At 39.1% G+C, this 144179-nt stretch overlaps 2 protein-coding genes across 3 annotated transcripts; one reads left to right on the top strand and one right to left on the bottom strand.

Moving 5' to 3' along the window:
- The first annotated feature begins 68455 nt into the window (after positions 1 to 68455).
- LOC110613868 (NADH--cytochrome b5 reductase 1) lies at positions 68456 to 95784 on the top strand. 2 transcript variants are annotated; one of them, XM_021755236.2, is made up of 9 exons: positions 68456 to 68826; positions 70196 to 70337; positions 70461 to 70551; positions 70634 to 70711; positions 77772 to 77852; positions 77950 to 78039; positions 86065 to 86130; positions 95357 to 95443; positions 95531 to 95784. In XM_021755236.2, exons 1-9 carry the CDS (start codon positions 68715 to 68717, stop codon positions 95621 to 95623), a joined length of 840 nt encoding a protein of 279 aa, XP_021610928.1. In that variant the 5' UTR covers positions 68456 to 68714; the 3' UTR covers positions 95624 to 95784. The 2 variants fall into 2 exon arrangements, with proteins under 2 accessions (XP_021610928.1, XP_043811754.1); XM_043955819.1 differs by having other exon boundaries at positions 68458 to 68826; positions 70127 to 70337.
- Positions 95785 to 109398: 13614 nt separating this feature from the next.
- Positions 109399 to 112340, bottom strand: LOC110614108 (GDSL esterase/lipase At1g71250). Its single transcript, XM_021755587.2, has 3 exons — positions 111943 to 112340; positions 110511 to 111140; positions 109399 to 109871 (listed from the first exon to the last, which is right to left on the bottom strand). The coding sequence occupies exons 1-3, from the start codon at positions 112184 to 112186 to the stop codon at positions 109630 to 109632; spliced, it is 1116 nt and encodes a 371-aa protein (XP_021611279.1). The 5' UTR covers positions 112187 to 112340; the 3' UTR covers positions 109399 to 109629.
- Positions 112341 to 144179: the final 31839 nt, after the last annotated feature.

Below are 144179 nucleotides of genomic sequence, written 5' to 3'. Positions count from 1 at the left end.
GGGCTTCATCTGACTGAGTACCTCACCCTGGGGTGCTCCAGTTTTGTTTGTGAGAAAGAAGGATGGATCCCTTAGACTTTGTATCGACTACAGGCAGTTGAACAAAGTCACTACCAAGAACAAGTACCTATTGCCAAGGATCGACGATCTATTCGACCAGCTAGCAGGAGCGGGTTGTTTCTCCAAAATAGATCTGAGATCGGGGTATCATCAGCTGAGGATCAGAGAAGAAGATGTGCCGAAGACAGCTTTCAGGACCAGATATGGGCATTTTGAGTTCCTTGTGATGCCGTTCGGGTTAACTAACGCCCCTGCAGCATTCATGGATCTCATGAACAGAGTGTTTAGCCAGTACCTAGATCACTTCGTTATTGTCTTCATAGATGATATCTTGGTGTATTCCAGGAATGCAGAGGAGCATGCCCATCATCTGAGGTTGGTTCTACAGACCTTGAGGGAATATGGCTTGTATGCCAAGTTCTCTAAATGTGAGTTCTGGCTGAGGAGCATTTCGTTCTTGGGGCATGTAGTGTCAGAGAATGGGATAGAGGTGGACCCCAAGAAGGTAGAAGCTGTGGCTAACTGGCCTAGACCCACTTCAGTGACAGAGATTAGAAGTTTCTTGGGTTTGGCAGGTTACTACAGGAGGTTCGTTCAGGACTTCTCGAAAATTGCAGCTCCTCTGACCAGGTTAACCAGGAAGAATCAGAAGTTTGTGTGGACCGACCAGTGCGAAGAGAGTTTTGAAGAGCTTAAGAAGAGGTTGACTTCAGCACCAGTGCTAGCTCTGCCAGCTAGCAATGAGGACTTCACAGTGTTCTGTGATGCATCCCGAGTGGGATTGGGTTGTGTGCTAATGCAGAATGAAAGGGTGATTGCTTATGCTTCTAGGCAGCTAAAGAAGCATGAGTTGATTACCCCACACATGACCTAGAAATGGCAGCAGTTATCTTTGCACTCAAGATGTGGAGGCACTACCTCTATGGGGTAAAATGTGAGATCTTCACAGATCATAAAAGCCTGCAGTACATCCTGAGTCAAAGAGATCTGAATTTGAGACAGAGAAGATGGGTGGAGCTGCTGAGTGACTATGATTGCAAGATTCAGTATCATCCGGGTAAGGCGAATGTCGTGGCAGACGCCCTAAGCCGGAAGTCATTAGGCAGTCTATCCCACATCACGGCAGAGAGGAGACCAGTGGTGAAGGAGTTTTTCAAGCTCATTGATGAAGGTCTACAGTTGGAGTTGTCTGGTACAGGTGCTTTGGTTGCTCAGATGAAAGTGACACCCGTGTTTCTGGAGCAGGTGGCTCAGAAACAGCATGAGGACCCAGAGTTAGTGAAGATTGCCAGGACTGTTCAGTCAGGCAAGGACAGTGAGTTCCGATTTGACAGTAAGGGGATCCTCCGCTATGGGAGTCAATTGTGTGTACCAGATGACATAGGGCTAAAAGGAGACATTATGAGAGAGGCTCATAATGCAAGATACAGCGTTCACCCCGGAGCCACCAAGATGTATCAAGATCTGAAGAAAGTTTATTGGTGGCTAGCTATGAAGAGAGAAGTGGCACAGTTTGTGTCAACCTGCGAAGTATGTCAGAGGGTGAAGCTGGAACATCAGAAGCCAGCTGGAATGCTTAACCCGCTACCTATTCCAGAGTGGAAATGGGAGAATATAGCTATGGACTTCGTAGTGGGGTTACCGGCGACGTCCAACAGATTGGACTCCATATGGGTGATTGTGGACAGACTCACCAAATCTGCTCACTTCATCCCTGTCAGGAGTGGCTATTCTGTGGACAAGTTGGCGCAAGTGTACGTTGATGAGATCGTCAGGCTGCATGGGGTTCCTGTTTCTATAGTGTCAGATAGAGGACCCCAGTTCACCTCCAGGTTTTGGCGGAGTCTACAGGATGCCATGGGTACCAGGTTGGATTTTAGCACTGCTTTCCATCCTCAGACGGACGAACAATCAGAGAGGACCATCCAGACCATAGAAGATATGCTAAGAATGTGTGTGCTGGACTTTGGTGGTTCTTGGAGGCAGCATCTACCTTTGGTGGAGTTTGCCTACAATAACAGCCATTATGCTAGCATCGGGATGGCTCCATATGAAGCTTTATATGGAAGGAAGTGCAGATCACCTGTTTGCTGGGAAGAAGTTGGAGAAAAGGCCTTGGCAGGGCCTGAACTAGTAGAGATCACCAGCAGGGTGGTACCCTTAATCAGAGAAAGAATCAAGACTGCTACAAGCAGACAGAAGAGTTATGCAGACATCCGCAGAAGACTAGTAGAGTTTCAGGAGGGGGATCTGGTATTGCTCAAGGTGTCTCCTATGAAAGGAGTGGTTCGCTTTGGAAAGAAAGGTAAGCTGGCTCCACGGTACATCGGACCCTTTGAAGTCTTGCAAAAGATTGGGAATGTATCGTACAAGCTGGATTTACCTGCTTCAATGGGAAGAATCCATCCGGTTTTCCATGTTTCTATGTTGAGAAAGTTCGTGTCAGATCCGGGCAAGGTTCTTAGTGAGCCTGATGTGGAGATCCAAGAAGATCTCACCTATGTGGAACAGCCAGTACGGATCCTTGACACCCAGATCAGAAAGCTAAGAAACAAGGAAATCCCGATGGTGAAAGTCCTTTGGAACCACCACAATCTGGAAGAGTGCACTTGGGAGACACGGGAGTCTATGCTCCGACAATATCCTCATCTCTTTTAAGGTTAGTCTCTATGTGTTTTATGTATATGTTGTGATGACTCTATGCATGTGCTAGTTAAGGAACATTCGGGGACGAATGTTCTTCAGAGGGGGAGAATGAAATACCCGGCTAGACTCTGGTATCGGAATTCCTACCGTCCGGTGGAATTTCGGGTGTCGGAGACCTCTAGAAGGGTAGAACCATGTTTTTATAAAAAGGTTTTAATGTGTTTTATGTTTTAAGCATGAAAGAAAATGAGTTTTTTTGCATGAAAATAGCCTTGGAGGAAAACTCAGGTTCGGCCGCCGAACATGCTTGCATTTCGGGTGTGCCTTAGGCCCCCGAAGGCATAAGTGAGGGAAGTCCAGGTTCGGCCGCCGAACCTCAAGTTCGGCCGCCGAACATGGCATGCATGCGGAGGCACGTTCGGCCCCCGAATGTGGCCTGGCCAGCCACTATAAAAGGGTCCCTTAGCCGAAAACGGGCGAGCTTTTTCCCCATTTTCGGCCAAGGTGAGTTCTCCACCGTTCCTCACCAATCTTTGATGTTCTTCCTCTAGATCTTTCGAGATTTTCATTTGTTTTAACTTTTTTTTGAAGATTTAAGCTTTTGAGCAAAGTTTTGGAGTTTGGAGGTTCAAGAACCCAATCTCTTCCACCTCCGAGTTTTTGTCGTCTCTCTCGCGATCTTCAAGAGGTAAGAGCCGATCTTAAGCTCATTGCATGTTTAAGTAAGTTTTAAGTAGATCCTTGGGGGTAGAATGTATGTTTAGGTTATGGTTATGTTTGTGGGTTTAATGTGTGTTCTTGAGCAATGTGGATGCTTGATGTGTTGTAGATGGGGTTTATGTTGTTTTGAGGCCCCTAGGAACATGTATGCTTGTGTTTGTGTGTTGTAGAATAGGTTTGATGCATGTTTGGAAGGTTTGGAGGCGAAATGTGCAAAGGGAGCCAAGTTTCTGCCCTTTGGCAGAAACCAGGTTCGGCAGCCGAAGGACTTTCGGCCGCCGAACATGGCTGGGGAGGCAGCCTTTCGGCTGCCGAAGCCTGCCCCCGAAAGGAGACTTTCGTCTCTGTCTGGCAGTTTCGGCCGCCGAAAGTGCCGCCGAACATGCATGAGTTTCGTCTCTGTCTGGGAGTTTCGGCCGCCGAAGGTGCCGCCGAACCTGCCTGACTTTTGGCTCTGGAGGGACTTTCGGCCGCCGAACTTGCCACCGAAAGTGCCCTGTCCAAGCCTCCTTTGCATGTTTTTCTATGGTTGTTTCATGATGTTTTAGGGGGTTTTTGGGGAGTAGTTTAGAGATATGTTCTAGTATGTTTGGTCCCTCATTTGAGTCCACCTGTGTAGGTTCGGACCCGAGGAACCGAGGACCCCAGCAGTGAGTTCAGCTGCTTCGGTGTTGTCAGAGTCAGCCAGAGGTGAGTGGAACTAAACTTAATCTTTAAAATTGAGAAGTTAAATGTTTTATCATGTTTCATGCATCATGATTATGCAATAGGATGATTGCATTAGTTTTCACGAATATGCCGCATTGCATCGATTGTTGTTGATGTGGATGAATATTGGATGACCCAATTAGTCCATGACAGGAAGACCAGGACCCCATTCTACGGCCTGGCACGGTTATGGGACTCGAAGACCAGGAGCCCAGAGGAGGCCCTGGGACAATGGTAAGTGATGTATGTTATGACAGGAAGACCAGGACCCCATGCTACGGCCTGGCACAGAGTTAGCTTGGACTAATTGGTGACAAGTTCACCCAACCCTTATGTGAATTGTCTGTGTTATGATGCATTTCATGGGAGCATAGTGTTATTGTGTTTTATATAGTTCTACTCACTGGGCTTTTAGCTCACCCCTCTCCCTTTACCCCCAGGCTTGCAGGTACATGATAGAGCAGGAGTCCGGATAGAGTAACGAAGTTTTATTATGTAATAGTTAGTGTGGACATGATAAATGATTGATGTAACGTAAAAGTATAGTTTAGATTTGTAATGAGATAATGTTTATGGATGTTAGAGGTGTGCTTGACCATAGATTGCTGTTATCCCTTTTAATACATGATCTTAGAGATTTTTATGATGTTTATGCAAACCAACTCAACACAGGTTATGTCACCCATTTGGGGGCACTGTTAAATCCCACAGAGGGATCAATGTTTATGATTTATGTTATGCACAGGTTGAGTTTGGTGTATGAATGGAAAGAAAAGTTTTAAATTTTTATGTATGTCGTTGATCATGTATGGGATTATACAGGTTTACAGGTTATAGTTCAGGCTTGCTACGGGTCCCGGTGGCCTTAAGCCGATCTGGATCCTAGCGCCGGTAGCGGTCCGATTTTCGGGTCGTTACACAAAGGCTTCTGGACTTTACTATATACCTGCCAGGGCGTAGTCAAAGGCTCCTGGACTTCTCTATGCCAGGGCGTAGTCAAAGGCTCCTGGACTTCTCTCAGAGACTATTAGATCACTCAGCATTCACCCACATCAACAAATAACTATGCAATGCAGCATATTCGTGGTTTCTAATGCAAACAACCTACTGTGCACTTATGATGCATTAATTTAGTTCCACTCACCTCTGGCTAGCTGAACTGACTCTGCAGGCTCTGACAAACTCTGGAGCAGTACTCACTGCTGCTCTCTCTGGTTCTCTCTGATAAACCTGTTGTTATCCCTCTGGTTTGTACCTATACAGATAGACGGAAATGAGGGACCAAACTAGCTTATGACCAACTCTATTAAACTCCCCAAGAATCCCCTTAAACTCACTCTAACATCCATGCAAAGCATGCAAAGGAAAGCTGGACAGGAAACTTTCGGCGGCAGGTTCGGCGGCCGAAAGTCCTCTCCAGAGACGAAACTCATGCACCTTCGGTGGCCGAATCTCTACTTTCGGGTGCCGAACCCTTTCGACGGCAAGTTTCGGAGGTTGAAAGGCACTCCAGAGACGAAAGTCCAAAAGCTCGGGGGCAAGCTTGGGCAGCCGAAGCCACCTCCTCATGGGTTCGGCGGCCGAATGTACCTTCGGCGGCCGAACCTGATGTAACGACCCGAAAATCGGACCGCTACCGGCGCTAGGATCCAGATCGGCTTAAGGCCGCCGGGACCCGTAGCAAGCCTGACATGCAACCTGTAAACCTGTTAAATCCCATACATAATCAACAATCATACATAAAAATTAAAAAAAAAACTTTTCTTTCATTCATTCCTCATACACTAATCTCAACCTGTGCATGCACTAAACATAATCTTAATCATAAACTTGACCCCTCTGTGGGATCTCATCAATGCCCCAATGGGCGATATACATGTGTTGAGTTGGCTAGCATCTTTATCATAAAACATTTAAGATCATGCATCAAAAGGGATTAAAACATCTATAGGGTCAAGCACAACTTCTATCCTCAATATCATTATACATAACATAACCATTTATCTTTACATCATTATACAATTTATCATGTCCACTATCTATCTATTACAAACATAAGACTTTACTCTTCTTGACTTCTCTGTCTAGCCCGTACCTGCAATCCTGGGGGATTAGGGAAAAGGGGTGAGCTACAAGAGCCCAGTGAGCAGAATACTAGAAAACAACATTTAAAATCTCATGCCATCATGTAATGCAACACATCACAACAAATCACATCTCGGATGGTATTGTCACCAATAGTCCTCTACATTCCAAAGTGTCGGGACGTAGAATGGGTACAACCGGTCTTTCTCTTAATATAACATATCATAACATACCAATGTGCCAGGGATGTAGAATGGGTACAACCTGGACTTTCTCTTACATAGTGCCAGGGACGTAGAATGGGTACAACCTGGACTTCCATACCATATCATGTCGTAACATCATCATATCATATGAGGACTAAAGGGTCATCCAATAACCAATCCACATCAACATCATAAATGCAATGCAACATATTCGTGAATTCTAATGCAAGCTGTAATACCCGGCTAGAATCCGGCACCAGAATTCCTATTGTCTGGTGGAATCCGGGGTGCTGGGATTCGAGAAAAGGGTAGGAGTGTTGTTTGCTAAGTGTTATGATGTGTTTTAAGGTTTATAAGTTATATAGTTTTGAGTTTTGAAGAAAAAATAGTTCATGGAGACTTCAGCCAAGTTCGGCCGCCGAAGGTAAGTTCGGCCGCCGAAAGTGCCCAATGTTCGGCTTCTGAAATTCAAGTTCGGCCCCCGAATGTTGCATGGTTTCGCATGCGATTGGGCAGCCGAAGCTGAGTTGGCTAGTGAGCTGAGTCATGTTTTGTTTTGACAAGTGTTGGCCTCAGATTCTTGCCATGGAATGACCACGTCTCTTATGACTCATCTGTACATGTTTTTGGTTGTTCTTACAGCAGTTTGAGGTGCTTGCAAAGGTGTTGAGAGTTGAGAGAAACAAAAGTTACGCTTTTGAGATTTTGAGAGTTTGAAGAGAGGTTGATCTGTTTTTCCTTTGTTCAGTGTGTGTATCTTCCTGTTTCCAGAGGTAAGGGCAGTTTTAGACCCTGTTTATATGTTGTCTGAAGAGTGAAAGGAAGGAAAAGCATGCTTAGGTTAATCATGGTAGTTGTTGATGATTTATGTATGTATACATGTTGATGTGTTATGTTTGTTTTGTTGTTTGGGGTTATTAGCTAGTTTTGGACCCCTGTGAACATATACTTGAGTATATGTGTGTTGAATACGTGAAGAATGCATGTTAGAAAGTGTTGAAGGGAAGGAGGAGATGGTTTGCCGTTGAAGCTGAGTTCTGGATGAACTCAGGTTCGGCAGCCGAAGGTTCATTCGGCCGCCGAACCTCCTGCATGGTGGCTTAGTTGCCACAGCTTGCCCCCGAGTGTTTTTGCATGTTCGGCTCTGTTTGGGGGATTCGGCCGCCGAAGGTGCCGCCGAAGGTGCTTGAGTTTCGTCTCTGGAGAGGACATTCGGCCGCCGAACCTGCCGCCGAAAGTGTCCTGTCCAGCTTTCTTTTGCATGCTTTGCATGGATAGTTGAGTGAGTTTAAGGGGATTCTTGGGGAGTTTAAGAGAGTTATTCTACGCTTGTTTGGTCCCTCATTTGAGTCCATCTGTATAGGTACAGACCAGAGGAACCAGAGAGAGCAGCAGTGAGTACTGCTCCAGAGGTTCAGAGCCTGCAGAGTCAGTCAGTCCAGATAGCCAGAGGTGAGTGGAACTAAACTTAATACTTTTAATTAAGAAATGGAATGTTTTAGCATATCTCATGCATCATGTTTATGCCATAGGTTGATTGCATTAGTATTCACGAATATGTTGCATTGCATCGTTATTTGGTGATGTGAGTGAATGCTGAATGATCCAATAGTCTCAGACAGGAAGTCCAGGAGCCTTTGACTACGCCCTGGCAGGTATAGTGAAGTCCAGGAGCCTTTGACTACGCCCTGGCAGGTATAGCAAAGTCCAGGAGCCTTTGACTACGCCCTGGCAATGGTAAGTACAGAGGTGTTATATACACATATACATATATGACAGGAAGACCAGGTGCTCGATTCTACGCCCTGGCACAGAGTTACTGGGACTATGTGGTGACAGGTTTACTCTTGATGTGGCTTGTCTGTGATATGGTGCATTCCATGAGATCATATTTTACTGAGATGTTTTACTGTTCTACTCACTGGGCTATAGAGCTCATCCCACTCCCTTAACCCCAGTTTTGCAGGTTCAGTGTACAGTGTACAGGGACAGTCCAGCAGAGTACAGGAAAAGTAAAGAGATCTGTAATAGCTTAGAGTGGACATGTATATTAAAGAGATGTAATAGTTGTTGCTTGACCTAGTGATGTATGTTTTATACATGATCTGTATATGTATATATGTTTTCCTGTATGTGCAAACCAGGCTTAACAGGTATGCGTAAACCCATCTAGAGCAAGCTCTAGTCAGGGATACAGAGTACAGAGTACATGAGTACAGAGTACAGAGATAGTGCATGCACAGGTTAAGCCTTGGTTCAGAAAAGAGTTTTATTTTCACAGAAAATGTATGATCATGTATGAGGTGTACAGGTACACAGAGAGTATAGCAGGCTTGCTACGGGTTCTGGCGGCCTTAAGCCGACCTGAATCCTAGCGCCGGTGACGGTCCATTTTGGGGTCGTTACAGATTGGTATCAGAGCCCTAGGTTCACATGATCGGACCTATAGAGACAGTGTTGGGCTCAGACAGGTTAGAAGTGGTCAAGCACAATAGGAAATCATGTCCACTAGGATAGGGTCTTGCGTCCTATCTGCTATGATATGCCATGAGTGTTGTATGTGTATGATTGATATGTGATATTTATGTGCTAAAGTGGTATGTTATATGTTGTGTTTCCAGACTAAAGATGCGAGGAACTCGTCGATCAGCTCGATTGACTGGAGTCCCATCAGAGAATGAGAGACCAGCTGCTCGTCCTCCTGCATTGCCAAGGGCAAGGTCTCAGAGATCTAGCAGGGAAGGTACGTCGATAGACCCTAGAAGGTCTGTAGACGAGAGCAGAAGAGGAACAGTTAGGGGAGGAAGATCAGAGGAAAGGAGGGAAGCTATGGAGATTGATCAGTCTAGAGATGACAGCATGGGTATAGGCAGTTTTGAGGAAGGTATGGGAGAGTCGCAGGGAGGTGCTCAGACCTCAGGGTTTGGCTATCCAGAGTATCCGATGGGAGGTATGTCGGAGTACTCGAGTTTTGTGCCCTATCCTCCTTATATGCCTTATATGCCTTATCCTTATTATCCACCATATCCTATGTATCCATCTTCCCCTATACATTCAAGTGCAGCACACCTAGAGCCAAATGAACCAGTACTACCACCAGAACCAGTAGCCCCTGTTGGTGACAGACATGAACCTAGCTCATCTGGAGGTAAAGTCCAAATGACGGAATACTTGAAATTGGATGCTCCTAAATACAACATGGGAGATGATCCATTTGATTACCTCAGAGCAGTTAGGATGATAACTGGTGAGTTGGGAGCAGATGATAGGAGAGCCATTGAGATGGCAGGTTTCACAATAAAATGCAAGAAGGCCAGAGAATGGTTTAAGAATTATGTGGAGCCTAGAATGGACAATATGTCATGGGGAGAGTTCGCCAATGAGTTTTCAGGGTGGGCTTTTCCTGACAGTTCAAGGGAGATGAAAGTAATTGAATTTGAACAGTTGCGACAGACAGATGAGATGAGTGTTGATGAATTTACAGATAAGTTCCTGGATTTGCTTCAGTACGTGGGTCAAGCCTATGATACTGATCAGAAGAAAGCAAGAAGATATACCATGAGACTTCATCCTAGGTATTCTTCTTTGATCCTTCCAGCTGAGAAGGAGAGTTTTCACTCGATAGTGGACGCAGCCAGGAAAATGGAAGCTAGTGCCAATATTCAGAAACAGGCAAAAGCACAGGCTTCGGGTTCGAAAGCCCCCACTCCAAGTAGTAAAAGATGGGATAGAGCAAAAGGAACAAAGAGTAAGTTCTGGAGTAAAGTCAAGTCAGGTCTGGGAATAGGTAGTGGCTCAAGCTCTGGCACAGCTCCAGTCTGCAGACGATGCGGAAAACCACATGGAGGAGTTTGTCGGTTGGGATCTACAGCTTGTTTTCGGTGTGGACAGGAAGGGCATATTGCTCGGGATTGTCCGCAGATGACTTTTGCACCATCCCAGCAGATGAGTTCAGGCAGTGTGGTACAGCCAGTTGTACGGCCAGTAGCTCCAGTCATGCCTCAGACTAGTGGCAGAGGTAGAGGGAGAGGGGTAGCCTCTACTTCAGCAGCAGGTTCCCGAGGTGGACATCCGGTAGCCCCAGCACGGATTTTCACAGTGACACAGGAGGAGGCTAACACGTCGAACACAGTAGTGTCAGGTAATCTCATCATTGGGTGTTCAGATGTGTATGCTTTGATGGACCCCGGTGCTTCTCATTCCTTTATTGCTTCGAGAGCCATAGAGCGATTGGGTTTGATCAGCTCTGAGTTAGAGTATCCTCTCTGGGTCAGTGGACCTAGATGTGACCCATCAGTGGCAGTGTCAGTCTGTCGTTTCAGTCCAGTATTCATAGAGGGTAGATGCCTTCCAGCTGACCTTGTGGTTCTAGACTTGACAGATTTTGATGTCATTCTAGGGATGGATTGGCTATCTGCATATGGTGCTACGTTGGACTGTCGAGAGAAGTTAGTGAGTCTCAGAGACCAGGATGGGTCAGAGTGTGTCTTCAGAGGAGACAGGAGAGGTACACCCAGAGGTATGATTTCAGCCCTTCAGGCTCGCCGTTTGCTTAGGAGGGGTTGTCAGGGGTTTCTAGCTCATGTGAGAGAGCTAGACAGTCAGGTGAGGGAACCAGCCACAGTACCAGTAGTCTGAGAGTTTCTCGATGTGTTCCCAGACGATTTACCAGGACTACCACCTGATAGGGAGATAGGGTTTGAAATTGAATTACTGCCAGGTACCAGACCTATCTCTATTCCTCCCTACAGGATGGCGCCAGCTGAGTTAACAGAGTTGAAAGAACAGTTGCAGGACTTGGTAGATAAGGGTTTCATCCGCCCTAGTACCTCACCTTGGGGTGCTCCAGTGCTCTTTGTCAGAAAGAAGGATGGATCCCTCAGACTTTGTATCGACTACAGACAGTTGAACAAGGTCACTATCAAGAATAGGTATCCCTTACCTCGGATTGATGATCTATTTGACCAGCTAGCTGGAGCAGGTTGTTTCTCGAAAATAGATCTGAGATCTGGGTATCATCAGTTGAGAGTCAAAGAGGCAAATGTGCCTAAGACAGCTTTCCGGACCAGATATGGGCATTATGAGTTCTTAGTGATGCCGTTCGGGTTGACTAACGCCCCTGCAGCATTTATGGATCTCATGAACAGGGTATTCAGTGAGTTTCTGAATCACTTTGTCATTGTGTTTATCGATGATATCTTAGTGTATTCCAGAGATGCAGAGGAGCATGCCCAGCATCTGAGGACAATTTTGCAGACATTGAGAGAACATGGTTTATATGCCAAGTTCTCGAAGTGTGAGTTTTGGTTACGGAGCATTGCCTTCTTGGGACATGTGGTATCAGCAGAGGGTATTGAGGTAGACCCCAAGAAGATAGAGGCTGTAGCTAATTGGCCCAGACCCATGACAGTGACTGAGATTAAAAGCTTTCTGGGACTGGCAGGTTACTACAGGAGGTTCGTTCAGAACTTCTCAAAGATAGCAGCTCCTATGACCAAATTGACTCAGAAGAACCAGAAATTTATCTGGTCAGACCAGTGTGAAGAGAGCTTTGAGGAGCTCAAGAGGAGACTGACTACAGCACCAGTGTTAGCTCTGCCTGTCAGTAACGAGGATTTCACAGTGTTCTGTGATGCATCTCGAGTGGGATTGGGTTGTGTATTGATGCAGAGTGAGAGAGTAATAGCTTATGCTTCTAGACAGTTGAAGAAGCACGAGTTGAATTACCCTACCCATGACCTCGAGATGGCAGCAGTTATCTTTGCACTTAAGATGTGGCGGCATTACCTCTACGGGGTTAAATGCGAGATCTTCACTGATCACAAGAGTTTACAGTACATCTTAAGTCAGAGAGAGCTGAATTTGAGGCAGAGAAGGTGGGTCGAATTGCTCAGTGATTATGATTGTAAGATCCAGTATCATCCGGGTAAGGCGAATGTTGTCGCAGACGCCCTAAGCCGGAAGTCACTAGGCAGTTTATCCCATATAGCAGCAGAGCGGAGACCAGTTGTGATGGAGCTTTATAAGCTCTTTGACGAGGGATTACAACTAGAGTTGTCTGGTACAGGTGCGTTGATAGCACAGATGAGAGTGACACCTGTGTTTCTGGAGCAGATAGCTCAGAGACAGCATGAGGACCCTGAGTTGATGAAAATTGCCAGGACTGTTCAGTCAGGCAATAGTGTAGAGTTCAGATTTGACAGCAAAGGGATCCTTCGCTATGGGAGTCAACTTTGTGTACCAAATAGGGGCAGTGTGAAGGAAGACATTATGAGGGAAGCTCATAATGCGAGGTATAGTGTTCACCCAGGAGCCACCAAGATGTATCAGGATCTAAAAAGGGTCTATTGGTGGCCAGCCATGAAGAAAGAAGTGGCGCAATTTGTGACAGCCTGTGAGGTTTGTCAGAGGGTGAAATTAGAGCATCAGAAACCAGTCGGAATACTTAACCCATTACCGATTCCAGAGTGGAAATGGGAGAACATAGCCATGGATTTTGTAGTGGGTTTACCAGTAGCGTCCAACAGGATAGACTCGATATGGGTGATTGTGGACAGACTCACGAAATCTGCTCATTTTCTTCCAGTACGGAGTAACTATTCTGTGGATAAGCTGGCACAGGTCTATCTGGATGAGATAGTGAGATTACATGGAGTTCCAGTGTCTATAGTTTCAGACAGAGGACCTCAGTTTACCTCCCGCTTTTGGCGGAGTCTGCAAAGTGCGATGGGCACGAGATTGGATTTTAGTACTGCTTTCCACCCACAGACTGATGGACAGTCAGAAAGGACCATCCAGACCATAGAGGATATGCTTCGCCTTTGTGTGTTAGACTTTGGCGGTTCTTGGAGGCAGCATCTACCTTTGGTGGAGTTTGCCTACAATAACAGTCATCATGCTAGCATTGGGATGGCTCCTTATGAAGCAATATATGGGAGGAAGTGCAGATCACCTGTTTGCTGGGAAGAGGTAGGAGAGAAGACTCTTGCAGGGCCAGAGTTAGTAGACATTACCAGTAGAATGGTGCCCATGATCAGAGAGAGAATCAGAACAGCTCAGAGTAGACAGAAAAGTTATGCAGATGTTCACAGAAAGCAGTTAGAATTTCAAGAGGGTAATTGGGTATTGCTGAAAGTGTCTCCAATGAAAGGAGTGGTTCGTTTTGGGAAGAAAGGTAAATTGGCTCCACGGTACATTGGACCCTTTGAGGTGTTGCAGAGGATCGGAAATGTGTCGTATAAGCTGGATTTACCTGCTTCTATGGAGAGAATTCACCCGGTATTTCATGTTTCTATGCTACGACAGTTTGTGTCAGATCCAAATCAGGTTCTGAGTGAGCCTGAGGTGGAGATTCATACGGATCTCACCTATATAGAGCAGCCAGTACGGATTCTGGACACACAGATCAGACAGCTAAGGAACAAGGAGATTCCGATGGTGAAAGTTCTATGGAACCACCAGAATCTAGAAGAGTGCACCTGGGAGACGCGGGAGTCTATGCTCCAGCAGTATCCATATTTGTTTTGAGGTTCGTTTTCTCCGTTTCATGTGTTAATTGTGTGTTTTAGAAACATCCGAGGACGAATGTTCTTAAGGAGGGGAGAATGTAATACCCGGCTAGAATCCGGCACCGGAATTCCTATTGTCTGGTGGAATCCGGGGTGCTGGGATTCGAGAAAAGGGTAGGAGTGTTGTTTGCTAAGTGTTATGATGTGTTTTAAGGTTTATAAGTTATATAGTTTTGAGTTTTGAAGAAAAAATAGTTCATGGAGACTTCAGCCAAGTTCGGCCGCCGAAGGTAAGTTCGGCCGCCGAAAGTGCCCAATGTTCGGCTTCTGAAATTCAAGTTCGGCCCCCGAATGTTGCATGGTTTCGCATGCGATTGGGCAGCCGAAGCTGAGTTGGCTAGTGAGCTGAGTCATGTTTTGTTTTGACAAGTGTTGGCCTCAGATTCTTGCCATGGAATGACCACGTCTCTTATGACTCATCTGTACATGTTTTTGGTTGTTCTTACAGCAGTTTGAGGTGCTTGCAAAGGTGTTGAGAGTTGAGAGAAACAAAAGTTACGCTTTTGAGATTTTGAGAGTTTGAAGAGAGGTTGATCTGTTTTTCCTTTGTTCAGTGTGTGTATCTTCCTGTTTCCAGAGGTAAGGGCAGTTTTAGACCCTGTTTATATGTTGTCTGAAGAGTGAAAGGAAGGAAAAGCATGCTTAGGTTAATCATGGTAGTTGTTGATGATTTATGTATGTATACATGTTGATGTGTTATGTTTGTTTTGTTGTTTGGGGTTATTAGCTAGTTTTGGACCCCTGTGAACATATACTTGAGTATATGTGTGTTGAATACGTGAAGAATGCATGTTAGAAAGTGTTGAAGGGAAGGAGGAGATGGTTTGTCGTTGAAGCTGAGTTCTGGATGAACTCAGGTTCGGCAGCCGAAGGTTCATTCGGCCGCCGAACCTCCTGCATGGTGGCTTAGTTGCCACAGCTTGCCCCCGAGTGTTTTTGCATGTTCGGCTCTGTTTGGGGGATTCGGCCGCCGAAGGTGCCGCCGAAGGTGCTTGAGTTTCGTCTCTGGAGAGGACATTCGGCCGCCGAACCTGCCGCCGAAAGTGTCCTGTCCAGCTTTCTTTTGCATGCTTTGCATGGATAGTTGAGTGAGTTTAAGGGGATTCTTGGGGAGTTTAAGAGAGTTATTCTACGCTTGTTTGGTCCCTCATTTGAGTCCATCTGTATAGGTACAGACCAGAGGAACCAGAGAGAGCAGCAGTGAGTACTGCTCCAGAGGTTCAGAGCCTGCAGAGTCAGTCAGTCCAGATAGCCAGAGGTGAGTGGAACTAAACTTAATACTTTTAATTAAGAAATGGAATGTTTTAGCATATCTCATGCATCATGTTTATGCCATAGGTTGATTGCATTAGTATTCACGAATATGTTGCATTGCATCGTTATTTGGTGATGTGAGTGAATGCTGAATGATCCAATAGTCTCAGACAGGAAGTCCAGGAGCCTTTGACTACGCCCTGGCAGGTATAGTGAAGTCCAGGAGCCTTTGACTACGCCCTGGCAGGTATAGCAAAGTCCAGGAGCCTTTGACTACGCCCTGGCAATGGTAAGTACAGAGGTGTTATATACACATATACATATATGACAGGAAGACCAGGTGCTCGATTCTACGCCCTGGCACAGAGTTACTGGGACTATGTGGTGACAGGTTTACTCTTGATGTGGCTTGTCTGTGATATGGTGCATTCCATGAGATCATATTTTACTGAGATGTTTTACTGTTCTACTCACTGGGCTATAGAGCTCATCCCACTCCCTTAACCCCAGTTTTGCAGGTTCAGTGTACAGTGTACAGGGACAGTCCAGCAGAGTACAGGAAAAGTAAAGAGATCTGTAATAGCTTAGAGTGGACATGTATATTAAAGAGATGTAATAGTTGTTGCTTGACCTAGTGATGTATGTTTTATACATGATCTGTATATGTATATATGTTTTCCTGTATGTGCAAACCAGGCTTAACAGGTATGCGTAAACCCATCTAGAGCAAGCTCTAGTCAGGGATACAGAGTACAGAGTACATGAGTACAGAGTACAGAGATAGTGCATGCACAGGTTAAGCCTTGGTTCAGAAAAGAGTTTTATTTTCACAGAAAATGTATGATCATGTATGAGGTGTACAGGTACACAGAGAGTATAGCAGGCTTGCTACGGGTTCTGGCGGCCTTAAGCCGACCTGAATCCTAGCGCCGGTGACGGTCCATTTTGGGGTCGTTACACAAGCAACCTAATTCATCATATGGCATTCATGATGCATGAACGTGCTCAAGTGTATAATTCATTTGCTTTAAAAATATAAAGGTTTATTCTACTCACCTCTGGCCGAAGCTCTACTGACTCAGAAGCAGCTGGACTCACTGCTGGGGTCCTCAGTTCCTCGGGTCCGAACCTACACAGGTGGACTCAAATGAGGGACCAAACAACTAGAACATAACTCTAAAAACATCCCCCAAAAACCCCCTAAAACACCTCAAAACAATCATGCAAAAACATGCAAAGAAAGGCTGGACAGGGCAGGTTCGGCGGCACCTTCGGCGGCACCTTCGGCGGCCGAAAGTCCCAGACAGAGACGAAAGTCTCTTTTCGGGGGCAACTTCGGCAGCCGAAAGGCCTGCCTCCCAAGCCATGTTCGGCGGCCGAAAGTTCCTTCGGCTGCCGAACCTGGTTTCTGCCAAAGGGCAGAAACTTGGCTCCCTTTGCACAAAATCTTCTCCCTTCCATTCCAACATGCATATAACTCATCAAATCATGCAAATATACATACATTGGCTCCTAGGGGTTTCAAACTACCTAAAACCCCAACTACAACATACAACAACAACACAAATCCAACATACATTGCTCAAAACATAACATTAACTCAAAAACCTAACTATGAGCTAAACATGCATTCTACCCCATAGATCTTACTAAAACCTGTTTAAAACATGAAAAGGATTCAAGATCGGCCCTTACCTCTTGAAGATCGAGGGAGAGACGACCTAAACTCGGAGTTGGGAGAGATTTAACTTCCTTGGTCTTCAAGCTCAAAACTTGTTCAAATCTCTTCAAAATGACATAAACCTAGTTAAAACATGAAGGATCGAAGGAAAATCATCAAAAACGAACCATGGAGGAGCAAGAACTCACCGTGGTCGAAAATGGGGAGAAAACTCGCCCTTTTCGGCCATAGAGCTCTTATATAGGGGCTGGCCAGTTCACGTTCAGGGGCCGAACGTGCCCCCACATCTCATGCATGTTCGGCGGCCGAACATGACTTTCGGCGGCCGAACCTGGTAAAGGTTCCATGGTCTTTTTCATTTAAAAACTCAAATTCATTCTTACTTAAAAATCATTAAAACATGAAAATATTTGTGAAAACATGGTTCTACCCTTCTAGAGGTCTCCGACATCCGAGATTCCACCGGACGGTAGGAATTCCGATACCGGAGTCTAGCCGGGTATTACATTCTCCCCCCCTTAAGAACATTCGTCCCCGAATGTTCCTCAACTAGCACATAGCATGGCATAACATAACATACACATAAAACATATAAGAAACTAACCTTAGAAAAGATAAGGGTATTGCTGGAGCATGGACTCCCGTGTCTCCCAAGTGCACTCTTCCATATTGTGGTGGTTCCATAGGACTTTCACCATCGGGATTTCCTTGTTTCTTAGCTTTCTGATCTGGGTGTCTATGATCCGTACTGGCTGCTCAACATAGGTGAGATCCTCCTGGATCTCCACATCAGGCTCACTAAGAACCTTGCCCGGATCTGACACAAACTTCCTCAACATTGAAACATGGAAAACCGGATGGATTCTTGCCATTGAAGCAGGCAAATCCAGCTTGTACGACACATTCCCAATCTTTTGCAAGATTTTAAAGGGTCCGATGTATCGTGGGGCTAGTTTACCTTTCTTCCCAAAGCGAACCACTCCTTTCATTGGAGACACCTTGAGCAATACCAGATCCCCCTCCTGAAACTCTACCTGTCTTCTGCGGATGTCTGCATAACTTTTCTGTCTGCTTGCAGCAGTCTTGATTCTCTCTCTGATTATGGGTACACCCTGCTGGTGATCTTTACTATGTAACGACCCGAAAATCGGACCGCTACCGGCGCTAGGATCCAGATCGGTATAAGGCCGCCGGGAACCGTAGCAAGCCTGACATGACCTGTAAACCTGTTCAATCCCATACATGATCATACATAACATAAACCTGCAATCTCTCTCATATATCAACCAAGCATAACCTGTACATAAACATAAACGTGAACATAAACCTCCACTGGAGCCCTCATCAATTGCTCCAATGGGGTATCTCATCATACATAAGCTTGGTTGAATCATAAACATTATGAACATATCTATAGATCATGTATCAAAAGGGATAACAATACTCATAGGGTCAAGCACATCTATAACCTCAATATACCTCATTACATAACATACTGTGATCTCTTACATTACATCATAGTACAATTGTCATGTCCACAATCTAACTATTACATAAACATACTTCCAAAACTCTGGCTAACCTCCTGGTCTACCCTGTACCTGCACATCTGGGGTTAGGGGAGAGGGGTGAGCTACAAAGCCCAGTGAGCAGAATAGAGAAAACATATATTAAAATTTCATGCTTTCATGAAATGCAACACATCACAAACAAATCACATAAGGATGAATTTGTCACCAATAGCCCACTACATAATCCATAATGCCAGAACGTAGAATGGGTCCTGGTCTTTCTCTTATATAACATAGCATAACATTCCAATGTGCCAGGGACGTAGAATGGGTCTTCCTGGACTTTCTCTTAACATGGTGCCAGCGAACGTAGAATGGGTCCCACTGGTCTTACTTTCCATACCGTACATATCACATCGTCATATCATAGATCGAGGGCTATGGATCATCCAACATTCATCCACATCAACATAAAAATATGCAATGAAACATATTCGTGAATTCTAATGCAAGCAACCTAATTCATCACATGGCATTCATGATGCGTGGAACATGCTGAAAAGTTCATTCTTTGCTTTAAAACATAATAAGTTTTTCCACTCACCTCTGGATAGCTCTGACCAGACACTGGGGCAACAGACTCACTGCTGGGGTCCTTGGTTCCTCGGGTCCGAACCTACACAGGTGGACTCAAATGAGGGACCAAACATACATGAACATAACTCTAAACATCTCCCCAAAAACCCCCTAAAACATCATGGAATAATCATAGAAAAACATGCAAGAAATGGCTGAACATGGCACTTTCGGCGGCAGGTTCGGCGGCCGAAAGTCCCTCCAGAGCCGAAAGTCAGGCACTTTCGGCGGCACCTTCGGCGGCCGAAAGTCCCAGACAGAGACGAAAGTCTCTTTTCGGGGGCAAGCTTCGGCAGCCGAATGCTGCCTCCACAAGGGGGTTCGGAGGCCGAAAGTTCCTTCGGCTGCCGAACCTGGTTTCTCCCAAATGGGCAGAAACTTGGCTCCAATGAACCTCTTGCCTCCCAAAGCCTCAAATCATGCATAAACTAGTTCCAAAACATGCATACATTTATACATCACACCTAGGGGTCTCAAACTATCATATACCCCAACTACAACACTTCAAACATACATATCCAACATACATTGTTCAAAAACATAACATTTGCTCAAAAACTCATACAACCCTATACATGCCATTCTACCCCATAAAACAACTTAAAACTTACTTAAAGCATACAATGAGCTTAACATCGGCTCTTACCTCTTGATGATAGAGAGAGAGACGACCTAAACTCGGAGATCCAAGCAAATGAGTTCCTGAGTTCCCAAAGCTCCAAAACTTGTCTTAAATGCTCAAAACTTGCAATGTGAGGTTAAAACTCAAGAAAAATGGAGGAGATTTGGAGAAAGAACACAAGATTTGGGGAGAGGAAAGTCGGAAGCTAGCTGTGGCCGAAAATGGGAGAAAGCTCGCCCATTTCGGCTAAGTGACCCTTTTATAGGTGGCTGGCCAGGCCACGTTCGGGGGCCGAAAGTGCCTCCGCATGCATGCCATGTTCGGCAGCCGAACTTGACTTTCGGCGGCCGAACCTGGACTTCCCTCACTCATGCTTTCGGGGGCCTAACGTGCCTCCAAAACGCATGCATGTTCGGCGGCCGAACTTGACTTTCGGCGGCCGAACCTGGGTTTTCCTCCAAAGACTTTTCATGCAAAAACTCATTTAATTCTCATACTTAAAACATTAAAATTCATGAAAACATTTTATAAAAACATGTTTTTACCCTTCTAGAGGTTCCCGACATTCGAAATTCGACCGGACGGTAGGAATTTCGATACCGGAGTCTAGCCGGGTATTACATTCTCCCCCCCTTAAGAACATTCGTCCCCGAATGTTCCTCAACTAGCACATGCATAGCAAACAACATAACATACATACATAAAACACATAAAGATCTAACCTTAAAAGAGATGAGGATATTGTCGGAGCATAGACTCCCGTGTTTCCCAAGTGCACTCTTCCAGATTGTGGTGGTTCCAAAGGACTTTCACCATCGGGATTTCCTTGTTCCTCAACTTTCTGATATGAGTGTCAAGAATCCGCACTGGCTGCTCTATATAGGTGAGATCCTCTTGGATCTCCACATCAGGCTCACTAAGAACCTTGCCCGGATCTGACACAAACTTTCTCAACATAGAAACATGGAAAACCGGATGGATTCTCTCCACAGAAGCAGGCAAGTCCAGCTTGTACGATACATTCCCAATCTTTTGCAAGACTTCAAAGGGTCCGATGTACCGTGGAGCTAGCTTACCTTTCTTACCAAACCGAACCACCCCTTTCATTGGAGACACCTTGAGCAATACCAAATCCCCCTCCTGAAACTCTAACTGCCTTCTGCGGATGTCTGCATAACTCTTCTGTCTGCTTGCAGCAGTCTTGATCCTTTCTCTGATTATGGGTACTACCTTGCTGGTGATTTCTACAAGCTCAGGCCCTGCCAAGGCCTTTTCTCCAACTTCTTCCCAGCACACAGGTGACCTGCACTTCCTTCCATATAAAGCTTCATATGGAGCCATCCCGATGCTAGCATGATGGCTGTTGTTGTAGGCAAACTCCACCAAGGGTAGATGCTGCCTCCAAGAACCGCCAAAGTCTAGCACACACATCTTGAGCATATCTTCTATTGTCTGGATGGTCCTCTCTGACTGTCCATCAGTCTGGGGGTGGAAGGCAGTACTGAAATCTAACCTGGTACCCATAGCACTCTGCAAACTCCGCCAAAACCTGGAGGTGAACTGGGGCCCTCTATCCGACACTATCGAAACAGGAACCCCATGCAGTCTGACTATCTCATCAACATACAACTGCGCCAATTTGTCCACAGAATAGCCACTCCTGACAGGGATGAAGTGAGCAGATTTGGTGAGTCTGTCCACAATCACCCATATGGAGTCTAATCTGTTGGATGTTGCCGGTAATCCCACTATGAAATCCATAGCAATATTATCCCATTTCCACTCTGGAATAGGTAGCGGGTTCAACATTCCAGCCGGCTTCTGATGTTCCAGCTTCACCCTCTGACATACTTCGCAGGCTGACACAAACTGTGCCACTTCCTTTTTCATAGCTGGCCACCAGTACACCCTTTTCAGATCCTGATACATCTTGGTGGCTCCGGGGTGAACGCTGTACCTGGCATTATGAGCCTCTCTCATAATGTCTCCCTTTAGCCCTATGTCATATGGCACACATAATCTACTCCCATAGCGGAGGATCCCCTTATTGTCAAATCTGAACTCACTATCATTGCCTGACTGAACAGTCCTGGCAATCTTCACTAACTCTGGGTCCTCATGCTGTTTCTGAGCCACCTGCTCCAGAAACACGGGTGTCACTCTCATCTGTGCAATCAAAGTACCTGTACCAGACAACTCCAACTGTAGACCTTCATTAATGAGCTTGTAAAACTCCTTCACCACCGGTCTCCTCTCTGCCGTGATGTGGGATAGACTGCCAAGTGATTTCCGGCTTAAGGCGTCAGCTACTACATTAGCCTTACCCGGATGGTACTGGATCTTGCAATCATAGTCACTGAGCAGCTCTACCCATCTCCTCTGTCTCAAATTCAGCTCTCTCTGGCTCAAGATGTGCTGCAGGCTCTTATGATCTGTAAAGATCTCACATTTTACCCCATAGAGGTAGTGCCTCCACATCTTGAGTGCAAAGATAACCGCTGCCATCTCAAGATCGTGTGTGGGGTAATTCAACTCATGCCTCTTCAGCTGTCTAGAAGCATAAGCGATCACCTTACCATTCTGCATCAACACACAACCCAAGCCTACTCTGGATGCATCACAGAACACTGTGAAGTCCTCATTGCTAGTTGGCAGAGCTAACACTGGTGCTGAAGTCAACCTCTCCTTGAGCTCCTCAAAGCTTTCCTCACATTGGTCAGTCCACACGAACCTCTGGTTCTTTCTAGTCAATCTGGTTAGAGGAGCTGCAATCTTTGAGAAGTCCTGAACGAACCTCCTGTAATAACCAGCCAAACCCAGGAAACTTCTGATCGGTGGGTCTAGGCCAGTTAGTCACAGCCTCTACTTTCTTGGGGTCTACCTCTATTCCATTCTCTGACACTACATGCCCCAAGAATGAGATGCTCCTCAACCAGAACTCACACTTGGAGAACTTGGCATACAAGCCATGTTCCCTCAAGGTCTGCAGAACTATTCTCAGATGATGGGCATGCTCCTCTGCATTCCTGGAATACACTAAGATATCATCTATGAAGACAATAACAAAGTGATCCAGGTATTGCCTAAACACTCTGTTCATGAGGTCCATGAATGCTGCAGGGGCGTTGGTTAACCCGAATGGCATCACAAGGAACTCATAGTGCCCATATCTGGTCCTGAAAGCTGTCTTTGGTATGTCTTCTTCCCTTATTCTCAGCTGATGGTACCCTGATCTCAGATCTATCTTGGAGAAACAACCCGCTCCTGCTAGCTGGTCGAATAGATCGTCGATCCTTGGCAATGGGTACTTATTCTTGGTAGTGACCTTGTTCAACTGTCTGTAGTCGATACAAAGTTTGAGGGATCCATCCTTCTTTTTCACAAAGAGCACTGGAGCACCCCAAGGTGAGGTACTCGGTCGGATGAAGCCCTTATCTACCAGATCTTGCAACTGTTCTTTCAACTCCTTCAACTCAGCTGGGGCCATCCTGTAGGGAGGGATAGAGATCGGTCTGGTTCCAGGCATTAACTCTATCTCGAACTCTATCTCCCTAGCAGGTGGTAAACCTGGCAGCTCGTCTGGGAAAACATCTAAGAACTCTCTGACCACTGGCACTGAGGCGGGCTCTCTAACCTGACTGTCTAGCTCTCTCACATGAGCTAGAAAACCCTGACAACCTCTCCTGAGCAGCCTACGAGCCTGTAGGGCTGATATCAGACCTCTAGGTGTACCCCTTTTGTCTCCTCTGAAGACGACCTCTGACCCATCCTGACATCTGAACTTAACTACCTTGTCCCTGCAGTCCAAGGTAGCACCATGGGTAGATAACCAGTCCATCCCTAGAATGACGTCAAAATCAGTCAACTCTAGAACCACAAGGTCGGCAGACATGCATCTTCCCTCCACAAAAACTGGACTACATTGGCAGACTGACTCTGCCACTGACGGGTCACACTTGGGTCCACTGACCCATAGGGGACACTCTAACTCAGAGACCATCAACCCTAACCTCTGCACGGCTCTCGGAGCGATAAAAGAATGAGATGCACCAGGGTCCATCAATGCATACACATCAGAACAACCAATGATGAGATTACCTGCCACCACGGTGTTGGATGTGTTAGCCTCTTGCTGTGTCATTGTGAAGATCCTTGCTGGAGCTGACGGACCTTCACCTCTGAAACCCGCTAAAGAAGAGGCTGCTCCTTTCCCTCTACCTCTGCCACTGGCTGGAGTTGGTGCTGGAGCTACTGGCTGAGCTACACTGCCTGAACCTGTCTGCTGGGACTGTGCCACAACAGCTGCTCTAGGACAATCCCGAGCCACATGTCCCTCTTGCCCACATCTGAAGCAGGCTCTGGACCCATAAAGGCACACTCCCCTGTGTGGCTTACCACACTTTACACATGCTACATTGTCTGCACCTGAGCTCGAGCCACCTCCAAAACCCAGACCTGACTTGATCTTGCTCCAAAACTTGTTCTTCTTTGGCTTCTTGGTGGTATTACCCCACCTCTTACTGCCTGAAGCTGCAGCACTCAAAGATGAGGGATCTAGTCTTCCCCCACCTGGAGTCTTAGAACCAGAAGGCTGTGCCACTGACTGTCTGACTTTCCCTTCTATGATTGCACTAGCCTCCATCCTCCGAGCCATATCAACTATGGCATGGAAACTCTCTCTGTCTGCTGACTGAATCAAGGAGGAATACCTAGAGTGAAGTCTCATGATATACCTCCTTGACTTCTGCTGATCTGTGCCCAGATTTTGCCCTGCAAACGGCAGCAGCTCCAAGAATCTATCTGTGTACTCATCTACACTCATCTCCTCCGTCTGCCTTAATTGTTCAAATTCAATCATTTTCATTTCCCTTGAACTGTCAGGGAAAGCCCATCCTGCAAACTCATTTGCAAAATCCTCCCATGAAAGACTGTCCACTCTCGGTTTGATATAGTTCTTGAACCACTCACGGGCCTTTTTGCATTTTAGGGTGAACCCAGCCATCTGAATGGCTCTACTGTCATCCGCCCTTATCTCATCTGTTATCATCCTGACCCTCTCCAGATACACAAATGGGTCATCACCGTTATCATATTGGGGAGCACCCAGCTTCATGTAGTCTGTCATCTTGACCTTGCTCCCTCTGGATGAGCTAGGGTTAGGTATTTGGGTTTCCGGGACAGTAGGTGCTACTGGTGGTGGAGGAGATGCAACATCCCCTGGGGTAGGGTTTGCTGGATTAGGATGGTAGGGTGGGGGTGGATACATAGGGTATTGTGTGTATGGTGGGTAGTAAGGTGGGTATGGTATGTGGGAAGGATAGGGGTTAAAGCTAGGGTAATCCGATGCTCCTCCCATCGAATACCCAGGATTCTGTGAAAAGGGCGGGTATTGGGGTGGTGGAACAAACCCCGAGGCCTGAGTGCCTCCCTGTGACTCCCCCATGCCTTCTTCTGACATACTCACTCCAAGGTCGCCATCCCTTCTCTGGTCCACATCCATACTATCCTCCACATCCACTGACATTCTCCCCTGTACCGTTCCCCTCACAGATCTGCTTCTGCCCAAATCCAAAGACCTTTTAGGGTCTCTCATTGCTCGGTCCCTGCTGGACCTGCTTGACATTGCCCTAGGCAATGCTGGAGGACGGGCATTGACAGTCGGTTGTCGAGGCCGGTCAAAAATAACCCTTTTGGTTACCAACAATTTAATAACTTGTAGACAGTGGCAAAGGGATCGTATCCACAGGGAATCAATACTATTTATTCTTCTTATCAAGACCAAGTAAATAAAGAGACAATAAAAGTAAAATTGGGGGTTTTGAAGATTTGATGTCTAAACTAGAATTGAAAGCAAGCAAGTAAAGCAAGTAATAAAGTAAAGAGAAATCAATAATGAGAAAAGCCTAGTTGAAGAATTGGATCCACTTTAGTTGTTGGGATTGATCATTGACACAAAAGATTCTTTTATTAGGTTCAATAAATTAGTTTAGGAGGTGGAAGAAGCTTCTCACCAACCAAATCCCTCCTTAAGCTTAGATCAATTAGGGAACGTCCTCTAATCAATCACTAATCAACAAATTGCCAAGGAACGTCCTTGGGCCATAGGCAACAAACAATTGTTGATTGCATTAAGAGAAAGAGAGACCTAATTCTAGCTACCCATAAGCATGGTGATATTGCTAGATTATGCAATTTCTTGATTTTTTACACCAAGTGTTCTTGTGTGTGAACAATTCCAGCAATTACGGACTAAGAATTATCCAAACAAACAGATTTATAACTTTGCAATCAATAATCAATAGGCCAATTTGATTAAGATAACAAGGCAACAATTAATTAAGCACAAAATTGCATAAATATTGATTAATAAAAGATTAACACAAAGGTTCAGATCTCACAATCCATGAACAACCAAAGTTTCACCTTATTCTTCAACTAGCAAAAGGGTTTCAGCCACTCATGGCTGAAACTAACATAAAAGAAAAGAAAGAAAACAAGAAAAGAAAGAAAGAAGGGCTGGCGCAAGGGCGCAGCTGCTGGTGTGGCTCTGCCGAAAGTCTGGTGATCCAAAGATGATCCAAGGATTCCAGGATGTCTTCTTTGCTGGTTTGCATCCCTTTTTATAGCTGAAGAGGCTGCCCCAAGTTTCCTTTTTAGTTTGGGACTCTTTTTTCCTATTTAGTCTTGAATTCTTGAAGGGCATTCTTGTCTTTTTATTTCTTGGCTTCCTGAATATGTAGGAGAGCTTGCTGAGGTGTACACAGGTGTTTCTGAGCTGTCCCACGTGTTTGGAGTGCATGGGGATTCGTGTTGACCTGGTCAGCAAGTTTGACAGATTTCTGCTAGTTTCTGCCTGCTGGTGCTGTTTGCCCGACGCTGTTTGGGCAAACAGGCTGTCTGGGATCAGTTTCTGCCTACATTCTGCCTTGCTTCGCTGTTTGCCTAGTGCTGTTTGGGCAAACAGTCTGGACAGCCAGCTTATCGCTTTTCTTCTTCTTCTCAGCTTCACTTTGGTTTGGGCAAACAAGTTGGGCAAACCATGCTTGTGCATCTTTACTCTCTTTTGGGCAGATTTAGAGCCATTTTTGCCAAATTACCATTTTACTCCATTTTCTGCAAAATAAGATCAAAACCACAAAATTAGGCAGAAAATATGTAAATTGACATAAATAACAATATAGAAAATGGGTCTAAATTTGGCTCTATCAAATACCCCCACACCTAACCCTTTGCTTGTCCTCAAGCAAATAGACTTAGTCAAATAAGCTTTCTTACTCTAGATCCTTATTACCACTTAAGCTCTTACTCTAGACACCTATTTTGAAGCATTGCAGTGAAGAGTATATGCATGAAGATTACTCACCTTTCTCCTTGTTTCCCTTTGCTTACTATGGCTAGGATTTGTTTTCCTCAAGAGGAACCATGCACATTATTTGTTAAGACTTTTTCTAGCTTTTGGTGTGACTTGCCCTTACCTTGAAGTACTTTATTCAGACTTTTTGCACTTTAGATCTTGCTTGAAAAGGTCACCAACCTATTTTTGATATACTTTTTGATATTTCAGTTGGTCACCTAACCAAGTGGCTACTAGCCTTGTTCATAGTCTTTTTTTTTTATTATTATTTTTTATTTTTTGTGCTTTTGAGGGCTTTGCCTTTGCTGAATTTTCTTTCTCTCAATGATTTGGGCAAATCAACACCTATTGCTAAAGCAAGTCATGTTAAGTTCATTCACACAATTTAATTTTGTTCACTTCAATCGAGGGTCATCAGTATATTTTTCACCATTGGCAAGCTCCAAGATTCAATTCAAAAGGTAATTCTCAAACATGAATATAACTCACTGCAATTGATTCAACATAAGTTTAAAGAGTCATCACATCAATGGGGTCATGGCAAGATAAACTCATCTAACATAGTTCATTAGTTTGAGTAGAGCAAATCAAAAAGAAGAAGAAGGTTGTTGTGGTTGTGTGTGTATTATTGAAAGCATAAATAAAAATGAAAAATTTTTCTAATGCAAGCAAACTAAAAATTAAAGCAAAAATAAACTTAAAAGTAAAATTGAAAAATTTTTCTAATGCAAGTAAACTAAAAATTAAAGCAAAAATAAACTTAAAAGTAAAATTCAGAGATATGCACCCCCACACCTAAATCATGCATTGTCCTCAATGTATGAAAAAATTAAAGTTCAAAAAAGAAAAACTGGTACTTCCCTGGTGTGGTTGTTTGCCTAGTGCTGTTTGAGCAAACAGCTGGGTGAACTAGCTGTCTCTGCGTGCAGGTGGCAAGATATGCTGTTTGGTGGTGGACTGCTGGTTGGTAGGCCTACTGATATAGGCTGCTTGCTGACCTGCTGCAGGTGTTTGACCAGCTTGTGTGGGCAAACAGCTTGGTATGCTGCTGGTTGGCCCACTAGTGTTGTTTGTGTGATGCCCAAACATGCTGTCATGCAGTGGGACAGCAGAAAATGCAAAGGTTTTGTCCATTTTGTGCAGCAACAAGAAGTTTTGAGAAGAAGAAGAGTTGTTATGGGAAGGGCATAATAGAATATTGAATAAAGATGAAGAAAGTACTGCCCTGTTTAGGATTTCTTCTTTGTTGCTTTTGCTGCCTTGGGTGTTTGCCCAGTCAGTTTGGGCAAACAGGCTGGTAGAACAGGTGGAATTTCTGCAGCATTCTGTGTGAAGGTTTGTTGTTTGCCCAGCCGTGTGGACAAACAAGCTGGTCGAACAGGTAGCTTGCTGTGTGGGCAGACAGTGTGCCAACTTTTTCTGAGTTATCTCTGCTGTTTGCCCAGCTTGTGTGGGCAAACAGGTTGGTCATCTAGCTTTTACCTGCAAAATAGCTAAAACCTGGAAATGGGTTATGGTACTGATTTTTGCACTCCTGGTTGTTTGCCCATGCTGTTTGGGCAAACGATGACATATCTCTTTTTTTTTTTTTTTTTTTTTTTATTAGCTGAAAGCAAAAATGTGGCTATTCGAACTAAAACTAAAAATGACTAAAAATAAAATTCAAAAATGTGCACCCCCACACCTAGCTAATGTATTGGAAAAATAAAGTTCAAAGAAAATTGAGTACTCCCTTGGTGTGGTTTGTGTGGTGCGCCCTTGTTTAAGGTCACGGGCTGGACCTTCTCCATTTGATCAAGGCTCAAGTAATTGGGGGAGGGAAAAGGGTCCCAACTGCATTGAGTAAGAAGTGTAGCGCGCCTTTGGATTTGGTCATCACCCCTCCTATTTCTTTCATGTACTCATGAAGTAACATGATTAGCTCCTCCTCTTTGAGGTGAGGTGTACTTCTGGCCCTTGTGTTTGCATTTTTTAGATGATTGGGCAGCACTTGGAACTCCAATGCATGTTTCTCCATAGGTAGCTGCAATTTAGTATCGAATTCGGGCAAAATAAATTATACCTTATGTTGCTGTTTGGGCGAACAGCAATCTGTCTTGACTTGCTGTTTGGGCAAACAGGATTCTGCCTTGACTTGCTGTTTGGGCAAACAGCAATTTTCTTGTACAATCTGCATAGCTTGTTTGGGCAAACAAGCTTCTGCCTCCTTTTCCTGTGCTGGTGGTTCTGGCAAACAGCAACTTGCTTGTGCCAGAAATCTGGTTGTGCTGGATTCTCCTTTTTCATGCCGTTTGGGCAAACAACAACTTTCCTCATGTTCCTTTGCTGGCTGTTGTTCGGGCAAACAAGAGTCTGCCTGTTGTTGCTGTTTGGGCAAACTGCAATCTTTTTGTTCTTTCTGTACAGCTGGTTTGGGTAAACAGTAACTTGATGGTTGCTTTTCTGCTGATTTTGCAGGTGAACAGTGTTCTGCCACAGCCGTTTGGGCAACTGATGTGGGCAAACTGAGGTTTTCTTGCTGAATTGACTTGGGTGGTCTGCATTCTGTCTCAGTTGGCTGCTGAACCTGTTTGGGCAGATAGAGGCTTGCCTGATCTGCCTTTGCTGGTTGTTTGGGCAGACAGCAGTCTGCCTGTTCTGCCTTCTGTCTGCTTGTTTGCCCAGTCTGTTTGGGCAAACAGTAGTCTGTCTCAATTTCTGGCAATTTTTTCTCAGCTGTTTGGTTTTGCAATTTTGAACCTCCATCCTCAGCCTTGACCTCTTGAAGTTCTTTTTCACTTCTTAATAAGATTGATGTACATGAGTGGGTTATTTGATCCACTTCCTGCTGGACATGTTGCAAAGTCTCCAATGCCTCATAAAGATTAGTATTGAAACTTTGAGGTATTGCTTGGGCTTGGTAGTTTTGGTAGTAATTAGCCCTTTCATAGCCATAATTCGGATGGTCTCCCCAACATGGATTGCAAGTGTCAAGGTAGGGATCATATCCTGGCTGTCCATAGAATCCTTCACATGCATGTACTAGTTGGGCTTGTTCAGCTTGGCCTATAATAAAACTTCTCGCAGTGGAGATTAGTTTAGAAAGTTGATAACAATGAACTAATGTACGTACCTCAGCCATGATTCAGATCTGTGATGGTGACTTTTTCAGAGGCATATTCGGTGATGGTGACTTTTTTTTTTTTTTTTTTGAATTTGGTCCTGAAAGAAAAACAAATAAGTTAAATCAATTCCCCGGCAACGGCGCCAATTTTTGACAGTCGGTTGTCGAGGCCGGTCAAAAATAACCCTTTTGGTTACCAACAATTTAATAACTTGTAGACAGTGGCAAAGGGATCGTATCCACAGGGAATCAATACTATTTATTCTTCTTATCAAGACCAAGTAAATAAAGAGACAATAAAAGTAAAATTGGGGGTTTTGAAGATTTGATGTCTAAACTAGAATTGAAAGCAAGCAAGTAAAGCAAGTAATAAAGTAAAGAGAAATCAATAATGAGAAAAGCCTAGTTGAAGAATTGGATCCACTTTAGTTGTTGGGATTGATCATTGACACAAAAGATTCTTTTATTAGGTTCAATAAATTAGTTTAGGAGGTGGAAGAAGCTTCTCACCAACCAAATCCCTCCTTAAGCTTAGATCAATTAGGGAACGTCCTCTAATCAATCACTAATCAACAAATTGCCAAGGAACGTCCTTGGGCCATAGGCAACAAACAATTGTTGATTGCATTAAGAGAAAGAGAGACCTAATTCTAGCTACCCATAAGCATGGTGATATTGCTAGATTATGCAATTTCTTGGTTTTTTACACCAAGTGTTCTTGTGTGTGAACAATTCCAGCAATTACGGACTAAGAATTATCCAAACAAACATATTTATAACTTTGCAATCAATAATCAATAGGCCAATTTGATTAAGATAACAAGGCAACAATTAATTAAGCACAAAATTGCATAAATATTGATTAATAAAAGATTAACACAAAGGTTCAGATCTCACAATCCATGAACAACCAAAGTTTCACCTTATTCTTCAACTAGCAAAAGGGTTTCAGCCACTCATGGCTGAAACTAACATAAAAGAAAAGAAAGAAAACAAGAAAAGAAAGAAAGAAGGGCTGGCGCAAGGGCGCAGCTGCTGGTGTGGCTCTGCCGAAAGTCTGGTGATCCAAAGATGATCCAAGGATTCCAGGATGTCTTCTTTGCTGGTTTGCATCCCTTTTTATAGCTGAAGAGGCTGCCCCAAGTTTCCTTTTTAGTTTGGGACTCTTTTTTCCTATTTAGTCTTGAATTCTTGAAGGGCATTCTTGTCTTTTTATTTCTTGGCTTCCTGAATATGTAGGAGAGCTTGCTGAGGTGTACACAGGTGTTTCTGAGCTGTCCCACGTGTTTGGAGTGCGTGGGGATTCGTGTTGACCTGGTCAGCAAGTTTGGCAGATTTCTGCTGGTTTCTGCCTGCTGGTGCTGTTTGCCCGACGCTGTTTGGGCAAACAGGCTGTCTGGGATCAGTTTCTGCCTACATTCTGCCTTGCTTCGCTGTTTGCCTAGTGCTGTTTGGGCAAACAGTCTGGACAGCCAGCTTATCGCTTTTCTTCTTCTTCTCAGCTTCACTTTGGTTTGGGCAAACAAGTTGGGCAAACCATGCTTGTGCATCTTTACTCTCTTTTGGGCAGATTTAGAGCCATTTTTGCCAAATTACCATTTTACTCCATTTTCTGCAAAATAAGATCAAAACCACAAAATTAGGCAGAAAATATGTAAATTGACATAAATAACAATATAGAAAATGGGTCTAAATTTGGCTCTATCAGGCATCAGTGCCCTCGTCCTGAGGTGGTACTCCAGTCAATCGTGCAGATCGACGAATTCCTCTCATCCTGTTTTCTGAAAAACAGCACACATCACATTAACATCAGCATTAAATGGTTCATGTGGGCAAACATGAACCTCACAGCTACATTACACACATAGCATATCATCATAGCATATCACACAATCATACAAGACAGGACTCCACATCCTATCCTAGTGGACATGATTTTCCTATTGTGCTTGACCTTCTATAACCTCTATGAGCCCGATACACTATAGGTCCGATCATATGAACCTAGGGCTCTCATACCACTCTGTAACGACCCGAAAATCGGACCGCTACCGGCGCTAGGATCCAGATCGGCATAAGGCCACCGGGAACCGTAGCAAGCCTGACATGACCTGTAAACCTGTTCAATCCCATACATGATCATACATAACATAAACCTGCAATCTCTCTCATATATCAACCAAGCATAACCTGTACATAAACATAAACGTGAACATAAACCTCCACTGGAGCCCTCATCAATTGCTCCAATGGGGTATCTCATCATACATAAGCTTGGTTGAATCATAAACATTATGAACATATCTATAGATCATGTATCAAAAGGGATAACAATACTCATAGGGTCAAGCACATCTATAACCTCAATATACCTCATTACATAACATACTGTGATCTCTTACATTACATCATAGTACAATTGTCATGTCCACAATCTAACTATTACATAAACATACTTCCAAAACTCTGGCTAACCTCCTGGTCTACCCTGTACCTGCACATCTGGGGTTAGGGGAGAGGGGTGAGCTACAAAGCCCAGTGAGCAGAATAGAGAAAACATATATTAAAATTTCATTCTTTCATGAAATGCAACACATCACAAACAAATCACATAAGGATGAATTTGTCACCAATAGCCCACTACATAATCCATAATGCCAGAACGTAGAATGGGTCCTGGCCTTTCTCTTATATAACATAGCATAACATTCCAATGTGCCAGGGACGTAGAATGGGTCTTCCTGGACTTTCTCTTAACATGGTGCCAGCGAACGTAGAATGGGTCCCACTGGTCTTACTTTCCATACCGTACATATCACATCGTCATATCATAGATCGAGGGCTATGGATCATCCAACATTCATCCACATCAACATAAAAATATGCAATGCAACATATTCGTGAATTCTAATGCAAGCAACCTAATTCATCACATGGCATTCATGATGCGTGGAACATGCTGAAAAGTTCATTCTTTGCTTTAAAACATAATAAGTTTTTCCACTCACCTCTGGATAGCTCTGACCAGACACTGGGGCAACAGACTCACTGCTGGGGTCCTTGGTTCCTCGGGTCCGAACCTACACAGGTGGACTCAAATGAGGGACCAAACATACATGAACATAACTCTAAACATCTCCCCAAAAACCCCCTAAAACATCATGGAATAATCATAGAAAAACATGCAAGAAATGGCTGAACATGGCACTTTCGGCGGCAGGTTCGGCGGCCGAAAGTCCCTCCAGAGCTGAAAGTCAGGCACTTTCGGCGGCACCTTCGGCGGCCGAAAGTCCCAGACAGAGACGAAAGTCTCTTTTCGGGGGCAAGCTTCGGCAGCCGAATGCTGCCTCCACAAGGGGGTTCGGCGGCCGAAAGTTCCTTCGGCTGCCGAACCTGGTTTCTCCCAAATGGGCAGAAACTTGGCTCCAATGAACCTCTTGCCTCCCAAAGCCTCAAATCATGCATAAACTAGTTCCAAAACATGCATACATTTATACATCACACCTAGGGGTCTCAAACTATGATATACCCCAACTACAACACTTCAAACATACATATCCAACATACATTGTTCAAAAACATAACATTTGCTCAAAAACTCATACAACCCTATACATGCCATTCTACCCCATAAAACAACTTAAAACTTACTTAAAGCATACAATGAGCTTAAGATCGGCTCTTACCTCTTGATGATAGAGAGAGAGACGACCTAAACTCGGAGATCCAAGCAAATGAGCTCTTGAGTTTCCAAAGCTCCAAAACTTGTCTTAAATGCTCAAAACTTGCAATGTGAGGTTAAAACTCAAGAAAAATGGAGGAGATTTGGAGAAAGAACACAAGATTTGGGGAGAGGAAAGTCGGAAGCTAGCTGTGGCCGAAAATGGGAGAAAGCTCGCCCATTTCGGCTAAGTGACCCTTTTATAGGTGGCTGGCCAGGCCACGTTCGGGGGCCGAAAGTGCCTCCGCATGCATGCCATGTTCGGCGGCCGAACTTGACTTTCGGCGGCCGAACCTGGACTTCCCTCACTCATGCTTTCGGGGGCCTAACGTGCCTCCAAAACGCATGCATGTTCGGCGGCCGAACTTGACTTTCGGCGGCCGAACCTGGGTTTTCCTCCAAAGACTTTTCATGCAAAAACTCATTTAATTCTCATACTTAAAACATTAAAATTCATGAAAACATTTTATAAAAACATGTTTTTACCCTTCTAGAGGTTCCCGACATCCGAAATTCCACCGGACGGTAGGAATTCCGATACCGGAGTCTAGCCGGGTATTACATACTAGCTCAGGCCCTGCCAAGGCCTTTTCTCCAACTTCTTCCCAGCAAACAGGTGACCTGCACTTCCTCCCATATAAAGCTTCATATGGAGCCATCCCGATGCTAGCATGATGGCTGTTATTGTAGGCAAACTCCACCAAAGGTAGATGCTGCCTCCAAGAACCGCCAAAGTCCAGCACACACATTCTAAGCATATCCTCGATAGTCTGGATTGTCCTTTCTGATTGTCCGTCCGTCTGGGGGTGGAAGGCAGTACTGAAATCCAACCTGGTACCCATGGCATCCTGCAGACTCCGCCAAAACCTGGAGGTGAACTGGGGCCCTCTATCCGACACTATTGAAACAGGAACCCCATGCAGCCTGACGATCTCATTAACATACACCTGTGTCAACTTGTCCACAGAATAGCCACTCCTGACAGGGATGAAGTGAGCAGATTTGGTGAGTCTGTCCACGATCACCCATATGGAGTCCAATCTGTTGGACGCTGCCGGTAGCCCCACTACGAAGTCCATAGCTATATTCTCCCATTTCCATTCTGGAATAGGTAGCGGGTTAAGCATTCCAGCCGGCTTCTGATGTTCCAGCTTCACCCTCTGACATACTTCGCAGGCGGACACAAACTGTGCCACTTCTTTCTTCATCGCTGGCCACCAGTAAACTTTCTTCAAGTCTTGATACATCTTGGTGGCTTCGGGGTGAACGTTGTACCTTGCATTATGAGCCTCTCTCATAATGTCTCCTTTTAGCCCTATGACATCTGGTACACACAATCAACTCCCATAGCGTAGGATACCCTTACTGTCAAATCTGAACTCACTATCCTTGCCCGACTGAACAGTCCTGGCAATCTTCACTAACTCTGGGTCCTCATGCTGTTTCTGAGCCACTTGCTCCAGAAACACAGGTGTCACTCTCATCTAGGCCACTAAAGCATCGGTAGCAGACAACTCCAACTGTAGACCTTCATCAATGAGCTTGTAAAACTCCTTCACCACTGGTCTCCTCTCTGCCGTGATGTGGGATAGACTGCCTAGTGACTTTCGGCTTAGGGCGTCGGCCACAACATTCGCCTTACCCGGATGATACTGAATCTTGCAATCATAGTCACTCAGCAGCTCTACCCATCTCCTCTGTCTCAAGTTCAAATCTCTTTGACTCAGGATGTACTGCAGGCTCTTATGATCTGTAAAGATCTCACATTTTACCCCATAGAGGTAGTGCCTCCACATCTTGAGTGCAAAGATTACTGCTGCCATCTCAAGGTCATGTGTGGGGTAATTCAACTCGTGCTTCTTCAGCTGCCTAGAAGCATAAGCAATCACCCTCTCATTCTGCATCAGTACACAACCCAGTCCCACACGGGACGCATCACAAAAGACTGTAAAGTCCTCATCACTAGATGGCAGAGCTAAAACTGGTGCTGAAGTCAACCTCTTCTTAAGCTCTTCTAAACTCTCTTCGCACTGGTCGGTCCACAGAAACTTCTGATTCTTCCTGGTTAGTCTGGTCAGAGGAGCTGCTATTTTCGAGAAGTCCTGAACGAACCTCCTGTAGTAACCTGCCAAACCTAAGAAACTCCTGATCTCCATCACTGAAGTGGGTCTAGGCCAGTTAGCCACAGTTTCTGTCTTCTTGGGGTCCACCTCTATCCCATTCTCTGACACTACATGCCCCAAGAACGAAATGCTCCTCAGCCAGAACTCACACTTATAGAACTTGGCATACAAGCCATGTTCCCTCAATGTCTGCAAAACCAACCGCAGATGATGGGCATGCTCCTCTGCATTCCTGGAATACACCAAGATATCATCTATGAAGACAATAACGAAGTGATCCAGGTATTGGCTAAACACTCTATTCATGAGATCCATGAATGCTGCAGGGGCGTTGGTTAACCCGAACGGCATTACAAGGAACTCAAAATGCCCATATCTGGTCCTGAAAGCCGTCTTTGGCACATCCTCATCTCTGATCCTCAACTGATGGTACCCAGATCTCAGATCTATTTTGGAGAAACAACCCGCTCCTGCTAGCTGGTCGAATAGATCGTCGATCCTTGGCAAAGGGTACTTATTCTTGGTAGTGACTTTGTTCAACTGTCTGTAGTCGATACAAAGTCTAAGGGATCCATCCTTCTTTTTCACGAACAAAACTGGTGCACCCCAAGGTGAAGTGCTCGGTCGGATGAAGCCCTTGTCTACCAACTCTTGTAACTGTTCCTTCAATTCCTTCAACTTGGCTGGAGCCATCCTGTAGGGAGGGATAGAGATCGGTCGGGTTCCAGGCATCAATTCTATCTCGATCTCTATCTCCCTAGCAGGTGGTAACCCTGGCAGCTCGTCTGGGAAGACGTCTAGAAACTCTCTAACCACTGGCACCGAGGCGGGCTCTCTAACCTGACTACTAAGCTCTCTCACATGAGCCAAATACCACTGGCACCTAGCAGGTGGTAAACCTGGAAGCTCATCAGGAAAGACATCCTGAAACTCTCTGACAACTGGCACCGAGGCTGGCTCCCTGACCTGACTGTCTAGCTCTCTCACGTGAGCTAAGTACCCCTGACATCCCTTCCTAAGCAACCTACGAGCCTGAAGAGCTGATATCAGACCTCTAGGTGTACCCCTCCTGTCTCCCCTGAAGACAACCTCTGATCCATCCTGACCTCTGAACCTGACTACCTTGTCCCTGCAGTCCAAGGTAGCACCATGGGTAGATAACCAGTCCATCCCTAGAATGACGTCAAAATCTGTCAAATCTAGAACCACCAGGTCGGCGGAAAGGCATCTCCCCTCAACAAAGACTGGACTGCACTGGCAGACTGACTCTGCCACCGATGGATCACACTTGGGTCCACTGACCCAGAGAGGACACTCTAACTCAGAGATCATCAACCCCAACCTCTGGACGGCTCTCGAAGTAATAAAAGAATGAGATGCACCAGGGTCCATCAAGGCATACACATCTGAACAACCAATGACTAAATTACCTGCCACCACGGTGTTAGATGCATCTGCCTCTTGCTGAGTCATTATGAAGAACCGTGCTGGAGCTGATGGACCTTCACCTCTGAAACCCGCTGAAGAAGAGGCTGCCCCTCTCCCTCTGCCTCTGCCACTGGCCTGAGTCATGGCTGGAGCTGCTGGCTGAGCCACACTACCAGAAGCTGTCTGCTGAGACTGTGCTCCAAAAGCTGCCCTAGGACACTCCCGAGCCATGTGTCCCTCTTGCCCGCATCTGAAGCAGGCTGCTGTCCCAGCCCGACAAACTTCCCTGTGTAGCCTACCACACTTTGCACAAACTGCATTATCTGTGCCAGAGCTTGAGCCACTCCCTAGTCCCAGACTAGACTTGACCTTATTCCAGAACTTGTTCTTCTTGGGCTTCCTAGTGGTGTTACTCCACTTTTTGCTACCTGAAGCTGCTGCACTGAAAGAAGAAGAGCCTGGGGTCTTAGAACCAGAAGGCTGTGCCACTGACTGCTTAACTGTCCCCTGAACGATGGCACTGGCCTCCATTTTCCGGGCCATATCCACTATGGCGTGGAAGCTCTCCCTATCTGCTAACTGGATCAAGGAGGAATATCTAGAGTGGAGTTTCATGATATACCTCCTTGACCTTTTCTGATCCGTCTCAAGGTTTTGCCCTGCAAATGGCAACAGCTCCAAGAATCTGTCTGTGAACTCCTCTACACCCATATCCTCGGTCTGCCTCAACTGCTCAAACTCTATCATCTTCAACTCCCTTGAACTATCTGGGAAAGCCCATCCTGCAAACTCGTTTGCAAACTCCTCCCAAGACATGCTGTCTACTCTGGGGTTCACATAATTCTTGAACCACTCTCGTGCCTTCTTGCACTTAAGAGTGAACCCAGCCATCTGAATGGCTCTACTGTCATCAGCCCCAATCTCATTTGTGATCACCTTAACCCTCTCCAGATACACAAACGGGTCATCCCCTTTCTCATACTGGGGAGCACCCAACTTCATGTAGTCGGTCATCTTGACCTTGGTCCCACTGGCTGAGCTAGGTCTAGAAGGTTGGGTAGCTGGGGCTGTTGGTTCTGTAGGTGGTGGAGGTGGTGCAACATTTTCTGAGGTAGGGTTTGCTGGATTTGGATAGTAAGGTGGGGGTGGATACATTGGGTATTGTGAGTATGGTGGGTAGTAGGGTGGGTATGGCATCTGGGTGGGTAGTAGGGTGGGTATGGCATCTGTGTGGGATAAGGGGTGAAACTAGGGTAATCCGATGTACCTCCCATCGAATACCCGGGATTTTGTGAGAAGTGTGGGTAGTGGGGTGGCTAAACAAATCCTGAGGCCTGAGTGCCTCCTTGGGACTCTCCCATTCCCTCTTTTGACATGCTAACTCCCAAACTGCCATCCCTCCTCTGCTCTACATCCATATCATCCCCCAAGTCTTCTGACATTCCTCCCTGAACTGTTCCCCTCATTGATCTGCTCCTACCCATATCCAAAGACCTTCTAGGGTCTCTCACTGCTCTGTCTCTATTGGACCTGCTTGACATTGCCCTAGGCAATGTAGGAGGACGGGCTCTCATGCCCTCATCCTCAGGTGGCACTCCAGTCAATCGTGCAGATCGACGAGTTCCTCTCATCCTATTTTTTGAAAAACAGTGCACATAACAAGCAAACATTAGCATCATATGGTTCATGTGGGCACACATGAACCCTCATCACATACATAACATTCATATCATAGCATTAATGCACATGTATAAAATCATGGCATTTCACATCAACAAACAAGACAGGACTCCACATCCTATCCTAGTGGACATGATTTTTCCTATTGTGCTTGACCTTCTATAACATCTATGAGCCCGACACTCTAGGTCCGACCATATAAACCTAGGGCTCTGATACCATTCTGTAACGACCCGAAAATCGGACCGCTACCGGCGCTAGGATCCAGATCGGCTTAAGGCCGCCGGGACCCGTAGCAAGCCTGACATGCAACCTGTAAACCTGTTAAATCCCATACATGATCAACAATTATACATAAAAATTAAAAAAAAAAACTTTTCTTTCATTCATTCCTCATACACCAATCTCAACCTGTGCATGCACTAAACATAATCTTAATCATAAACTTGACCCCTCTGTGGGATCTCATCAATGCCCCAATGGGCGATATACATGTGTTGAGTTGGCTAGCATCTTTATCTTAAAACATTTAAGATCATGCATCAAAACGGATTACAACATCTATAGGGTCAAGCACAACTTCTATCCTCAATATCATTATACATAACATAACCATTTATCTTTACATCATTATACAATTTATCATGTCCACTATCTATCTATTACAAACATAAGACTTTACTCTTCTTGACTTCTCTGTCTAGCCCGTACCTGCAATCCTGGGGGATTAGGGAAAAGGGGTGAGCTACAAGAGCCCAGTGAGCAGAATACTAGAAAACAACATTTAAAATCTCATGCCATCATGTAATGCAACACATCACAACAAATCACATCTCGGATGGTATTGTCACCAATAGTCCTCTACATTCCAAAGTGCCGGGACGTAGAATGGGTACAACCGGTCTTTCTCTTAATATAACATATCATAACATACCAATGTGCCAGGGACGTAGAATGGGTACAACCTGGACTTTCTCTTACATAGTGCCAGGGACGTAGAATGGGTACAACCTGGACTTCCATACCATATCATGCCGTAACATCATCATATCATATGAGGACTAAAGGGTCATCCAATAACCAATCCACATCAACATCATAAATGCAATGCAACATATTCGTGAATTCTAATGCAAGCAACCTAATTCATCATATGGCATTCATGATGCATGAACGTGCTCAAGTGTATAATTCATTTGCTTTAAAAATATAAAGGTTTATTCTACTCACCTCTGGCCGAAGCTCTACTGACTCAGAAGCAGCTGGACTCACTGCTGGGGTCCTCGATTCCTCAGGTCCGAACCTACACAGGTGGACTCAAATGAGGGACCAAACAACTAGAACATAACTCTAAAAACATCCCCCAAAAACCCCCTAAAACACCTCAAAACAATCATGCAAAAACATGCAAAGAAAGGCTGGACAGGGCAGGTTCGGCGGCACCTTCGGCGGCCGAAACTCCCTCCAGAGCCGAAACCCAGGCAGGTTCGGCGGCACCTTCGGCGGCCGAAAGTCCCAGACAGAGACGAAAGTCTCTTTTCGGGGGCAACTTCGGCAGCCGAAAGGCCTGCCTCCCAAGCCATGTTCGGCGGCCGAAAGTTCCTTCGGCTGCCGAACCTGGTTTCTGCCAAAGGGCAAAAACTTGGCTCCCTTTGCACAAAATCTTCTCCCTTCCATTCCAACATGCATATAACTCATCAAATCATGCAAATATACATACATTGGCTTCTAGGGGTTTCAAACTACCTAAAACCCCAACTACAACACACAACAACAACACAAATCCAACATACATTGCTCAAAACATAACATTATCTCAAAAACCTAACTATGAGCTAAACATGCATTCTACCCCATAGATCTTACTAAAACCTGTTTAAAACATGAAAAGGATTCAAGATCGGCCCTTACCTCTTGAAGATCGAGGGAGAGACGACCTAAACTCGGAGTTGGGAGAGATTTAACTTCCTTGGTCTCCAAGCTCAAAACTTGTTCAAATCTCTTCAAAATGACATAAACCTTGTTAAAACATGAAGGATCGAAGGAAAATCATCAAAAATGAACCATGGAGGAGCAAGAACTCACCGTGGTCGAAAATGGGGAGAAAACTCGCCCTTTTCGGCCATGGAGCTCTTATATAGGGGCTGACCAGTTCACGTTCGGGGGCCGAACGTGCCCCCACATCTCATGCATGTTCGACGGCTGAACATGAGGTTCGGCGGCCGAACCTGGTTTCTTTCAAACAAAACTTTCGGAGGCCAAAAGTGCTCCCAAAACCTATCCACGTTCGGCGGCCGAACATGACTTTCGGCGGCCGAACCTGGTAAAGGTTCCATGGTCTTTTTCATTTAAAAACTCAAATTCATTCTTACTTAAAAATCATTAAAACATGAAAATATTTGTGAAAACATGGTTCTACCCTTCTAGAGGTCTCCGACATCCGAGATTCCACCGGACGGTAGGAATTCCGATACCGGAGTCTAGCCGGGTATTACACCTGAGTTCATCCGCAAGGCAGAAACTTGCTCTGCCTCTCGCCAAAAGCACCAAAACCCTCTCAATCTCAACCACCTCACTTCCTCAACTTGCATATACCCAAGTATATGCTCAAAGGGGTCAAAACCTCCCTAACAACCCCAAACACACAATAAAAACAACACAGAAACAAGCTTTACTCACAAAATCAGCAAAACCTCACAAAGAACCCTATTCATGCAACTCTCTCCCCAAACCTTATAAAACCTTCAGAAAACATAAAAACAAACTCAGGATCTTCACTTACCTCTTGAAACCAAGAAGATGAACGATCCTAACGTGGAGTGTTGAAGCAACTCTTCTTCAAACTCTCCAAAAGTCACAACTTTGTGTTTTAAGCTCAAAACCTTCAAAATAACATAACACTCAATCAAATCTTTGCATGATTTAATGAAAACATGAAGAAATACTCACAAAGGACAGGGTCTCACCTCAGAAAGTGAAAGAAAACGGTGATAGTTATCCTTTCAACCGACTGAGGGCCATTTATAGGTGGCTGGCCATACCACCTTCGGCGGCCACATGTGAAACCGAAAGCCATGCATGTTCGGCGGCGAACCTCAACTTCGGCGGCCGAACCTGGCTTTTCTGCCTTGGTTCATTTCACTCAAAAACTCAGTTCCTTATGGTTTAAAACTTATGAACATATCAAAACATGTTAGAAAAACATCACTCTAACCCTTCTAGAGACGTCCGACATCCGAAACTCCATCGGAAAGTAGAATTCCGATGCCGGACTCTAGCCGGGTATTACACATCTGGCGTTTAAGACAAATCATTTAATTTAATCACATATAATTAAATTTATTTCCAAAAGTGAAAAATTAATGTTATAAGCTTAAGCTCTCTGTATTACCCTACAAAAAATAGTGAAATAAAGATCAATTTTCTTATTTGGTTGCTATTTAGCAACCAATCTGCTACCATTTTGCAACGATGTGAATGTGAGGCGATTTTAATTTTTTATTTTAAAAAAGCATAGCGACCAAAAATTGGTCACGATTTAGTTGGTAAATAGCAACGAAAGTCTAATTCGTCGCTAAGTGTCATAGAAATATGTGGCATAAATTATTGGCTACTAAATTAGCGATGATTTTGCTACTTTTTCATAGAGGGAGTATTGAGTCATATTATGCAATCAATTTAGCGACTAATTTGCATCTAATTGGGTGACTAATTAGCGACTAAAATATTGGCCGCTAAAAATTTGTCTTGCCGACGTCGTTTTATTTTTAACTCAAATTCTTTTTTCCTTTTAAAAATAAAAAGGAAAGAAGAGTGATTGATTAAATAAAAGTATCGACAAAACCCTAATATTTCTAGATCTCACTTCTCACATAGAAAAAAGTCCTTTCATCACTGCTCTCTTTGTCTTTAAGGTTTCCTTCCTTTCATCCATCAATGGCTCAATTAATGGCCAAGGAGTAGACGTTAGTGAGATCTATTAGTAGGGTCGTCAAGTTTAGTGATAGGAAGGGTTTCGGCTTCATCAAGCTTGATGATGGTGGCAAAGATCTCTTTTTTCCATCACACTTTTCCTAAGGACGATATAGTTGAATTCACTATCTCTCTCTCTACTGATAAGTACCAAGCGATTAACATCACTGCCCCTGGTGGTGGTCCTAACATCACTACCCCTAGTGGTGGTCCCATTCAAGCGGTTGCCAAGAGAGGGGATGGTTTAGACAAACGCAACAGATTTGGAAATTCTTAGGATAGGAACAACGACGGTTATAGTGGTGGTGGTGGCATCAGTGCCACTGGTGCAGGTTGTTATAACTGAGGGAGCTCTGGTCAAACTGCTAGGGATTATAATAATCGAGGAGGCAGTGATTATAAAAATAATTTAGTCTCAATGTTAATGCTTTCGATTTTTTGTTTATTAACATCTCTTACTTTTGTCTTCTACTTAAGTTCTTCATTTTTTATTTTTTAATTTGATATGAGTTATTGTTTTAAATTTGAGGGAAACTTTCAATCTACAGAAGCGGTGGCTTTTATGGGCAATGATTGGTTTTGTGGGTGCTCTGATTGTTATTGCATTGACAGGAGTTGCAATGTCTGCATTTAGTGGTGAGACTCCACAAAGAGAGGTTAGGAACTGGTTCTCAAGTCTTAAACTTTTTTTGTTGTTATTACAGGCTAAAGTGAAAAAAGATGGTAGTTTGTTCCATATTTCAAAATTCTTACAGTGAGCTTTTAATCTTCAAAATGATAAGCTTAAATGTCTCATTACTATATCACAACTAAGAGATTATATACTTATCTTAGATGGAGTTGTTTGATTAAGTTTATGATGCTCCTATTGAATAATGGGAGTGAGTGAATATTCATTATGGCATATGATTGTGAACATTAATTTTGTTTTGTTTTCTATTCCAAGATAATCCTTATCATGTATATGACATTATTGCAGACTGATTCTCTTGTTCGGCTTCTTCCATTAATTGGATCTTCAAGTATCGGACATTCAAAGAGCAGGTCTTCTATGTTGTTTATTTTAACATGTGCAAGTAGTAATGCTCTCCTATAAGGAACAGTCTACTCTTTAATATTGCCATCTGTTGATTTGAGGATTGAATTAATAAACAAATAACCTAATGATATGGATTGCCATTGTAGCACTGCTTGCTTGGTGGGCATTACCAGTGTCCTTTTCTCCAATTTTGGAAGAAACTATTTTTCAATGATTTTCCATGGTGTCTCTGATAAAGTGGTATTGTTTTGTTTGATTTTGGAAATAAGCATTTGACCAAGCATAATTTAGCCACATTTTTATTATATTTATTACTATTTATTTACACATTTTTCTAGTTTAATTTATGTTTTTGTTATGTTTTTGTAGAAAAGGAAGAAAATGGAAAGTTGGAGAAAAAGTGCAGAAAAAGCTGGAAAAGTGATTGGGTCAGAGTGATTTGGCCAAATCACCCGCAGAGATCAGAAACAGAAAGCTAAGGCAGAAACCTAGAGGCAACATGCAGAAGCGATTTGGGCAAGCGATTTGCCCAAATCACCCGCCCAAATTACTTTCACGCAGAGAAGACAGCAAAAGAGGGAAATTGTGCAGAAAATCATATTTAAAATTGGAGAAGCCCAAAATCACTTCAAACACTGCCAGCTCAAATTCAAAAGCCATAAGGAGATCCTTCAATCAAAAGAATTCCATCTACAACAAAATTCAAAAACAAAAGAGGAATTAAAGGCTACAAAGACCAAATCAAATTAGGGATTTCAAACCCTAATTGAACTTGGACTCTCCAACTATAAAATGGACAACAATCAGACTAACAAGGGGCATCTCTCACTTTCGAAAATCTGCAGAATTCAGCAGGAAACCTGCGGCAGTCCCTTCTTCTCTTCTTTTCTCTTTTCTTTTGTGATTTTGTCCACCATGAGTGGCTAAATTCCAATCTTTTCTAGTTGAAATTGGGGAAATTCAGATTTGTGATGAATTGGGAGATTTAAAACTCCATTATTAAACTCTTATTTACTTTCAATATTTATGCAACTTGATCTTTCTATAATTATTGCTTTGCTTTTGGAATCAATTTAGGCTTATTGCTTTCAATTGTTTGAGTAATATATTGTTTGAATGATTTAAGTCCGTAATTGCTTAGGTTGTTTAAACTCAAGTTTAATCAGTTGTATAATCTAAACTTGACCATGCGGTTGGCAAGGTTAGAATTAGGTTTCTCTAGGTCTTAATGCAGTCAACAGTTGTTCGATGCTAAAAGCCCCAAAGACGTTCCTTGGCAACTTGTTGACTAGTGTTTGATTGGCGAACGTTTCCTAATCAAACTAGAACTAAGGAGGAATTTGGTTGTGAGAAGCGTCTTCCACAACCGAAACTAATTTATTGAATTAAAATAGGAGTACTAAATAATCAATGATCAATTCTGAACAAACTGAAATAGATCCATACTTCAACTAGAATCCTTCTCCCATTGAAATTCTCATTCATTTAAATTATTGCTTTCTCTTGCTTTTTAAGATTTAAATCATCAAAACAAAACCCTCCTCTTTTATTTACTTGCTATTTATTTACCTAGTCATTATTAGGAAAATCTTTGGTGTCAAATCCCTGTGGTTCGACCCTATTGCCACTATCCGCAAATTTATTGTTGATTGTTTAATAGGTTTATTTTTTACGGCTTCGACAACCGCTATAAAAAATTGGCGCCGTTACCGGGATTTGATTTAAACTAACGTATTTTCCCTTTATGACCAGGGCTGGCCGTAAAGAAAATCTTCTTTACGATCCATAGATAGAACGCACCGCCAAGAGCTTAAGGAAGCAAGCAAACTTGAGGAACCAAGCCTCAAAAGCATCTTCATCAGCACTAGTAAAATCACCTACAGCCCTTGCTGCAGAATTTTCTGCACCAGCAGAATTTTCTGCACCAGCAGAATTTTCTGCACCTGCAGAATTTTCTGCACCTGCAGATTTTACTGCTACACCTGCTGCAGAATTTTCTACACCAGCAAATTCACCCACTGCCGCACCTGCTACTGCTGAAATTGCACCAGAAACTGAATACCAAGTTGCTGCAGAAAATCCAGCAATGGCAGAACCCCCTGTTGCACGTGAAGAAGCTGAAATTCAAGCTGGAAATATGCCTGTCCAAGCACCACAGCCACGGGGGAGAACCCTCCGAGAGCTGGCCATTCCAGCAGAAGATCAAGCACCATTATGCATAACTTATCCCCAACTGACAGCACCTTTTGAATTGAAGACAGGTCTAATCCATCTCCTTCCCAAGTTTAAAGGCCTTGAAAATGAGGATCCCCACAAGCACTTGAAGGAATTCCACATTGTGTGCACAACCATGAGACCTCAAGGAATTTCAGAAGACCATGTCAAACTTAGAGCTTTCCCTTTCTCTCTTGAAGACTATGCCAAGGATTGGCTATTCTACTTGTCACCCGGTTCCATCATATCATGGACTGGTATGGTGAGAGCATTTTTTAGCAAATTCTTTCCTACCTCAAAAGCAATTGGCATTCGTCGTGAAATAAGTGGCATAAGGCAAAAGCATTCTAAAGGCCTATATGAGTACTGAGAGAGGTTCAAAAGGCTGTGCACAAGCTGTCCTCAGCATGATATTTCTAACAAATCTCTCATTGAATATTTCTATGGAGGCCTACTACCAGCAAAGAGGAAGTTTATAGATGCAGCATGTGGAGGGTCCATTGAAGAAAAAACTCCTCAAGAGATGAGAAATTTAATTTCTACCATGGCAGCAGCATCTCAACAGTTTGGAGACTAAGAACAGCCACCAAGAAGGGTGAATGAGGTGAGTACATCCCTTTTAGCATCCCAAATTTCTGATCTCACCAATGCTGTCCGCAGCCTAGTTGTGAGGCAAGCCCAGCAAGTCCAGTAAATTCAGCAGCCCAAGCCATGTGGGATATGTGCAAACATAAACCACCCAACTGATCTATGTCCTTCCCCTCAAGAAGAGGACCAACAAGTCAATGCTGTTGGAGGCTTTAATGGGCAAAGAAGGTATGATCCCTATGCAAACACCTATAATCCAGGTTGGAGGGACCATCCAAATTTCAGTTATGCAAGGGCCAATCCATATCCAAGCTATCAGCAATGGAATCCAGCCCAAGCTGCACCTCAAAAATCCAATACACCCCTTGAAGAGATTGTGAAGTCCTTGGCAAATACTGTGCAAAATCTTGAGCAACAAATGAGTCAAATGGCCACTTCGGTGAGCAAACTTGAGTCACAAGGAAAGCTACCCTCCCAAACTGAAATAAATCCAAGACAAAATGTTAGTGCCATCACATTGAGGAGTGGAAAAGAGCTGCAAGACAGCAAGGCTGAGAAATTGAAGAAACAGGCCATGGAGGAGAATCTGCCAGAAAGTGATCAGGGCAATCGATCTGCCCAAATCACGGACCCAATCGATGGACAGACAGTACTGCCCAGCAGTGGTGATTTGCCCAAATCACCAGAGAAGGCAGAAGTTGATTTGCTCAAATCAACAGACCATGCAGAATCCAATCACAGGCAGAAATCATACCAGCAACCAGTGGAGAAATTTAAGGTACCTCCCCCCTTCCCAAGAAGATTTGCAAGATCCCAAAAGGAGAAAGAGGAGAAAGAAATACTTGAGACACTCCGCAAGGTAGAGATCAACATTCCTCTATTGGATGCTGTAAAGCAAATTCCAAGGTATGCCAAGTTTCTCAAAGAGCTATGCACCAACCGAAGAAAACTTGCTGAACGTGAAAAAGTAAGTGTGGGGGAGTGTGTCTCAGCTGTCATTCAGAGAAAACTTCCAACCAAATGCAAGGATAGAGAAATGTTCGTTGTTTCATGCAAAATAGGCAATGTGGGGATAAAGAAAGCCATGTGTGATCTTGGAGCCTCAATTAATGTCATGCCCCTTTCCATTTTTAACTTGTTGAATGCAGGAACACTCAAGGGCACCAGCATTGTGATTCAATTGGCTGACCAATCTGTTGTCTATCCCAAGGGAGTGCTTGAAGATGTGTTGGTACAAGTGGACCAACTAGTCTTCCCAGCAGATTTTTATGTCATAGACATGGAGGAAGATAAGAGCAACACCACCTCTGACATCCTACTTGGGAGACCATTCTTGAGTATAGCAAGAACCAAAATTGATGTGCATGATGGCACATTGACCATGGAGTTTGAAGGGGAAGTTATCAAGTTTAATGTTTATGATGCCATGAAATTCCCCAATGATGTTTCTCCTATTTATGGTCTTGATGTTATTGATGATTTAAATCAAGAAATCTTTGATTTTGATCTAGATAACTCACTCAATGCTGATTTATGCAGATCTGAAGAAATGGACAGCACCAGCAGCAACACCGAAAAAGACACAGACCAGACAGCATACTGTTTACTGCTGGTTGCGGGTGATTTGCCCAAGTCACCAGTACAGGCAGATCCCGACTTGCCCAAATCACTGGAGCAGATAGACATGACAGAGAGTGATCTGCCCAAATCACAAGACCCAGCACCAGAAAATCTGCCCAAATCAGTAAGCAAACAGCAAGCAGTATCACAGACAGCAACTACACCAGACCTGAAAACTCTGCCCGGACACCTCAAATATGCCTATTTGGGGGCTGAAAATACACTTCCAGTCATAGTATCCAATCAACTCAGCCAGCAAGAAGAGAAAAAACTCCTAAAGGTGTTGAGGAAACACAAGAAAGCAATTGGGTGGACCTTGGAGGACATAAAAGGCACCTCAAGACCATTCGATGGAGGCTCATCTCACCAGAATCTAAGACAGGATGCATCACATGGAGCACCTGCTACAACTACTGGTGGATAATTTTCTGCACGCAGACCATCATTACCAGTGATTTGGCCGAGTGATTTGCCCAAATCACTTGACCAAATCACCCACTGGCCAGGAAGTCCCTTTCTCTCTTCTTTTCCTTTATATGTTTTACATTGAGGACAATGTTTGGACTAGGTGTAGGGGTACTGTTGAATTATTTTTGCTTATTTTTGCACTATCTTTTGCTTTCTTTTTGTTTCTTTTTGCTCTAAACACACACACCAAATTTTTTTTTTCTCTTTGCACACATTTTTCACTTCCTACACACACACAGAATTTTATCTTAACTATTGCTCTACTCAGTATAGATAACAAGGTTAAAAGAGCTTCCTATCTCATGACCCCATTGATTTTCCACCCCTTTAAGCCTAAATTGAATCAATTATAGTGTGCTACCTTCACTTTGGAAGTTCTTTTCTTGAATTGAATCTCTAAATTTGCTTTGGTCAAGGGAAATAAAAATATAAATACATGCAAATAAAAAGTTAGTGTAACTCCCTATGAGGTGATTTGCCCAAACTGTCATGAAAAGAAAAGAAAAAGAAAAAAAAGCACAAAGCACAAATCATAAACCTGTTCCAATGGCCAAATAAATTATGAACAGAGCTAGTAGCCACTTGAACAAGTGACTAACTGAGTAACCGGGGGTGGGTATCACCAATATGCACATTCGCGTAAAAATGTTAGTGATTTTTTCAGGCAAGAATAAATAAGTGCTGCTGAATAAAAAGTGTGATTAAAAAGAAGGGCAAATCACTCTTAGAGGTTGCATTGAGCTTATACAAAGAGAATAAGCATGATTGAACCAAAAACCTTTCTCTTGGCCATGGTAGGTGAAGGGAATCAAGGAAAAGAGAGAACAACCTTGGTGCATGTATTCTATACTGTGATACTTCAATTTGGGAGTCTAGGGGGGTTGATTAAGTGGTACTTAGGCTCAAAAGAAAAAGGAGCTTGATTGACTAAGTTGTTTGTTGCTTGAGGACAAGCAAAAAGCTAGGTGTGGGGGTATTTGATCAAGCATAATTTAGCCACATTTTTATTATATTTATTACTGTTTATTTACATATTTTTCTAGCTTAATTTATGTTTTTGTTATGTTTTTGTAGAAAAGGAAGAAAATGAAAAGTTGGAGAAAAAGTGCAGAAAAAGCTAAAAAAATGATTGGATCAGAGTGATTTGGCCAAATCACCCGCAGAGATCAGAAATAGAAAGCTAAGGCAGAAACCTGGAGGCAACATGCAGAAGCGATTTGGGCAAGCGATTTGCCCAAATCACTTTCACGCAGAGAAGACAGCAAAAGCGAGAAATTGTGCAGAAAATCAGATTTAAAATTGGAGAAGCCCAAAATCACTTCAAACACTGTCAGCTCAAATCCAAAAGCCACAAGGAGATCCTTCAATCAAAAGAATTCCATCTACAACAAAATTCAAAAACAAAAGAGGAATTAAAGGCTACAAAGACCAAATCAAATTAGGGATTCCAAACCCTAATTGAACTTGGACTCTCCACCTATAAAATGGACAGCAATCAGACCAGCAAAGGGCATCTCTCACCTTTGAAAATCTGCAAAATTCAGCAGGAAACCTGCGGCAGTCCCTTCTTCTCTTCTTTTCTCTTTTCTTTTGTGATTTTGTCCACCATGAGTGGCTAAATTCCAATCTTTTCTAGTTGAAATTGGAAAAATTCAGATTTGTGATGAATTGAGAGATTTAAAACTCCATTATTAAACTCTTATTTACTTTCAATATTTATGCAACTTGATCTTTCTATAATTATTGCTTTGCTTTTGGAATCAATTTAGGCCTATTGCTTTCAATTGTTTGAGTAATATATTGTTTGAATGATTTAAGTCCGTAATTGCTTAGGTTGTTTAAACTCAAGTTTAATCAGTTGCATAATCTAAACTTGACCACGCGGTTGGCAAGGTTAGAATTAGGTTTCTCTAAGTCTTAATGCAGTCAACAGTTGTTCGATGCTAAAAGCCCCAAGGACGTTCCTTGGCAACTTGTTGACTAGTGTTTGATTGGCGAACGTTTCCTAATCAAACTAGAACTAAGGAGGAATTTGATTGTGAGAAGCATCTTCCACAACCGAAACTGGTTTATTAAATTAAAATAGGAGTACTAAATAATCAATGATCAATTCTGAACAAATTGAAATAGATCCATACTTCAACTAGAATCCTTCTCCCATTAAAATTCTCATTCATTTAAATTATTGCTTTCTCTTGCTTTTTAAGATTTAAATCATCAAAACAAAACCCCCCTCTTTTATTTACTTGCTATTTATTTACCTAGTCATTATTAGGAAAATCTTTGGTGTCAAATCCCTATGGTTCGACCCTATTGCCACTATCTGCAAGTTTATTGTTGATTGTTTAATAGGTTTATTTTTGACGGATTCGACAACCGCTATCAGCATTCTATTTTAATGTCAAGAAAATCATAGCTTATTATCACCCTATGAATATATTCTTTGCATGATACACTCAATATTAGGATACAGGCACATGTACCTTCATGTGTTTAGACTTTGGATGTGAGGTTGGAATTGAAAATTTGGAATTTCTTCATGCAAGAATATGGGAACAATGGAATGCAAAAAGGGGAAGGTGGTTTATGGAAGTAGGAAAGGGGGAGGCATCTCATGGCCATAGCAGTGTTGGCTATGAAGTTGCAGATTTATTTGGTTTGGAGTTGTAATTTGTGTTTATTTGATGCTTAAAGAAAGGGAAGGATGTTATCATCTTCCCCTTAATTTCGGGGGTAAATAATGAAATGCCAAAAGGGGGAAGTGTCTCATGGCAATTGCATTGTTGGCTATGGAGTTGCAAATTTTGGTTTGAGTTGGAGTTGCAATTTAGGTGTATTTGATGCTAATAGGATGGGAAAAATGTGTTTGACAAAGCAAAGCTTGCCCCTATTGCAAGTCTTGGTTCTAAGAGAAAGCTTGTCCCATCTGCATTTTTTAAAGCTTGCTATCTCTCCCAATTAGCTTTCTTCAATTTTTTTTAGTTTTTGTTTTGTTTATGCAAGTATTGATTTTTGTTATGCTATATATAATGAGATTGTAATTGATTTTTTTGTTCATGGCAATGAGATTACGATTGATTGGTTCATTTCAAATTATTGCTTTTGTAGTGTTTCCTAATTGTATTGTTACATAATTTTGTTTCACTTTATCTTTTATTTTTTTTTATTGGGTAAATTAAAGGAATTGAATATGGATGAGCTAATGAGAGATAGTGGAAGATATTAAAGAGAGAAAAAGAGAGAGACAATAAGCAAGAGAGAACATGAAATATATGTTTTGAATTTTGAATTCTATTGGTGTTTTTTCTATTTTACGTTGCAAAATTGAGGATGAAAATATACATATATATATATTGACATTACAACAAGTCTATGATCAGAACAGGAAATAATTGTGACAATTACCATCAAATCAGCAACTATTTTGCCGATCAATCAGCGATCAAATTTCAAATAACAATTATATAGTGTTTATTTTATTTAGCGACGATTTAATGACTATTAAAGGTTCCTACAAAAATTCTACAATTGATTTTTAGCTTTTATTCAACGACCAACTACCGACTATGCAGCGACCATTTAGAGACCGAAGTTCAACTACCATTTAGCGACCATCTGTCAGCGACCACTTAGCGACCATCTGTCAGCGACCACTTAGCGACCAAAGTTTACAGTGTCAAATCAAGTTTAGCATCCCATTAGTGATCAAAAAGTGGTCGTTGTTTTGTTGCTGTATTAGCAATCATTACCTATTTGGTCGCTATTACGATAGCGATTGTCCAAACACCGACTATTATAATTAGTCGCTAAATGGTCGCTATTTTCTAATTAGCGACTAAATTTAATCATTTTGTGGCCAAATATTTAATCGCTAATTCACAGTTTTTTGGTAGTGTTATCACTATTGATAATAATGTATTTATAACTGTCTTATTTTCATTAGTTACTTAAATAATAAAGGTGATTGCCTATGTGAATAATTCAATTTTTTATTTGTCTGGCATACTTCTCAAGTTTTAATATATGTATTAAACAAATATTCAATAATATGTATAAAAATCACAAAATAATTTAGGCATAAATATCATTATCTTTAATAATATAACTTACATGAATATATATGCAAATGACTTAATATGTCTATTATAAACTTCGTAATAGGCTTTGTAAAGGATTTTGTAGCCACATTATGCATAGATATATACTTCGTAGTCACTTCTTTATTTGTAATTATGTCTCTTACAATATTATATTTAATATCAATATACTTTATTTTTCGATAGTACTTGAGATTTTTAATATAAACTATTGAATCTAGACTATCACAATAGACTATTTTTAGTTTAATAGCTCTATTATATACATCCAATTGTATTAGGAATCATACTTAGCCGCTAAGCTACTTGTACGGCTATAGACAATGCTAAAATAAGAAACAATTTGTTCTCAATAGTTTTTCATACTATTGATAAATCGACCAGTTTGTAAACTTGGTTTGATATTATTAATTTACATCTTATCTTCTATTGTTCCAATTATTAATTCATCTTTCCTTTACAGGGTATGTTGAGTTTATTAGTAACTACAAATTTTCCCCTTCAATCTCATAGTGATGATGGGGAATACCTAATTGACTCGCTCATCGTGATTGGAATTGATAAATTGATTTATCAATATTATAGTTGCTCCCACTGGGACTAGCAATATCAGATAGATTCACTATAGGTTGTATTTCAGTATTAGTATGAACTGATTCATTAGTATTTGAAATACTCCCACTAAAAAGAATCCATTTCGAGTTAGTGGAAGCAATATATATACTCCACAATTTCATATAGAGATACCAATCTACCTTGTTTAGAAATTTATTTTCTAAGAATGTGATATCTCATTATTCAAATTCAGTGCGTGTCTCATTATCTTGTTCACTAATAAAAATATGGCCTTTTGACTGTTATAGTATTTTATAAAAATACACTTCCTTCCACTTGGATATAATTTTCCACATTTATTAGAAGGAATGTGAACAAAAATAACACCCCTTTAGTTTTCTCTTCTTCTTCCATTCTTTTTTATTTATTTTCAAAGTAATCTAGTGAAATAAATATATTCATGGCATAAAGATATTTTTTTTCTCATGTTCTTGAATTTACTTAATTGTATTAAGCATCTCCTACATCAATTTTGTTATGAAATTTGAGAACAATACAAATATTATGCATGAAACCATATGAGCACTTAGATCTTGGATTTTTCATATTGATTGAAAAAGATTATGACTCTCTAAATATATATATTTTTTTAATTCTTCATGAAATTTTCTTCAATACTCATATATTATTTGTATTTATATGACTTATACTGAATTAGTTATGAATTTTTAAATTTACGGAGACAAATTTAGAATTTTAGTAAGTTATAATACACTACTTGAAATTTTAAGAATCAATAATTTAATCATAAGGTCACCAAATTAAGTGATTTTTTTATCTTCATATTAAGTTTAAGAAGTTCATTACAACCTTTATGTTTTAAGTGTTTCATGTTATTTCTAGCATAGCTTTATATTGTAAACAAAATTGTTATGCAGATTATAAATGTAATGTGACAATCTTATTGCAATTATTGTTTATGGAAAATATGTTGACATCTTTAGAGAATTTGATATATATAAGAGTTATTTTTAATAATATAGTTTTTTTTTTTTTTTTTGAAATAGAGATTAGGGATTGGAGGAGTATAACTGTGACCTCTCAGATATATTCAGATACACTTACCACCAGATTAAGTCTGTGAGTGCTTTAATAATATAGTTATATATTTAAATTAATAAAATTATATTTTTTCATAAAATATAATTTCTATTGAGGAAATAAATCTAACCAATTAAATTAAATATTTTAAAATAATTTTCTTTATTTTTTTCAATTAATTAAATAAATATCTAATTTTAATTATTAATTTTAATCATGTCTATTATCGAAAATCCCTTTATTCTGGACCTTTTCACATTTATATATATTAATATTTTTTCAAGTGATTTGCACGTTATTTTTATTCCTTTGTAAAAGTCATTTATTTTTTTATTAATAAAATTTAATTATAAATTTCCTACTGTAACTTAGCATTAAAATATCCGTCAAAAGTAAGTAAATAAACTCGAAACGTGTAAAATGCGGTTAATCCCGCTGTGAAACAGACTATTATTGCGAAAATAGGTGAATACAACCAACTATCATTAAGAATTTCACCTTTGGACCAAAAACAGGCGAAGGGGGAAATAACAAAGAGAAAGTGTTCCTAATAAAAAAACCGTTTTAGTAATTGGAATATGTTTTGTTAAACCATCCATAAAAATTATATTTTGACTTTTATATGGAGAATAACCAAGAATAACTTTCATTGAACGAATAATGGATTCAGATCCTAAAAATAATAATGCTTTCGAATAGGCATGAATAATCAAATGAAATAAAGCGGCTCGATAAGACCCCTACCTAGAGCTAGAGCAACTATTTAAGAATTACTTAGTTTAATAATTAAGAAAATTAGTACTAAATATCATTCAAAGAATAAAAAAAATCCTAATGATATTAAAATATTAAACATTAAACAATTGATATTATTTATGAGTATACTAATATTTTAAAGCAATGGAGAAAAAGAATAGAATCCTTTTAAAATTTTAAATTTATGGAAAATAGGTAAAAGTGTAAAACTTTAAATTATCAAGAGAAAAATACAGTTGAGTAGATAATAATAAGAAGTAGATTAAGTTTTAATTTTAGAAGATTGTATACCTAAGAAATACAAAGAAAATAGATGAAAAAATAGAGAAATTTGTAGTTTTTTCTAATGAAGAATATGAGTTCCATTATACTTAACTATAATTTCATTTGTCAATGATCAATCGTTATCATGTTAAATTTTAATTTATTATCTAAATATTTCCAAATTTAAAAAACTAATTTATTTAAAATTATTTTAGTACATTTATCAAGCATTATGAGAATTATTTAAAAAACTAAATTATCATTTTTAACAATTATATGATTTAATATTTTAAAAATTATTATTATCATTTATAATGATATTTATTCAAAATAATTATTTTTTTATAAACAATTATTTAAAATATTTATAATTAATCGATTTATTAAAATTTTGAAATAAATAATTTATTTTCCTATCTATGAAATTTATCAAAATGAAATTTCAATTTTTAAAATCTCTTTTTTACAATTAATAATATAATTTTAATATATGTATTATTAAATTTTAATAATATAATATATTTTTAAATTTTAATAATAAAAATAATTTTAACAAATAAAAATATTATCTATTTTTTTCAATTCCAATGGAGGATAGAGCCCTAAGATAATATACGAGGCTAGACAACTCCAATCCTATCTGCATCTAGCAAATGACATACGACCGCTGGAGGAGAAACTATCAACTTAAAACCCAGGCCATTACCAAATGTCAAATTGGCTAAACCATCGGCCACTGGATTTGTTTTTCTGTAAACATGGTGTACCTGCACTCTCCATTCCCGAATCATCATTTTTTTGCAATTTGCCAAAAGCTTCTTAACTTTGTAAGTACCTACCGCTTTTCCTGTAATAGAGAAACTACCACCTTAGAATCATATTGAATCACCACCTGCTTCCACCACCTACTCTAAGCAAGTTTAAGGGCATAGACAACACACCACAATTATGCCTCAAGCAAACTACATTTGTCAATATTACTCCAAAAGCCCACCAACCAGTACCATATGTATCCCGAGCAACTCCTGCACAAGATGCCTATCCCGGATTACCCTTATAAGCACCATCAGTATTGATAACCACCCAATCCTCTAGTGGAGGTTGCCATGAAATAAATTGCAAGCAAGGAGAACATTTATTAATTACCTCCAATTGATTCCTCAAAACTTTATCAATTTGAATAGTCTGTGACACCGAAAACTCCTTATTGATAAAGGCAATGTAACATCCTCAAACCCATAGCTAGTGCAGTGCTACCATTAGGTATGAGTTAGGCTAATTCACTAACTAGAGCAAGTGGCACTAGGGGAGGTATTAGCTTACCCCGAGCTACTTAGTGGAGGTGCTAGCATAGCTCTAAATCGCTAATAACTGAATCATAGAAAACTCCAATGAAGAAATTGACATATCCAGAAATAAATTAGACAATGTGATTAGCGAGTCGGGGACGAGTCACTTTCAGAAGGTGCTTAGGGTATCCCGACGTGCTTGCTTGAGGTGCTTGTTTAAATCAGTCATGCTTACTTAAGTGAAAATAACTTCTAAAGGCTAAAAGCATAATTTAGTAGGTCAATCTATGATTATTGAAAGTTTGAAAACTAAACTGAAATATGGTAAAGAGTTTAGTAGGTTAAAGTGTAAATATGAAAAGTTTAAAAACAAAATTCAGATTAGTCCTTCATGTTTTCCACCTCTTCACCTAAACCCTCCATGTGTCACCTAACTAAGCATGGAAGAAATGACAAATCAAAATGAAAAAAAGGGGCTATCTTCTTCCTTCCTTCACATTGTCGTAGGTCACTCAATTTTTAAGGAAAAAACTTTGCTTTTCTTTCTCTTACCAAAGCCAAGCCAAAACCTCACCAAATTAACTTTTTTATTTAATCAAAATTCACCCTAAGATCAATAGCTAAAGAAAGAGCCAAATATTGAAAGAATTGAAGAAGAAAATTTTAGGGTTCCATATACACCAAACTTGAAAATCAAAGGTGAGCTTAGAAATGTGTAGGAAATAGCATCTTCTCATTTCTTCATGCATGAATTTTAATTATAAAACTTTAATTTACAATTTATCCAATCCTTTCCTAAGACATAAATTGAATTAGGTGAAGGAACATCAAAGGGAAAGGAGATAGCTAGAGAATAGAAGAGGAAAAGAAAGAGAAATTCAAGAAAGGTTTGGTGTTTGTATGATTTTCTGTTTTCCTTTGATTTTCTTATGGATATATGAAGTTAGGGGTTGATTTTACTTGCTAGAAATGTTGATTTGCTTGTATAATTATGTTATATGAAAGTTAAAATGGTGTTTGAAAGGTTTAAAATAAAGAAACCAAACATGAGAGCTAAAAGTGTAAACCTGGCAGGATAGGTTTTAACAGGGCAGCATGTGTTAATAACTTCATAACTTATTGTGTAGTTATTAAAATTAGACCTAAAATATACCAAATGAAAGCCGAGACAAATAGATAAAACTTTTATGAATTGACCAGATTCTGACTCTGTAGGTAAGATGATATAAATTACAAGTGAACCTAAACTGGACACAGTGATAGTGCATCCAGAACAGAGTGTATTGATTATACCATAACTAATTATATACCCAGTGAAATTTGTTAAGACTAGTGCCAAATGAATCTTAAGAAGTATAACTAAAATATTGTAGAAGCCATTTAAGTTTGAATTTGTATGAAAATGCATAAATTTGATATGTTTTGTGATACTATAAACAAGTACCAATACTAAACTGATTAAGACCTTGTTGAGCAGCTTGTAAAGAAAAATTCATAACTTAAGCTAGGGTGATCAGATTTGCATAAATTATACCTTATTAGAAAGATAAGACATAAATGTACATTTTTTATGAAGAAAATGAAGTCAAATTGTAAATTTAATCTACTTGAAAAGTTTATGCAATATATGGAAGAATGCAGTTTTCTCAAATTGGAATGCATAAAAATTGACATTCTTGCTTTATTAGTGAGAATTACGCACGTGCTTGCTTATCATACTTGATTTTTGCACGTGCTTGCTTGACAATAACACCTATTTGTGCATGATGATTTGAGCAAAATTTGTCATTCTTTACTTATTAGTGGTATGAAATGTAAAAAGTGAATTGACTTGACGCAATATTGAAATACTATGTTGACAAAGTTTTGCAAAATTTGCCATGAGTTTCTCATCTTGTTAACTTTGACATATGATATATGTACTTTGGAAATGAATTCAAATAGCTTCAAATGACATGCATTTATATTGATACATTGAATTAATGATACTTGGCCCTAGTAAATTTAATAGGAGTCGAGGTTAGTTTAAGGATATGACATGCCATATGAACATACAGAGTTTACAGTACTGCTACCGATACATGATCTATATTTGAGGTTACATATCAAGTACCTCATAAGCACGGCCATAGAGCATTGCTATCACAATTTTGTCATCTGAGCCTACCGTTTGGCACCCTGTGCCTACCATTATAGCTCCTTATCTCCCTAGTCAACCCTACAATGTGTTTATAAGGGCTAAGAACTTAATTAAGATTGATACTTGATTTTTTGAACTTATCAGTGAATGTTAAGATGTCTGCATCTATTACATGCACTAAGCTATGGTGATTTGCTATAAATAGAAAGTGTGCAATAAAGGTAAAAGAAGATGTTTTTATTGAATATGAAGGAAATTCTTGTCGTGCACAAGGATACATATGGCACTCATATTTTATATTAAGAAGTTGACAAATATGCTTTGTATCATATTAACTACATTTGACAGCTTGTAATTATTTACTTAATTATCTATATACGTGAACATGTTTGCTCTATTTTGTTATTTGTTTACAATCACCCACTGAGCATTAGCTCATCGTGTTAGCTTTTACCTCACGCAGGTTGTAGATAAAGTAGGCACGCAGAGTTCATCAAAGGTCTACATCAGATATCAAGGCCATTATCATAGCTGGTTATTTTGAGTCTCTGAGTCATAGTATAACTATATTTTGGCATGTACATATTAAATAGAGTGAGTTATGAAGGTTATGTAAATCAAAGAATAGTAAATTATCAAATAACAGTTGATAATTTTACATGTGCTTTTTTTTTATATATGTACTACAGGTTGAAATGTTGATGAAACAGAGGAGACTCTGCTAAAATTTTGGTTTAAAATCTTACATTTACTTTAATCACCTTATAAAATTTACTTGGACTACCTAAAAATTTGGTATTTACAGATAAATAAAATTGTTTAGTCTTGATATGTCTAAAAAGGTATAGCTTGTGATAGTCCTTGCTCTGCCTACACTTTGATAGGGTAAGGGGTGTTACAGGCAAAGTCTTTATTGCTACGAAAAACCTTACCGTTTTTATACCTCCAAATCCACCTGCGTGCAATCGAAAAAAGCAACTTCCATGCAACCCCCTGCATTTGTTGCGTATCCACCTATACATTAGCATCTTACCAATCTCTAATTTCAAAAGTAGCAAAGAAGTTAGCAATCATTGTATCTGCACCAAGTTCCTGCCAAAGTTTCTTCATCACAGAGCATTCCCTTAAAGCATGAATCATTGTTTCAACTTGGCATTTACATACCGGGCAAGCATTAACAGTAGTAAGATGCCTCTTCTTACTTTCTTCGTTACACATCAACTTCCTATGGGCCACCCCCCATAAAAATAATCGAATGCATTGGATAGTAGGTGGATTGTAGGTAGGCTTCAAATTCTCTTCCACAGACTACTACCTTGATTATCATCTAATCCCAACAAAGTTTCATATCCCGTTTTGACATACTACGAACCTGATTTAGATAATTGCCAGCTGAAACCATCTACATTTTCAATATCATCAACTAGACATAAGGGCATAATCATCTCAACAATATATTCAGGTAAGAAATGGCGAAGTTTATCTAGCTTTCATCTAGAACCTTCCTCCCAAAAGCTCCTAACCGTTGCCTGCAAATTGTCGAATCAACATCAGTAATGGCAAGCTCCAAATGTGAACCAAAATATGTCCACTCATCAAGCCAAAAAGACGTATCTCTTCCATCTTTGACATCTTTAACTAAAACCCAGCTTTACCACCCCTGCCCCTTTACAAACACTGATCCAAACACCCAAAGACCTAGCCTTTGGTTGCGGGTTCCATTGTGCAGTATCCCCGTTATATTTCTGAATGATACATTGAGGCCAAAAGGATTCAGATTCGCTATGTAACCTCCAAAACATTTTACCAACAAGGGCATTATCATCAATTTCATATTTCTAATCCCCAACCCTCCATACTCTTTAGGTTTAACAATTCTCTCCCACGCAATTAAATGGACTCTCTTCTCATCTGAAGCTTCATGCCAAATAAAATTTATGCAGATTCGCTCCATCTCTTGGCACAAAAAATAGGTAATACCGATGTCTGCATCGAATAAATAGGGATTGTACTCAATACTGATTGAACAAGAGTTACCCTTTTTGCAATTGATATTGTCTTTGCCTTCCATCCCTCAAGTCTCTGTTTCATGTTGTGAAAGCAAATACCCATAAGTTGATTGATTAATTCTTGCATGTATTGAAGGAACTCCCAAGTATCGGCCTAAATCAGTCACCAAACACATCCTAGATTGATTTGCCAAACTTGCCGCAACTTCTCCATCAACATTTGATGATACATGCACACAAGATTTCGAAACATTCACCTTTTGACCAGATACCGTACAAAACATGTCTAAGATTGCCAGTACCACCTTAAGTTAGTCCCGCGAAGCTTCACAAAATAACACCATATCGTCAGCAAACATAAGGTGTGAAATGTGAGGACCTTGGCTTGAAAGCAGAATAGGCTTCTAACTAGCCAAATTAACAGAGCTTTGAATCAAGTGGCTAAGTTATTCAATGCACATCACAAAAAGATATGGTGATAATAAATTGCCCTGTCTAATTCCCCTAGTTGGAAAAAATTCCTCCAAAACTTCTCAATTCCACAAAACAGATGTAGAAACAGTGTTAATACACTTCATAATATTCTCCACCCATCAAATAGAAAGTCCAGCCGTTACCAAAATCCACTCAATAAAATCCCAATTAAGTTGATCGTAAGCCTTTTCAAGATCAATTTTAATTGCCATGTAACCCCGTTTGCCTTTTGCCAGCCACATAGTATGCAAGACTTCCTGATAAATCACTATATTGTCCACAATCTGCCTCCCTTGTACAAACTATACTGCTCAGGGCTAATAAGAAAAGGTAAAACTTTTTTTTTTAATGTATTACCCAGTTTCTTTGTAATAAGCTTGTAACTGACGTTACAAAGATTTATTAGTCTGAATTGAGCACAAAACCTCAGGATTCGTTAGATATCAAAAACAACAAGGTCTCATGGATTTCCTTTAGAATCAGATTCACATTTAACACACCAATCACAAATTTTGCAACATCCCCACCTATAACAGACCAAGCCTTTTGGTAGAAGCCAACTTGAAATCCATCTTTCCCTGGTGCCTTTGAAGGTGCCATATCGGAAAGAGCTCTAAATATCTCCTCCGGCAAAAAAGGTTTATCCATCTCCGCAATCTGTTCTTCGTTAAGACATGGTCTAGATGAAGCATCAAGGACAACCTGATTACAAGAAATCTCAACAGAGTACATAATTCTTAAAGAACTCTCTAACCATATTTTTGAGAGAAACAACATCCCTAATCCATAAATCGTTCCCATCTTTCAAACAAGTCACACCTTACCTTTTATTTTTAACCTTCGCAGAAAGTTGATAAAATCTGATATTGCGATCCCCGAAAATAATCCATTCTTCTCTAGAATTCTGGAACAAAAAAAAAATCTCTTCCTGATGCAACACTTCTTGCAATTGATTTCGCAGATGATATTCTAACTTGACTAGGTTAGCGGAACAACTAGCAGCTAGTAACTTTTGAACACCTTCAAGCCTTTTCAACAGTCTTCGTTTCTTCTGGAATATATTACCAAATACAGAGATATTCCATTATTTCAAACCTTCTGTAGTATTGCACAAGTTGACCAAAAAAGAATCATTGGCCTTCCAATTTCTAATAACAGAATTCTTGAAATTGGGATGAGTAAACCAGGCCAGTTGGCATTTGAAAGGCGAGTTGAAACTACATTACTCTTGATTAAATTTTAACACAATAGGAATGTGATCAGAATAAAATTTAGTCAGATGTAGTACCTCCCCATCCTCAAAGTTGATGTAACGACCCGAAAATCGGACCGCTACCGGCGCTAGGATCCAGATCGGCTTAAGGCCGCCGGGACCCGTAGCAAGCCTGACATACAACCTGTAAACTTGTATAATCCCATACATGATCAACAACATACCTAAAAATTAAAACTTTTCTTTCCATTCATACACCAACCTCAACATGTGCATGCACTGTACATAACATAAATCATAAACATTGATCCCTCTGTGGGATTCAACAGTGCCCCTAAATGGGTGACATAACATATGTTGAGTTGGTTTGCATAAACATCATAACAATCTCTAAGATCATGTATTAAAAGGGATAACAACAATCTATGGTCAAGCACACCTCTAACATCCATAAACATCATCTCATTACATATCTAAACTATACTTTTACATTACATCATAATCATTCATCATGTCCACACTAACTATACATAATCAAAACTTTATTACTCTATCCGGACTCCTGCTCTATCCTGTACCTGCAAGCCTGGGGGTAAAGGGAGAGGGGTGAGCTAAAAGCCCAGTGAGTAGGACTATAAAAACATATTAACACTATGCTCTATGAAATGCATCATAACACAGACAATTCACATAAGGGTTGGGTGAAATTGTCACCAATTAGTCCAAGCTAACTCTGTGCCAGGCCGTAGCATGGGGTCCTGGTCTTCCTGTCATAACATACATTACTTACCATTGCCCCAGGGCCTCTTCTGGGCTCCTGGTCTTCGAGTCCCATAACCGTGCCAGGCCGTAGAATGGGGTCCTGGTCTTTCCTTACTCTGTGCCAGGCCGTAAAATGGGGTCCTGGTCTTCCTGTCATGGACTAATTGGGTCATCCAATATTCACCCACATCAACAACAATCGATGCAATGCGGCATATTCGTGAAAACTAATGCAATCATCCTATTGCATAATCATGATGCATGAAACATGATAAAAACATTTAATTTCTCAATTTAAAAGATTAAGTTTAGTCCACTCACCTCTGGCTGACTCTGACAACACCGAAGCAGCTGAACTCACTGCTGGGGTCCTCGGTTCCTCGGGTCCGAACCTACACAGGTGGACTCAAATGAGGGACCAAACATACTAGAACATATCTCTAAACTACTCCCCAAAAACCCCCTAAAACATCATGAAACAACCATAGAAAAACATGCAAAGGAGGCCTGGACAGGGCACTTTCGGCGGCAGGTTCGGCGGCCGAAAGTCCCTCCAGAGCCGAAAGTCAGGCAGGTTCGGCGGCACCTTCAGCGGCCAAAACTCCCAGACAGAGACGAAACTCATGCATGTTCGGCGGCACTTTCGGCGGCCGAAACTGCCCGACAGAGACGAAAGTCTCCTTTCGGGGGCATGCTTCGGCAGCCGAAAGGCTGCCTCCCCAGCCATGTTCGGCGGCCGAAAGTCCTTCGGCTACCGAACCTGGTTTCTGCCAAAGGGCAGAAACTTGGCTCCCTTTGCACATTTCGCCTCCAAACCTTCCAAACATGCATCAAACCTACTCTACAACACACAAACACAAGCATACATGTTCCTAGGGGCCTCAAACCATCATAAGCCCCATCTACAACACATCAAGCAACTCACATTGTTCATGAACACACATTAAACCCATGAACTCCAAAAACATATCCATAACCTAAACATGCATTCTACCCCCATAGATCTACTTAAAACTTACTTAAAACATGCAATGAGCTTAAGATCGGCTCTTACCTCTTGAAGATCGAGAGAGAGACGACCTAAAACTCGGAGGTGGGAGAGATTGGGTTCTTGAACCTCCAAGCTCCAAAACTTGCTCAAAACTTGAAAATCTTCAAAACAAGATGGAAACTAATGAAAATCGTGAAAGATTTGAAGGAAAAGACTCAAGATCGGTGAGGGATGGCGGAGAGCTCACCTTGGCCGACAACGGGGAGAAAAAGCTCGCCCGTTTTCGGCTAAGGGACCCTTTTATAGTGGCTGGCCAGGCCACGTTCGGGGGCCGAATGTGCCTCCGCATGCATGCCATGTTCGGCGGCCGAACTTGAGGTTCGGCGGCCGAACCTGGACTTCCCTCACTTATGCCTTCGGGGGCCTAAGGCACACCCGAAATGCAAGCATGTTCGGCGGCCGAACTTGAGGTTCGGCTGCCGAACCTGAGTTTCCCTCCAATGCTATTTTCATGCAAAAACTCATTTTCTTTCATGCTTAAAACATAAAACACATTAAAACATTTTTATGAAAACATGATTCTACCCTTCTAGAGGTCTCCGACACCCGAAATTCCACCGGACGGTAGAAATTCCGATACCGGAGTCTAGCCGGGTATTACAGTTGAGATACCAATTTTTACTAACCAAGCATCTATCCAGTCTAGCCATCTTGATACCACAAGTATCATTCTTTCTTCACCATGTAAATGGCCTTCCTTTATATTGCAGATCAATTAATCCATTATCATGAATCCAATTATTAAAGTCCTTAAAGCCAGCATTATTAAAAGTGGAATAGCCAGATTGCTCTTGGGTAGAAATAATACTATTAAAATCACCTATCGCCACCCATCCATTAACATTATCATCCAAATTATCAGTCGATTCCTCCCAAAGCAACCTCCTTAGCTTGGTAGAAGGACTCGCATACACCACATTTAATAGCCAACACCGACCAGATTTCTCCTCAATCATACAGCTAACAAATTGTGGGTTAGTTTTGAGAATATGTAAAGAAAAGGAAGTTTCTGTCCAAAAAACCCATATTCCCCCACTAAACCCAACAACTTCCATACGTATCCATTGAGCATACTCCAAATTCTTACAAACCTTATCCACCTAAAAATCACTCATTTTAGGTTCCAGAATACAAAAAATATCTAGCCCATTGGCAATTCCATGTGACAACAATTATTAAAAAATAAATTAATAATGATCCAAAAGTCGCCAAAAACATCACTAAAGCTGTTGAAAAAGAAACAACACTGAGCTAGAAAGATACTCAATGCTCCATAGGAGCATCCTCTAGGTTTGTCACCTGCTCATCATATTTCCCACATGTTTCAACCAGAGTTTTCGCTACCAAAATGATAACATCATCCTCACTTTTTTGTCCAGGATCCAAGTCATTCTTTTCAATATCCATTCCACAAGTAGAAGGGTGCAAGATATTAACATTCGGTGGTACTAGTATGCCATTCACACTTCCTGTCCTTACTGAATCCATATTCTCATCCATCCTCGACACAACCCATTTGTTACCCATCGGATTCTCTTGGCTATCCCTTACCACAATGTGGTCTATCTCTGCAGCAGCCTGTTTAGAATGACCAACTAAATTCTTTTTTTGTCTGATACTAAACCTGGGCCATCGAAATAGGCACCTATGTCTTAGCAATCTCCACTTCCTTCCCTTTTCTGCTCATGTTATTTTGGCCCACTTTTGATTTCATCCAAACTTCTTTATTGGTAGTAATTGGGTCTTTAAACACAATATTATTATTCTCATTTATTAACTTAGAAGAATTTTAGCCAGCATTAGTTTCCTTGTTAGCATATTATTATCTCTCTCCTCCTCTTCTAAGTTCTCCAAGGAAATAAATCGATTAGAATTAGTTTTATTCTGCTGGATATTTGACTTCTCATGACTACCCACCTTCTTTCCCATTGGCCGATCAAATTTCTTTCTATCTTTTTGCACCAACATCCAATCCCCATAGTCCTCAATTACAGCCAGATTAATCTCCGAACTTCCAGTGTTTGATAGTTGCAGAATTTCATCACTGTCAACTGCTCCTCTGGTCTCCTTTGCAATGGGCGTCCTACCATGTTTTTCTGAAAACTGGTCATCAACATGACCATATCTCCCACAATGGAAGCAAACCATATGCAAGCCCTCATATTCAATCTTTCGAACCCTGCATCTTAATATGAATTTAGACAGCAGAGGCTTAGAAACATCCACTTCCATGCAAACTCTAGCAAAATGTCATTTCAAAACTGTACTAGTATTCATATCCACTATGATAAGAGTGCCAACTTTCCCCGTGACTCTCTTGAGAAACTCCTCATCAAAGTATTCAATAGGAAGACATGGGATTCGAATCCAAACAGTCAAATGATTCAATATGGCCGTCCAAGGATCAAATTTCGGACACTATTTACAAACTACTAGATAGTGATCCACAATAATCTAAGGACCTCCAAGAAGAGCATAATCATAATCATCTGGATTGTTAAACCTAGCTAGAAGGAAGCCATTATCAATAGCAATTAGTTCAAATATGGCTTTAGGCTTCCAAATCTCCCTCAATCTTCTCAGCAGATAATTATAGCCAATAGTACGTCCAACCACCTTCACAATCAACGTACGTTTCCAAGATCTTCTTAGCCTCGCTCTCTCAACTTTTGAAACCCTAATAGTAGGGCATCTAATATCATCCTTCTCACCATCATTAGAATCCTCACTATTATATCCCCTATCCATAGCACTGTCATTCTCATTAGATTTCTCATGCACCACATTACTATCTGCTACGTCTCCATCAGAAGACCTTTCTAGCTCTTTACGTTTATGCAGGTTACTCCTCGCAAGGAGATAATCTTCCTCCATCGGAGCACCATGGTCGTCTGTCTTGTCAAGAGAGAGTTCCATCTTCTTTTTCTTTTTCTTTTTCTTTTTTAAACATTATCTACTTTAAATTTAAATGAAATAATAAATAATCTATTTTAATAATATAATGTATTATTTTAAAATTATTTATTTCATTAATATTTTAATATTAATTAATTAAATTTGATTTATTATTTTCAATTTATATTTTAAAAATATTATTTTGATAATCTTCCTAATATTTATCTAATATTTGAATATATTATTTTAATAATACTTATTTTGATATTTAATTTTATTGCATTTTATTTTATTTTTAAATTTTCTTAATAAATTTTAAAAATAAAATTACTATCTAATTTATATCTTTAATTAAAATTTTCAGTTTTATTATATTTTGTATATTCATTTTAATTTTTTAATTTTAAAATTATTAAATAATTTAAAAATTTAAGAGTGTTTTAAATAATTTATATATTTTCATCTATTTCACTTATAAATTATGGGTAAAATAGGTTATCGATGGATTATTAAAGGCATTATAATATTTTTTATAATCTTTTCTGTCTAATAATTTTTGTTTATGTATTTTTTAATTATTTTAAAATTATTATTTATTTTTTATTATAGTAATATATAAATTAATTATTGTAATTTTATTTTTTTAAAAATTTTTTGAAAATCTTTTTAATATTTAATAAATTTTAATATTTTTAAAATAAAAATAATTAAAAAATTAATAAAAAATATTATTTTTTATAAAAAAATAAAATAGATGAAATTTATGGAATGAAAAGAGCAAGAGCAACGGTGGCGTTTTTATCTAATATATTGTGGATCAATTCTTATCAGGCTAAAACCATTGAACACAGCAAACAACACTGAGAGAATTATAACACACATTAATATGAAATTCAAAAGTATTAGGGTCAAATAATTCAAAGCAAAAATGCTACCTAAAATTCAACGGACAGTAGTGTTATTATCACCTGCAGCAGAGACTTCCTAGAAATTGTTGTTAGCTTATTTAAGCAATTGCTATCGAGTGTACATTTCAATCCGCCAAGGGAGGAAGAAAGAGAGAGAAGGAAAACCTCTGGTTTCTGTGCGTATGTTCCAGAAATGGAGAGTTTACAGTCTCACAGGGCGGAGATGATTAGCATCGCCGTCGCACTCTTGGCCATAGGTGCTGGAACCGCCTACTATTTCTATATCACCACCAAGAAACCTAAAGGTATAAGCTTTTCCTTCTCTTTGCTCTCTCTGACTCTCTTCCTCTATCTCGCTCTCTCTGTGCACATATATATGTGTGTGTTCACTTGCGTTTGAAGCTTTTGGTTTCTTGGGATCTACTGATAGCTAATACTGAAGAAATATCCATTAATGAGTTTTTAATAATAAATTTGGATCCCAAAATGGACTTTTATGTTTTTACATATCATAGCCTTTTGAGTAAATCTTATGTTTTGATTTGTGCTGAGTAATGCTTATAAGCTACTGTATATAGTGTCTATTTTGATGCTAATTTATAATTTATGAAATATGGGGAACTATAAGAATAAGATCAAAATTTGTCAGCATTTTGTTATTAGATGATACAAACAACTTACTTTGTGTAAGAGACTATGTGGTTATATAGAGGCTTACGACTAAACATTGATATTAAATCGACATCTATGTTGAATTATAAGATGAGAAGGAGGTATGTATTATTTGTAGCCAATGAGATATGAATATGGGTGGGTTACATGTTTTTAAGGGTGAACTTAAATTACAAATGGAACTAATTCTTATCACATTCTCCTTCTAATGTATGTTAGTCAACCACATCAAGATTTGTCTGCCTTGTTTTCGAGTGGAAGCAATATATTTCTTCACAAGTCACTTAATTGGGCAAGTCCAAATGCAGTGAAATGGATTATACATTTATTGTGGTTAAGCTGAAAATAAACAAAAGTTGTCATCAGGGAAAAAAGGTTTATTTTCAGAGGATTTGAATGTTATTTTTGCTATTGTTTCCTGGGGCAGGTTACAGGAAGAATATCCAGCATCTAAAACATTAATATTATAGGTCTTACTCAAATGAAAGTGACAATTATATAGTTGAAGTTAACTGAAGAGGGAAAACAAAACCTATTATTATAAATGGATTGGAATGCATGAAACTAGCAAGGTACAAGGAAAAAGAAATGGAAAGTAAGTTTTGATTGCAGTAATCATATCGAAAGAACCATGCCATATTTATATATGGACATATGTGTTATTGCAAGAATAACGTTTGGTTCCACAAGGATGGTATCTCAGAGAAAGGGTGCTACCCTTCAGTCCATTTAAGAGTAATGAATTACTTGAAACCATGACTAATCTTGATCTTGTGCAGATATGTCTGATTTCTTTTTTTTTTTTTTCAGTTTGATCTGCATCTTTTTGTTGGTTGCTTTTCTTTCTTTCAATTGGTTCTTTACATTTTTGTTTTGTCATTCATATCTTCCTTTTGGACATACCTAATGCTGTAATTCTCCAATATAAAGTAGAAGCATGCAAATTCGTGCCTATTGTCTTGGTGTATCTGCAACTTCACAAACAACTTCATGTATTGATAGGTTGCTTAGACCCTGAAAAATTCAAGGAATTCAAACTTGTTAAGCGTACCCAACTCAGTCACAATGTAGCTAAGTTTAAATTTGCTCTTCCTACACCAACTTCAGAGTTGGGACTACCAATTGGACAGCATATGAGTTGCAGGTTTGGCTTGTGGTTCACTTTGTCTTGTAGTTCTCCAGCCTAGGGCTGATGCCTTTGTTTATTTTCAATTTTTAAATGATGTTCTATCACTGAAACTGAAAAAAGCTACTTTTGTCTCAAAAGAGGGAAAGACAGTCTTGGTGAAGATGTTATCAAGCCATATACTCCCACAACTTTGGACTCTGATCTTGGATACTTTGAACTAGTTATAAAGGTCAACAAATGCTATTGTTGTTATATTTTTCATTTTGTTCTCACACTGTCTCCATCCTCATTTTATTGTTCCACATACATAGATGTATCCGCAAGGAAGGATGTCCCACCATTTTCGGGAGATGTGTGAAGGTGATTACTTGGCTGCAAAAGGACCCAAGGTAAATCATTTCCTTTCAAGTCATATGTCATTGCAATTGGGTTTCTCATTTACATTGTTTGACTCTTATCTTGAGGAGTTTAATATTCAACTTGCTCAAGCAATTTCTCAGTGTTATAAGAATTGTGGTTCCCACTTCCCACTATGTGCATTTTGTTTCCCTAACCAAATAGTTACAAACCCTCAAGTCTGAGTGAAGCTGTATCACATTCTAATTTCTCATCAATAAGCAAAAATTAAAACTTTTGAATCTAGCAGTTGTATCGTACAATCTACTCGTCAAACATAACTAAAAGCAACAATGTTAGACAAAAAACAGAATACAAAGCTGTAGGACTGCTTTTAGTTCTTTTACTATATTCATATCTGAAGAATTTTGAAGAATTTTAGAGTATTCTTGTATTTCACTCTTGATCTTTACAAGTGATTTATATGACTATTTATACACAAAGACTTACGACTAAATAGGAAGCAAATAATCAAAGAATAATTACAAAGATAATTAAGGATCCTAATTTATGCCTAGAATCTATAATCAAATCAAATCATATCACTAGAGTCAGCAAATAAGTCAACACTCCTCCTCTTGGTGCATAGATGTTGCACATACCCAATTTGCAAATTAGATTATGGTATATTCGATTTGTTGAGCCCTTCAGTAAACACATTCGCAAGTTGTCTAGAAGAAGTCACATGAATTAAGCTCAAGATGCCGTTTGTTAATTTTTCTTTAATAAAATGCCAATCAATTTCGTTTAGTCTGATGGCAGCTTTGTTGTCACAATACAACGTTATCTTGTCTTTCTCGGGCAACCTTAGCTCCTCCAATAACTTCTCCAACCATAAAAGTTCACACACCCCTTGGACCATTGTCCTGTATTCTGCTTCAGTTCTTGACCGAGCAACAATACTTTGTTTTTTGCTCCTCCAGGTGACGAGATTCCCTCCCACAACTGTGCAATAGCTAGAGGTGGATCTCCTGTCATCGAGAGATCTTGCCCAATCTGCATCTGTAAAAGTTTCAACTCGGAGGTGACTATGTTTGGAGTAAAGAAGCCCTTTCCCTGGCGTAGACTTTGTATCTTAAGATGCGAAGGATAGCCTGCATATGAGTCTCGCGAGGGTCATATATGAATTGGCTGACTAAGCTAACAGTATAGACTATATCCGATTGAGTGTGTGAGAGATAAATTAACTTTCTTACTAATCTTTGGTATCTTTCAAAATCCACAGACTCACCAATTCCTGCTTGCATCTTGTGATTACTTTTCTGATCTACTCACCTCAATACCTAGGAAATATTGAAACTTTTATAGATTTTTTGATTTCAAATTCTTTAACCAATAATCTTTTTAGTTGAGTCATTTTCTCTTTGTCATCAATTATCACCACTGTATCATCAACATGCACAATAAGAAGGGTGATCTTACCCTTATGATGTTTAATAAATAGAGTGTGATCAGTATTGCTCTGTTGGTAACCAAAGATATCATGGCTCTGCTAAACCTATCAAACCAAGCTTTGGGAGATTGTTTTAGCCCATACAAAGCCTTTTTTAACCTGCACACCTTTCCTTGTGTCTTCTTATTAGCGAATCCAGGAGAGATCTCTATGAACACTTCTTCCTCTAAATCTCCATGGAGGAAAGCATTTTTCACATCAAACGGCTGTACAAGATAATAGGACTCTGATTGAGTTCTTTTTTGCAACTGGGGCAAATATCTCTTGATAATCCACTCTCTAGGTTTGGGTGAATTCTTTAGCAACCAATCTGGCCTTAAATCATTCAATCGTGCCATCAGCTTTGTGTTTTACTGTGAACACCCACTTACAGCCAATAAGTTTCTTCCCAGGTGGGAGAGTGACTAGCTCATAGGTGTCATTTTTTATCAGTACTTTCATCTCTTCAATCATTTGTCTCTTCCATTTAGGATTTGCAAGAGCTTCCTTCCAATCTTGTGGAATAGATATAAAGGAAATAGATAAGATAAAGGCTCTATAGAAGGACGATAAGGATTTATAAAAAACAAAGTTAGAAATGGGTGTTTAGTACAAGATTTGACACCTTTTCTTTGTACAATAGGTTTATTTAAGTCATTGGAGTATTCAGGAGTTGTGGGTAATTCAACAGAAGAAGATTCTTGATTCTGAGTAGGCTGGATAATGGCTTCTTCTACCTTGTCTCTCTTCGAATACCTCCTCAAATCTGGCTTGTCCAAACGTCTAATTCTCTCTCCCTGATTAGACATCTCCCTCTTGTCCACTAGAACTCTCTCGCTGAACCATATCATTCAGAATCACAGAATTCGGGATCACCTCTTCTTGCTCATTATTGTCCCCCTGAAGAGGTGAGTGAGTGGTGCTGAAGTAGGGTTCATTTTCTTGGAAGGTAACATTCATACTGATAAAGTATTTCCTAAATAGAGGATGATAACACCTGTATTCTTTCTGTATAAGAGAATATCCAATAAACACACATTTAAGGGCCTTAGAATCTAACTTTTTCGCCGTCCTAGTATGGACAAAGCAAACACACCCAAATACTTTTGGTGGAATAATGTGTGAATTCCTTTATTGTAGAACCCTCAAAGGACTCATAAAGTCAAGGGCCTTGAGGGGCATTCTATTGGTAAGATAAGCAGATAAAGGACCGCATCTCCCCAATATGCTTTGGGTAGATTCATGGTAAACACAAGAAATCGAGCTACCTCCAATAGATGCTTGTTTTTCCTTTCAGCAATGCTATTTTGTATACTAGTATAAGGACAACTTGTCTATTGATCTCCAAATAAGCAGAAAATCTACTATCCATATATTCTCTTCTATTGTCAGTTCTCAAAATTTTCACCTTATTATCAAATTGAGTACAAATCATCTTGTAAAAAGATTGAAAACAAGAAAAGACATCACTTTTAGCTTTAATCAAATAGATCCTAGTCATTTGAGTGCAACAATTAATAAAGGTGACAAACCATCGACTACCAGATGAGGAGACAATTTGAGTAGGCTCCTAAATATCTGAATGAATAGTCACAAAAGGAATTTGGCTTTTATTATGACTCAAAGGATAGGAGGTTCTAGTGTGCTTAGCATACTCACAAGCATTACAAAAGAAAGAACCAAACCGAGTTCTGGCAAACAAACTAGGTTAAAGTTTTTCTAAGATAAAAAATGATTGATGCTCTAACCGCCTGTGCCACTGTAGTATCTTCTGAACATCCTTATTTTTTCCAAAACAGACTTGAGATATTGGAGAACCTGGATTACCTTCCAACATGTATAAGCCATCATGTAGTCTACCATTGCCAATCCTCTCCCCTGTGGGATGATCCTGAATAACACAATGATCAGAAAAAAAATTCAATTTTACAGTTAAGAGTATTAGTGATAGCACTGACAGATAAAAGGTTGACAGGAAAATAGGGAACATGAAGGACATTATAATTTAATTTTGGGTGCACAAATAACAAAACTTGTTTTGGATATGGAAGTAAAAGAACTATAGCAATTCAGACAGTCTTTGGTTAGAGAAGGAAAATAATTGAGAAAGCCTTTAGAATAGCCTGTCATGTGTCTATTTGCACCAGATCAATAATCCATGGAACAGTATTAAGAGAGGAAGCATTACCTGACTTTACAAAGTTAGATGTGGCACCAGAGAAGGAAGAGGTGATATGAGTCAGAAGACGCTTGAGACTCTGAATTTCATTAGGAGAAAGGAACTCAGCAGCTGTTGTCTCCTTAAAGGGCCCCTCCATAGTTTCTGCTAAGTTAGCTTGAGCTCTAGAGGTACCTCATTTCCCTTCACGGCCTCTAGTGGGACACCCATGTAACTTTCAACAAGTCTCCTTGGTATGCCTCGGTTTTCAGGTGATCTTTCTTAGAATTAGGAGGCTGCGGTGTGCTCAAACTAGTAGCCAACCTAGCCTTTCCAACTGGTGCAGTATAGAGCATAGCGTGTCGGTGACTTTCCTCTTGTTAAACATAGGCGTGGGCATCTTCTAGAGAAGGAAAAGGGTATTTTCCTAACACTTGGACCTGAATTGGATCATATTCGTTATTCAACCGTGCAAGAAAATCATAGACCCACTCCTCAATCATTTTCTGAAATTTGACTGCATCTCCAGTCCAGTCCGCCTGGAAGTCCTAATAGTAATCAAGCTCCTGCCATAAGCCACATAATTCAGAATAAAATTGGGAGAGTAATTTCTCCTTGTTTAGTACCATGGATTTTATTCCGAATATCATAAATTTGAGCATCATTCTCAATCTTGGAATAAGTTAAGGATAAAATCCTTCCATATCTTTGCAGCAGTATCAATTAACAAATATGATTTAGAGATATGAGGTTGCATAGAATTAACTAACATGTCATAACAAGACAATTATCCGAGTCCCATTGATGAAAATCTGGATCACTCTCATCCAATTTCTTCTTATTATTGGTGACATAGTCTTGCAGTCCTCTAACCTTGATAAACAACAAATAAGACCTTGACCAATCAAGATAATTGGTTCCATCAAGTTTTACGAGATTAATTTGCAAGGAAGGATTATCAGAATTAGGAATCGAGACCCTTTTACCTTTTGCCATGGTAAAAACAAATGAATCGTGAAAGAATAGAAGATATCCTAGGTTGTACACACAAGAGAGCCTAATCAGGATGGTCGGAAAGCAGGTCGCAAATGGTGCCAGAGTGGACAGAGCGGCAAAGCAGCATCGGACAACTCTCGCGCACCGCGAAGGAAGGGCGCATGAGCCTCACGCGTGTGACTTTCCGGCATTGGAGCTGGGCGGTCTGGGCTGCGACGGTTCGGCGGTTCTACTGGTGGCGGCGGTGAGATGTGAAATGGTCCTAAGATAGGGTAGTTCAAAAAGATAGATTTAGGGTTTTAGAAACCGTAAAAAGGAAAAATTGAATTTAAACCTTAAAATCAGGAAAAAAAAACTTTTACACCATGAAGAATGTTGAATAATTTTAGAGTATTCTTGTATTTCTCTCTTGATCTTTACAAGTGATTTACATGACTATTTATACACAAAAACTTACAACTAAACAGAAAACAAATAATCAAAGGATAATTTACAGAGATAATTAAGGATCTTAATTTATGCCTAAAATTCGTAATCAAATCAAATCATATCACTAGAATCAGCAAATAAGTTGACAATATCTACAGTAAGATTGTAGTTGGCTATCCATAAATCTTATTGATCTTAGCCCTTGAAATTTCTTGAAGGTCTTACCTATTAGCATGGTGTTCATGGGAGAAAAGGAAAAATTGAACTGCATAACTTTTTCCATAATATGAAAGAATGAAGACAAATGGTAACGAAGAAAGACTACTAATATACATGATATTTCAAAGAATAGAACTTCCATTCAAGAATATTCTTGAACTGTATCTGATGTTTTCTGAGCATGCAGTATGCCAACACATGCAATGCAAGATGGATCTTAAATGTATGTTGTAATGTGGAGGAGTATAATTGACATAATTAGCCAAAGTAATGCTGGGAATACATTTTGGCCTAAGAAGAAAAGGAAAAGATAAACGTAAATAACCACTAATAAAGAAGCATTAACGGTCAACTACCATGAAGGATGGGTTGTAAGTTGTATCTAATACCTTAAAACTTTGCTTATTGTTTGATGAATCATTAATATAACCTTCTAAATTGAATTGTAGATTAAATAGTAAATTTCACATAAACTATGTATTTCCTAGATAACTATACTTGTTGTCTATGGCTCACAGTGAAGCAGTTCATGAGCCAAAACATTATAAGTGAAGTAATATTGAAATGTGTGGAAAGTTTAGTAAATTCTTAGGCTTTGATGCATAATCATGATTATTTTTCTTCATTGTCTAGGTCTTATTATTACTTAGGATTAAATCATAAATAGGCTCATATATAAAAACACAACTAAATATAGCAAATGGACAGGAGAGGATTTTGTAATTTTTCATATTGCAAAAATCTCCTTAAGTTTTTATCGCAATAGTTTTTCCTAATTGCACTTTGTTCAATGCTGATATGTGTGGTTGAGGCCAATATTTGCTTATATAAAATATTACTCATACTTTTGTTTTAAGATTTCTTGAACCTATATGAAATAAATGTCATGCTTTATCAATATAAAAGGTGATTATAATTTATTTTAATATTTATGTTTTTGAGAGATATGCATATATATTTATATATATATATATATATATATATATAATATAATATAAGAAAAATAAAATTTTAATCAGTTAATCATTTTTAAGTTGAAAAGGTTTATGATTTTGTGAAAAAATTAATTATGAAAAGTTATGTTTCTTGAGATTTTATAATTGGTTACAATACTTATTAATATCAATTTGATCTTAGTGTTTATTAATTTCATAATATTTGATATGGATAAATTTGTTTAAATATTGAAAAGAAAATTGCTGAAAACTTCCACGTGTTTTTTGCTTGGTAGAAGTATTTATGGGTTAATTATAATGGAGGAAACACGCGAAAATCTGGCTAGCATTGGACAGGATCATGTATAGAGCCATAAGTGTTTAATTCTCTCTACGTGTTATTGTTTGATAAGATTCATTTGATCTGCAAATTTATTCCTGATTCCTATGACTCCAGCTTAATGACTTTATAACTACTCTTTCTTCTGAAGATTGCTCATAATCCTTTGAATCGCGCAGCTTATTTTTTGTCATTGCAGTTCAAGTCTTTGAGAGGAGTTCTATGAATCCGATCTAAACCTCAAAAATTTATAAATTCTATTACATAACTTAGCTAAATGGTTGATCTTAACAGTTCCATTGTCTTACATTTTTCCTTCCATTTTTATTCTTCAGTTGTTTATTGATTGGGAAAATTTGAGGTTGACGTTTAATTTATACAACATCCTTGTTCATGATTGATTTACTTTGGTAAAAATTATACCAAGTTGAAATTTTTCTAAGCATCTGAATGCTCAATTTCTTTTTTGGAAAAATTGTAAAATCATAATTGATCTGTTTAAAAAACTTATTCAAAGATTGACATATTTATTTGATGCTTGTAGGGGCGCTTTAAGTATCAGCCTAAACAAGTTCGAGCTTTTGGGATGCTTGCTGGAGGTACTGGAATAACTCCGATGTTCCAAGTATGTGGTTTAGAAATGTCCCGTTTACTTTCTAGTTGTACAAATCCTCATTTTTTACTTAATGTCTACTTGTATTTGTCTTTTGTGGTTCCCGTAGGTTACTAGGGGCATACTAGAAAATCCCAATGACAAGACCAATGTACATCTTATTTATGCCAATGTCACATATGAGGACATTCTTTTGAAGGTGAATCTCTTCCTTTCTCTCAAAAGAATTATTCATTGATGCTTTTCAAAAATAGATGTATACCTACTCATCTGACATATCTTGTGTGTGTAGTGCATGCCATATATTTGAGACAATATTTAAATGTAACATGCAAAATATTACACCAGAAGAGCCAAAACAACAACGAAGTTCTAAAAAAGAAGGGAAGGAATAAAAATGATTGAATTGAGTTTGTGATATGGGACATATGCATTGGATAAAATGTGAGGAAAAGCAACTTGACATGGTTTCAGAATTCTGACATGCAATTTCCAGTAAGCCTAGAAAAGTTAAAAAGAAAAAGAAGTACTACAGTGATGAGGAAAAGTAATGCTGCTAGAGCTAGCATACCATAAAGCTCCGAGCCTAGAGAAGTTTATAAGGACTTATTTTCTTATTAAACATTCACAGGAGATTGGATAGAGCAAAATTGGTTGCATATGGTGACACATGTACCAAGATGAATCTTTGTTAACATATGTAGTGTAAGCAAGGATGAGCTTAATAAGGACTAATAATCTTTATATCTTGATGTGGAACCTTAAAGCAGTTATTGTGATGATTATGGAAAATAATGCATGCAAATATTTTCTACTTTTAAATAGAGATTTTGTTGGCAACTTTTTTACTTATTGACGCGGAACCCCAGCCTATTAGAGACTGAAACGACACATACCCTAGTAAAAAGAACTTAGTTCAGAAAACAATTCCCCAATCTAAAGCACCCTTAATTAACATGCAATTAAGAACACTTATAACTGATTGATTTTAAAAACACCAAGAATAAGAAACATACAAGTTAGTATCGAACCTTATTCGTGATGCAGTGTCAAGAATCAAGATCTCTCTTAAGCTCTCAAAGAAGAATCGCATAAAGCAATTGTATTGAATAATTGATAATCTGTCTACAATATGGAAAAAGAGATGCTTTATATAACCTAAATAAAGACCTATGATCTTTGCCACTTCCCACTACTATGCATGGACCCATGATCTATGCCACTATCCACTACTGGATAACTACCCACTACTGGTTAACTACCCACTACTGGATAACTAACCACTACTGATTAACTACCAACTGCTAAATAACTACCCACTACTAAATAACTACCCACTATTAAATAACTACCCACTATAAATACAAAGTTTGAACTGTCAATAAGAACACATTCGGCCTAATTGACTTGGAATAACCAGATTGTTCTTCAATTTCAAAATGAACTTGCAAAGCTTCAGCATATTCCTTTATGAATCCTTGAAGTGCTTCCTTCAACCTCTTGGATCTCAACCTTGTAATTGTTCCTTGAGGCAATGCTAGCTCATCAGTGTTGTTGGTTGTGCTTACATCATTCCCTCCCTCTTGAAAATGATTCGTCCTCGAATCTGTACCAAAATCAAAAGGAGACAAATCAGAAACATTAAAGGTAGCACTTACACCAAACTCACCTGGCAGATCAATTATATATGCGTTGTCATTGATCCGTTTCAGCATTTGATATAGTCCATCCCCTCGAGCATCCAGTTTTGATTTCCTTAGATTAGGAAACCTGTCCTTTCGCATATGGATCCAAACCCAATCACCTAGTCTAAATACAACTTTCTTGCGACCTTTATTGGCCTGTTTCTCATATATTTTGTTACGCTTCTCAATATGCTCACGCGCTTTCATGTGTGTTGATTTAACCATTTCAGCCTTCGCTTTTCCATCTAAATTAGACAACTCGTTCAAAGGTAAAGGCATTAAATCTAATACAGTTAATGGATTAAAACCATACACAATCTCAAAAGATGAATAACCAGTAGAAGAATGGACAGCGCGATTATAAGCAAATTCAACATATGGCAAACATTCTTCCCAAGTTTTTAAGTTCCTTCCCACAATAGCAAGAAGCATAGTTCCTAAAGTCCTATTAACAACTTCAGTTTGGCCATCTGTCTGTAGATGACAAGTAGTAGAAAATAAAAGCTTAGTACCCAATTTCTCCCGCAAAACACACCAGAAATAACTAAGGAACTTAGAATCTCTATCAGAAACAATAGTCCTAGGTATACCATGCAAACGGACTACTTCCCTGAAAAACAAATCAGCTATGTTTGTTGCATCATCAGTTTTATGGCATGGAATAAAATGTGCCATCTTACTAAAGCGATCTACAACAACAAACACTGAATCTCTACCTCGTTTTGTCCTAGGTAAGCCTATCATAAAATCCATAGAAATATCAGTCCAAGGTTCAGTAGGTACAGGCAAAGGAGTATACAACCCATGTGGCAAGGACTTAGATTTAGCTTGTTTACATGCAAAACATTGAGCACAAATTTTCTCTACATATTTTCGCATGTTAGGCCAATAAAAGTGTTCATTCAACATGTCTAAAGTCTTTTGCACACCAAAATGTCCCATTAACCCTCCTGAATGCGATTCTCTAACAAGCAACTCACGCACTGAACAATTGGGTATACATATTTGTTTCCCCCTAAAAAGAAACCCATCATGCAAATAAAACTTGTTAAACGCCCCATGTTTACATGCCTTGAATACATCAGAAAAATCAGTATCATTCTCATACATGTCTTTCAAATGCTCAAACCCTAACAAATTAGAACTAAGCATGGAAGTCAATGCATAACGTCTAGATAATGCATCAGCTACCACATTCTCTTTATCTTGTTTGTATTTAATCACATAAGGAAAGATTTCGAGATACTCAACCCACTTACCATGCCGCTTGTTCAACTTACCTTGTCCCTTCAAGTGTTTGAGAGATTGATGGTCGGTATGAATCACAAACTCATTAGGCAGCAAGTAGTGCTCCCAAACTTCAAGAGCCCTAATCAGTGCATAAAACTCTTTATCATAGGTGGAATAGTTCAAATGTGCGCCACCTAGTTTCTCACTGAAATATGCTATGGGTTGGCCTTCCTGCATAAGAACAGCACCAATACCAATCCCAGAAGCATCACATTCGATTTCAAAGGTTTTAGAAAAATCAGATAACCTTAAAATAGGAGTAGCAATAAGTTTTTCTTTTAATGTGTTAAATGCAAGTTCATGTTCTTTACCCCATTTAAACCCAACAGCCTTTTTAATAATCTCATTTAGAGGTGCAGCAATAGTGCTGAAATCTCTAACAAACCTCCTATAGAAGCTTGCTAATCCATGAAAGGATCTCACCTCATTAGCATTCTTAGGTGTAGGCCATTCTTGGATAGCCTTAACCTTTTCAGTATCTACCTCAACTCCCCGTGAACTAATAATAAATCCTAGGAATATGACACTATCAGTACAAAATGTGCATTTCTTAAGATTAGCATACAATTCATGTTCACGCAACTTTTGTAGAACAAGTTCAACATGCCTAATGTGATCATCATGGTTTCGGCTATAAATCAATATATCATCAAAAGACACAACCACAAACTTACCTAGGTAATCACGCAAAACATGGTTCATCAATCTCATAAATGTGCTAGGTGCATTAGTTAAGCCAAAAGGCATCACTAACCATTCATATAAACCATATTTAGTCTTAAAGGCAGTTTTCCACTCATCACCTAACTTCATCCTAATTTGATGATAACCGCTTTTCAAATCAGCACCACATAATTCTTCAAGCATATCATCTAATCTAGGAATAGGATGGCGATACTTTACAGTGATTTTGTTGATCGCACGACAATCAACACACATGCACATTGTTCCATCTTTCTTTGGAACCAACAAAACAGGTACTGCGCATGGACTGAGGCTCTCCCTGATATGTCCCTTAGCTAGCAACTCATCAACTTGCTTCTGCAATTCCTTCGTCTCCTCAGGATTACTCCAGTAAGCTGGACGGTTTGGAATCTGAGCTCCAGGAACAAAATCGATCTGATGTTCTATTCCCCTAATGGGTGGCAACCCAGATGGCACCTCCTCAGGAAATACATCCGCAAAATCCTGCAATAACATAGAAAAAGAACTAGGCAATTCATTAGTAGGGTTAGTCTCAATCATAAAATTGAAACTAAAACGCAACATAATCAAAGCTCTCTTCCCTAAGTATGCCTTCTTCAACTCTCTCTCTTTACAATAAAAGGAAGACTTGCTGAATTCTTCACTCCTCTCACTCAACTCTCCTTTTACCTCCACACTCACTAACGTTTTCTCTCCTGTACGTCTCTCATTTTTATCCTTTCCTGTGCAGTCACTCTCCTTTGGGCCATTTGAAACCTTCTTTTTACTATTGGCCTCTTTTCCCTCATTCTTTTTACTTGTCTCACCTTCCTTACCCAATTTAGCATATTGTTGTAATTTTACTTGATCTGCATATACATCTTTAGGAGATAATGGTACAAGTATATGTTTTGCGCCAAGGAACGTAAAAGAAAACCTATTACTATACCCATCATGAATGACACGCCTATCAAATTGCCATGGTCTAACCAACAAAATATGTCCAGTCTGCATGGGTACAATATCACAAGTAACCTCATCTACATACTTGCCAATAGAAAATGACACCTTACATTGCTTGGTTACCTTTGCCTCGCCACTATCATTCAACCACTGAAGTCTGTAAGGATTAGGGTGTTTAATAGTTTCTAGTCCTAATTTATCAACTAAAATAGTACTAGCACAATTAACTTGACTACCCGAATCTATTATCATGCAACAGACTTTACCACCTATCAAACAACGAGTGTGAAAGATGTTTTCACGCTGTTCAAGCCCCTCTTCTTTAATAGAAACATTTAAAGTACGCAATATGACCAAGGACTCTCCCTGAACAGGATACTCTTCTATCTCTACATCAGAACAATCTTCTAAAGGTGGTATTTCATCAGAATCAGAATCAGTTTCGGAGACTATCTCATCTCCCCTCACTATCATGGCACGTTTATTAACACACTCATTGGCATAATGCCTACGCCCTTTACATTTAAAGCACTGAATATCTCTAGTCCTATTAGATTTAGGGGCTGATTCATTTTTACCATGAGAGTTGGATGTTTCTTTGGAAGGTAACATGCCTTTTTGAGTTGAAGACTTATCAAACCTTTTAGGATCAGTGTTGGTGTTCCATTTGGAACCCCATTTGCTGTTGGAGTTTTGAGCAGCCCTGTTACTCCCCCATCTATTTCGGCCTCTTTGTCTTTCCACCTTAATGGCAATGTTCACCAAGTCTTCCAAATCAACATATGGTTGCAAATCAACCACATCAGCAATCTCCTTGTTTAGACCACCAAAGAAATGAGCCATGGTCTGGTCTTCCTCCTCCACTATGTTTGCTTTGATCAGGAGCAACTCCATCTCCTTATGATACTCATCAACAGATTTTGATCCTTGGGTTAATCTTTGCAACTGATGATAGAGATCTCTATGGTAATAAGTAGGCACATATTTCTTCCTCATGATTCGCTTCATCTCTTCCCAACTAGCAATGGGTAACTCTCCATTCCTTCTCCTAGATTTCACAAGCTCATCCCACCATATTAGTGCATAGTCTGAAAACTCAAGGACAGCAAGTTTTACCTTCTTATCGTCGGAATAGCTTTGACAGTTAAAAACCATCTCCACTTTACGCTCCCACTCGAAATAGGCATCAACATCAGCCTTACTATTGAAGCTTGGAATCTTCATCTTTATGGAATTCATATTATTATCTACATAGGGTACACAATCATTGAACCTTCTTGCTCGGAAAGGGGCTGATTGTGCCACATTTTCCTCTTCATAGGATGGATCGTGTGTATCATCATCCCCCTGATTGGACTTGCCCTTTGAAGATCTAAGGTTGTCCTCAAGGTTATCCATTCTCAAATTTAGCTTCTGAAAGCTATCCATGAAAGCTTTATACATATCTTTAAGATCAAACGTAGGGTCAGAAGTATCACCAGTATTATGCCCAGACATTATAGAAAAATTCACAATTCTCTCAACTCACGTGTTTAACTTTCAAGCAGTCTCTTGGTATCTCAAAAGTGCACTTCAGAATAAAGACTCAATAAGCCAAGCTTGTATGATTCAAATAATAAGGAAAGCAAGGAAAAACCTAACAAGAAAAGATAGGAAACAACACTAGATGCAAACTGACCAAAATAAACAAACAGATTGATTTAGCACACAAAAGTGAAATTTCGTGTACTAAGTGTAATTAGATGTTCAACAATGTGCAATTTGTCAAACTAAGTGTAAGGAACCAACAAACAGAAAGACACCAAATTGACAAACTAAGAATAAAAAATTAACAAGACGGATGTGTTTAACACGAAGTTATCCCTAAGCATGCAATCCTAGGTTAACTCATCTTAATATTGACTCAACAAAAACAATTCAAAGCAAGCAAACGAAAAAGACACTTAAAACAGCAAGTATTAAGTAAAACTATTTTTGTGAAAATACTACCCAAATTTGCCCTAAACCTACCCCAAACATGTATTTTGAATCCCAAACCCTGAAATATGTTCAAGATATATGAAATATGATTTGTACCAGCTGGTATCAATATCAAAATGAAGTTTGAACAATTGACTCAAATTGCAGAAATTCTTTTTCTTTTTTTTTTCTTCTTTTTGGTATTTTTTTTATATGGACTAAAGTAAAACACTGAAAATACTATTCTAAGAGTGTTAGAATAGGAGCATACGAATTAGGGCAGAAAGCACAAACCAAACCACTAAAGATAGTAATTTTGCCTAAACAAGAATTTAGGGTAAAATACGATTTGAACGGCAACTAAACAATGTATTCGACTCTGGTAGGTATCCCAAACGGAAAGATCATGAAGAATTGAAGAAAAGACACAGGATAGTTAAGAAATTATTACTAAGCCTAGCTCTGATACCAATTGACGCGGAACCCCAGCCTATTAGAGACTGAAACGACACATACCCTAGTAAAAAGAACTTAGTTCAGAAAACAATTCCCCAATCTAAAGCACCCTTAATTAACATGCAATTAAGAACACTTATAACTGATTGATTTTAAAAACAGCAAGAATATGAAACATACAAGTTAGTATCGAACCTTATTCGTGATGCAGTGTCAAGAACCAAGATCTCTCTTAAGCTCTCAAAGAAGAATCGCATAAAGCAATTGTATTGAATAATTGATAATCTGTCTACAATATGGAAAAAGAGATGCTTTATATAACCTAAATAAAGACCTATGATCTTTGCCACTTCCCACTACTATGCATGGACCCATGATCTATGCCACTATCCATTACTGGATAACTACCCACTACTGGTTAACTATCCACTACTGAATAGCTACCCACTACTGGTTAACTACTCACTACTGGTTAACTACCCACTACTAAATAACTACCCACTATAAATACAAAGTTTGAACTGTCAATAAGAACACATTCGGCCTAATTGACTTGGAATGGCCAGATTATTCTTCAACTTCAAAATGAACTTGCAAAGTTTCAACATATTCCTTTATGAATCCTTGAAGTGCTTCCTTCAACCTCTTGAATCTCAACCTTGTAATTGTTCCTTGAGGCAATGCTAGCTCATCAGTGTTGTTGGTTGTGCTTACATCACTTCAGGAGTTCCAAGCAATCTATCTGTATAACATATCTAAAAGCTAATGAATTAATATTAGTACACATGATATGCCAATTGTCAAGAGTAATCGTTTGGGATTAAATTATATATCTTGCTAATTTATTATTATTGTTATTATTATTATTATCATCATAATATACACTTATAAAAGATTAAATATCAAGTTTTATTATTTTTTATCTATATTATTTAAATTATTTTATCATTTTGTATTCTTCTCTTTTTCATAGTTGACCTATTTATTTTTCTAGATGCAACAAAAAATAATTATCGGTCATTAATCATACAGTCAAATGATATTATCATCTGCACATCACGCTAAGACCATGCTAGTTACATTGAAGAACAGGGAGGAGGAAAGTGCAAAGTTGGGTGGCTGTGATGAATATTCTAGGGCTGGAAAATAAATTGTGACATAACTTTGTTTTGATTTTATGGTCGTAGGAAGAGCTGGATAACCTTGCAAACAATTTTCCTAACCGCTTCAGCGTCTACTATGTTCTGAATCAGGTATATTTATTTTAAATTGCATTAAATTCTTACTATTTATTTTGTATTCTCAATCAACTGTGATGCAGTTTGTTTGCCTAAAATTGTTAAAATGGTTATGAGAGTTATAGAAGCTTTTGAAGTCTTTTTAGAACTTCTAGTGATCCAGTAGGGGTATGAAGCAGGTAAACCTAGCTTATTTAAATACAGTAGAAATTCACGACTGGGTAAGTGCTGTCTATATGGAGGGATGTGTATATAAGAGAAGAAAGAAGAGGGCTAGGGTTGGGAATAATAAGCTGTTTGGCTAAGGCAGCTATTAGTTAAGAATTGGAGGGAAGGTTGTTAAAGTCATACCGTTTGGCAAATAGGAGCATGAATATATAGAGTAAGAATACTTGTAAGGCTTCAGAATTGAACAAGATCAATAATATTCTCCTCCTTAATTTCTCTCTCAATCTATTCTTTCTCAAATTTCTTTCATATAATCTTCTTCTCATTCTTCTTCTCTCCCGTACTCTGTTAACTGGTTGTAACAATTTGGTATCAGAGCCTATATGTGAGGGCTAATACTCTGATTTTTGGTCTTTGGATGTTACAATTGGGTGGTGATAATGATGAGATCTGCTATTGTAACTAACAAAGCTGTTAAGTTAGCTGAAATGGAGGAACAATTTCGGAACTATCAAGAAAAAACAGATAAGAGCATCGATGGATTGAAGGCTGAGACTCAGAAGACTAGAAGGTTGATGTTGACTGAGATGCGATCTATGATGGCTGGATTTCTCAAGGAAAAGACAAGGAAACAGTGGTAGTGGGGAAGGAGTCACAGTAGCTGAGAATAGTAGATCTGATAGAGGTAAGGGTATATTACCCACTCTCATAAATGCTGTAACCTTGATTGATCCAGAAACCCTAAAATTATTGTCTAAAATTGAATTAATAACTTGTGATGCAAGGATGCAAGGGTATGGTTGAGGAAGTGTGAGAAATATTTTGAAGTACATGGTGTTTCCAAGGATCAAAGTGTGTGTATAGCTAGTTTGTTTGGATAGATAGAGCTGATGATTGGTTTCATAATTTGGAGCGTGGAAAGGAATACCTTAATTGGGATGAGTTTGGGAGGGAATTCTGTGCTAGATTTGGGGATCATGGGTTAGAGTAGGCGATGAAAGAATTTGTGAGGGTGAGATAGGAAGTGTAAAAGAGTATCAAGATAAGTTTGAGGGATTGAGGCCGCAATTGGACAGGATAATGACGGAGTTAGGCGAGAACTATTTCTTATCAGTGTTTATTGGGGGCCTTAGAGATGACATTAGACCCATGGTGAGAATATTTAAGCCTACCACCCTGTATCATGTTCAGGAAATTGCAAGATTGCAGGAGATGTAGGTGGGGAATACCAAGAAGTCAGGCCCTTATTCCAAACCTACTTACCAAATCACTAATGCAAATTCTTTTTCATCTACATACAAAAATTCTCAACCACACAATACACCAAACCAACTTACATAAATACTAGCTCTAAACCGCCCAATTCTACTGCTAAGTGTTCATCAACTATTTCCAGCCCTACTTCCGTGAACTAAAGCACAACCAAACCTATCCAAACAACCAATACCAGCAACTACACTATGAGAACCCCTAAACCCTGTTTTAGAGTGGTGGGAAATCCTGGGGCACATTTGTAAACAGAAAACATTGATGGCTGCTTACAGCAATGAGCAGGGCAACAATGAATATACCATTCAAGAGGAAGATGGGGAAATTTGGCATGATGTACCTGATTCTGTGGAAGGTGTGAGGGAGGAAGTAACCTTATCTATTCATGCCTTGGAAGGTAGTAAGGGGAGTGATACAATCCGGATTGTGGGAAGGTGTAGAAATAGGGAATTATTGTGTTTGATTGACAGTGGAAGTACTCATAGTTGTATGGATTCCAAGGTTGCTAAGGATCTTAAGCTTCCTGTAGTAGAAGTTCTCACCATAGCTGTGACAATAGTTGATGGGAGAAAGGTGCACTGTGCATGTGAATTTCACAGGTTTATTGGAAAATTATCAAGCACCGATTTTGTGTTTGATTTTAGAATTCTGGATATTGTGAGATTTGACATTATCTTTGGAGCTGATTGGATGAAAAGCTTCACTCCAATACTGTTTGACTTTGAGAATTCAAGGATGATTTTTCAGAAGGAAGGGCAGACCATTACATTTCAAGGGAACAAGCACCGTTTTGTGTTTGATTTTAAAATTCTGGATATTGGGGGATTTGACATTATCTTGGGAGCTGATTCGATGAAAAGCTTCACTCCAGTACTATTTGACTTTGAGAATTCAAGTGTATTTTTTCAGAAGGAAGGGCAGACCATTAAATTGTAAGGGATTACTGAGTTCCCTGTAAGTTGTAGATTCTCCAATTGCACTGATTTGCAGCAGCTGTTACATAAGAAAGGGAAGATTTTCAGTCACCTCTTTTCTATATGGAAGGGAAATCAAGCAATATCCAATTGCATGCATTCAAGGACAAACCAGTGCAGCACATCCTGGAATTCTGTTCCTGTTGAAGAAGTACTAGGCAGTCTTATAACCACTCAATTCTTTTGCAAACTCCTACTAAACCTATTAATGTGAGAACTTACAGATATCTTCACTTTCAGAAGGCAGAAATTGAAAGACTAGTGTTTGAAATGCTAGCTGCTAGAGTTATTCAGCCTAATAGCAGTCCCTACTCTTCCCCTATGCTACTAGTCAAGAAGAAAGATGGTAGTTGAGATTTTGTGTTGACTATAAGAAGCTCAATAGCCAAACAATTAAGGTTAAATTCCCTATCCCTATCATTGATGTCCTCCTTGATGAGCTTCATGAGGCTACTACTTTCTCCAAGATAGATTTAAAGGATGGATACTATCAGATCAGGATGAAGGAATCTAATATCCCTAAAACAGCCTTCAAGACTCATCATGGGCATTTTGAGTTCATAGTCATGCCATTTGGATTCACTAATGCACCAACCACCTTTCAGAGTCTTATGAACCATATTTTTCAGCCATACTTGAGGAAGTTTGTCTTGGTGTTTTTTTTATGATATTCTAGTTTGCAATCCTAACTTCAAATCTCATTAGGAGCATTTGGAGAAGGTGTTTCAGATCCTGAAGAGCAGCAACTTTATGCCAAGTTATCTAAATGCTCTTTTGGCCAGTCCTCCATTGATTATTTGGGGCACATAATCACTAGTGCAGGAGTTTCAATTGATCCTGCTAAAGTACAAGCTATGGTTACTTGGCCTAATCCAAATGTGAGGGAATTGAGAAGGTTCTTAAGGCTAACAGGTTATTACAGAAAATTTGTTCATCATTATAGCTCTATTAGTAAACCTCTGACTGACCTGCTGGAGAAAGGTGCCTTCCAATGGTTTGAACAAGCTCAAGAAGCCTTTGATACACTAAGGAAGGCCATGTCTACAACCCCCTGTTTTGGCTTTGCCAAATTTTTCTCAACTCTTTGTTATTGAGACAAATGCCAGCAGTTTTGGCATGGGGGCTGTATTTAATGCAGTAAGGGCACCTTATAGCTTATATGTCTAAGACTTTTGGGCCTAGCAGCAACCATCACCTTTGCAGTGTCTAAATAGAGACATTATTTGGAGCAGGGATAGTTCTTTATCAAGATTGATCATGAGAGTATTAATACCTCTTAGAGCATAGACTTTATACTAATTTACAGCAGAAAGGAATCTCCAAACTCTTGGGGTTGGATTACAAAATTTTGTATTAGAAGGGAGTGGAAAACAAAATAGCAGATGCCTTGTCTAGGAGACCCATTGAAGCCATTTCCTATGCTGCAGCCTCCACTGTCCAGCCTACTTGGATGGCCAGCTTAATTGACAGTTATTTTGGAGACACTAAAGTGACTGAAATTATCAGTCAACTCAACCTAGACGACAAATCAAATCATGGCTATACATTGTTGAATGGAGTCCTCTATTATAAAGGAAGAATGGTGGTGGGAGAGGCTACTGACCTCAGAAAGAAGCTACTCCAGCTTTACCATAACTCTCCACTGGGAGGACATTCTGGGATGCATAATACCTATATGAGGATTAAGAGGCATTTCTTCCCTCCTGGACTGTTGACTTCTATTATGGATTGGTTCAAACAATGTGATTTTGTGCTAGGTGCAAAGGAGAGCCTTGTGCAGCTCCTAGATTGTTATAATCCCTACCCATTCCCTCACATGCTTGGCAGCATATAACAATGGATTTCATTGAGAAATTACCAAAATCAAGGGGTAAGGACACTGTGTTAGTGGTCATTTGCAGGTCACTCACCCCTTTACAGCCTCTACAGTAGCAAAAGTTTTTCTGGATAATGTTTTTAATGTTCATGGCATTCCAGCTACCATAGTCGGTGACAGACAGGTATTTACAAGCCTATTTTGGAAAGAATTTTTCAAATTATTGAGCACTTCTCTCAATTACTCTACTGCTTACCATCTACAGTCAGATGGCCAATCTGAGCGGCTCAATCAGTGTCTAGAAGCATATTTGAGGTGTATGACTCATCACCAACCAATTTCATAGTATAAGTGGTTATCCTTAGCATAGTGGTGGTACAACAATGTCTATCACAGTGCCATCAAGATGTTCCCCCTCGAGGCACTATATGGGTATCAGCCTAAGATGCTTCCCTTGATTCCCTTATCAGAGTCTCTTGTGGCCTCTGTCCAGGATTACTTTCAGGAAAGGTGACATATCCTCAACATTATTAGAGACAATCTTCAACACGCTTAGGATAGAATTGAGTCTCGGTGGATAAACACAAGTCAGAAAGGGAGTTTGCTGTTGGGGGACTGGGTTTATCTCAAGTTGCAGCCCAATAGGCAGGCCTCTCTTGAATTCAGGAAGTCTCTCAAGCTAGCAGTCAAGTATTATAGGTCCTTTCAGGTGATTCAGAGGATTGGAGTAGCGGCTTACAAACTCCAATTGCCTCTGTATTTCACGTTTCACTCTTGAAAAAGAAGATTGGTACTGATATCACTCTTATAGTTGAGCTTCCTTATTATCATGAAGATCAATCCTTAGTTGTTGGTCTTGATGCCTTGCTACAGACAAGGACTATCACTAGAAATGAGCTTCCACTCGTTCAACGATTGATTAGATGGCAAAATCTTCCAAAAGAAGATGCTACCTGGGAGGGTCAAAGCTTTATTCAAAGCCAATTTCTTGTTTTCACCTCTTCTTGGGGACAAGAAGGTTCTTCTAGGAGAGGTATTGTTACATATAAATATATAAGAGAAGAAAGGAGGCTACGGCCGGGAATAATTAGTTGTTTGGCTGCTATTTGTTAAGAATTGAGAGAATGTTGTTAGAATTGGAGGGAAGGTTGTTAAAGTCATACCATTTGGCAAATAGGAGCATGAGTATATAAAGAGAGTAAGAATTGAACGAGATCATTAATATTATCCTCCTTAATTTCTCTCTTAATCTATTCTTTCTCAAATTCTTCTACAATCTCTCTTCTTTCCTATAATCTTCTTCTCATTCTTCTTCTCTTCCCTTCTTTAACCGGTTGTAACAGGATACTGTTAGGACTGTAATGCAATCTTTGCCTCTCTCTCTCTTTTACCTGCTCGTTCTGTTTTGGATTTGATTGGAAGTTCTTGTTCACCTTGAAATTTATTCTGAACTAGTCGTTTGTCCGAACGTTGTACAGATATTAAAATTTTTTATATTATTATTGTACGGTATTATTTTATAAAATAATATTTCTTTTTGTATAAATTCACTCCACTTACTAAGAGAAGCAAAACATCTCTTCTAAAATTTTAAACTCAAAATAATAATCAAGCATAAATCCATGCACCATCAAACTCAATTAAAAAATTTAAATATTTTAGTGCTTATTATCATATATTATTAATATACAATAATAAATTCTATTCAAGAAACTATATTTTTAAAGTTTACTAAACTCCAACGATGGTGGATGGCAGTGGCGGTAGTGGTGGTGAAAGAGGAGAATTATCTATTTTATCGTAATACTCTTCAAGTATATTAATCATGTGAGGCGAACACTACTTTGTAATGGTACGAAATGGCTTCACAACAACCATACTATAAATATATTTGGAAAAATTTCAAAACACGAGCCATTTGAAAATAGAGGAGAGAGATGTGTGAAAAAATATATGAAATAGAGATTATGCTAATGGATTTTATATAGAATGGATAATGAAAGTTACATCATTGTGGATTGTGGAGAGTGAAGAGACTAAAATTATTATAATTATTAATATAATAAATTATAGTAATTTAGGTTTAATAACTTAATTATTTAATATTTGTAATAATTGATTTAGAGTATTAGAATCATAATTTTACTTTTTATTATACTTTAATTATTTATATTTATTAATTATTTATAGTTATTTGAATTGAATAGAATTTTAGTTTGATAATATTTTATACAATTAGTTCTATAAATTCTTTAATTATTTTATATTTTTATCACAGTTAATACTTTTTTATAATAATTTTAATCGATTATATATATTTATTTTATGTAATTATTCACATCATAATAGAGAATTTATAATTAAATTATATTAGTTATGATTTTATAAAATTATCAAATGAATAAAAGCAATATTGTGAGATAGTTAATACTTTTTATATGATCTTTTATTATAGAATTATTGCTATATGGTAAGATTGCATCTTTTTATATGATATATTTTTAACATTTTATTTATTATTAAAATAAAAAAATATAATAAAGATTTTTTTAATAATAAAAATACAATAAAATTTTTATTGCAATATTAATAATATAATATATTAAAAAGTAGTAGAATATCAAAATATGATATAATACTGACAATAAATGTAATAAAAATGGTATTTATTATATTAAAAAGTAATAGAAAATTAAAAGGTCATAGATTAATAGTGACTAAAAAAATAATAAATTGTATTTATTATAAAAAATATAATAAAAATTATATTTATTATATTAGTGATTTAAAAAACAATAAATTGTATTTATTATATATACATTAATTATTATTTTATATAGAAATAAAATTAAAAATATATTTGCACTAACTGTGCCACTTATCAATCTCTCATATGTAAGTTTCATAGTGACATTTATCAATTTTTCATCAACCTACTTTAAAGTCCAATTATATATATATATATATATATATATATATATATATATATAAAAATTTATTATTTACTAATGATAGAAATATAATTAAAAAGACGTGTTACAAGTTTAAATATATCATTTTCTATCATTAAAAAGACGTGTTACAAGTTTAAATATATCATTTTTCACATTTTATAGTTAGGAAGATAAATATGTATTAATTTTTTATTGATTATTTTAAACATAGTTAATTTTTATTTTAGATTTTTTTAATTATAAATTAATATATTATATTAAAAATTTATAGAAAATTAAAAAGTCATATACTAATAATAATGAAAGAAAATTTAAAAGTTATATACAAATTGTAATAATAAAGATAATAAATTGCATTTACTATGAACATATTAATTAGTAATATTATTAAATATAAAAATATAATTTAAAAATAAAAATAAGATATATTAAGTGTGCCACTTGGCATAAATATATAAATTTATATGTGTCACTTTGACATAAATGCATGAATTTAAGCATGCCACTTGTCAATCTCTCCATAGTCTATTTTAGATCCAGCTTTATATATATATATATATATATATAAAAGAGGTTCAGGAGATACTTGGTCGAATCAGAAGCATTATGTAATTATCTCTAAGAAGATTACTAGTTCTATGTAGTATGTGAAATTGTCTATTTCTTTGCCTATAATAAGTGAATTCAAGAAGTTCTAATGCCTAAAAATGTTGTTGTAACGATTTGTGTTTGTTTTTCAAAAAAGTATAAATTTAAAGGGAAGCTGTACCATTCCTTAACCAGTCAAGTCTCAACAACTTCCTAAATGAAAGCATGCATTGGGATGATTGGTACATTATTATGTTTTATAACATAATTCCTAGAACCTTGGTAAATTGGGGTTGGCCTCTCTTGAATCCCACATCCCACATCGGTTGTGGAATGGGGTAATGTTATCCTTATATGGGTCATAGGCACTCCTCCCCCTTGAGCTAGCTTTTGGGGTGGCCTTCCAAAACTTAATGTGATATATGGGCTGGACTTAACCTTTTTCCCACTATGCATATGGGCCAATTTGACCTTGCTTCCATTCAATTTGAATTTACATTTGCTGAACTTGGTTTCCTTCTTAACTCTACTGTTTTCTTGGTCTAATTTATTATTAATTAATTAAGTTCAGACTTGAACTGAGGCTAAAGACATTTTAGATTTTTGTCAACATCCTGGATTGAAGGCAGGTCTTCTACAATTGATCGAGCTCAGACTTGATTTCAACCCTATTCATAATACTGGCACAAGCTTAGCCCAAACTTATTGGTGATCTTAGAGAGTTAACATTCGCTAATGTTACCCGCTTTCTCTCTCTCTCTCTCTATATATATATATATATATATAGATATATTATTGTGGAAACCACTTTTAGTTGGACTTACTTTCTTAGATTGATTCTCCTGTATGGAACTTGAGGAATTTACTACAAATGTCTTACAAAGTCTAATATACTTGCAAAGTATCATATTATAACATAGTATATATTATCTTTTAGTACTAAAGATAACATATATATAACTAAGATGTCCAAAAAAAAAAAAAAATGAAATACAAATCTGAATGAGGATTTAAAAAAGAAGGGAAAAAATGCTACAACACAATTTTGCAATGGTGAAAGAACACAACTGTTTTTAGATTAAAATTTTCCGTTAGACACATTTTTCAAATGTTCTTTCCTCCATACTTTTACTACTTCTAAAATATATGATATTATATATAGATAAGAAAATTAATATCATAATAAATCATATTGGGATCAGTGTATGCGGGTCTTATGATATTGGTGCTGCAATTGCCTAAGCTTCACCTTTTGTCTGGGATGGCCTGGAGTCAGCTCAATTAGATCTCATATAAAGATCAATACAAAAATGGCCAAGGGATAAAAAAGGCAATGTCAGATGAAAACTACATTCTTTCTCAGATATAATTATAATGTGTTCCTAAAAGCACATATGGCAATATTGTTGTTGTCCTTTGAAGGTTTTGTTTCTTCTTTTGTTTATGCAAATCAATGACAATGTTATCTTTAGCCTCCTGAGGGATGGGATGGTGGCGTGGGGTTCGTATCAAAGGAAATGATTCAAACTCACTTCCCAGTACCAGCAGCAGATATTCAGGTAACTTTCAGACTCTATAATCTCCCTCATTCTCCCTCTTATTTATTGAAAACAACCAAGAAAAACCTTCTCTTCTTCTTCTTTTAGATACTAAGATGTGGGCCTCCACCAATGAACAAGGCCATGGCTGCTCACCTAGAGGCACTTGGATACACTTCCCAAATGCAGTTTCAGTTTTAGGCATGCTGTGGAGTTTTGTCATTCTATAACAATTCTGTTGTTAATTTCTGATACAAGTACAGAACAAAATTGAGGTCTTCGCATATGTTGAAGAGGTCTTCATAGTGTTCAATTTGTGAGAGTTGTCATTAATAAGCAATGAACATTTACTATTGACTGCAGGTGACAGCAGGTACCCCTTTCTTCTTTATCATTGTTCTTTTTTCCTTGCAGACTTGTGATATCAGGCATTGTGGCCAACTGTTTGAGCTAGATTTCTCGAGCCTTGGCCTTCTCAAGCTTAACATTTATTTTCTTAGGCTCATTTGTCAAAAATAATTTATGTATAAAAAAACATTTCCCGTAAAAAATATCTTTCAGGAAAATAACTTATTTTCCACTTTTTGGTTGTAATATTAAAAATGAAAGAATGCTAATATATTTGCATACAAAGTTTAATAGAGTTAATCAGATTTTTTCAAATTTTAGAAAAATGATTTTTTATTTTTTTATTAGTGAAAGCCATTTCCTAAAAATGTCTTAATTATATATTTTTCAGTTTTTCTGAATTCTTTAAATAATACAAATGGACCTAATAATATTTTCTTTCATGAGATTGTTTCTCCTGCGTCCAATTCAGTAATATGCCCTTCTTTTCTTCTCTCTTGCTTTCTTCTTTCTCCCTTTTAAATATACTCTGTTGCAGAAGATGAAGGCAATTTCAATCTCAGCCGTCGGAAACTTAGCTCTCAGTTCTCCATTTTTTGGTACTCAAGAATTAATTCGGTTTGATTTGATTTATCTAATACTTGGGTCCGATTCAATTTATAAAAATGAGCGATTCAATTTTTCCTGTTTGTTGGTATAGTTTGATTCGGAAGTGAACTACTGGATTACACAACCTAATGTCCCACCTCACACTTCCTGGTAGATCTGACGATTCCCACGGTTAGGATACATTCATTACTCATGCCCTGAATTTAATATATATACAAGATTATGGTTTTATTTAGATGCCAAGTGAGTTTTTTCACAGTTTTGACTATAATGGAAGTGATACAACCTAACAAATGGCAATGAAAAAATATAAGATATGTTTGTTTGAAAAAGAATATAGTTAGCAAGAGATAAATGACGATTTTTTTTTTCTAAATTAATCTCTTATTCATTAAATTTATTATTATTATTATTATTCTATTTATTTAGATTTTATCATCTCTTGCAATTAGAACTGTAAATAAAATTGCTGACTAATTTAATTTTTTTTTTCTATAATAATTTCTGTCAAGAATATGATTGATAATGTTAATATTTTGTGTCGTAATAATTGTATTCTAACTAAGATTTGAATATTAGAGTATAAATGTAAAAAGGTTTGTATTATTTTATTTAATAGATAAAAAGATTGTGATATAAATGTAAATTACATTCATAAATAAAATTATAATAAATTTTAAATATTTAATTTAATTATCTAAAATTAAAAATTTAATATATAAATATGAATTGATCTTATTTTGAATTAATTGGCGGATACATAAGTAATTAGTTTTAAAATTTATTTCTTCTAATCTTTTTAGTATGCATATAGCATTTCAAAAACCTAGAAAGGCTAAATTACTCTATGGGAATGGAGTAGACCAAAATTGAGTTGTGATGGTGTGGGCCAAATGAATTATGTGGCCTTGCCAAATTCATTTCCTTTCCTCCTTCATTTGCTTTGCTTTGCTGTCCTTTCATTTTTCAGTTATGAGACTCATCTTTCATCTTATTATCATTGGAAAAAATATTTGCTTCATTTGAGATTTCACCGATCGCGTGGCGATTAAACCCTCCTCATGCACTTTACAAGTGCGTTGGCACAATTTAGATAATTTTTTAATTATTAATATATTATAATAATATATTTATATTATATTAATTTAATAATATGATTTATAATATATTTTTTATAATAATAAATTTTTCATAATATACTTTATTATTTTTAATATATAAAAGTATTATAAAAGTTGATAAAAAAACTCTATAGATAAATATTTGGAATTATAATATTATTTTATTATTAATATATACAATATCATTTAATTAAATAATTTATTAAAAAATAGGTAAATTAATTAATTAATATAAATATTTAAAATTATAAGAATTAAATTTAGATTTTACTGGACCTGCTATCGGTGTAGCAGTACTAATCTAATTGCAGAATAATAATATTAATTTTATGACACTATAATTGCATAATAATATTAATTTTATGATACTATTATCAATAATTTTTTAATTTAAATATTAATAATAAAATATATTAAATATTAATATATTAATATTTTAGACTTAATAAAATAAAATTATAATGTAATTAAATATGTACAAAATCACTAGATTATTTTAAAAAATAAATAAATTAAATAATTAATTTATTTTGTGATTAAATTAATTTATTTATATATTTTTCTTGATAAATTATAAATAATCCTTGTACATGTTTAATACGAGGATAATATTATAATTTCAAATATTTTTCTATATAATTTTGTTTGCTATCAACTTTTATAATATTTTTGTACATTAAAAATAATAAAATATATAAAATATAATAATTACATATCAATAAATTTATAACTAATACTATTTAATTACGATGTTATTATAATAATATATTAAAAATAGTGACTGGTTCAATTTAAATTGGTACAATTCAAAAAATTTTAGTTTTTTTTTTAAATAGTTGTTATATTTTTATTTTTTTAATTATTATTATATTATATTAATTTGATAGTATTATTTACAATAATAAATATTTTTAATTATTTTTATAATATATTTTATTTTTTAATATATTAATATAATAATACTGTAATTAATATTTATAAATTTACGGTTGTTCTACGGTTGCACGAAAGCAAATCAATAAAAATTTAATTTAATTTTTATAATATTAAATATTATATTATATAAGAATTAATTAGTTAATATGAATCTTTAGAATTATAAAAATTAAGCTTGAAATATTTTAATATTATTTATAGGTATAATTTTTTATAAAAACAATATATTTATAGTATATTATTTTTAATATATTATCATAATAATATCATAATTAAAAATAGTATAATTATAAATTTATTGATACATAATTATTATATTTAATATAATTTGTTATTCTTAATATATAGAGGTATTATAAAAATCAGTAAAAAAAAATTAGAGCTATGAAATGATATTATTTTGTGATTAAACATGTATCAAATCACCAGTACTATTTAATTAAGTATTATTAAATTAATATATTAAAATAAAAAATTAATTAGAAAATATCCTCTGACTAATCACTAATCAACGAGTTGTCAAGAAACGTCCTTTGACCTTAGGCATCTAACAACTGTCAATTGCATTAAGAAATAGAGAGATTTAATTCTAGCTACCCAAACGCATGGTGATATCGCTAGATCATGCAATTTTCTTAGTTTTTACACCAAGAGTTACTTATGTTTGAACAATCCAAGCAATTACGGACTTAAAATTATCCAAACTAACAATTTATTACCTTGCAATCAAGAATCAATTGGTCATATTGATCAAAATAACAAAGCAACAATTGAATTAAGCATGAGATTGCATGAATATTGAAAAATTTTGAATGCTCTTGAAGATTTGAAATTTAAATTTCAAATTACTTTCCTTATTTATCTCCTCTTCAGTTGCAACTTGGCATGCTTGCTCTCCTTTGTTCCATTTTAGGCAGTTTTAAGGGCATTTTTTCTAAATTACCTCTTTACACTATTTTCTGCAAAACAAGATTAAAATCACAAAATTAGACAGAAAAAGTGTAAATTGACATTAATAATATCATGATAAAGTGGTCTAAATTTAGACTGATCAAATATCCCACACCTAGCCTTTTGCTTGTACTCAAGCAAATAAACTTAGTCAAATAAGCTCTCTTTGCTACATGATCCTTTATTTCCACTTAAGTTCTTACTCTAGACCCCTATTTTGAAGTATTACAGTGAAGAATGTATGCACCAACGTTACTCTCCTTCTTTCCTTGTCTCCCTTTACCTACCATTGCTAGTATTTGTTTTCCTCAAGAGAGATATTATACATGCACATGTTCTTGTTCAGTTAAGACTTTTTCTAGCTTTCGGAGTGACTTGCCCTTAACTTGAAGTACTTTATTCAGCCTTTTGCACTTTAATCTTGCTTGAAAAAGTCACCAACCTTTTGACGTGAAGGTACATATTTATGATATCCACCTCTAGTTACTCAGTTGGTCACCTGTCCGAGTGGCTACTAGCTCTGTTCATAGTCTTTCAACCATTGGAACAGTTTAATTTGTGCTTTTGAAGTCTAAGCCTTTGCCGAATTTCTTATCTCAACGAGTTGGGCAAATCAACACCAATTGCTAAAATATGCCATATTAAGTTATTCACACAACTTTCAATTTATTCTCTCTAATAAGCAATATATATTTTTCACTATGACAAGCTCAAAGATTCAATTCAAAAGGAAATTTTTAAAAATGAATACAGCTCACTGCAATTGATTCAACTTAAGTTTAAAGAGTCATCACATCAATGGGGTCATGGAAAGAAAGCTCATTCAACATAGACTATGCGTTTGAGTAAAGCAAACCAAAATAAAAATAAAAATAAAACTGTGGCTACATGTGTGTGCAATAAAAGCAAAAATAACAAAAATGAAAAAAAAAATTCAAACTGTGGCAATTCAAACTAAAAATTAAAGCAAAAGTGGACTTAAAAATAAATTCAGAGATATATGCACCCCCACACCTAATTCATGCATTATCCTCAATGTATTGAAAATATTAAAGATCAAAGCAAACTGAGTACTCCCCTGGTGTGGTGTTTGGTGCGATCCACTAAGCAGGTTGTCTCCCAGTAGCGCCCTGGTTTAAGGTCACGGGCTGGACCTTCTCCACTTAGTCAAGGCTCAAGTAATTGGGGGAGGGAAAATGGTCCCAACTGAATTAAGTAAAAAGTGTAGCACGCTTTTTGTTTTGGTCATAACCCATCCTATTTCTTTCATGTACTCATGAAGTAACATGATTAGCTTCTCCTCTTTCAGGTGAGGTGTGCCTCTAGCCCTTATGTTTGCATTTTTGAGATGATTGGGCAGCACTTCGAACTTCAATTCATAGTTCTCCATAGGTGGCTGCAATTTGGTATTGAATTTGGGCAAAATGAATTCTACCTTATCCTCTTGTTTGGGCGATTTCACTTCGACTTTCTGAAGTGGGACGGGTGGTCCATGGCTTGTCTGTGGACTGAGCTGAAGAGGTGTGGGCGGGCCTTTGTCTTTCTGCGTTTAGTCGCAGTCCACCTGCTGAATGCTGCAGACTTTAGCTTTCAATTTTGGCTCTTTTTGGCTTCCTCCATCTTTTTGGCTAGCCTCCCTGCAAAAGTCATTGTTTAGTATATCATCTTGATTCATATAAAAAACTTCTTGGCTCAAACAATCAATGATATCTAAACCATAAACAGGTTCTGTTTGATCAATTTGTTTGGACAAACAGTTTTCTGGTTGTTTTTCTTCAGCAGCTTGTCCTTGTACTTGCGAACTTCCATCATCAGCCTTGACATCTTGAAGCTCTTTCTCACTTTTTAACATGTTTGCACTTACATCTTGTCTGGGATCCACCTCTGTCTGCGATGGCAACTTCCTATGAGATTCAAGCTTGCTCACTGAGGTGGCTATTTGACCCATCTGCTGTTGGAGACTTTGGATAGAATTTGCCAATGATTTTATCATCTCTTCGAGGTGCATGTTGGAACTTTGAGGTGCTTCTTGGGCTTGATTTCTTTGATAGTTTTGATAGTTGTTAGCCCTAGCATAGCCAAAGTTCGGATGGTCTCTCCAACTTGGATTGTATGTGTTAGAGTAGGGATCATGTCTCGGCTGTCCATTGAATCCTCCAATTGCATGTACTGGCTGGTTATCCTCATGAAGTATAGGACATTGATTAGTTGGGTGTCCTACATGTGCACAAATCCCACATGGCCGAGATTGCTGAAGTTGTTGAGCTTGTCGAGCTTGGCCTATGACAAGATTTCTCACAGCAGAGGTTAGTTCAGAAATTTGAGCAGTGAGAATAGATGTAATTACCTTAGCCATGAATCAGTTGTTTGGTGAAGTCTAGAAGGTGTTGATTCAGTCTCTGCGATTGCAGGCTCCTCTGTGGTAGATTCGGTGGTGACTTGCTTCCCAAGTCGTCTGATTGTTCACTCAATTTCTGGATCGTAAGGCAGAGTTTTCTTGAGTTCAGATCTGGTCATGAAAGAAAAATAAATTAGTTAAATCAACTTCTCGACAACGGTGCTAATTTTTGACTATGCGGTTGTCGAAACCGGTAAAAAATAACCTTTTCAGTTATCAACAATCTTACAACTGCAAATAGTGGTGAAAGGATCGAATCCACAGAGAATTGATACTTACCTATCTTTCTTATCAAGACCAAGAAAACAAACTAAAAGTAAAATAAAAGTAAACTGTAAGTAAAGTAAAAGGGGGGGTTTGAGATTGATTCAATTAAACTAATGATGAAAGCAATAAAGTAAGCGAATAATAAAAATAAAGAGATTCAGTTATGAGAAAAGCTCTAGTTGAATAATTGGATCCACTTTAGTTGTTGGGATTGATCATTGATACTTAGGTTCCTTTATTTGATTCAATAAATTAGTTATGGAGATGGAAGACGCTTCTCACCATCATATCTCTCCTTAAGCATAAATTAATTAGGGAATGTCCTCTAACTAATCACTAATCAACGAGTTGCCAAGGAACGTCCTTGGGCCTTAGGCATCTAACAATTGTCAATTGTATTAAGAAATAGAGAGACCTAATTCTAACTATCCAAACGCATGGTGATATCACTAGATCATGCAATTTTCTTAGTTTTTACACTAAGAGTTACTTATGCTTGAACAATCCAAGCAATTACGAACTTAAAATTATCCAAACTAACAATTTATTACCTTACAATCAAGAATCAATTGGCCATATTGATCAAAATAACAAAGCAACAATGGAATTAAGCATGAGATTGCATGAATATTGAAAAACAAAAGTTAAACAATGTGTGTTCAGATCTCCCAATCCATAAAACAACTAAAGTATCAACCAATCTTCAACTAGAAAAAAGAGTTTCAGCCACTCATGGCTGAAATAAAACAAAAAAATAAAAGAAAGAGATGAAGGAGAAGTGGTCGGCGGCCTTGGAGAGGAAGGAGAGCCTTGCGCCGAATTGAAGAGTGAAGTGGGGAAGAGGTTCGACCTCCTTATGTGGTACTTATATAGCTTTTATGTGCTGCCCTAGGTTTTTTACTTTTTGCCCAAGTTGGTCTTCCTTGCTACCCTTGCCGCCCAAGTTGCATTGATGAGATGGAGCATCTTTTTGAATTTTGAATTTTGAATGTGCAAGGCTTGAGAGGCAAGTATGTCTTCTTGAGATTTGGCTTTCTAAACAAGCTGAATTTTGAATTTTAAATGCTCTTGAAGATTTAAAATTTGAATTTTAAATTACTTTCCTTATTTATCTCATCTTCAGGTGCAACTTGGCATGCTTACTCTCCTTTATTCCATTTTAGACAGTTTTAAGGGTATTTTCTCCAAATTACCTCTTTACACTATTTTCTGTAAAATAAGATCAAAATTACAAAATTAGGCAGAAAAAATGTAAATTGACCTTAATAATATCATAATAAAGTGGTCTAAATTTGGACTGATCACTTAGCAAAATAAATCTAAAGGTTTAATTTTAATTTAACATAACTCGATATGTACTCTAGTTTTTTCTTAACATGATTTCTCAATTATCATTGAAGAAGCTATATTTGATGATAGAACGATCGTGCATGATTGGTGATTGGTTAATCAAGTATCTTGGTGCTCCTCTTCATGTGAAATTGATTCATCTTCCATCACTAAAATTTGTAAAGAATGCAAAAGGGCTGTAAAATTATTTTGCTCTGCTCATAAACAATAAAATGCAAGGACATACATTAGTTTTTTTTTTATTTAAGGTATTTGGTGTTAATTTTGATAAATATAATTTTGAAAATGGATTTTTACTAAATTTTAGTATGCTTTGACTAGAATAAAAATTCAATAAAAACTACAGCACATTTATTTTTTAAAATGTAAATTGATTTAAAATTAAAGTTAAAATTGCAAAATACATTAATATAAATTCAAAATGTGAAGAATTAATGATAGAATTTCTAATGAATTCTCTCTCTTCTTGTTTTCTCTCTTGAATTATATGATACAACTGGTTGATATTTACTATATTGATTTCAAAAAGACAATTTTATTTTTCTTAACGACTAAATCCCTGTACCTACCCATTTTGAAATGTAATTGAACTTTTTGGTTAGTTGTTAGCTCATATGGAGAACTTTATTGAAAAATTACAGGTTTAAAATTGATTGAATAACGTAAAATAATTGAAGATCCATGAATTTATGAGAGAAATGAATAATTGGTACCATACCATTCAAATGGAAATCATTTATTAACTAAAAGAACTAAAAAAAAAAATACTCAAAATTAATAAAAAAAAAGGACATGCAAGTCTAAAAATTTTAGTACTTCTATCTTAGGATTTATTAATAATAGATTTTTGATATTTCCTGTTACATCATCTTAATAAAAAAAAATTATTATTGGTTTTCGTACCACCTCAGTATGGTGTAATCTATCAAAACTAGAACCAATTTCATTTTGTTTTGTAGGACCATATGACATAAATGCATTAGTTGCAGCAGTAGCTCTACTCCTACTAATATATCTAACCCGCTGATCAAGTATAATTTAGCCACATTTTTATTATATTTATTACTGTTTATTTATACATTTTTCTAGCTTAATTTGTGTTTTTGTCATGTTTTTACAGAAAAGGAAAAAATTGAAAAGTTGGAGAAAAAGTGAAAAAAAAGCTGAAAAAGTAATTGGGTCAGTGATTTGCCCAAATCACTTGTAGAAACTGGTCAAATCACTCGCAGAGACAGAGACAGAAACTGGACTGAATCCCGGAGAACGATTGGGGCAGATTGGGCAAGTGATTTGCCCAAATCACTCGCAGAAACTGCCCAAATCACCTTGATAGTAGAAATTGACAGCAGAGGCGGGAAAACAGCAGGGAACCAAATTTCGAATTTTCAGAAGTCCAAATCCAACTCAATCACTACCAACACAATTCCAAGAGCCACGAAAGAGTTTCTCACCTAAGGAATTCCAGTTGCAATTAAATTCAACATCAAAATAGGAATCACAAGCCAAATTAAAAAGGGATTTCAAAACCCTAGAAGGATAGAATTCTTCAGCTATAAAAGAGCAACCTCCATACCAGCAAGGGGCATCTTCTGATCAGCTACTCAGCATCTTCTCCCCTCGCCAGAAACTCTGCAGCTTCTGTCTTTCCTTTCTTTTCATCTTTTGTGTATTTAGTCCACCATGAGTGGCTAATTTCCTTCTTTTCTAGTTGAAGTTGGTGAATTTCAGATTTTGTGATGAATTGGGAGATTTAAATCTCCATTGTTAAACTTCTATTTATTTTCAATATTTATGCAATTTGATCTTTCTATAATTGTTGCTTTGCTTTTAGAATCAATAAGGGCCCATTGCTTTTAAATTGCTTAAGTAACAAATTGCTTGAATGATTTAAGTCTGTAATTGCTTATATTATTTGAACACAAATTTAATCAAGTTGCATGATCTAAACTTGGCCACGCGGTTGGCAAGATTAGAATTAGGTATCTCTAAGTCTTAATGCAGTTAACAGTTGTTCGATGCCAAAGGCCCCAAGGACGTTCCTTGGCAACTTGTTAACTAGTGTTTGATTAGCGAACGTTTCCTAATCAAACTAGAACTAAGGAGGAATTTGGATTGTGAGAAGCGTCTTCCACATCCTAAACTAATTTATTGAAATAAAGTTAAAGAATCAATGATCAATTCTAAACAATCTGAAATAGATCCATACTTCAACTAGAAGCTTTTCTCTTATTGATTTACTCAAACTTTAAATTATTGCTTTCTTTTGTTATTTAGTGTTAATCCATCAAATCAAACCCTCCTCTTTTATTTACTTGTTATTTACTTGACCTAGTCATTATTAGGAAAATCATTGGTGTCAATTCTCTGTGGTTCGACCCTATTGCCACTATCTACAAGTTTATTGTTGATTGTTTAATAGGTTTAGTTTTGACGGCTTCGACAACCGCTTATCACCCGCTTTTTACTAAATAATTATATTTGTCTCAATAAATCAACATATTATATAAAAATATATGAATCTCCAATTAGTATTAGTAGATTAAAACCTTTAGAAATGATTACCATTGTCTTTCTAACCCTAGCATATGTATTTCCAGTGTCAAAAATGATGCAAAAATTAAATCCTTATATAACCTATAGAATGCATTAATAATTTTATTAAAAAAATTTATGAGAATAAAAAAATTAATAAACAAAATGAACAATAGGCAAGTAGTATAATAGAATGGGTATCTACATTGTTTCTCTCTATGCTTTAGTCTACAACTCTAGATCAATGGCTCTTCTTAGTTTAGTAAAATGTTGTTGTAGTCCTACTTGTAGGTGTAGAATTGTCAATTTTATGTGGTTTGCCTCTCTTGACCTTAAAGAAGAAAAAAGTTAGCCTATAATAATATTTTATAAAAAAATCATAATAGCTCTATAAAAATGTCACCATTTACAGTTATGTACAGGAGAATTTCAGCGTATACAGTTGATTTTATTGTCATTCCTATAGGTTTTCATAATAATATTGCTGATAAATATAGGCATTTCAAGTCATTCAATGTTAGTGATCAAGTTATGGTGTATTTGTGCAAGGAATGTGGTGGAGGATTGAAAAAGCTTGACCCAAAAAAGATTGGTCCATTTCAAATTATTCAAAAGACTAATGACAATATCTATGTTCTTGACTTTTCAGATTATATGAAAATTTTCAAAACATTTAATGTGACGGATCTATTTCAGAGCCCCTGTTGATGACAACTCGAGGCCGAATTTTTTAAAGTGAAAGGCAATGATGTGGAGCAATCAACATTGGATTTTATGGCAAATTTGGACCAGACTTAATTTCTACTGCCGACGTCCATTGAAGACTCACAATAACTTTTTAGAAAGAAAATTTTGAAACGCACGATTTTCAAAACTGTGACGAGAGTGATAGGCCTATCATAAAATTCGAGACAAAAATTTCATCATTTAGAGAATTAATTTTATAATTTTATTAATTTTTTTGATTTTTTATAATTTTTCACGTTAGGAGATTTTATATTATAAATAGTCATTTTGTTGACCGTTTGAAGGACTTTTTGATTTTCGAGAATTTAAAAAGAAATTTTAGTTTTTAACATTTCATTTTCTGAATTTCGTCTTAACTAAACGTTATTTGTTAAAATTTCAAACATAAACAGTCATATTTCACTACTAAATATAATTGCCTCATCAGGATAAGGGGATTATGATCTAAACTTATAAGCACAAAATGAAAGTCACTATGACCAATAAGATGATAAACAAATCATTACCTCCATTTATATCTTAATCTATATCTTCAAATCTATTATTAGAATGATTATTGCGCTCATTAATTATATTAGTTGAAGCTTGTACAAGAATTTCAATGTTGTCATTTCATCATGAAAGAATATCATACTAGGGTCCAATCTTCCCTATTTTTTAATATCTTAATTTCAAAACATATTCTTCTAAATTAAAATAATCAATTTTATCGGAATCACAACTGTCTAAATAAATAATACTACATTCAATCCATGAAGTCTCTTCTCTTCGTGGAAAACTCTCCCATGATGTAAAGTAATTAAAAAAATTTATCATACTGATTACTAAACATCCTTTTTTGGTTGGAGGTAACTTAATTAAGAAACTTAAAGTTCTTAAAAAATACCAAAATTTTATTTGTTTGGTTGTCAATATTTTCTTGACTTCCTGGAAAGTCAAGTGATTTTACTTCCTGGAAAGTCAAATGACGTTCTTTCCTTAATGCAGGGGGAAGTAAGTTACTTATCCTGACTCAACTAAATTACTTTTCAAGAAGTTAATCTTTTCAAACCAAATGAGGCCATAAAAAAAAATATAGAGACTGCTAACTGGTCCCATTTCCAAATTCCTCAGGCTAAAGAAATGGATGAAAAAGGGAGACTTCCGCAGCAAACTCAATTGATGCAAGACAAGAACCCTACAAGCTATGGTATCGGAGCCCTACGGAAATCTTTGCGACCTCATCACTTCAATTGGAAAACGAAAGGGAGTTAGGGGAGGGGCAAGCTGATCTGATGCTGTTTCGTTCCTTCTGTTTGTTCTGATCCGATATACATATAGAAGACAAGCATGATATGGTCATATTGTTAATAATTTATAAATAAAAAAATTTAGAATGTCATAATGGTAATTCTTTTAATGAATTTCAAAAATTGTAAAGCTCTAAAATAATTTATTAACCCCCCTGATCACATGCAATTTAGGGATTTTCAAAAATTATATTTTATCAAAATTAAAAAATATATATTATTTAATTTATTTAAAATAAAAAACATCACAGCTGTTGTAGCTTTTCGTCTTCTTATGTATGTATTAGTGGAAGATAATATAGTTTTTAATATTTTGCTAAATTTACAATCTAGTCCATCATTTTAATAATAAATAATTTAGTTACCAAAATTTCACTCGGTTAATAATTAAAATAGCTATTTTATTAAAAATTTACTTTTAAATTATAACAATTTAATCTTTGAAATTTCATTTTTTATAATAATTTTATCCTTTTAATTTTTAAAAGTTGTAATAATTTAGTTTTTATAATTTTAATATTTGAAATAATTGAATCCTTTAATTTGAATTGACTTTTTTAATTAACTGGGAATTAATAATAAATTTCACAAAAATATTATTTTATTAATAAAATAAAAACTTAAAAACTAATTTTTTTACTATTAAACAAATAGAAATTAATTTATGCAATTTTACTAACGATACTGTAAATTACCAAAAAAAAAAAAAAACACACCATTAGAGGAGGATACAGAGCACATCATACCAAAACATGCAGCCCAAAACTGAGCCAAGCAAAGCGTTAAAAGAGCCCTTGCGTACGACATAAAAGCTGCTGCAAAAGAGTTAAAAGCAAATATCTTTACAGCCCTCGCGTACCATACTGTAAATTAAATTTAAAAAGTCTCTTTGAGTAGAAAAAAAAAAAAAACATACTGTAAATTAAACTTATAAAATCTCTTTGAGTAAAAAAAAAAACTTATAAAATCTTATATAATACAAAAATAAAGTTATTTAAAATTTTTTTAGATTAAATTACTATTTAATTTTTATGATATGAAAAAATTTATTAATTAATTTTTTTATTTTAAAAAATACATTAAAATATCTATGATACTTTAATAAAATTTTAATAAATTTGATAAAATTTTAATTTTTAATTCAAAATTAATTATCACTAGAATTTAAGAGAATTGAATTCTTATACTATTAGTTTTGCCAAATATAATTTTTTTTTTTAAAAAAATATTCATTCCTTTTGAATTCTTTTAAAATTAGGTTCCAAATAAGAGTTAGAAATAACCAAACGGAAAACCCAATGTTTCTAGAAATCACTAACCAATATAATTGAACCGAAAAACCTTATTTATGTCTTTTTTTGGAAGTCTATTAAAACAGCATGCTTGAGATGAAATCTGTTCAAGACAAACTTCAAGAAGGCTGTTTGACACAAGAACTGTGTGTTAGAAAAGATTTGAGTTGCTGGAAACAACTTACAGTGGTAGTAGGAGATATCATCACAAAGTGTTATACTAACAAAGAATTCTACATTTCAATCAAATCTGAGGCTGATCAAGCATGCGTTGTGTTGTTTAGATGTATGCAACCAAAAAATTAAACAATAAAAAAAAAAAAGCAAGAAAACAATTTGATCAAGCATGTGTTTTTTGAGAACCCGCTCAGGTTAGATGTAGAACTGAGTAAACCAGATCCTGAACCAACGTAGGACGACAAATGCCTGAAAAAGGGTGACCGGACCATATTGCATCAGCAAGAAAGGAGTTAACTGCTTGTGAAGGATTATAGAGATCCCACCAGACATAAGATGAAGGCTGATTGCAGGCCATCTCTGCAGAAAGACAACCAATAATTGCCCCGTGCAGGCCAAGCCCGCAGCATGCATTATTTAAAACTTCGAATCCTGCACAACGGGCAGAGAGACACGAGTCGTTAGATCAATGATACTCGGTGATAATTCACTGGTACTGAAACTACCATATGCACTGCTCATATGCAGAGATCATGTAAAGAAAAAGCTTCAGGATTAGACATCATATCACATTATATTTGAAAAAAAAAACAAAAAAATTAAGTCTTAAATTTATGGAAGGCCATAATGAAACTGGCATCTTCTGAAGTTCATTAGCACAGCATATCAGAAAGATTTAAGTTTCCTGAACAAAATATCACTTATTAATGTGTTCCAATAGCAACTGAATCAATCGCTTTTATCTGTTGACCTCAAACTAAAATTTTTCTAAGAACAGAAAAACATAGCAAGTACTTAATACCAAGAAAACCAGCAAACGCAGCAAGCTCATTTTAAACAAACTGCGATTACTTCTTTGCTCACGGACTTCAGGTTTAGTTAAAAGAACTTTGGAATTTGACATCATCCTTGTGTAGAATTTCTTTCCCGTATTTACAAATTTCAGATCAGCTATACGGTTTGGCATTTAAAGTTGTTTGTCCATAAAATTCTCCAACTGCTGATTTTGCGACAACATTAACTTGAAAGTTACATCCTTTCAAAAATAGGACGGGGATTAAGTGTTCATACCATAGTGCTGCGGATTGGTCATGATCTCCATGATTCCTTGGTATACATCACAAAAGATGATCTGAGAATCCGGTAACTCTGATTTCAGCTCAATAATATTCTCATTCAGTATTGTGTTGTATTGCAAGACCAGCTCATTGATCTCATCCACACAACCACTTCCATCATCAATTGTAGTTACATTACGCCATTCCCATACCATACGTGGCGTGCATCCCAGTGGCAATATCCCCATGCATATAATCTTCCTAACATTTGCATCATAGAGGCTCTTCACAGCAAGAACCATTTGATTGACCAGAATCTGAGCATATTCTGGGCCACTGTACTTGAGCATTATGCCCGAAGAATTTCTAAGGAAGAGGTCAACATAGTCATCTCTGCCAAATGAAAGGTAAAACATGGAGGATCTGATAAAATGTTGGGCAATTTCCTCACTAAGCTGGAGCTGCAACAACTGAAAGGTTTCAAAAACCTGGCGTAGTTGTTGATTAAGAGACTGATGGCTCAGACTACCAGGTTTCATGATTGATGCATGAGCTGACCCATAATTGAGACCACGTCTTAACCCATCAATTGATCCATTCTGACCATAAAATGGGGAGATGTTTGGCACGCCAATCTTCTCAGCTGCAGTAACCATAAAATAATATTAGTACTGACACAAAACCAGTCAAATTTAACCCTACATAAACTGCACCAAATATGTGCGTAATACAGTTGATCAATGTCGAAATGGTATATTCTATTTAAAACTTCTGGATTGTACGTTCTAAAGATTAAAATTGACAAATTTGATAATGCAATGAGATGCTAGCTTGGCTAATTGGGTTTTTCTTAATACCATTTATGAGATGATATATGCAATCTATATCTCAATTTATAGAAATGTAACAATGTCTTCGTAGGATGACACATCCCCTGTGCCCAAACATAGAAAAGAGAGGGAATGAGATTGAGAGTTGTTGGGAACAAGAACCAGATTATGAAAATCAAATGACCAATGTGCATGTAAACTACTGAATCAAATGCATTCTGCCAACAACGCCACAACTATGTTTCTGTGTGATGCAGTTGAACTGTTTACTCAAGATTCTTATAAGTAGGTAGGAAGAAATCGAAAGAATAATTTTTTGAAAGATAGAAAAGAGAATAAAACAGAAACAATAATGAAAATGGAAATGGAAAAAAGAAGCAACTATATGAGTTGGAAACTGAATTTAATCATCAGTTTCGCTTAGTTTACTATGGATAATTTGATCCCAATTAAAGAAAATCAAAGATTTTCGGAAGCTAGAATGAATTTTCATGAAGTGTAAGCACCAATTCAATGAATTTCAATATTTCAAGTAGAACAAAGAAATGCATACTATGTTTCAAGAGAAGGAGCACAAGAAAGAGATAAATGCAAACAGACAGCAGGAGAAAGTACCAAGAAGATACGGAAGAAGCGTTGTATCGGAGCTATTGCAGGGAAGCAAAGAAAGATTGCGGTGAATGTAAGGGTACAAAGGAGTGCTATTTCCGCAATCAACAGAAGAGTCTCCCATTACGTACAAAGCAGAGACATGCGACGACCCATTTCCCATGAGAGAAGATTTCTCAGGGATAATCTGAACATGCGATAAACTATAGGTGATATTCATCAAAAAAGCGAAAAGAAAGAGAAGAACCATTATTCTTGATGCTGCTGTTTGTGATCTCCAGGTGTTCGACCATGAAACTCTTCTCTTCTTTCGTTTGATCCCGCCGTTTTCCTTTTCGCTGTACTTGCGTTTCTTGGAATGGATGGAACTGTTGGCGCTTGCTAGCCAAGAGAAAGCTCTTTGAATGAGGAAATCATTCAATGCTCCCTACCAATGTAAACTCAGGGAATTATACTACGATGTGGACCAACCCAGTAATACTATGACAACTAATTAAAAAATAATAATAATAATAATAAAACTACTCACTAAACCATACTATTACTAAAATCTCATGCTTACATAGAAATTTGAATCTAATTTAAATTTATTAAATTTTAAATTATTTTAATTATTTATCTGAATATTATTAATTTAATATATTACCAAAAATATTTAATAATTTGGCACTAAACTCACCTTTATAATCCTTTGCAAAGTAGTGGGATTACAGCTACACAAGAATTATTTATAATTTTATTTTCATAATTTAATATAATTTAAAATTTACTTTTGTATTTTATATTTTTTAATTTTATTAATTATGAAATTTTAATTAATTATAATTTTACTTTAAGTTTAATAAATAAATTATAAATACATGATATAATTTTATATTTAATGAAGACATAAAAATATAAATTATTTAATTTTAAATTTTAAAAATGAGTATATTGTTATATTGTTTTCTATTTTTAAAATTATTTCGATGAACGCAAAAATAAAATGCAAATAACGCATATGCTAGCTTTGTGGCATTATTTTGAATATAATTATTGAAATTCTTAAATTTAGATAATCGAAATGTTAATAAAAGTAAATTAAATTATATATATATTGAATAATTATTTTGATAGATAATAATATAAATTTAAAATATAAAACTATATTTAAAATTTATAAAAGAAAATTCTATAAAATTAGAGTAATACATGTAAATAAAAAAATAATTAAAAATGATTAATTTTTAAAGATATATGATATGATAGGCAAATATGTATAATGTCTTAAAAAAAATTTTAAAAGCGGAAGAAGACTTTTGAATAATAATTTTTATTAAAAGATAATCTTGGTTGAAATTTAAAAAACATTTGGGAAAAAATACATTGTTTAATATGATAATCTTTTTTTTTTCATATGAAAATATAAAATAAAAATAAAAAAATTATTTTATATATAGTATTTCATACATATGGCTTTCGGGATAGGTCGAGAACCTCCCATCGTCTATCTTTGCTGGTATTCTCTTCGTACATATGCATAAGTGTTTTCTAGATTAAGTTTGGGGTCCTTTCGAATGATTTCTCCACGAACGTTATTAAACTCAAGATCAAGCCCACTTAAAAAAAATGGACTCGAAACCTAGCCATTGCGGAATGCAATTGGACCACCCCTTTGACGGTTTCTTCCTGAGAGGTCATCCTGTGATCTATTTTCTGGAAAATAGCAACAAGTTCATTATAATATGTGGATAATGGTCTACCATTCTGTATGGTGGAGAAGGATTTCTGATTCAATTCAAAGAGACAAGTCTCATCCGATTTGTTATAGAATGTCTTTGCTACAGCTTTCTAAATTTTCTTGACCATGGAAGGACGAATGAACTGATGTGACACAGATCTAATAGGGCAAATTTCTAATAATAGTGAGAAGCAAACTTATATCCTTCAAATGGATCTAAAAGGAAATCAAAATTATATTCATATGATTCATATACATTTGGGGCGTGCTTCAACTCATATGGAGCAGATTTGGTGTAACACTTGCAATCACAAACTTAAGGAGCCTAATCAAACCTATGGGGCAAAACTATACAAAAAGAAGTCTAAAGTGAAGATTAAGAAAAGATTTTGTGAAGATTCAGCTTTGTCATGATGGGCTTGCTATGTTTTATTATTTAAACACTTGCTTTATTTTGACTTTGTTTGGCCTTGTATTGTGGCCTATTTTATCTTTTAAGTTTTAGAGTGTTGGGTCATATCTTGGGTTTATGTTTTAATACTAATGAGTTTGATGTGTTATTTTAGTGTGTTATTGGGCTTGGGCCTTATGTGTGGTTCGACCAGGCCTAAGTAGAGTGTTTTAGGATTTTATTTATTTTCTCCTTATTATATAAGGATAAGAAACACTTGTAAGAGGGAGCTTTGAATCTAAATTTTCAGAATTCTTTTCATACCTTTGGCGTGTATTGCGTTGAGTGAGAGTGAGGATTTGCTTTCATCAATTGCATCAAGAATCTTAGCTAACTTATCAACTATTCGTTGTGGCGTTTGTCAGATTCTCATCTAAATCCTTCGATCATTGGTGTTTCAGCTTCTCTAAGTGCGGAGTGCCATAGGAGGTGGGTTTATCCAATCTTTGGATTTCATATCTACTTGTGCATGTGGGTTTGAGGCTTGTACTATAGGGCTTCACGTCACACTGCATCAGCAATGGATCCACTGAATCAATAAGCCAACTTTTTACTTTGTAATTTTCGGTGATCCATATTGCGTAACTAGGATCTTCGAGTGGTGGCTTCTTCGCTTCTCCAGTGAGATATCCAGCCTTATTACGAGAGCCAATGCGCATCTCCATGATTTGTGACCATAATGGATAGTTGGTTTCATTAAGTATAACACTGGTGGGGAATGTAGAACTGTCTAGGTTAATGATAATCAGTGGTGTTTGGTTGTTTCGTAGAGCTGGGACAATGGAGTTAGTCTCAGCCATTTAGGTCCAGAATAGTGTTTGGGTAATAACTTGGTGGAAAGAAAAAATGGAAACGCAGATGGTGGTTGAGCAATAATGGTGTTGGGGAATACAAAATACGATGTTGTAGATGGTAAGCTATGGTGGTGGTTTCAAAATATGAAATTCGGGAAGCAATTCTTCCAGGATCAGAATTGCTCTAATACTATGTTGAACGATAGAATCTGTGAATTATTCAGTTGTTGTATTCTTCTCCGGAAAGGAGGTTATATATATAAATATATAAATAATAAAAAATCAAGAGAGAAAAAGGAAGCAATCCTATTCTAAGTAAACAAGATAAGTCTGTACAGGAAATAATATATATCAGATCTGTTAATTGTGCAAATCCCTATGATTATGTAATTTACTCCTAATTAAACAGTTCATTCCAACAGAATCAAATCAGATCAATTCGATTCAAATCAGTTTTTGTCCAAAATCATTTCAGTTCGATTTATATAAATACTAAAATTTAATTTTCGATTTATTCAAAATCGAATCGACTTAATACTTACCCCTATCTACTGCTCTGTCTCAAGTAAATTTGATCTCTTAACTTGATTGCTAAAAAATGTATTTTTAAATTGTATTTAGGATTTTGGACTAGTGTTGTAGCGGTAGCATCACAATATGCTATTATCCTTTTGAGTTTTAATTTCAAGTTGCAAAGAAATTTATGCTGTGGGCATGTATAATTTCAAGTTGCAAAGAAATTTATGCTGTGGGCACTGTATATGAAAGTATTCCATTCCATTTTTCAGTTGGATCTCAGGGTGGCGGTTTAGGCTTTAATCTTACACTTTGGATTAAATCTTCACTTTGCATCGAACTAAACCACATGCTCGGATATCCCGTTGATGTATGAAGGAAAGAAAGCCCATATTTCATTTCATCTTGTCTTTGCATGTTTATTTTCAAAAATAAAAGATCTCATATTGAAAGTCACTTGGAGCATTTGTCTTTTCTCTTATACTTTACATGCTATTCATTACAAGATTTTTCTAGATTAGTAACGGAAAAATCCATTACTAACACATTTAGTAACGAATTAGTGAATCTGTTACCTTAAACCTCATTGCTAATACGATAATAACGGATTGCTTGTACTAGATTTAGCCCATCACTATATAATTTAATAAAAATTCTAAAAAAAAATATAAAAATTTAGTTCTCTACTAAATTTAGTAATGGATAGAAATCCGTTATTAATTTAATAAAATAAAAAAAAATATATTGAAACTATATTTCATTACTAATTCTTAAAATATATTAAAAAAAATTATGTTAAGCTATTAATTTTTTCATTATATTTTATATTAAATATTAATTTAATTATAGTAAACTATTAATTTTATCATTATATTTTACATTAAATATTAATTTTGGTATTTTAATTTTTATTAATTTTATAAGAAAAATATTATAAAATTTTATGAGAAAACTCTAAGAAAATAAAAAAAAGTGAGAGAATGGAAGAAAATGATATAAAAAAAAGAAAATAGAAGAAAATAATAATAAAAATGAAGAGAAAATAAGGAAAGAGAAAAATTAAAAAACTAAGAAGAAGAAAGAGGAAAAAGAAAAGAAAATGGAAGAAAAATGAGAGGAAGATGAAGAGAAAATGAAGAAAAAAAAAAGAGGACATGAAGAAAATAGAATAAAATAAAAAAATAATGAAAGAAAAAAGTTAGAGAATATGAGAGAAATTAAAGCAAACGAAAGAATAATGAGAAAAAAAGGAAGGGAAATGATAGAAAGAGGAAGAGAAAATGATAGAAAAGGAAAACAATAGAGGAAAATAAAATGAAAAGAAAAAGAATATGAGAGAAAATAAAGAAAATAAAATAAATATTAAGAGATAAAGGAAGAATAATGAAAGAAAATGGAAGAAAATTGAAGAAAATGAAATAAAATGGAAAAAAAAAAGAGAATAGATCAATAATGAAGAGAAGAAAATAAAATAAGAGAAAAATGAAGAAACGATGAGAGAAGAGAAATAAAATAAATGAAATAATGAAGGGAGAAAGGTGCCTGGGTATATAAATACGTGAATTAATAACGGATTGATTAATGGATTCAATTTGTTACACACCATAAAAGTTAGAATAGATTACCCCCACATACCAGAGTTGTCAGGGTGATTATCTATATGGGCAGTGATATTGCCAATCTATTATATAAGGTGTGTTCTAAGAAAGACAATGAAAGCGGAGGTGCTAGCTGATTTTATTACAGAAATGACTCTGCCATTAGAATCTTCAGAATCCCCTGAATCAACCATAGAGAAGTGTAAATTTTGGGTAGATAGAGCTTGTAGGGTCGAGGGTTCTAAAATAGAGATCCTATTACAGTCTCAAACAGTTATAAAATTTCGGTATACGGTAAAACTTGCTTTCAATGCCACCAACAATGTAGTCGAGTACGAGACTATAATAATAGCCCTAAGAATCATCAAGAAATTAGGTATACAAAAATTCATTATTTTTAGTGACTCATAATTGGTTGTTAATCAGTGTTATGTCCACATCTAACTATTACATAACATAACTTTACTCTTCTTGACCTCCTGGCCTATCCCGTACCTGCAAACCTGGGGGATTAGGGAAATGGGGTGAGCTACTAGAGCCGAGTGAGTAGAAACATAAAACATCATATATAAAACATATGCATTTATGGAATGCATCACAACACAAACATATCAAATCAAGGATGGACTTGTCACCAATAGCCCTCTACATATCCAATCGTGCCAGAACGTGGAATGGGTCCTGGTCTTTCTCTTTGTAATACCCGGCTAGACTCCGGTATCGGAATTCCTACCGTCCGGTGGAATCTCGGATGTCGGAGACCTCTAGAAGGGTAGAATCATGTTTTATAAAAATGTTTTAAAGTGTTTTATGATTTTAAGTATGAAATTAAATGAGTTTTTACATGAAAAAGTCCTTGGAGGAAAAACCCAGGTTCGGCCGCCGAAAGTCAAGTTCGGCCGCCGAACATGCATGCGTTTTGGAGGCACGTTAGGCCCCCGAAAGCATGAGTGAGGGAAGTCAAGGTTCGGCCGCCGAACCTCATGTTCGGCCGCCGAACATTTGCATGGATGCGGAGGCACATTCGGCCCTCGAACGTGGTCTGGCCAGCCACTATAAAAGGGTCCCTTAGCCGAAAACGGGCGAGCTTTTCCCCATTTTCGGCCAAGGTGAGCTTTCCGCCGTCCCTCACCCATTTTTGATATTCTTCCTCTAAATCTTTCGAGATTTTCACTTGTTTTCACTTGGTTGTGAAGATTTAAGCTTTTGAAACAAGTTTTGGAGCTTTGGGAACTCAGGAGCTCATTTCCGTGGATCTCCAAGTTTAGGTCGTCTTCCTCTCGATCTTCAAGAGGTAAGAGCCGATCTTAAGCTCCTTATGTGTTCTAAATAAGTTTTATGCAAGATCTAAGGGTAGAAATGCATGCTAGGGTATATGTTGAGTTATGGGTATATATTGATGTTTTGAACAATGTGTGTTGTTTGAGTATGTTTGAAGTGTTGTAGATGGGGTATATGCATGTTTGAGGCCCCTAGGAACTTGTATGCATGCTTTGGTTGAAAAATATGCATGTTTGGAAGGTTTGGAGGCGAAATGTGCAAAGGGAGCCAAGTTTCTGCCCTTTGGCAGAAACCAGGTTCGGCAGCCGAAGGTACTTTCGGCCGCCGAACATGGCTGGGGAGGCAGGCCTTTCGGCTGCCGAAGTTGCCCCCGAAAAGAGACTTTCGTCTCTGTCTGGCACTTTCGGCCGCCGAAGGTGCCGCCGAACCTAGCTGAGTTTCGTCTCTGTCCAGGACTTTCGGCCGCCGAAGGTGCCGCCGAAAGTGCCCTGTTCAGCCATTTCATGCATATTTTCTGTGATGTTTTCAGGATGTTTTAGGGGGTTTTTGGGGAGTAGTTTATAGTTATGTTCAGGTATGTTTGGTCCCTCATTTGAGTCCACCTGTGTAGGTTCGGACCCGAGGAACCGAGGACCCCAGCAGTGAGTTCAGCTGCTTCGGTGTTGTCAGAGTCAGCCAGAGGTGAGTGGAACTAAACTCAAACTTTTAAATTAAATGTTTTATCATGTTTCATGCATCATGATTATGTAATAGGATGATTGCATTAGTTTCACGAATATGCCGCATTGCATAAAGTGTTGTTGTTGTGGGTGAATGTTGGATGACCCAATTAGTTCAAGACAGGAAGACCAGGCCCCATGCTACAGGCCTGGCACAGAGTAAGCAAGTCCAGGCCCCAGTCTACAGGCCTGGCACAGAGTAAGGTACGGTTATGGGACTTGAAGACCAGGAGCCAGAGGAGGCCCTGGAAAAATGGTAAGTAATGTATGTTCTGACAGGAAAGACCAGGACCCCATTCTACAGGCCTGGCACAGAGTTAACTTGGACTAATTGGTGACGAGTTCACCTAACCCTTATGTGAATTGTCTGTGTTATGATGCATTTCATAAAGCATAGTGTTAACGTGTTTTACTAGCTCTACTCACTGGGCTTTTAGCTCACCCCTCTCCCTTTACCCCCAGGCTTGCAGGTACAGTATAGTGCGGGAGTCCGGATAGAGTAAAGAAGTCATGCTTATGTAATAGCTAGTAATGGACATGATCAAATTGTAATGTAAAAGTACAGTATAGTTATGTAATGAGTTTTATGGATGATTAGTGTGTGCTTGACCATAGAATGTTGTATCCCTTTTACACATGATCTTGGTTATTTTTATGTCACTTATGTAAACCAACTCAACAGATGTATGTTACCCATTGAGGGCACAGATGAGATCCCACAGAGGGATCAAGATTATGTTAATGTTATGCACAGGTTGAGTTTGGTTGATGTTAAATGGAAAGAAAAGTTTTAATTTTTATGTATATTGTTGATCATGTATGGGATTAAGCAGGTTCACAGGATGCATGTTAGGCTTGCTACGGGTCCCGGCGGCCTTAAGTCGACCCGGATCCTAGCGCCGGTAGCGGTCCGATTTTCGGGTCGTTACATAATGGTATCAGAGCCCTAGGTTCATATGGTCGGACCTAGAGTGTCGGGCTCATAGAGGTTATAGAAGGTCAAGCACAATAGGAAAAGATCATGTCCACTAGGATAGGATGTGGAGTCCTGTCTTGCATGATGATGTGAAATGCCATGATTTTATGCATGTGCATTAATGATATGCTATGATATGTGATGTATGTGATGAGGGTTCATGCGTGCCCACATGAACCATATGATGCTAATGCTTGCTTGATGTGTACTGTTTTTCAGAAAACAGGATGAGAGGAACTCGTCGATCAGCAAGATTGACTGGAGTACCACCTGAGGATGAGGGCATGAGCGCCCGTCCTCCTACATTGCCTAGGGCAATGTCAAGCAGGTCCAACAGGGACAGAGCAGTAAGAGACCCTAGAAGGTCTTTGGATCTGGGTAGAAGCAGATCAGTCAGAGGAACAGTTCAGGGAGGAGCGTCAGAGGATATGAGGGATGATATGGACGTAGAACAGAGGAGGGATGGCAGTTTGGGAGTCAGTATGTCAGAAGAAGGAGTGGGAGAGTCCCAAGGAGGCACTCAGGCCTCGGGATTTGTGCAGCCACCTCACTACCCACATTTCTCACCACATCCCGGGTATTCGATGGGAGATACATCGGATTACCCTAGTTTCACCCCTTATCCCACACAGATGCCATACCCACCATACTACCCACCATACTCACAGTATCCAATGTATCCACCTCCACCCTACTATCCAAATCCAGAAAATGTTGCACCACCTCCACCACCTGCAGAACCAGCAGCCCCAGTTGCTCCACCACCTAGACCTAGCTCAGTCAGTGGGAGCAAGGTCAAGATGACAGACTATATGAAGCTGGGTGCTCCCCAGTTTGAGACAGGTGATGATCCGTTCGTGTACTTGGAGCGGGTCAAGGCAATTACAGATGAGATAGGGGCGAATGACAGTAGAGCCATTCAGATGGCCGGGTTCACGCTTAAGTGCAAGAAGGCACGAGAGTGGTTCAAAAATTATGTGAACCCGAGAGTGGACAGCATGACTTGGGAAGAGTTTGCAAACGAGTTTGCTGGATGGGCATTCCCTGATAGTTCAAGGGAATTGAAGATGATAGAATTCGAGCAGTTGAGGCAGACTGATGACATGAGTGTAGACGAATATACCGACAGGTTTATGGAGTTGCTGCCATTTGCAGGGCAAGACCTTAGCACAGACCAGAAGAAGTCGAGGAGGTATATCATGAAGCTCCATCCCAGGTATTCCTCCTTGGTACAGTCAGCAGATAGAGAGAGTTTTCACGCCATAGTAGACATGGCTAGGAGAATGGAGGCTAGTGCCATCATTCAGGGGACAGTTAAGCAGACAGTGGCACAAGCTTCTGGTTCTAAAACTCCGGGTGGGGGAAGGTTAGATCCCTCTACCTTGAGTGCAGCAGCTTCAGGCAGTAAGAGATGGAGTAAGCCCAAGGGTAAGAAGAACAAGTTCTGGAGTAAAGTCAAGTCTAGTCTGGGATTTGGGAGTGGCTCAAGCTCTGGTGCGGATAATGCAATTTGTGCAAGGTGTGGTAGGCCACACAAGGGAATATGTCGGTTTGGGACGAACGCCTGCTTCAGATGTGGTCAGGAGGGGCATATAGCTCGAGACTGTCCAAGAGCGGCTCCAATAGCTCAGTCCCAGCAGACAGCTTCAGGCAGTGTAGCGCAGCCAGCAGCTCCAGCCATGACTCAGGCCAGTGGCAGAGGCAGAGGGAGAGGGGCAGCCTCTTCTTCAGCGGGTTTCAGAGGTGAAGGTCCATCAGCTCCGGCACGGATCTTCACAATGACACAGCAAGAGGCAGATGCATCTAACACTGTGGTGGCAGGTAACTTAATTATTGGTTGTTCAGATGTATATGCCTTGATGGACCCTGGTGCATCTCATTCATTTATTGCTCCGAGAGCCGTCCAGAGGTTGGGGTTGATGATCTCTGAGTTAGAGTGTCCTCTCTGGGTCAGTGGACCCAAGTGTGATCCATCAGTGGCAGAGTCAGTCTGTCAGTGTAGTCCAGTTTTTGTTGAGGGGAGATGCATGTCCGCCGACCTAGTGGTTCTAGATTTGACAGATTTTGACGTCATTCTAGGGATGGACTGGTTATCTACCCATGGTGCTACCTTGGACTGCAGGGACAAGGTAGTCAGGTTCAGAGGTTAGGATGGATCAGAGGTTGTCTTCAGAGGAGACAGGAGGGGTACACCTAGAGGTATGATCTCAGCTCTTCAGGCTCGTAGGTTGCTTAGGAGGGGATGTCAGGGGTATTTGGCTCATGTGAGAGAGCTTAATAGTCAGGTTAGAGAGCCCGCCTCGGTGCCAGTGGTTAGAGAGTTCTTAGATGTGTTCCCGGACGAGCTGCCAGGTTTACCACCTGCTAGGGAGATAGAGTTCGAGATTGAACTGATGCCTGGAACCCGACCGATCTCTATCCCTCCCTACAGGATGGCGCCAGCAGAATTGAAAGAGTTGAAGGAGCAGTTGCAGGAGCTGGTAGACAAGGGCTTCATCCGACCGAGTACCTCACCCTGGGGCGCTCCAGTTTTGTTTGTGAGAAAGAAGGATGGATCCCTTAGACTTTGTATCGACTACAGGCAGTTGAACAAAGTCACTACCAAGAACAAGTACCCATTGCCAAGGATCGACGATCTATTTGACCAGCTAGCAGGAGCGGGTTGTTTCTCCAAAATAGATCTGAGATCGGGGTACCATCAGTTGAGGATCAGGGAAGAGGACGTACCAAAGACAGCTTTCAGGACCAGATATGGGCATTTTGAGTTCCTTGTGATGCCGTTCGGGTTGACTAACGCCCCTGCAGCATTCATGGATCTCATGAACAGAGTGTTTAGCCAGTACCTGGATCACTTTGTTATTGTCTTCATAGACGATATCTTAGTGTATTCCAGGAATGCAGAGGAGCATGCCCATCATCTGAGGTTGGTTCTACAGACCTTGAGGGAACATGGCTTGTATGCCAAGTTCTCTAAATGTGAGTTCTGGCTAAGGAGCATTTCGTTCTTGGGGCATGTAGTGTCAGAGAATGGTATTGAGGTAGATCCCAAGAAGACAGAGACTGTGGCTAACTGGCCTAGAACCACTTCAGTGACAGAGATCAGGAGTTTCTTGGGTTTGGCAGGTTACTACAGGAGGTTCGTTCAGGACTTCTCAAAGATAGCAGCTCCTCTGACCAGACTAACCAGGAAGAATCAGAAGTTTCTGTGGACCGACCAGTGCGAGGAGAGTTTTGAAGAGCTCAAGAAAAGGTTGACTTCAGCACCAGTTTTAGCTCTGCCATCTAGTGGAGAGGACTTTACAGTCTTTTGTGATGCGTCCCGTGTGGGACTGGGTTGTGTGCTTATGCAGAATGAGAAGGTGATTGCTTATGCTTCTAGGCAACTGAAGAAGCATGAGTTGAATTACCCCACACATGACCTTGAGATGGCAGCAGTAATCTTTGCACTCAAGATGTGGAGGCACTACCTCTATGGGGTAAAATGTGAGATCTTCACAGATCATAAAAGCCTGCAGTACATCCTGAGTCAAAGAGATTTGAATTTGAGACAGAGGAGATGGGTAGAGTTGCTGAGTGACTATGATTGCAAGATTCAGTATCATCCGGGTAAGGCGAATGTCGTGGCAGACGCCCTAAGCCGGAAGTCACTAGGCAGTCTATCCCACATTACGGCAGAGAGGAGACCGGTGGTGAAGGAGTTTTACAAGCTCATTGAGGAAGGTCTACAGTTGGAGTTGTCTGGTACAGGTGCCTTGGTTGCTCAGATGAAAGTGACACCCGTGTTTCTGGAGCAGGTGGCTCAGAAACAGCATGAGGACCCAGAGTTAGTGAAGATTGCCAGGACTGTTCAGTCAGGCAAAGACAGTGAGTTCAGATTTGACAATAGGGGGATCCTCCGCTATGGGAGTCGATTATGTGTACCAGATGACATTGGGCTAAAAGGAGACATTATGAGAGAGGCTCATAATGCAAGATACAGCGTTCACCCCGGAGCCACCAAGATGTATCAGGATCTAAAAAAGGTTTATTGGTGGCCAGCTATGAAGAGAGAAGTGGCACAGTTTGTGTCAGCCTGCGAAGTTTGTCAGAGGGTGAAGCTGGAACATCAGAAGCCGGCTGGAATGCTTAACCCGCTACCTATTCCAGAGTGGAAATGGGAGAACATAGCTATGGACTTCGTAGTGGGGTTACCGGCGACGTCCAACAGATTGGACTCCATATGGGTGATTGTGGACAGACTCACCAAATATGCTCACTTCATCCCTGTCAGGAGTGGCTATTCTGTGGACAAGTTGGCGCAGGTGTACGTAGATGAGATAGTCAGACTGCATGGGGTTCCTGTTTCGATAGTGTCAGATAGAGGGCCCCAGTTCACCTCCAGGTTTTGGCGGAGTCTGCAGAACGCCATGGGTACTAGATTGGATTTTAGCACTGCCTTCCATCCACAGACAGATGGACAGTCAGAAAGGACCATCCAGACTATTGAAGATATGTTGAGAATGTGTGTGCTAGACTTTGGCGGTTCTTGGAGGCAGCATCTACCTTTGGTGGAGTTTGCCTACAATAACAGCCATCATGCTAGCATCGGGATGGCTCCATATGAAGCTTTATATGGAAGGAAGTGCAGATCACCTGTTTGCTGGGAAGAGGTAGGAGAGAGGTCCTTAGCAGGACCCGAGCTAGTAGAGATCACCAGCAGGGTGGTACCTATAATCAGAGAAAGGATCAAGACTGCTGCTAGTCGGCAGAAGAGTTATGCAGATATTCGCAGAAGATTAGTAGAGTTTCAGGAGGGGGATCTGGTATTGCTTAAGGTGTCTCCAATGAAAGGAGTGGTTCGCTTTGGGAAGAAAGGTAAACTAGCCCCATGATACGTCGGACCCTTCGAAATCTTGCAAAAGATTGGGAATGTATCGTACAAGCTGGATTTACCTGCTTCAATGGAGAGAATCCATCCGGTTTTCCATGTTTCTATGTTGAGAAAGTTCGTGTCAGATCCGGGCAAGGTTCTTAGTGAGCCTGATGTGGAGATCCAAGAGGATCTCACCTATGTTGAGCAGCCAGTACGGATCCTAGACACCCAGATCAGGAAGCTGAGGAACAAGGAAATCCCGATGGTGAAAGTCCTTTGGAACCACCACAATATTGAGGAGTGTACCTGGGAGACACGGGAGTCCATGCTCCAACAGTATCCCCATCTCTTTTAAGGTTAGATCTTTATGTGTTTATGTATGTATGTTATGTTGATTGCTATGCATGTACTAGTTGAGGAACATTCGGGGACGAATGTTCTTAAGGGGGGGAGAATGTAATACCCGGCTAGACTCCGGTATCGGAATTCCTACCGTCCGGTGGAATCTCGGATGTCGGAGACCTCTAGAAGGGTAGAATCATGTTTTATAAAAATGTTTTAAAGTGTTTTATGATTTTAAGTATGAAATTAAATGAGTTTTTACATGAAAAAGTCCTTGGAGGAAAAACCCAGGTTCGGCCGCCGAAAGTCAAGTTCGGCCGCCGAACATGCATGCGTTTTGGAGGCACGTTAGGCCCCCGAAAGCATGAGTGAGGGAAGTCAAGGTTCGGCCGCCGAACCTCATGTTCGGCCGCCGAACATTTGCATGGATGCGGAGGCACATTCGGCCCCCGAACGTGGTCTGGCCAGCCACTATAAAAGGGTCCCTTAGCCGAAAACGGGCGAGCTTTTCCCCATTTTCGGCCAAGGTGAGCTTTCCGCCGTCCCTCACCCATTTTTGATATTCTTCCTCTAAATCTTTCAAGATTTTCACTTGTTTTCACTTGGTTGTGAAGATTTAAGCTTTTGAAACAAGTTTTGGAGCTTTGGGAACTCAGGAGCTCATTTCCGTGGATCTCCAAGTTTAGGTCGTCTTCCTCTCGATCTTCAAGAGGTAAGAGCCGATCTTAAGCTCCTTATGTGTTCTAAATAAGTTTTATGCAAGATCTAAGGGTAGAAATGCATGCTAGGGTATATGTTGAGTTATGGGTATATATTGATGTTTTGAACAATGTGTGTTGTTTGAGTATGTTTGAAGTGTTGTAGATGGGGTATATGCATGTTTGAGGCCCCTAGGAACTTGTATGCATGCTTTGGTTGAAAAATATGCATGTTTGGAAGGTTTGGAGGCGAAATGTGCAAAGGGAGCCAAGTTTCTGCCCTTTGGCAGAAACCAGGTTCGGCAGCCGAAGGTACTTTCGGCCGCCGAACATGGCTGGGGAGGCAGGCCTTTCGGCTGCCGAAGTTGCCCCCGAAAAGAGACTTTCGTCTCTGTCTGGCACTTTCGGCCGCCGAAGGTGCCGCCGAACCTAGCTGAGTTTCGTCTCTGTCCAGGACTTTCGGCCGCCGAAGGTGCCGCCGAAAGTGCCCTGTTCAGCCATTTCATGCATATTTTCTGTGATGTTTTCAGGATGTTTTAGGGGGTTTTTGGGGAGTAGTTTATAGTTATGTTCAGGTATGTTTGGTCCCTCATTTGAGTCCACCTGTGTAGGTTCGGACCCGAGGAACCGAGGACCCCAGCAGTGAGTTCAGCTGCTTCGGTGTTGTCAGAGTCAGCCAGAGGTGAGTGGAACTAAACTCAAACTTTTAAATTAAATGTTTTATCATGTTTCATGCATCATGATTATGTAATAGGATGATTGCATTAGTTTCACGAATATGCCGCATTGCATAAAGTGTTGTTGTTGTGGGTGAATGTTGGATGACCCAATTAGTTCAAGACAGGAAGACCAGGCCCCATGCTACAGGCCTGGCACAGAGTAAGCAAGTCCAGGCCCCAGTCTACAGGCCTGGCACAGAGTAAGGTACGGTTATGGGACTTGAAGACCAGGAGCCAGAGGAGGCCCTGGAAAAATGGTAAGTAATGTATGTTCTGACAGGAAAGACCAGGACCCCATTCTACAGGCCTGGCACAGAGTTAACTTGGACTAATTGGTAACGAGTTCACCCAACCCTTATGTGAATTGTCTGTGTTATGATGCATTTCATAAAGCATAGTGTTAACGTGTTTTACTAGCTCTACTCACTGGGCTTTTAGCTCACCCCTCTCCCTTTACCCCCAGGCTTGCAGGTACAGTATAGTGCGGGAGTCCGGATAGAGTAAAGAAGTCATGCTTATGTAATAGCTAGTAATGGACATGATCAAATTGTAATGTAAAAGTACAGTATAGTTATGTAATGAGTTTTATGGATGATTAGTGTGTGCTTGACCATAGAATGTTGTATCCCTTTTACACATGATCTTGGTTATTTTTATGTCACTTATGTAAACCAACTCAACAGATGTATGTTACCCATTGAGGGCACAGATGAGATCCCACAGAGGGATCAAGATTATGTTAATGTTATGCACAGGTTGAGTTTGGTTGATGTTCAATGGAAAGAAAAGTTTTAATTTTTATGTATATTGTTGATCATGTATGGGATTAAGCAGGTTCACAGGATGCATGTTAGGCTTGCTACGGGTCCCGGCGGCCTTAAGTCGACCCGGATCCTAGCGCCGGTAGCGGTCCGATTTTCGGGTCGTTACACTCTTAAACATAACATTCCAAAGTGCCAGAACGTAGAATGGGTCCTGGTCTTTCTCTTACATAGTGCCAGCGAACGTAGAATGGGTCCCACTGGTCTTTCATTCCGTACCGTACATATCGTATCATCACATCATAGATCGAGGGCTATGGATCATCCAATATCCATCCGCACCAACATAATCATATGCAATGCAACATATTCGTGAATTCTAATGCAAACAACCTATTATATAACATGGTAATTATGATGCATGAATCATGCTAAAACCTTCATTATTTGCTTAAAAACGTAAAGAGTCATTCTACTCACCTTTGGCTAGCTCTGACAAGACTTTGAAGCAGCTGACTCACTGCTGGGGGCCTCGGTTCCTCGGGTCCGAACCTACACAGGTGGACTTAAATGAGGGACCTAACATACATGAACATGACTCTAAAATACTCCCCAAAAACCCCCCCTAAAACACCTTAAAACAATCATAGAAGTCATGCAAAGGAGGGCTGAACAGGGCACTTTCGGCGGCAGGTTCAGCGGCCGAATGTTCCCTCCAGAGACGAAACTCATGCATGTTCGGCGGTCGAATCTCCCCTTCAGAGCCGAAAGTCCACTTTCGGGGGCAGGGTTCGGCAGCCAAAGGCTGCCTCCACAGGCAGGTTCGGCGGCCGAAAGAGCCTTCGGCTGCTGAACCTGAGTTCTTCCCAAGGGCAGAACTCAACCTCTTTCATGCATAAAAACCTCCCAATCCATTCACACATGCATTTACTTATTCTACAACAAGCAAACTCAAGCCAACAAGCATATAGGGGTCTCAAACTATCCTAAACCCCAATTATAACACATCAAACATGCATAAACAACCCACATTGTCCATAAACACAATATAAACCAAAAACTCAACATAAACCTAATCATGCATTTCTACCCCATAGATCTTCATAAAACTTGTTTAAAACATACAAGGAAGGTCAGATCTAAGCTTACCTCTTGAAGATTGAGAGGAAAGACGATCCTAGCTTGGAGATGGGGAGAAATCAACTCTTTGGTCTCCAAGCTTCAAAACTTGCTCTTTTGCTCAAATATCTTCAAACCAAGTGAAAACTCATAAGAAAATCATGAAGATTTGAAGGAATAAGCTCAAAATCGAGGAGGGACGGCGGAGAACTCACCTTGGCCGAAAACGGAGAGAAAAGCTCACCCGTTCGGACATGGGGACCCCTTTATAGGTGGCTGGCCAGGCCACTTTCGGGGGGCCTAACGTGCCTCCGCATGCATGCCATGTTCGACGGCCGAACATAAGGTTTGGCAGCCGAACCTGGACTTCCCTCACTCATGCCTTCGGGGGCCTAAAGCTGTAATACCCGGCTAGAATCCGACATCGGAATTCCTGTCGTCCGGTGGAATCCAGGATGTCGGAAGTCTCTAGAAGGGTAAGCTTTATGTTTTTCTACAGTAAGATAGTATGTTTTAATGTTTTTAAGCTAAAATGAAAAGAGGTTTTGCAAGAAAAGAACCAAGGAAGAAAAGCCAGGTTCGGCTGCCGAAGGTGACATTCGACCGCCGAACTTGCATGACTTTCGGTTTCACGATAGGCCGTCGAAGGTGGTCTGGCCAGCCACCTATAAAAGACCCTCAGTCGGTTGAACGGATAAGAATGAGTTTATCTGTTCACTTTCTGAGGTGAGACTCTGTCTTCCTTACGTTTTCTTCATGTTTTCATTACATCTTGCAAAGATTTGATTGATTTTTATGTTGTTTTGAAGGTTTTGAGCTAAAAACACAAAGTTGTGAAGTTTGGAGAGTTTGAAGGAGAGTTGCTCCAAAACTCCACGTTCGGATCGTTCATCTTCTTGGTTTCAAGAGGTAAGTGAAGATCCTGAGCTTGTTTTCATGATTTATGGAAGATTTTTGAGGTTTTGGGGGAGAGTTGCATGATTAGGGTAAAAGAGAACATGTAACATTAAAGAGATGTAACAGTTGTGTATAAAGTTAGACTTGTGCTTAACTTAGTTCTTTTTGTGTTGTAAATCTTTTGTATACATGGTCTGTTTATATAACTGTTTTACAGAGTATGTGAAACACCAGGCTTAACAGGTATGAATTAACCCATCTAGAGCAAGCTCTCGTCAGGGGTACAGAGTACAGAGATAGTGCATGCACAGGTTAAGTCTTGGTCCAGAGAAAAGGTTTTATCTTCACAGAAAATGTATGACCATGTATGAGATTTTACAGGTACTCAGAGAGTATAGCAGGCTTGCTACGAGTTCTGGCGGCCTTAAACCGATCTGAATCCTAGCGTCGGTGACGGTCCATTTTGGGGTCGTTACAAAAGCACTCCCGAAATGCATGCATGTTCAGCGGCCAAACTTGAGGTTCGGCGGCCGAACTTGAGTTTTCCTCCAAGGCTATTTCCATGAAAAACTCATTTTCTCTCTTACTTAAAATCATAAAATACATTAAAACATTTTATAAAAATATGATTTTACCCTTCTAGAGGTTTCCGACATCTGAGATTCCACCGGACGATAGGAATTCCGATACCGGAGTCTAGCCGGGTATTACATTTTCCCCCCTTAAAAACATTCGTCCCCGAATGTTAACCAACAAACATAGCATGGCACAAAACATGATCATACAAAGCATAAAAAATCAACATGCAAAACAAAAAAACACATAGCACTCACCTTAGAAGAGATGAGGATATTGCTGGAGCATGGACTCCCGTGTCTCCCAGGTACACTCCTTAATGTTGTGGTGATTCCAAAGGACTTTTACCTTCGGGATTTCCTTGTTCCTTAGCTTTCTGATCTGGGTGTCTATGATCCGCACTGGCTGCTCAACATAAGTGAGATCTTCTTGGATCTCCACATCAGGCTCACTAAGAACCTTGCCTGGATCTGACACGAATTTTCTCAACATAGAAACATGGAAAACCGGATGGATTCTCTCCACTAGAGCCCAGTGAGCAGAATAATAAAACATTTAAAACACATGCTATCATGGAATGCATCACATCACAGATAAATCACATCAAGGATGGACTTGTCACCAATAGCCCTCTACACATTCCAATAGTGCCAGGGGCGTAGCATGGGCCTCATTGGTCTTTCTCTTACGTAACATAACATAGCATACCAAGGTGCTAGGGGCGTAGCATGCGCCTCACTAGTTTTTCTCTTACATAGTACCAAGGGCATAGAATGGGCCTCACTGGTCATACATACCATACCATATTATCATTCGAGGGCTAATGGATCATTCAACACCCATCCACATCAACATCATATTATGGAATGCAACATATTCGTGAATTCTAATGCAAACAACCTAGTATATCTCATGGCATTCATGATGCATGAATCATGCTAAAACTTTCATTTATTTGCTTTGAAACATAAAGAGTCATTCTACTCACCTCAGGCTAGCTCTGACAAGACACTGAAGCAGCTATCTCACTGCTGGGGTCCTCGGTTCCTCAGGTCCGAACCTACACAGGTGGACTCAAATGAGGGACCAAACAAACATGAACATGACTCTAAACTACTCCCTAAAAACTCCCTAAAATACCTTAAAACAATCACTGAAATCATGCAAAGGAAGGCTGAACAGGGCACTTTCGGCGGCAGGTTCGGCGGCCGAAAGTCCCTCCAGAGCCGAAACTCAGTCACTTTCGGCGGCACCTTCGGCGGCCGAAAGTCCCTTCCAGAGATGAAACTCATGCATGTTCGGCGGCACCTTCAGCGGCCGAATCTCCCCTCCAGAGCCGAAAGTCCACTTTTGGGGGCAGAGTTCGGCAGCCAAAGGCTTGCCTCCACAGGCAGGTTCGGCGGCCGAAAGTCCCTGCGGCTGCCGAACTTGAGTTCTTCCAGAACTCAGTCTCGCACACAAGCAGCCTCCCAAACCTTCCAATACAAAACCAACACTTCTAAAACATGCATACATACTTCCATAAGCAAATAGGGGTCTCAGACTAACTTAAACCCCAACCAAAGCACATCAAACAAACATATACAACATACATTGTTCATAAACACAACATTAAACTAAACATGCATTTCTACCCCATAAAACTCATAAAACTTGCTTAAAACATGAAATGAGCTAAGGATCTACTCTTACCTCTTGGAGATCGAGAGGGGAGGTGATCCAACTCGGAGATGGGGGAGATCTAGCTCCTTGGATCTCCAAGCTCCAAAACTTGCTCTAAGTTCACAAATCTTCAAAAGCCAAGCAAACACTTGTTAAAACTTGAAAGATTGGAGAAAAATCATAAAAAATGACCATGGGAGAGCATGGACTCACCGTTGGCCGAAAATAGGGGAGAAAGCTCGCCCGTTTCGGCCATGGAGCCCTTTTATAGGGGTTGGCCAAATCACCTTCGGAAGCCTAAAGTGCCTCCAAAACTCATGCAAGTTCGGCGACCGAACATGGGGTTCGGCGGCCGAATCTGAGCCACTTTAGAGAGCCTAACTTGCCCCCCTAAACTATCCAATGTTCGGCGGCCGAACTTGAGGTTCGGCGGCCGAACCTGGAAATGCCTCCATGGTCTATTTCATTTAAAAATTCAGTTTCTTTCTTACTTAAAATCATAAAATACATTAAAACATTTTATAAAAACATGATTTTACCCTTTTAGAGGTTTCCGACATCCGAGATTCCACCGAACGGTAGGAATTCCGATACCGGAGTCTAGCCGGGTATTACATTCTTCCCCCCTTAAGAACATTCGTCCCCGAATGTTCACCAAACAACATATGCATAGCATAAAACATCAACACACACACAAAACACATAACACTCACCTTAGAAGAGATGAGGATATTGTTGGAGCATGGACTCCCGTGTCTCCCAGGTACACTCTTCGATATTGTGGTGATTCCAAATGACTTTCACCATCGGGATCTCCTTGTTTCTTACCTTTCTGATCTGGGTGTCTAGGATCCGCACCGGCTGCTCAACATAGGTGAGATCTTCTTGGATCTCCACATCAGGCTCGCTAAGAACCTTGCCCGAATCCGACACGAACTTTTGTAACATAGAAATATGGAAAACCGGATGGATTCTTTCCATAGAAGAAGGCAAGTCCAACTTGTACGATACATTCCCAATCTTTTGCAAGATTTCAAAGGGTTCGATGTACCGTGGAGCTAGCTTACCTTTCTTCCCGAACCGAATCACCCCTTTCATCGGAGACACTTTGAGCAATACCAAATCCCCCTCCTGAAACTCTACTTGCCTTCTGCGGATATCTGCATAACTCTTTTGCCTGCTCACAGCAGTCTTGATCCTTTCTCTGATAATGGGTACCACCCTGCTGGTGATCTCTACTAACTCTGGGCCTGCCAAGGCCCTTTCTCCAACTTCTTCCCAGCAAATAGGCGATCTGCACTTCCTTCCATACAAAGCTTCATAGGGAGCCATCCCGATGCTAGCATGATAGTTGTTATTGTAGGCAAACTCCACCAAGGGTAGATGTTGCCTCCAAGAACCGCCAAAATCTAGCACACACATTCTGAGCATATCCTCTATTGTCTAGATGGTCCTCTCTGATTGTCCGTCCTTCTGAGGATGGAAAGCAGTGCTAAAATCCAACCTGGTACCCATAGCGTTCTGCAGACTCTGCCAAAACCTGGAGGTGAACTGGGGTCCTCTATCAGACACTATTGAAACAGGAACCCCATACAACCTGACAACCTCATCAACATACACCTGCGCCAATTTGTCCACAGAATAGCCACTCCTGATAGGGATGAAGTGAGCAGATTTGGTCAGTTTATCTACAATCACCCATATAGAGTCCAATCTGTTGGACGTCGCCGGTAACCCCACCACGAAGTCCATAGCTATATTCTCCCATTTCCACTCTGGAATAGGTAGTGGATTAAGCATTCCAGCAGGCTTCTGATGTTCCAGCTTCACCCTCTGACATATTTCGCAGGCTGACACGAACTGTGCCACTTCTCTCTTCATAGCTGGCCACCAATAAACTCTCTTTAGATCTTGATACGTCTTGGTGGCTCCAGGGTGAACACTGTATTTGGCATTATGAGCTTCCCTCATAATGTCTCCCTTCAGACCCACGTCATCTGGTACACACAATCTATTCCCATAGCGAAGGATCCCCTTGCTATCAAATTTGAACTCTTCATTCTTGCCTGACTGAACAGTCCTGGCAATCTTCACTAACTCTAGGTCCTCGTGCTGTTACTGAGCCACCTGCTCCAGAAACACAGGTGCCACTCTCATCTGGGCTATCAAAGCACCTGTACCAGACAACTCCAACTGCAAACCTTCATTAATGAGCTCGAAGAACTGCCTCACAACTGGTCTCCTCTCTGCTAAAATATGAGATAGACTGCCAAGTGATTTCCGGCTTAAGGCGTCTGCCACAACATTCGCCTTACCCGGATGGTACTGAATCTTGCAATCATAGTCACTAAGCAGTTCTACCCATCTCCTCTGCCTCAGATTCATTTATTTCTGACTCAAAATGTACTGCAAGCTCTTATGATCTGTGAAGATCTCACATTTTACCCCATAAAGGTAGTGCCTCCACATCTTGAGTGCAAAGATCACCGCTGCCATTTCTAGGTCATGTGTAGGGTAATTCAACTCGTGCTTCTTCAGCTGCCTAGAAGCATAAGCAATCACTCTTTCATTCTACATTAGCACACAACCCAGTCCCACACGGGACGCATCACAATACACTATGAAGTCTTCATTACTAGTTGGCAGAGCTAACACCGACGCCGACGTCAACCTCTTCTTTAGCTCTTCAAAGCTCTCTTCACACTGGTCGGTCCACACAAACCTCTGGTTCTTCTTAGTCAATCTGGTCATGGGAGCTGCAATCTTGGAGAAGTCCTGAATGAACCTCCTATAGTAACCTGCTAAACCCAAGAAGCTCTTGATCTCTGTCACTGTAGTGGGTCTAGGCCAGTTAGCTACGGCTTCCACCTTCTTGGGTTCCACCTCTATTCCATTTTCTGACACAACATGCCCCAAGAATGAAATGCTCCTCAGCCAGAACTCACACTTAGAGAACTTGGCATACAAGCCATGTTCCCTCAAGGTCTGCAAGACTATCCTCAGATGATGGGTATGCTCCTCTGCATTCCTGGAATACACTAAGATATCATCTATGAAGACAATAACAAAGTGATCCAGATACTGACTGAAAACTCTGTTCATGAGGTCCATGAATGCGGCAGGGGCATTGGTTAACCCGAATGGCTTCACAAGGAACTCATAGTGCCCATATCTGGTTCTGAACGCCGTCTTCGGCACATCCTCTTCTCTTATCCTCTGCTGATGGTACCCGAATCTCAGATCTATCTTGGAGAAATAACCTGCTCCGGCTAGTTGGTCGAATAGATTGTCGATCCTTGGCAACGGGTACTTATTCTTGGTAGTGACTTTGTTCAACTGCCTGTAGTCGATATAAAGTCTAAGGGATCCATCCTTCTTCCTCACAAATAGCACTGGAGCACCCCAAGGTGAGGTACTCGGTCGGATGAAGCCCTTATCTACCAGCTCTTGCAACTGCTCCTTAAGCTCCTTCAATTCTGCTGGTGCCATCCTGTAGGGAGGGATAGAGATGAACCTGATGCTTGGCATCACTTCTATTTCCAAACTCTATCTCCCTAGCAGGTGGTAAACCTGACAGCTCGCCTGAGAAAACATCTAAGAACTCTCTCACAACAACAGACACGGAGGCTGATTCCCTGACTTAACTACTAAACTCTTAACAAGAGCTCGAACCCTCTGACAACCCCTCCTACGCACCCTACGAGCCTGACAGGCCGACATCAAACCCCTAGGCATCCCTACACTGTCCCCTCTGCAGACTACCTGTGACCCATCCTGTCCTCTGAACCTGACTACCTTGTCTTTACGGACCCGGTAGCACCACGAGTAGAAAAAAAAAACCAATCCATCCCTACAATGACGTCCAGACAGTCAAGTCTAGGACCTCAAGGTCGGGTGGAAGGCATCTACCCTCAACTGACACTGAACTGAACTGGCAGACCGACTCTGCCACAGATGGATCACACTTGGGTCCACTGACCCAAGGAGGACACTCTAGCCCAGAAGTTACCAACTGAACCTCTCGACGGCTCCTAGAGCAACTAAAGAAAGAGAATTACCAGGGTTCACAAAAACATACACATCATAACATTCAAAAGTGAGCGTACCTGACACCACCATGTTCGATATGTTTGCCTCCTGCTGAGCTTGGGTGAAGATCCGAGCTGAAGCTGATGGACCCTCTCCGCGGGAACCTTCAGAAAGAAAGGCTGACCCTCTCCCTCTGTCTCGACCACTGACCTGTAACATGGCTGGAGCTGCTGGCCGAGCCGCTCTACCTGAAGTTGCCCGCTGGGACTGTGCCATCCAGGGCGCAGTAGGACACTCACGTGCTATGTGCCCCTCCTGCCCACATCTGAAACATGCTGTTGTCTCAATCCGACAGACTCCCTTATGCGGCCTTCCACATCTCAAACACCTTGAACTGCCTGAGCCAGAGCTTGAGCCACTACCAAAACCCAGACTGGACTTCAACCGATTCCAAAACTTGCTCTTCTTTGATCTTCTGAGACCTCTATCCTCCTTCTTAGTGGTGTTCCCCCACTTTTTACTCCTCGTGGCAGCTGTACTCAGAATGGAGGGATCAATTCCTCCTGAACCTGAGATTCTGGAATCCTAAGTCTGAGCGTCTTCTTGAGACTCTCCCATGCCTTCTTCAAGCATGCTCACATCCAGACCTCCATCCCTCCTCTGAACATTCCTCTCTACTTCCCTTGCATCTGCAGACATTCTCCTTAGATCCATTCCTTCTCTGCTCACATCAAAAGACCTTCCAGGGTCCCTTGATGTTCCCCATCTGCTGACTCTACACGACTGCGCTCTTGGCAGAGCAGGGGGGAAGGTATCCATACCTTCCATCTCAGACGGAACTCCAGTCGATTCCACAGATCGACGAGTTCCTCTCATCTTGCTTACTGAAAAACAACACACATCACATAAAACATTAGCATCAAATGGTTCATGTGCAAACACATGAACCCGGATCACATGCGTCACATACATAGCATATCATCAATGCACATGCATAAAATCATGGCATTTCACATCATCATTCAAGACAGGACTCTACATCCTATCTTAGTGGACATGATTTTCCTATTGTGCTTGACCTACTATAACATCTACGAGCCCGACACACTATAGGTCCGACCATATGAACCTAGGGCTCTGATACCAATCTATAATGACCCGAAAACCGGACCGCTACCGGCGCTAGGATCCAGATCGGCTTAAGGCCGCTGGGACCCGTAGCAAGCCTAACATACATCCTGTATACCTGTTTAATCCCATACATGATCAACATATACATAAAAATTTTGAACTTTCTCATTCATTTACCAAACTTAACCTGTGCATGCACAACTCATAAGTATAAACATTAAACCACACACTACAGCCCTCATCAAATACTCCAATGGGGTAACATAATTTATTTTAAGTTTGGTTTACATAAACATCATAAAACATTTCATTAAAAAGATCATGTACCAATAAGGGATTAACTAACATACTAGGGTCAAGCACAACTCTAAACCTCATTAAACATCATTACATTACATTACTGTACTATACTTTACATTACATCATTCTCATGTCCACTTCTAACTATTACATACAACATGACTTCTTATTCTTGATGACCTCCTGATCTAGCCGCACCTACAACCCTGGGGGATTAAGGGAATGGGGTGAGCTACTAGAGCCCAATGAGCAGAATAATAAAACATTTAAAACACATGCTATCATTGAATGCATCACATCACAGACAAATCACATCAAGGATGGACTTGTCACCAATAGCCCTCTACACATTCCAATAGCGCTAGGGGCATAGCATGGGCCTCACTGGTCTTTCTCTTACGTAACATAACATAGCATACCAAGGTGCTAGGGGCGTAGCATGGGCCTCACTAGTCTTTCTCTTACATAGTACCAGGGGCGTAGAATGGGCCTCACTAGTCATACATACCATACCATATTATCATTCGAGGGCTAATGGATCATTCAACACCCATCCACATCAACATCATATTATGCAATGCAACATATTCGTGAATTCTAATGCAAACAACCTAGTATATCTCATGGCATTCATGATGCATGAATCATGCTAAAACTTTCATTTATTTGCTTTGAAACATAAAGAGTCATTCTACTCACCTAAGGCTAGCTCTGACAAGACACTGAAGCAGCTATCTCACTGCTGGGGTCCTCGGTTCCTCGGGTCCGAACCTACATAGGTGGACTCAAATGAGGGACCAAACAAACATGAACATGACTCTAAACTGCTCCCCAAAAACCCCCTAAAACACCTTAAAACAATCACTGAAATCATGCAAAGAAAGGCTGAACAGGGCACTTTCGACGACAGGTTCGGCGGCCGAAAGTCCCTCCAGAGCTGAAACTCAGTCACTTTCGGCGGCACCTTCGGCGGCTGAAAGTCTCTTCCAGAGACGAAACTCATGCATGTTCGGCGGCACCTTCGGCAGCCGAATCTCCCCTCCAGAGCCGAAAGTCCACTTTCAGGGGCAAGGTTCGGCAGCCAAAGGCTTGCCTCCACAGGCAGGTTCGGCGGCCGAAAGTCCCTTCGGCTGCCGAACCTGAGTTCTTCCAGAACTCAGTCTTGCACACAAGCAGCCTCCCAAACCTTCCAACACAAAACCAACAGTTCTAAAACATGCATACATACTTCCTTAAGCAAATAGGGGTCTCAAACTAACTTAAACCCCAACCAAAGAACATCAAACAAACATATACAACATACATTGTTCATAAACACAACATTAACCTAAACATGCATTTCTACCCCACAAAACTCATAAAACTTGCTTAAAACATGAAATGAGCTAAGGATCTACTCTTACCTCTTGGAGATCGAGAGGGGAGGCGATCCAACTCGGAGATGGGGTAGATCTAGCTCCTTGGGTCTCCAAGCTCCAAAACTTGCTCTAAGTTGACAAATCTTCAAAAGCCAAGCAAACACTTGTTAAAACTTGAAGATTGGAGGAAAATCATCAAAAATGACCATGGGAGAGCATGGACTCACCGTTGGCCAAAAGTAGGGGAGAAAGCTCATCCGTTTCGGCCATGGAGCCCTTTTATAGGGGCTGGCTAGACCACCTTCGGAAGCCTAAAGTGCCTCCAAAACTCATGCAAGTTCGGCGGCCAAACATGGGGTTCGGCGGCCGAACCTAAGCCACTTTCGGGAGCCTAACTTGCCCCCCTAAACTATCCAATGTTCGGCGGCCGAACTTGAGGTTCGGCGGCCGAACCTGGAAATGCCTCCATGGTCTTTTTCATTCAAAAATTCAGTTTCTTTCTTACTTAAAATCATAAAATACTTTAAAAAATTTTATAAAAACATGATTTTACCCTTCTAAAGGTTTCCGACATTCGAGATTCCACCGCATGGTAGGAATTTTGATACCGAAGTTTAGCCGGGTATTACATTTCTGATCTGTGTGTCAAGGATCCGCACTAGCTGCTCAACATAAGTGAGATCTTCTTGGATCTCCACATTAGGCTCACTAAGAACCTTGCTCGGATCTGACACGAACTTTCGCAACATAGAAACATGAAAAACCGGATGGATTCTTTCTATGGAAGCAGGCAAGTCCAACTTGTACGATACATTCCCGACCTTTTGCAAGATCTCAAAGGGTCCGACGTACCGTGGAGCTAACTTACCTTTCTTCCCAAAACGAACCACCCTTTTCATAGGAGACACCTTAAGCAACACCAAATCTCCCTCCTGAAACTCTACTTGCATCCTGCGGACATCTGCATAGCTTTTCTGCCGACTCACAGTAGTCTTGATCCTTTCTCTGATGATTGCTACTACTCTGCTGGTGATCTCTACTAGCTCAGGCCCTGCCAAGGCCCTTTCTCCAACTTCTTCCCAGCAAACAGGTGATCTGCACTTCCTCCTATAAAGAGCTTTATAAGGAGCCATCCCGATAGTAGCATAATAGCTGTTATTGTAGGCAAACTCCACCAAAGGTAGATGCTGCCTCCAAGAACCGCCAAAATCTAGCACACACATTCTGAGCATATCTTCAATTGTCTGGATGGTCCTCTCTAACTGTCCGTCAGTCTGAGGATGGAAAGCAGTGTTGAAATCCAACCTGGTACCCATTGCATTCTGCAGACTCCGCCAAAACCTGGAGGTGAACTGGGGTCCCCTATCAGACACTATTGAAACAGGAGCCCCATGCAATCTGACCACTTCATCAACAAATACCTGCGCCAATTTATCCACAGAGTAGCCACTCCTGACAGGGATGAAGTAAGCAGATTTGGTTAGTCTGTCCACAATCACCCATATGGAGTCTAATCTGTTGGATGTTGCCGGTAACCCCATCACGAAGTCCATAGCTATATTCTCCCATTTCCACTCTGGAATCGACAGTGGGTTAAGCATTCCAGCCGGCTTCTGATGTTCCAGTTTCACCCTCTGACACACTTCGCAGGCGGACACAAACTGTGCCACTTCTCTCTTCATAGCTGGCCACCAATAAACTCTCTTCAGATCGTGATACATTTTGGTGGCTCCAGGGTGAATACTGTATATGGCATTATGAGCTTCCCTCATAATGTCTCCCTTTAGACCCACATCATCTGGTACACATAATCTGCTCCCATAGCGGAGGATCCCCTTACTGTCAAATCTGAACTCTTCATTCTTGTCAGACTGAACAGTCCTGGCAATTTTCACTAACTCTGGGTCCTCATGCTGTTTCTGGGCCACCTGCTCCAGAAACACAGGTGTCACTCTCATCTGGGATATCAAAGCACCTGTACCAGACAACTCCAACTGCAGTCCTTCATTGATGAGCTTATAGAACTCCCTCATCACCGGTCTCCTCTCTGCTGTGATATGCGATAGACTGCCAAGTGATTTTCGGCTTAGGGCATCTGCCACAACACTTGCCTTACCCGGATGGTACTGAATTTTGCAATCATAGTCACTAAGCAGTTCCACCCATCTCCTCTGCCTCAGATTCAATTCCCTCTGACTCAAGATGTATTGCAAGCTTTTATGATCTGTGAAGATCTCACATTTAACCCCGTAAAGGTAATGCCTCCACATCTTGAGTGCAAAGATCACAACTGCCATCTCTAGATCGTGTGTAGGATAATTCAACTCATGCTTCTCCAGCCGCCTAGAAGCATAAGCAATTACCCTCTCATTTTGCATCAACACACAACCTAGTCCCACACGGGACGCATCACAAAACACTGTGAAGTCTTCATTACTGGTGGGTAGAGCTAACACCGGTGCTGATGTCAACCTTTTCTTCAGCTCTTCAAAGCTTTCCTCGCACTAATCAAACCACACAAAATTCTGATTCTTCTTGGTCAATCTGGTCATAGGAGCGGAAATTTTAGAAAAGTCCTGAACAAACCTCCTGTAGTAACCTGCCAAACCCAAGAAGCTCTTGATCTCTATTACTGTAGTGGGTCTGGGCCAGTTAGCTACAGCTTCCACCTTCTTGGGGTCCACTTCAATTCCCTATTCTGACACAACATCCCCCAAGAATGAGATGCTCCTCAACTAGAATTCACATTTGGAGAACTTGGCATACAAGCCATGCTCTCTCAGGGTTTGCAAAACTATCCTCAGATGATGGGCATGCTCCTCTGCGTTCCTGGAATACACTAAGATATCATCAATGAAGACAATAACAAAGTGATCCAGGTACTGGCTAAACACTCTGTTCATGAGATCCATGAATGCTGCAGAGGCATTGGTTAGCCCAAACGGCATCACAAGGAATTCATAGTGCCCATATCTAGTCCTGAACGCCGTCTTCAGCACATCTTCTTCTCTTATTCTCAACTGATGATACCCAGACCTCAGATCTATCTTGGAGAAACAACCAGCTCCTGCTAGCTGGTCGAATAGATCGTCGATCCTAGGTAGATGGTACTTGTTCTTGATAGTGACTTTATTCAACTGCCTGTAGTCGATACAAAGTCTAAGTGATCCATCCTTCTTTTTCACGAACAGGATTGGAGCACCCCAAGGTGAGGTACTCGGGTGGATGAAACCCTTGTCTACCAACTCCTGCAACTGATACTTCAGTTCTTTCAACTCTGCTGGCGCCATCCTATAGGGAGGGATAGAGATTGGTCTGGTTCCAGGCATCAATTCTATTTCAAACTCATCTCCCTAGCAGGTGGTAGTCCTGGAAGCTCGTCTGGGAAGACATCTAAGAACTCTCTGACCACGGGCACTGAGGCGGGCTCCCTAACTTGACTATCCAGCTCTCTCACATGAGTTAGAAACCCCTGACAACCTCTCCGGAGCAACCTACGAGCCTGTAGGGCTGATATCAGACCTCTAGGCGTACCCCTCCTGTCTCCTCTGAAGACAACTTCTGACCCATCCTGACCTCTGAACCTGACTACCTTGTCTCTGCAGTCCAAGGTAGCACCATGGGTAGATAGCCAATCCATCCCTAGAATGACGTTAAAATCTGTCAAGTCTAGAACCACAAGGTCGGTTGGAAGGCATCTATCCTCAACAAATACTAGACTAAACCGGCAGACTGACTCTGCCACCGATGGATCACACTTGGGTCCACTAACCCAGAGGGGGCACTCTAACCCAGAGACCATTAAACCCAACCTCTCAACGGCTCTCGGAGCAATAAAAGAATGAGATGCATCGGGGTCCATTAAAGCATACACATCTGAACAACCAATGATGAGATTACCTGTGTAATACCCGACTAGACTCAGGCATCGAAATTCATACCGTCCGGTGGAATCTCAGATGTCGAAGCCCTCTAGAAGGGTAAAGTAAAGGTTTTCTAAAATGTTTTTAAGTGTTTTGAAGGTTTTCAATGAGAAAGAAATTGAGTTTTGAAAGAAAAGACCAAGGAGGGAAGAACCCAGGTTCGGCCGCCAAACCTCAAGTTCGGCCGCCGAACATGGGGCTATTTAGGAGGCACGTTAGGCTTCCGAAAGTGGCTTTCTTTTGGCCGCTGAACCCCAAGTTCGGCCGCCGAACGTTGTGAAGTTTCGAAAGCAGCTTTGGCTGCCGAAGGAGGTTTGGCCGGCCACTTATAAAAGGCCCTTTGTCCGAAAAATGGGCGAGTTTTCTCCCTCTTTTCGGGCATAGGTGAGTTCATGCTCTCCTTTGGTTGTTTTTATGCTTTTTCTTCAAATCCCTCAAGTTTTCATGAGTTTTATCTTTGTTTTGAAGAGTTTTAAGCTTTGATCAAGGTTTTGAGAGCTTGGACTCTCCATACCTTCAAGCTTGGGTCGCACCAAACCTCGATCTTCAAGAGGTAAGTGTAGATCTTTATCTTTTATGATGTTTTAAGTGAGTTTTATGAAGGGTTAAGGGCTAGGAATGTATGAGTTGTATGGATGTGCATGTTAGGGTTTTAATACCCTTTATGATAAAAGTATGTTAATGCATGATTAATGTGATGTTTGTTGGGGTTTAAGCTAGTTTGAGACCCCTACATGCTTGTTGTATGAGTTGTGCATGTTTTGGAAGTGTTGGATGTGAGTGTGGGAGGTTTTGGAGGCGGATTGCATGAGGCGGAAACGGGTTCTGCCTTGCTGGGGAACCCAGGTTCGGCCACCGAAGGTAGTTTCGGCTTCCGAACCTGCCTGTGGAAGCAATCTTTGGCCGCCTAACCTTGCCTCTGAAAATGGACTTTCGGCTCTGGAAGGGACTTTCGGCCGCCGAAGGTGCCGCCGAAAGTGCCTGGCTTTTGTCTCTGGAGGAGACTTTCGGCCACTGAACCTGCCTTCGAAAGTGCCTAACTTTCGGATCTATGGGAGCATTCGGTCGCTGAATGTGCCGCCGAAGGTGCCCTGTCCAGCCTTCCTTTGCTTGTTTTGCATGATTGTTTTATGATGTTTTAGGGGGTTTTTGGGGAGTTTTTTAGAGTCCTGTTAGAGTATGTTTGGTCCCTCATTTGAGTCCAGCTGTGTAGTGATACGGATCCAATAGGACAAATTTCTAACAATGGTGTGAAGCAAACTTATATCATTCCAATGGATTCAAGAGTAGTTCAAAATCATATTCAAATAATCCATATATATTTGGGGCGTACTTTAACTCATATGGGACAGATTTGGTGCAACACTTGCAATCATAGGCTGAGGGAGTCTAATCAAACCTATGGGCTAAAACTACATAAAGGAAAGCCTAAAGTAAAGATCAAGCAAGGCTTTTGTGAAGATTCAACTTTGTTATGATGGGCTTGCTAGTTTTATTATTTAAACACTTGTTTTATTTTAGTTTTGTTTGGGCTTGTATTCTGGCCATATTTTATCTTTTAAGTTTTAGAGTGTTGGGCCATGTTGTGGGCTTATATTTTAATACTTATGTGTTATTTTAGTGTGTGATTGGGCTTGAGTCTTATGTGTTTAAGTCAGGCCCAAGAAGAGTGTCTTAGGGTTTTATTTGTTTTTCTCCTTACTATATAAGGATAAGAAACAATTGTAAGAGGGAGCTTTTGAATCAAACTTTTCAGAATTTCTTTCATGCCTTTGGCGTGTATTGCTTTGAGTGAGAGTGAGGATTTGCTTTCATCAATTG

The sequence above is a fragment of the Manihot esculenta genome, chromosome 4 (assembly GCF_001659605.2).
Source record: "Manihot esculenta cultivar AM560-2 chromosome 4, M.esculenta_v8, whole genome shotgun sequence".
In the NCBI taxonomy this organism is placed as follows: domain Eukaryota; kingdom Viridiplantae; phylum Streptophyta; class Magnoliopsida; order Malpighiales; family Euphorbiaceae; genus Manihot; species Manihot esculenta.
Note: the sequence above shows the minus strand (reverse complement) of the source record. Positions and strands in the feature narration are given on the sequence as shown.

Bases quoted from the DNA above. Each gene is read 5' to 3' on its own strand.
- LOC110613868 (XM_043955819.1), top strand. From the start codon at position 68,715: ATGGAGAGTTTACAGTCTCACAGGGCGGAGATGATTAGCATCGCCGTC. The intron at 70,338-70,460 runs GTTTGGCTTGTG...TTGTCTCAAAAG, and splicing joins GGACAGCATATGAGTTGCAG to AGGGAAAGACAGTCTTGGTG. The intron at 77,853-77,949 runs GTATGTGGTTTA...TGGTTCCCGTAG, and splicing joins GAATAACTCCGATGTTCCAA to GTTACTAGGGGCATACTAGA.
- LOC110614108 (XM_021755587.2), bottom strand. From the start codon at position 112,186: ATGGTTCTTCTCTTTCTTTTCGCTTTTTTGATGAATATCACCTATAGT. The intron at 111,141-111,942 runs GTACTTTCTCCT...TGGTTACTGCAG, and splicing joins GCTTCTTCCGTATCTTCTTG to CTGAGAAGATTGGCGTGCCA. The intron at 109,872-110,510 runs GTATGAACACTT...CCCGTTGTGCAG, and splicing joins GACCAATCCGCAGCACTATG to GATTCGAAGTTTTAAATAAT.